The 144,179-nt window shown below is 43.8% G+C and overlaps 1 protein-coding gene and 1 long non-coding RNA gene across 2 annotated transcripts in view; both read left to right on the top strand.

The window, feature by feature from the left end:
* Positions 1 to 6,406, top strand: part of LIX1 (limb and CNS expressed 1) — a 278,166-nt gene extending 271,760 nt beyond the window's left edge. Inside the window, exon 6 of the mRNA XM_063964057.1 lies at positions 5,367 to 6,406. Coding sequence (XP_063820127.1) covers positions 5,367 to 5,651 — 285 coding nt within the window. The 3' untranslated portion in view covers positions 5,652 to 6,406. The remainder of the gene's footprint in view (positions 1 to 5,366) is intronic.
* A 50,105-nt stretch (positions 6,407 to 56,511) lies between these two features.
* Positions 56,512 to 115,660, top strand: LOC135051872 (uncharacterized). The gene is made up of 3 exons (XR_010242216.1): positions 56,512 to 56,737; positions 111,514 to 111,621; positions 115,494 to 115,660. It is a non-coding gene; the product is annotated as an uncharacterized LOC135051872 (long non-coding RNA).
* The last annotated feature ends 28,519 nt before the right edge of the window (positions 115,661 to 144,179 follow it).

The following is a 144,179-nucleotide window of genomic DNA, read 5'->3' as shown; positions in this document are numbered from 1 at the left end:
ATTTGAATGTGCAATGTTAAATAATAATGAAAATTATGTGACTATAAAAGACCTTACACACTTACGTATAAATATGTAAATAATTAATTAATCCTGATATCTAGTTAAAGTGATAATGCAGGATAATAAAATTTGTAAAAATTATTGTATATATCAATAACCAAATTATTCCTAATAATGAGCCTGTATGATTAATTTATAACTTGTATTTGTATTATTGCTAGGTGAGTGCACGGTGTATTGGTCCCATTGGTAAAAAATGGAGGGGGAGTGAGAATTTTATTGTTGTTAATATATAGTATATTAAAATATGCATAATTAAAATGAATTTATAAATGGTGAGGGTATAGATGTGAAAAAATTATATGAGTGAGCTGCTATAAATTTAATTTATTAGTGATATTGTCCATGAGAGGGACGTGAAAGGGAAAAAATCAATAAATGTTGTGTTAAAAAAGAAAAGTCCAGATTTCTATAATCAAGTGTAGTGATGAGTGTGGTGATTAAAGTGTGTAAATGGAAATTATTGAAATTAGAGAATATTTTCACCAATTAGAGCCACTGTACTATCATAACTAAAGCCAAATATTGTAATATGGAATAAAATATACATGGGAATGCTTTATGATAGTGCTAGGATGGAGATTGGCTACTCTGAACCAATTATTTTGGTCACAAAAATGCATACTGGCAGATACATTCTGCTAGATGGTATAAAATAAAGCTAACAAATTAATATTTGTTATATGTGAGCACTTAAACATATAAGAGGATAATGGTGTAATGAAAAATACATTGGTTATATATGTCCTTTTTATTAAATAATTTAGAAGGTATAATTAGGAGTTGCTAGCAAGGATAAAATTGAGTAATGATGAGTGGTAGATGATGGGGAGAAGGGAGAGAGAGTATTGAATGAAAGGAAAATTAAAGGAAAATTAGGTATAAGGAAACCAGTGAGATGAAAGGGGACAATAGTTAAATAAATAAATGAGTAAATTGCTCTATGGCTAATAAGGTATACAAATTGTAAAGATTATATAATATTATTGTTACTAGCCATGAATGATGACTGGATGAATAATAAGGGAGCAAGATGGATTTCAAACAGGGAGAAAGACTCCAAAATTAATATTTTCATTTAGGCCTGCCGGTGCCATAGTATTTAGTCTAAAAATCCACTTGCTTTCCAGTTTTTGCAATTCTCTAGAGGTGTCTCCTCCTCTTACGCCCATCCGTAGTCTCTCTAGACAGAAGAACTTCAATCCTTGTGTGGATTTGGAGTGTTTCTTTTGGCTCGAGTAAGTCAGAGACCACTAATAGCGGGACACGGACGAGCTACTAGCACGGAGGTACAGACACTACCAGACGCGGCGCCCATCACCCGCAGCGGCTCCAGTAACAGGGAGACTTTTCACAGTGGGACCTTTATGATTCACCAATACGGAGAGTTAGAAATCATCTGATCCGGCGCCCACTTCCCACAGTGGTCTGTGAAACAGAGAACTTGTTTCAATTAGCACAGATTTGTCACTCGGATACCAAACACTGGAGACACTTGACCTGCCATTCTGCTCCAGCCATTCCCTTTTCAGCTGGTTCTACTGACGGATCACACACCCTCCAACAGGATTCCCTACAGGCTCAATACCAGGTACTCAGGGCTGCCCTCTCATCTATAGGTTGGTATCTATCGGCCCCCCTGCAATGCTCCCATGCAACAGGGGAGGGGGATACCAAACTTAGACAGTAGAAGCAGCCCGCACTATTCTATCCTTCCAGTCCCAGGTGGACGGCTCTTCCCTGCTCTCATTGTTCCCATTCACTGCCCAAATTGGACACATGGGACAAAAGCAGAAAGGGAATCTGTTTCCACACACCTGGGGCTACTTTTTATTCTTACTTGTACCTTGGATATAAAATATCGTAATACGGATATATATAACTTTAATCTGTCATTTTACCTTCCCATACCCAGCTCTCAATAGAGCAAATCAATGGGTATATTGTATTATGATACTTGTGTAATTGTACCTGAAAAAGGAGTCCTAGACGGGTTAGACCAGCAATAATTAAGGTCTTTTCCATTCTGGACACTTAAACAGTGCCTGAGACAGTGTAACAATTATCTGTTCTCTGGCACTGGGTGTCTAACCATCTGTTGCTAAACTGTGGATGTGGAATTTGTAGCAAACTACATTAACACTGTTGCTACAATCCTGAACAAGTGGATTGATGCAAAGGGTGCATATATGTTACAAAAACCAACACAGTAGTTTTCAGTGTCTCTCCTACCTCTTTTCCCTCCCCCTATCTTTTCCTGGTAGTAACATCTCTGGTAATCATTTGCGGACCAACTAAGTGTATATACATGGGTGCGTAAAGATATCCCTCTAATAAAGAGCACATAAATAACTACCACACAGGAATTATTGTATCAACAATTAGTGTCTCATATGAGCCAAACAGTAGCCTATTGGCACTGACCAAGTTTACAAAATATTTCACGGCTGCTTTATTAACTTCATTATAATAACAGTCTTTCTTTCTAAATATCGGTTTAGATAGAAGTTTACTGCATTATATATTATTGTGCATTGAGTATTGATACTTTTATTTAACACTTATTTTCCTTTCTGCACTTTAAGGCTATCAGATAGGACAAAATACCTGTTTTCTGTGATATATATTTTTTTTTAAATAATTAAATAAAGATTTATGAATTTTTAATATTCAATAATCATTTCATAAAAGAGTGCGCCACACAATAAGCACTTTTTTAGTGGAGAGCCCACTAGTGGCTCACACTAAGAACCCCCACCCCAAAAAATACCTCCAGTGGCGCCTTGGGACCTTAACGTGATGTTGAGTTTCCTTAAGTCGCACTGGTTTGAACCACTTCAAACGGTGGAGTTAAAATATCTCACTTGGAAGGTGGTCATGTTGTTAGCCTTGGCTTCGGCTAGGCGAGTGTCGGAATTAGCGGCGTTGTCTCATAAAAGCCCCTATCTGGTTTTCCATATAGATAGGACGGAATTGCGGACTCGCCCTCAATTCTTGCCTAAGGTGGTGTCATCTTTTCATATGAACCAACCTATTGTGGTGCCTGTGGCTACACGAGAATTGGAGGATTCGGAGTCCCTTGATGTAGTCAGGGCTTTGAAAATTTATGTGGCCAGAACGGCTAGAGTCAGGAAAACGGAAGCACTGTTTGTCCTATATGCAGCCAACAAGGTTGGCGCCCCTGCTTCGAAGCAGACTATTGCTTGCTGGATCTGTAATACCATCCAGCAGGCGCATTCTATGGCTGGATTGCCGTTACCAAAATCAGTCAAGGCCCATTCTACTAGGAAGGTGGGCTTGTCTTGGGCAGCTGCCCGAGGGGTCTCGGCACTACAACTGTGCCGAGCTGCTACTTGGTCGGGTTCAAACACCTTTGCAAAGTTCTATAAGTTTGATACCCTGGCTGAGGAGGACCTAAGGTTTGCTCATTCGGTGCTGCAGAGTCATCCGCACTCTCCCGCCCGTTTGGGAGCTTTGGTATAATCCCCATGGTCCTTACCCAGCATCCTCTAGGATGTTAGAGAAAATAAGATTTTAAACCTACCGGTAAATCTTTTTCTCGTAGTCCGTAGAGGATGCTGGGCGCCCGTCCCAAGTGCTGACTACTTCTGCGAGACTTGTATATAGTTTTGCTTACATAAGGGTTATGTTATAGTTCCATCAGGTTGGACTGATGCTACGTTATTTTTTCATACTGTTAACTGTTTAATTGATACACAAGTTATATGGTGTGATTGGTGTGGTATGTATCTTGCCCTTGGATTAACAAAAATCCTTTCCTCGTACTGTCCATCTCCTCTGGGCACAGTTTCTCTAACTGAGGTCTGGAGGAGGGGCATAGAGGGAGGAGCCAGTGCACACCCAGACCTAAAGTCTTTCTTAAAGTGCCCATGTCTCCTGCGGAGCCCGTCTATCCCCATGGTTCTTACGGAGTCCCCAGCATCCTCTACGGACTACGAGAAAAAGATTTAACGGTAATTTTTAAAATCTTATTATTATTTATATATTAATAGCAGAAGGACAACTTTTATGAGTGGCATATTTATATGATGCTGTTGTCTGAGCAGGGCACATCATATTTCCACCCTCACTTATTTCGTACTTTTTACATACATGCACAGGAAGAAAAATGTTTTGAAAACAATATAGGGCCATGATTGGACTGGCCCACAGGGTTCCAGGGGAAACCCCAGGTGGGCCCCACTGTCAGGGGCCCCAGCTCCTCCTCTATGGATCAGGTTCCAGACTGAGCACTTAATTTATATGTTAAACATATGATACCTTATACTGCACAAGTCTATGGTGTATTCTCTACAGTGCATTTCTGTTATTAATCTCGTATATTATCATGCATGCACTAGCAGTAATTACTAAATATATTTATCAAGGGGCCCGTACCATGCAATTTCTAATGGTTAGACAAACCAATGTGTTTGGCCACACCCCTAAAACTGGGCCCCTACCACTGCATTCCCCAGTGGGCCCTTCATAGCTATGATACGCATTTATAGGTTTTGTTTTTATAATCATTGTAGTGATTTAATTCATGCGTTAGTAGCATAGCATGTATAGGAGAGTATATTATTTATTTATTTATTATTAACAGTTACTTATATAGTGCCAGCAATTTCCGTTGCACTGTACAATAATAGTATTCAAACAAGACTGGGTAATAACAGACAGACATAAAGGTAGCAAGGCCCTGCTCGCAAGCTTACAGTCAACATAGAATTAGGCTTTGATACACAAGGATAAGTGATACATGTTGCATATTGGTCCAACCAGATTGCAGAGGTTCTTGGTGGGCTGTATGATCCAAACAAACATCAGTGTTGGGCTGGGGTCAGCTGGATGTGAAAGTGAAGGAAGAGAAAATATGTGTGGACTGTATAAAGGAGATGTAATTGAGTAGGATAACTTAGAGTACACATGACCATTCATTGGTGAAAACCAAGAAGGTGCATCTATTTGTCTTGTTTCAACATTTTAAATGCCTGTAATGAGTTTTAAATGTATGTTTATGTTGACAATTCAACACTGGAATACCATTCCTCTACTTTATGGGTTGTGTGCAGAAATTGTGTTATCCTTATGAACATAAACAAAATACAACAATACAAACAGAAGGACAGCTTGTGCATATTTATTCTTACATTCTTCTTCTTTTTCTCCTATTTCTTCTTTTTCTCCTATTTCTTCTTCTCCTATTTCTTATTTTTTTAACATGTGTATGAGACATTGTTTTTATAAGACTACACTGGTTATACACTTAACAGAATAACCAACTGTATTTTTAAAAACAGGAGGTGATCGCCTACTACTCCCAGTACTCCCTAGATGAGCGAATGAGAAGCCACATGGCACTGGACTGGATAATGAAGGAAGAAGAGACACCAGGAATCATATCTCAGGAGCTACAACTTGCCCTCCGAGAACTGGAGGAGTCCAGAAAAGCTGGGAGGGAGCTACGGTTCTACAAAGAGAAAAAGGAAATTCTGAGCTTAGCCCTGAGTCACATCTACAACGCCTGCATTACTTCACCTACACATGCTGATCATCTGAACCTTACTTTAAATGGTTATCACTAGCAGACCGGTTGCTTTCATATCATGTTAGAAGAACAGTGAATGGGAACATGGGCTATAAATTCTTGCGCACAAGACCACCCAGGTTAAGCGGCAAGCAATCTTTTATAGGCATTTTTCCTTAGAGGTGTGCATTTCAAAGTGTTTTGCAAGAGTGTGTCTTTTTATGTACTTTAGATTTAATACACATTTCTTGATAGAAAGAATTACAGTTGCACTTCTATTGTAAAATGTAACTGCTGGCTAATGTGATACATGCTTAATTTTATAGCGTATTCCAAATAGAATTTAGAGGCTCTTGGGATTAAAGGGTTCTCAAGCTTTAAATTACTTTTATTTATTAACTCGTACATTCCATTCTGCAACTTTTACTATATACAGAGACTTTTCCATTTTGTATTTATATTGATGAAAGCGTTATTTATCTTTGTTGCCCTGGCATATGACAAATCGTTACTGCGTCCACTGTATGAGATTCAATTGTATTCTGATTAGTGTTGAGTTAGGGCAGCAAAATAATCAAATTTTACAGATGTTATAAAAACATGTCTGAAAAGCACAGACGGAAGAAAAGCAATTATGTAGTCAACGTTGCAAGATGGGATGTACATGACAAAATCAAGGTAATCTGAATGTGTAATTTCCCTTTAGGTGTGTTTTGGTAACACTGCCTTACCTATACAGAGAGTTGTAAATAACATAGAAGTAAGTAGTACTGGAATATAGCAATTAACTGATAATAAATAAGAGACCTTTGATTTGGTTTTCATTTAACTGTTCACAAATATTGGTGAATTTTGTATTGGTGAGCTCTTTAAGATGTACAGTTGTATAACTGTCACCTTGAGTGATGTTATAGGGAATTATTAGGCTGTAAAATAACTGTTACCCTTTACCAGTGTATTAAGGTGATAGATGCACTTTATGTGTTAAGCGTAATAATGAACAGTAAAGAAACCTGTCATTGAAATTAATATGTAGTTACATTTACTATAGGGTAGGTTTTACAATCCTCAGAATTCACTAAAACTTTTAGCCGAGTATCTTATTAGAGGAGATGAACACGTATATGAAATTGTAAGAACCAGCTACAGTATATGTTACCTTACAGTGGTCTATATCACAGTACTGCCACATCCGGTATCCATAATAGCAGGCATCAGCTGAATGTTACAGTAACTTACAGTGGGCTATATATCACAGTACCACCACATCAGGTATAGAAAATAGCAGATCACCAATTCTAACAGTATGTATGGCTTAAAGTAGCCCTAATGTAAATGATAGGGTCATAAGGTCATCAGAAGTCACTAAGGAGTTCAGTGACCATCGGAATGGTGATAATATACAGTAGTAGGTGCGTAATACACACGTTTTCCTAATGATAGTAGTGATCACTTACCTGATGACACAGAACTTGCTGTTTATATAGATATTATATACAGCTGTTTATACATATATTGGTATCACTTGTGTATGATGTTTGAATACATGCTATGTGTAGAGGCTGGTCTCCATAACACACGTTTATTATTTGTCCCTTCCCAAGAATAGTCTCATACTGTGCATGTGCTGGGCTTCCAAATCCCAAATATGTAGCCCAAAGTGGCTGTATAGTGTGTGCTTTAGTAGGTTGATATTTAGGTGTCTGCAGATAAGTGCTATTTATATCTTTCTCTCTACCACTTTGTTGATAGGTAATCTCTATCTAGAAATGCTGGTGCATTGCACATGGCTGGATTAGTGGGGTAGATGACTGAACGGGCATGTGCAGTACTAGGGCATGTTATGCTTTCCCCCATACCCGCTCCATCATCCTCAGCTATATTCATTGCTTCCATGTTCCCCCATAGAGATCAGTCATCTCTGTGAGACCATCTTCCTCTGCCATCCTCTGTACATAACATCTATCCTTGCAGATTGTTTTTTAGGACTTCAGCAAATGTACTGTACTTCAAAAGCCAGAGCCCCCTGCACGTGTGCAGTTCTACAGATGAGACACGTAGACATTACTGACTTCAAAATGATTACAATAGGATCATTGGCATTTCTATTATTGGTGGCGGTGCAATGTGTGCGGTGCACACAGGCTCCTGGGTCCAAAGGGGTCCACACCGCACCCATGTTTTGTTACTTTTCTTCCAGAGTCCCACGTGGGAGCTGCAGCCGTGGTACAAAATCGCCAGCAAAATGGCTGCTGGGCATGTGCAGTAGGGTTTTAGTCTCCGGAACATGGCGGGCACCATGTTGCTGGAGACCTGCGTATGTGCAGTAGACTCTGGCACAATTCCAGAGTCTACTGCACCATGAAGAGGAGGAGGCCCACTCTGAGTCTGCACTGGGGCCTCTTCCTCTTTTAAAATGCCCCTGAATAGATCTCTAGTGTTCTGAGCCAAATATAGTTTTGGAGCTCTGTTGATTTAAGTTATAAGGATTGACTTTCATATGGAAATACTGTTAAGGCCCATACACACTGTGAGATTTGGGCTATGCCCGATTCTCACTATACGACAGGGGCTAGGTCGGCATCGCAAGCACATAATGAGTGTGCTTGCGATACTGACTATGTGCGATTTTGGCTAAGTGTCAATTTTGACTATCTCTTCTATAGAGAGAGTCAAAATTGACTTGCCTGCACAGTCTATCCAGGCTTGCGATGCCGACCGTGTGGGACCGCGCATCTGCATCGAATCGGGATCGCAAGGTGACTTTCACCTTGTGATCTGCACTAACTTTTCTTACGATTTTGACTATATAGTCAAAATCATAAGAAAATATCTCACCGTGTGTACACACCATAAGTATCAATTGCAGATTTGCTTTTACCTTAGTTACTGTATGAAGACATATGTGTGGATACATCTCACTATAATTTCTGTATGTCTTTTTGCACTTACAGTAGTATTCCTTAGAAAAGTGAACCTTTTTAAACTTACTTTTTTTTTTTTTATAAATGCAGAATATGCTTCGTAAACACATGCAGTTTTTAATTGAACTCTTTCTCTGCAAATATTTTATTACAGGAACTCTACTTCCCTTTTTACTTGTGCCACTAAAGCCAACATACTGTACCTAAACACATCTTGAAAAGATAAAGAAAAGCTGTGTGCTTGCTGGGTTTCCATTAAACCTACAAAGTAAAAATGTGAATGCACAGTCTGATGATGTAGTGTGATCAGCTGCATACGGTGTATAATCCTCCCGGTCAGAGTTCTGACAAGCAGACTTCATTGATGCCGCTTTCACATTGCAATGCTGGGTCGCACTCGGGAATTGGAAACGGGTCCTTCCCGGGTGTGACCCGGCATTGGCTCCTTTCACATTGGCTTATTGCCGGTTCAGGTTGCCATCGTGGTATCGGGCGGAGCCGGCATTAAGGGCGGGTGCAGAAGCGGTGCTGGGAAATCAGATCATCTCCACGCCGCATCTGCCTATGCTGTGAACTTGTTCCAGATCGCATCGACCCGGTAACCCGTTCACACTGCACCTGAGCCGGTAATAACCCGGGAATAACCTTGCTTTATTCGTGGGTTGAATTACCGGGTCAGGATACCCGGGAATTCATCAGTGACCCCTTTCACACTGCACAGTGACCCGCGTCAATCCAGCAGTATACCGTGTTGATACCGGGTTATTTGTGCGGTGTGAAAGGGGTATTACACCACTCATTTGTAGTTTTTTTTTTGACAGTACAAGATAGAGCACAATAGGGCAGATCTATTAACCTGGAGAAAGCATAAGGAAGTGATAAACCAGTGATATGTGCAAGGTGATAACGCACCAGCCAATCAGCTCCAATATGTAAATTAACAGTTAGGAGCCGATTGGCTGGTACGTTTATTACCTTGCACTTATCACTGGTTTATCACTTCCTTATGCTGTCATTGGTTAATACATCTGCCCCAGAATTCCAACTGTCATGTCACTGGGAAATTATATGTTGTACAACTGGTCTTACCAATTAAAACAACTGTATTCCTATTGCCTTGTGAAGCACCATTTAAAAGATATAGAGGCAGTTGTACAAGGGGTGTGCAATACATTTCTGGATGTGCAGTGGTAGAGTAGATACAATCTGACTGATTGTGAACTGTAATCTCTGACCAGTGCCGTAACTACACATTTTAGTGCTGTGTGCAAGAAACCGCCTCGGCGCCCCCCCTTCCCCACATATACAAAACAGGGCCAGTGCGCACCGTGGTCGTGCATCAAAAATATAGGGGCGTGGCTTCATGGAGAAGGGGCATGGCCACAAAATAATACAAATTCATATTACGCCGTACAGTAGTCTCAATTATTTAAATTACGCTATACAGTAGCGCCACTTACACACATTACACCAGGTAGAGCACCTATCACACATTACGGCAGGTAGAGACCCCCTTTTTACACATCAGGCTGGCAGAGACCCCTTTTTACACATCACGCTGGCAGAATCCCCTTTTTACACATCACGCTGGCAGAATCCCCCTTTTTACACATCACGCTGGCAGAATCCCCCTTTTTACACATCACACTGGCAGAATCCGCTTTTTACACATCACACTGCCAGAGACGCCTTTTTTTTTTTTTTTACTCATCACGCTGCCAGAGACCCCTTTTTTACACATCACGCTGCCAGGGGGGGGAAAAAGAGAGAGAGAACATCCACACTCACCTCCAATGCTGAGGCTGGCCGAGTGCTGTGCTGCTGTCGGGATCTCGCACTGCGTGGTTGGCAGCCGGCAGGATTCCTCATCAGTGGCGGGAGCTCAGGCGGGATGCAGGCCTGGCTGATGCTTGTGGGCGGGTATGCAGGCGGGCGGCCGCATGTAGAACACCACGCGCCGTCGCTCCCACCACCGAGTTCGCTCCCGGATAGAATGCCTTGCGCTAAGACCTAGCGCCCGCACCAGCATTCTGGGAAGGAGGGGGGAAGACATCACTGTACATTGGAACTGTGAGAGGTACATTGGAACTGTGAATGGGCGTGTCGAGTGGGAGGCAGGGCTGCACTGGCAGGCTCCGGAGCTGTCCTGACACCTGCTTCTTCCTGCATTCAGTGTGCTAGCTCCCGGCTGACACCGCAGCACAGCGGGGAACTCTCCAAGGGTGGGATGTACTAACCTCCACCGCTGTGTTAATTGCCATTTTCTCCACGATCTGAGTCACCGCTCTGCTGGCCGCTGCTACCCCGTCTGCTTTCTCTACTCCTCTCCCTCCTCCTCATTACCGCTGCGGCCACTGAGTTCTGCAATTGGCTTAGAGCTTGGTCTGCGCTGCGCTCCCCCTGGCCGTTGGTGCATGCCCGGAAGCTGTGACAGGTGCGCAGGGAGCCTCCAGGATCCGGCGTCCAACAGGCCTGTCTGCGCATGCCCAGAAAGGCAGTGACCTGTGCGCATGCGCCAACGGCCAGGGGAGGGCAGCGCAGACCAAGCTCTAAGCCGATTGCAGAACTCAGTGGCCGCGGTGGTAATGAGGAGGATGGAGAGGAGTAGAGAAAGCAGACGGGGAGCTAAGGGGTAGCGGCAGTCAGCGGAGCGGTGACTCAGATCGCGGAGAAAAATGGCAATGAATGCGGCGGAGGTTAGTACATCCCGCCCCAAGTCTCCATCACCAGAGATGCGCTCCCTCAATGAGTGCGCTGTGTGCAAAGCACACTTCGCACACACCTAGTTACGGCACTGTCTCTTACTATAGTTTTTGTGAAATATCAAGGCACAGAACAGTATATAAGCAGCACTGCACACTGAAGAAGTCAGCATGTTCACTTCCTTTATGAACTCATTATGGAGCTCAACAAAGGCCACTGGAGAGCCATGATCTTCTACAGCTACAAGAGTCGTCTGCAATAGCAGGAGAGTTTTAATCGGCTTCAAGCTGCTTTTGAGAAGGAAGCACCATCTCAAACCACTGTGACTGAGTGGTTTGCAGAATTTCGACGCAGGAGACGGCCCCTGGAAGATGAGGAATGCTGCTGCTGACCTATGTCCACCATCAACAAGGACAAGGTTGCTGCCGTGCGGGCCATAGTTTAGGTGGATGCCAGAGTGACCATAGGCATCTCATCGAGATCCATTCACTTGGTACTCCACGAAAATCTTGGCCTGAGCAAAGGTGCTGTACGCCACCCGATGGTGAGTGAGAGATTCGATGCTGCATCCTAGAATGCAGCTTGGATCTCTATTGCAGCAGGAGCCATCTGCTTGTAATAGATGCCTCCTGCTGCATTACCGTACAGCATAGACAGGGGCATAGCCAGAAATTTGTGGGCCCCATAGCAACACTTTGAAGTGCCCCCCCCCTCCGTCCCAGTGCCTCTAGAGAGACACTTCTCTGCAGCAGTTGATATTTTTATGACCTATAATAGTGCCCTAGTTCATTTTCTGAACCATAGTAGAGCCTTATTTAATGTAATGCCCCATAGTAGTGCTCTAGTTTCTTTTATGAATCACAGTAGTGCTTAAGTTCTTAAGAGCTGTCATTACATATTATGCCACACAGTACCCCCAATTCACATTATTATATATAGTGCTCCCCATTCATATTGTGGCTCATTACAGTGTCCTGGTTCATATTTTATAACATTAATATACCCTCCAGTTCATTTTATACCACACTACAATGAGCAGGTCCAGGGGTATACCTAGATATATTGCAGGCCCCAAGGAAAATGTTTGAAAGGACCCCTAAGTACCAGCCAATGGCGAAAAATGGATATAACACATGTAACTTTGACAGGGAAGGTGGCCCCTCTCAGCTCTGGGCCTCATAGCAGCTGCACTGCCTGCACCTATGGTAGCTATGCCCTTTCCTGCAGAGGACTGTAACCCCTGTTGGCTGTAGAGTGTACTTGATAGGCCACAGTGTAAATGAGCCAAGTCTGTTAGCTGTAGGTTGTAGTACCTGTGTGTAACCAGTGATAACATTTATCAGTGTAGAGGAATTACTCATGAAGATTGATCAGCAGATAAAAGTAGGAAAATCAGTACAGCCGGTAAATTAGTGTCCAGAGACACAGTAGTAAGCTATTCAGCCATAAGTAATTTCAGAGTGGTTGTAGGCACAAAAGGTGGTGAGCAGCAGTCTATAATAGAAGTTTGCAGTGTGATGTTTTATAGCATGTATGGGTAAAGGTTCAAGTGGCATATAAGGAAAGTAGAAGTCAAAGGAATCCAGACAGAAGAACCCAAGTGACAGGTCGGCTCGGGCAACAGTAAGTCAGGATCACAGGCAGTCCTGGTGGCAATAAGGAAAAGTCAGGGTCAGTCAGCAATCAGAAACTAGGCAGCAAGCAGACAGGACACAGATGAAACACTAGCATGTATACGCTATAACCAGCAAGATATGTTTGTAGATGGTGGCTATTTGATGGAGCTGGCGCCAGTGAGGACCAGACCCCGGAAGATAATGTATAAATAAAGTGACTGCTGTATAGCTCTCAGAATAAAATAGCACATATGCTTGCAAAAGTAGCACCCCACGTGAGCCCCTAAACAGCTACGCAGATAGGCAGGCACAGTACCCACTGTGTCCTTCCACCGTCCATTCCATCACAGTGACACAGAACTATTCTCACTCTACAAACACATATTACACTTACACCAGCTTGACACGGGGGGAGATTGCGTTTCTTCCGATACTTTTAATGGGACACATTTAGCCCTTTGTGCATTTCTAGGCCTGCTCTGTCCCTTGTTAAAAAGAAAGCATCAAAGACAACAAAGAAAAGTATGCAATTAAGGCAGTCTTCATGTTCCCTCGGTCTCTTGATTAATATTTAAATGATTATGGTATAATAGGTAGACAGTGAAAAGGCCAATAGTGTCTAGGTCGGGACCAAATGGTCGACATGCAGAAGGTCAACATGTAAAAAAGGTCAACACAATAAAACTGTTGACATGAAAATGGTCGACACATGAAAGGTTTGAAATTAATTTTTCACTTTTCTTGTGTGTCAAATTTTAGCTTCCAATGTATAGAACCCCAGTTAGTGTACCACGTCCACTTGCTTCGGGCAAGGTTACCTTTCCCAATTGTAGTTCATATGAAAGGTTAAGTATAAAAAAGTTGAAAAAAGGAAAATAATTCAAAAAAACTCACGTCGACCATATATTTTGTTGATCATTGTCATGACAAGCATTTGAACATGTCGACCTTTTGACCATGTAAGCCTTTTGTTCTCAACCTATCATCTGGATACCTACTTAAATAAAATTAAACTTAAGGCACTTTTCAAGAGTGGAGACTAGGCATGAACCAAGATGTGCACTGGGTTCACCAGGTGCTCTAATCAGAGCCGGCCCTAGCCAATATGATGCCCTAGGCAAGATTTTGGCTGGTGCCCCCTAGCACCACCGCTATTTCCGCCTCTGACCTTGCACCTCTTTCCTAGCACCATCACCCCTCACCAATAGCAGTCATTATTTTGGTGTTTGTACCCCCTATATTTTAAATAGGAACAGTTCGCACATTTGGCGCACAGCCCAAAAAGGGGTGTGTTTTTGCTGGCAAGGGGCATGGCCACGCAATAGTAACCCCACTTCCAATTAATGCCACACATTACTGCAACTTTATTCACATTTGATCATGTGATAGTGTTCATAATTCATATTACATCCCACAGTAGTATCACTTTTCGTTATAAACGTTACTCCTCACAGTAGAGCCCTTTATTCACATAACATCACACTGAATTGCTCCTTATTCACATTACACCACACCCTATTGCTCTTTATTCACACTAGACGACACAGTAGTGCCCTTTCTATGCGCAACGCCACATAATAGAGCACCTTATACACATAATGCCACATATTAGTAATGCATGTATACACAATTGCACACAGTAATGCCCCTTACACTTATGAGACACATTATTAATGCCCTTATAAACATAATGCACCTTACACATTATGACAACCTTTGTTAATGCCCTTTTACACATAATGTCCCTTACACATATGCCACACATTATTAATGCCCTTATACACATAATGACACACATACAGTAGTACCCTGTTACACATATGCCGCACATTATTAATGCCCTTATACACATAATGACACACATAGTGCCCCTTTACACATATGTTGCACATTATTAATGCATTTTTACATGATACACATAATGCTCCGTTACACATATTCTGAACACTACTGCACAACCAACCCACTCACATGCACACAGCACTCACACTGCCACTAACACTGTGACCTCTGCCTCTGCTTGGATACAGATGTGTTCTCATAAATCTTGCCTCAATGCTAACGTCAGGCACCTTTTTTTATGAAAATGCATCTTATTTGCATTGCTATGTGGCTAGGATACACAAGCAGCTTCTGCTGATTAAACTGATATGCAGCATCCTATATACTGTGTGAGACTGTGGCTGTATCTGCATATGAAATGCTACACATAGAATATAGGCATGCCGCATATCATTTTAATCAGCAGAAGCTGCTGATGCCCCTAGGCATATCAAATGCCCTAGGCAATTGCCTAGTTTGCCTATGCCTATGGCCGGCTCTGGCTCTAATGCAAAACCAAAACAGTCTACAGTAAGTAAGCTATTGTAAATGAGGTCCACAGCTAACCATTGCAGCAGGAGCACTGTGAGGTTACAAGAGGGTACTACTTCAAAATTCACTTTTTATTATTCTTTTATTTTATTATCTTTTATTATTATATCTCCAGGTCAAACGTTTTATTGAATCCTTTCTAATTTCCAACTTCCAAAATTACAAGAAGACCCTTGTCCCAATTTCATGTGTTATCACACATCTTATCCAAAAACGTGATCTCTAAAATGTGTAGTGTGCTTCTTATGGCCAGGCAATCCACTATACCCAGTCAGTATGATAAAATGGCCAAGTCAGTAGATAAAGGGGGCAAAACTTTTTTTAAGCATATAAATGAAAGGAGAAAATCAAATGGAGGAATAATAAGACTTAAGACAGAGAGTGAGAATTTGGTGGAGGGAGACAAGGCAATAGCAGATCACCTAAATCATTATTTGTGCTCAGTATTTACTACAGAAGGAGAAGGGGAGGGACCACAGTTAAGCTGCAAGGACATTCATAAAAATAAGGTAGATGAAACTACATTTACAGAAGAGAAGGTCCTAACAGAACTTTCAAAACTAAAAGTGGAAAAATCAATGGGGCCAGATGGGATACACCCAAGGATACTAAAAGAGCTAAAAGATGTGCTGGTGGCACCATTAACAGAATTATTTAACCAGTCACTAAATACAGGTGCCATTCCAGAGGACTGGAAAAGAGCGAATGTAGTTCCACTGTACAAAAGTGGAAGCAAGGAAGAAGCAAGTAACTACAGACCAGTAAGCCTTACATCAGTAGCAGGGAAAGTAATGGAAAAACTATTAGAAGAAAGAGTTGTGGAATATCTTAAATCAAACAACTTACAGGATCCAGAACAGCATGGATTTACTGGTGGGAGATCATGCCATACAAATCTTATTGACTTTTTTGACTCTGTGATGAAAATAATAGATCAAGGGGGAGCTGTAGATGTAGCATATCTAGACTTTAGTAAGGCATTTGACACTGTCCCACATCGCAGACTGCTAAATAAACTTGAAAGCATGGGGGTGGATTATAAAACAGTTAAATGGATAAGAACCTGGTTGCAGGATAGGAAACAGACAGTTGTAGTAAATGGAGTGCAATCTTTGGAAGGAAATGTTACCAGTGGAGTACCCCAGGGATCTGTACTTGGACCAGTTCTCTTTAATATCTTTGTTGGTGACATTGCAAATGGTATTAAGTATGCCTTTTTGCAGATGATACAAAAATTTGCAACAGGGTAGACACACCGGGAGGGGTAAAACAAATGATTGATGACCTAGCTAGGCTTGAGAAATGGTCAAGAACATGGCAGCTACAGTTTAATGCTAAAAAAATGCAAAATCATGCACTTGGGTCTCAAAAACTCAAAGGCTAAATATACTATCGAGGGTACTATAATGGAAACTACTGAAGAGGAAAGGGATTTAGGAGTCACTATTTCAAGTGACTTAAAGGCAGGAAAGCAATGCAACAAAGCAATGAGAAAGGCAAGTCAGATGCTTGGTTGCATAGCCAGAGGAATCAGTAGCAGGAAAAAAGAAGTAATAATGCCACTGTATATGTCACTGGTACGGCCTCATCTTGAATACTGTGTCCAGTTCTGGAGACCATATCTCCAGAAGGATATAAATACATTAGAGAGTGTACAAAGAAGGGCAACTAAAATGGTGCATGGCCTACATCACAAAACTTACCCGGAAAGGCTAAAAGATCTTAACTTGTATAGTTTGGAGGAGAGACGGGAAAGGGGGGACATGATAGAAACTGTCAAATATACTAAGGGTTTTAACAAAGTTCAGGATGGAAACATTTTTCAAAGGAAGAGGAGTATTAGAACTCGAGGACATACACTGAATCTGGAGGGAGGCAGGTTCAGGGGAAATTTAAGGAAAACTTACTTCACAGAAAGGGTAGTGGACAAGTGGAATAGCCACCCATCAGAGGTGGTAGAGGCTAAGACTGTAGAGCAAGTTAAACATGCTTGGGATAGGCATATGAATATCCTTACAAAGAATTAAGGTTCAAAAAGGGTTGAGATTACCTAAAGGATAAAAAAGGGGCAGACTAGATGGGCCAAGCGGTTCTTATCTGCCGTAAAATTCTATGTTTCTATACTGCAACATGAGAATAATAAGGGAGCAGGCCAGAGCAAGCCACTGGGGAAATAGTCTGGATGAGCATTTAAAAAAACATCAATTTCCATGCACATAAAAGAAAAATGGTTTACTACATCTGCTACTACTAATCTATATCACACTATGTGTTATGTTTGAGAGGTTGCTGTCTCTATATATAGTGGACAGGTCCCAAATTGCCAAACCTTTGTTATTTATCAGTTGTGTGATTAGACAAACCTATGGACAAATTAACCATCCAAATACAGAGTACAGCCAAATGTCTGATTATCAGTCATTGTAAGTGCCCTAAGGCTCTTCATCTACTGCATTGTACTGTACAATATGGCACCCAGTGGATATAAAGAATATCACAACCTATTTAAATAATACGTATGCAGAGGAGCTGAGAATGTTGTACGGACCGACCCAGTGGTAGTGTAGCATGCTGATACGTCTTGTTGTGGATTTTAGTAGATTATTCCGCAATGAAATGGGTCCGGTACATTCTTTTGGGACTACCAATGAACCAATCTATACTGTACAACATCCTCAGATGTACATATTGCCAGAATACCTCCATCCGAGGACTGTTAGACCTATCCCAAATATACTTTATTTTCAGGATACAGTAATGCTCAGAATTTCTCTGTAAATCATTTGTTCCTTATCCAACCAAAAAATATAACCAAAGAGGAAAAGCAGAACAAATAATTACAGTCTACAGCGTGTGCTAACCATATACTATAATTAGCACAGTTCAGATATATTTTCATTTACAGATTATATAAATCCAGTTTCAAACTGTAAATACTTATGACTGGCGCAAGCATTTAACAATTCAGCCGTATTAATTTTTACAGACCTGTTTTTAATAAAACAACCAATTATAGTAAAATAGTAACAAATGGCCATAATGCCATCAAATTTTCAGAACGGTGTTTTCATGCCTTAAATACAGATTCATCTGAGTGTTTTCATTTATAGTGCAAAGTACTTCAAAGGCTGACAAATGTGGTGTTCAGTTGTGTCTTATGCTGGGCATGCTGAAATCATCTAGTTAGGAATGCAGATATCGTGGCCATAGACTGTGAAATATCTCAGTCAGATGTATTAACCCTGGAGAAGTGATAAAGCAGTGATAAGTGCAAGGTGAAAATGCACCAGCCATTCAGCTCCAATATTTAAATTGACAGTTAGAATCTGATTGGCTGGTGGGTTATCACTTTCCACTTATCACTGCTTTATCACTTCTCCAGGCTTAATACACCTGCCCCACTGAAGTGTAGAGTATGGCAACCACAATATGTGATGGTTTCAGCTTGTCAGATAAAATGTCTTGTCAGTCTTACATTTTATCTGACAGTGTAGCCGGGATGGTATGAAGTCTGAGTTCAAAGGCCATGCGGGATGCCGGCTGAACGCGGATGTTTTTTTTTAAAGGGGTAATCATTTACAAAGGCTATAAACCATGTCTTGTAAATTATTTCCTCTTTTAAAAAGTCCGAATTCGACCGGCATCCTGCATGGCCTCATTACATGCCAGCCTGTTTGTCCAGCAGTAGACTTGAGAAAATCTTCTATGGTATAAATCATTTAAATTGAAAACGCTTTAGATCATAGAGTCAGAGGCAGAACTCTGGGAGGCAACGATGTCATCTGCCGCCGGGCTCCTGCTCTGAGGGGGGGGGGGGGGGGGACACCTCTCCTCCCATTCTGTGATACCAGTGAATTAAGTTAATTGATAGCTGCCGCTATCTTTTCAGTGGCCGACTTCCTCACTGGTCCCTGCACCTTACAAATCACACCCTCTTTATTATACACATTTTACAAGTGTCACACCCAGGATTAGAAACCACAACCTGGAAGCAGACACCTTACTGATGAAGCTGTTTGCGCCTGTATAGGAAATATGAGAATTTTAACTATATGAAGATACTTCTCTGACAATTACACGTAACTTCATATAGTTAGAATTCTCATGCTTCCTCTACAGGAGCAAATAACTCCATCAGTAAAGTGTCTGCTGTCACACACACACACACACACACACACACACACACACACACACACATCTTGATATAAGAAATAGGGGGGCACCAATATTTATCTTGCCTCCGGGCAACTGGGATGAACTTGCGTCACTGCATAGAGTTCAGTCGAAATGTTTGGTACTATACCTGATACCCCCAATATGTCTTGAGTTTCTTGTTTTTGTATAGTAATATGCACTCTGTGTGCCAACATATAATACCTACAGTATATTCTTTTTGCAAAGAAATCTGCAAATTCTAAAACAATTTGGTCATATTATAATCTTTCTTGTATTCAATTTTAATTGGGAAACACAGTAATTCCCTAATTAGGAGCAGCAAACTAATTCAAGTGTTTTACCTACTCCAGTATGCGCCTGGAATTTTGTGTGCGTTTGCTCATAATGTGTATTTGTTATTCTTTTAAACATAAGTGTCAAAGCAGCTTTCTCTTACGTCCTAGAGGATGCTGGGGACTCAGTAAGGACTGTGGGGTATAGACGGGCTCCGCAGGAGACATGGGCACTATAAAGAACTTTAGATGGGTGTGCACTGGCTCCTCCCTCTATGCCCCTCCTCCAGACCTCAGTTAGATCCTGTGCCCAGAGGAGACTGGGTGCACTACAGGGGAGCTCTCCTGAGTTTCTCTGAAAAAGAATTTTGTTAGGTTTTTTATTTTCAGGGAGCACTGCTGGCAACAGGCTCCCTGCATCGTGGGACAGAGGAGAGAGAAGCAGACCTACTTAAATGATAGGCTCTGCTTCGTAGGCTACTGGACACCATTAGCTCGAGTGGGTCGGAACGCAGGTCTCACCCTCGCCGTTCGTCCCGGAGCCGCGCCGCCGTCCTCCTCACAGAGCCGGAAGATAGGTGGGTGAGTATAAGAAGAAAGAAGACTTCAAAGGCGGCTGAAGACTTCAGATCTTCTCTGATGTAACGAGCAGCTCCCACACACAACACACACAGCGGGCACTGAAGGGTGCAGGGTGGAGGGGGGGGCGCCCTGGGCAGCAATTATAAACCTCTTGGGACTGGCTAATAATATATATAGAGGCTGCGGAGGCACTATATTATAGAATCCCCCTTCAGTATAGAAAATTTGAGCGGGACCGAAGCCCGCCGCTGAGGGGGCGGAGCTTGATCCTCCAGCACTAACCAGCACCATTTTCTCCACAGCACACTGCAGAGAAGCTGGCTCCCCGGACTCTCCCCTGCTGAACACGGTGACAGAGGGCAAAAAAGAGTGGGGGAGCACTTTTTATGGGCGCAGTGAGTGTATATTTATATATTTATATAAAAGCGCTGTTTGGGAATTTGGTTTCCAGTGTCAGTTGGCGCTGGGTGTGTGCTGGCATACTCTCTCTCTGTCTCTCCAAAGGGCCTTATTGGGGAACTGTCTCCATATAGATATATCCCTGAGTGTGTGGGGGTGTCGGTACACGTGTGTCGGCATGTCTGAAGCGGAAGGCTCATCTAAGGAGGAGGTGGAGCAGATGTTTGTTGTGTCTCCGTCGGCAACGCCGACACATGATTGGATGGATATGCTGAATGTTTTAAATGCAAATGTGTCTTTATTACATCAGAGGTTGGACAAAGCAGAGTCCAGGGATAGAACAGGGAGTCAATCTATGGCTTTGGCTGTGTCACAGGGCCATTCAGGGTCTCAGAAACGTCCCCTGTCCCAAGTAGCAGACACTGATACCGACACGGATTCTGATTCCAGTGTCGACTACGATGATGCGAGGTTACACCCAAGGGTGGCCAAAAGTATTCTTTATATGATTATTGCAATAAAGGATGTTTTACATATCACTGAGGACCCCTCTGTCCCTGACAAGAGGGTACACATGTTTAAGGAAAAGAAACCTGAGGTAACCTTTCCCCCATCTCATGAGCTGAATGCGTTATTTGAAAAGGCTTGGGAAACTCCAGACAAGAAACTGCAGATTCCCAAAAGAATTCTTATGGCGTATCCTTTCCCTGCGCAGGACAGGTTACGGTGGGAATCCTTACCCAGGGTGGACAAGGCGTTAACGCGCTTGTCCAAAAAGGTGGCGCTGCCGTCTCCAGACACGGCCGCCCTCAAGGATCCTGCTGATCGCAGACAGGAAACTACCTTAAAATCTATTTATACACATACGGGAGCCTTGCTCAGACCGGCAATAGCGTCGGCTTGGGTTTGTAGCGCTGTTGCGGCTCGGACGGATACCTTGTCAGCTGACATTGATACCCTGGATAGGGATACCATTTTATTGACCTTAGGTCACATTAAAGACGCAGTCTTATATATGAGAGACGCGCAGAGAGACGTTGGGCTACTAGGTTTGAGAGCCAACGCTATGGCGATTTCTGCTAGGCGAGCCCTGTGGACCCGCCAATGGTCGGGTGATGCCGACTCAAAGAAGCATATGGAAGTTTTGCCTTACAAAGGTGAGGATTTATTTGGGGAAGGTCTCCCGGACCTGGTTTCCACAGCTACCGCGGGCAAATCTACTTTTTTACCTTATGTTTCCCCACAGCAAAAGAAAACGCAGCAATATCAGATGCAGTCCTTTCGGTCGCATAAGTCCAGAAGAGGTCGGGGCTCTTCTTTCCTCACCAGAGGTAAGGGAAGAGGGAAAAAGCAGCCTGCTACGGCTAGTTCCCAGGAGCAGAAGTCCTCCCCGGCTTCTACTAAATCCACCGCATGACGCTGGGGCTCCACTGAGGGAGTCTGCGCCGGTGGGGGCACGTCTTCGACTCTTCAGCCACGTCTGGGCTCAGTCAGATGTGGATCCTTGGGCAATGGAACTAAACCTGTACTTGAAAAAGTTCAAATTCAAGATGGAATCGCTCCGGGCAGTGATCTCCAGCCTGGAGGGGGGGGGGGGGAATTTATGGTGTCACTGGACATAAAGGACGCATACCTTCATGTCCCCATATATCCCCCTCATCAGGCGTACCTGAGATTCGCTGTGCAGGACTGTCATTACCAATTTCAGACGTTGCCGTTTGGGCTTTCCACGGCCCCGAGGATTTTCACCAAGGTAATGGCGGAAATGATGGTGCTCCTGCGCAGGCAGGGAGTCACAATTATCCTGTACTTGGACGATCTCCGGATAAAAGCGAGATCGAGAGATCAGTTGCTGAAAAGCGTGGCGCTCTCCCTGAGAGTGCTGCAGCAACATGGCTGGATTCTGAATATACCAAAGTCACAGTTGGTACCAACAACTTGGCTATCGTTCTTAGGCATGATTCTGGACACGGAACAAAAGAGGGTTTTTCTCCCAATGGAAAAAGCCCAGGAACTCCAGAACATGGTCAGAGACCTGTTAAAACCGAAAAGGGTGTCAGTCCATCAATGCACTCGAGTACTGGGAAAAATGGTGTCGACCTACGATGCCATCCCCTTCGGCAGGTTTCATGCGCGGACGTTTCAGGGGGAACTTCTGGACAAGTGGTCCGGGTCCCATCTTCAAATTCATCAGAAAATAAGCCTGTCCCCCAGGGCCAGGGTGTCTCTCCTATGGTGGCTGCAGAGTGCTCACCTTCTAGAGGGTCGCAGGTTCGGCATTCAAGACTGGGTTCTGGTAACCACGGACGCGAGCCTCCGAGGATGGGGAGCAGTCACACAAGGAAGAAATGTTCAGGAGATATGGTCAAGCCAGGAGGTTTGTCTACACATCAACGTACTGGAATTGAGGGTCATATACAATGGACTACGCCAAGCGAGAATCTTCTTCGCGACCTACGTGTTCTGATTCAATCAGACAACGTCACAGCTGTGGCTCATGTAAACCGCCAAGGCGGAACAAGGAGCAGAGTGGCAATGACGGAAGCCACCAGGATTCTGCGCTGGGCGGAAAATCACATAAGCGCTTTGGCAGCAGTCTTCATTCCGGGAGTGGACAACTGGGAAGCAGACTTCCTCAGCAGACACGATCTCCATCCAGGAGAGTGGGGACTTCATCAAGAAGTTTTTGCAGAGATAATAAGTCAGTGGGGACGTCCTCAATTAGACATGATGGCGTCACGTCTCAACAAGTAGCTTCGGAGGTATTGTGCCAGGTCCAGGAACCCTCAGGCAGTAGCTGTGGACGCCCTGGTAACACCGTGGGTGTTTCAGTCGGTCTATGTGTTCCCTCCTCTTCCACTCATCTCAAAGATATTAAAAATCATAAGACGGAAAAGAGTGCAGACAATACTCATTGTTCCAGATTGGCCTCGAAGGGCCTGGTATTCCGATCTTCAGGAAATGCTCATAGAAGATCTGTGGCCTCTTCCTCTCAGGGAGGACCTGTTGCAACAGGGGCCCTGCGTGTTCCAAGACTTACCGCGGTTACGTTTGACGGCATGGCGGTTGAACACCGAATCATAGCTGGGAAAGGCATTCCGGAAGAAGCCATCCCTACTCTGATGAAGGCTAGAAAGGAGGTGACGGCGAAACATTATCACCGTATCTGGAGAAATTATGTTTCTTGGTGTGAAGCCAAGAATGCTCCTACGGAAGTTTTCCATCTGGGCCGTTTTCTCCACTTTCTACAGACAGGAGTGGATATGGGCCTAAAATTAGGCTCCATTAAGGTACAGATTTCGGCCCTATCAATTTTCTTTCAGAAGGAATTGGCTTCTCTCCCAGAAGTCCAGACTTTTGTAAAGGGAGTGCTGCACATACAGCCTCCTTTTGTGCCTCCAGTGGCACCATGGGACCTTAACGTGGTGTTACAGTTCCTAAAATCTCACTGGTTTGAATCTCTTCAAACGGTTGAATTTAAATTTCTCACTTGGAAGGTGGTCATGTTGTTGGCCTTGGCATCTGCAAGGCGGGTGTCTGAATTGGCGGCTTTGTCTCACAAAAGCCCCTATCTGATTTTCCATGTGGATAGAGCTGAATTAAGGACTCGTCCTCAATTTTTGCCTAAGGTGGTTTCATCGTTTCATATGAACCAACCTATTGTGGTACCTGTGGCTACGAAGGACGTGGAGGATTCCAAGTCCCTTGATGTAGTCAGGGCCTTAAAAATATATGTAGCCAGGACGGCTCGGGTTAGGAAAACAGAGGCACTGTTTGTCCTGTATGCAGTCAACAAGGTTGGCGCTCCTGCTTCTAAGCAGACTATTGCTCGCTGGATCTGTAACACGATTCAGCAGGCTCATTCTACGGCTGGATTGCCATTACCAAATTCGGTTAAGGCCCATTCCACTAGGAAGGTGGGCTCTTCTTGGGCGGCTGCCCGAGGCGTCTCGGCATTACAGCTTTGCCGAGCGGCGACTTGGTCGGGTTCAAACACTTTTGCTAAATTCTACAAGTTTGATACCTTGGCTGAGGAGGCCCTCATGTTTGCTCAATCGGTGCTGCAGAGTCATCCGCACTCTCCCGCCCGGTCTGGAGCTTTGGTATAATCCCCATGGTCCTTACGGAGTCCCCAGCATCCTCTAGGACGTAAGAGAAAATAAGATTTTAAACCTACCGGTAAATCTTTTTCTCCTAGTCCGTAGAGGATGCTGGGCGCCCGTCCCAGTGCGGACATATTTCTGCAAGGCTTATATGTAGTTATTGCTTACATAAGGGTTATGTTACAGTTAAGATCAGTCATGGGCTGATACTGTTTTGTTCATACTGTTAACTGGTTGCGTATATTCCATGTTCTACAGTGTGGATGGTGTGGGCTGGCATGAATCTTGCCCTTAGATTAACAAAAATCCTTTCCTCGTACTGTCCGTCTCCTCTGGGCACAGTTTCTCTAACTGAGGTCTGGAGGAGGGGCATAGAGGGAGGAGCCAGTGCACACCCATCTAAAGTTCTTTATAGTGCCCATGTCTCCTGCGGAGCCCGTCTATACCCCATGGTCCTTACGGAGTCCCCAGCATCCTCTACGGACTAGGATAAAAATATTTACCGGTAGGTTTAAAATCTTATTTTTTGTTATTTCCCTTCAAATCTTTTTCATGTGTATCAAAGTTTAAGTGGGTGGGGATAGAACAACCTTTAGCCAATAATTTAAGAGCAGTATCGCAGCACAGGTAATTTTGGGAGGTGAGTGAATCAATCACGTGGGACACAGTGATTGTCTAGTTATAAGACAGTGGGCCTAAGAGAGTTAAAGAGTTAGATTTGGGTGGCGTGTGTTCAAACTGAAATCTGAATTGCAGTGTAAAAATAAAGCAGCCAGTATTTACCCTGCACAGAAATGAAATAACCCACCCAAATCTAACTCTCTCTGCACATGTTACATCTGCCCCACCTGCAGTGCACATGGTTTTGCCCATTAGAGAAAGATTTTGCTTTTGCGATCAGGTCTGAATTAGGCCCAGTGTGTCCAGGCAGGGCTGTATGTGTGTATGTGGCCGGAGTACTCTAGGCAGGCAGGTGATAAGGTACAAAGAGTTGGATCCTCCAGGTGAAGATAGTAGAGACATAAGGCTCCTGCTTGAAGTAGGTAGACTGTGTGTTCATACAGTACCTCTATATTAATTTGTGTTCATACCTCTATATGAAATTAGGTTAATAAATACAACTTGCTTATAGAATTTGTTGTTCAATAAAAGCCATTTAGATTTTCTTCAGTGCAACATTTGCACATTTTTTGGACCATGAAACACTGAGATTTACTTCTAAAACATGAAATATTAAGGTTTTACCCTTCAATTGTATGTACTGTATGTGCAGTATATTTATAGATAGAAAAATATCAATTTGCCACTGGGAGATACTTATCTGCTTCCGAATGTACACTGTAGCACAGACTTTTCTCCTCAATTAACCTGATCTAGTTGAAATTATTTAATGTAAAGGCCATTTTTTATACAGTATCAATTGACTAATTGAGCCCGTGTTAAGCTAAAACAAATAAATCATTAAAGAGATTGGTTGGTCTCTGGGATAGTTGTATTTTGCTTTGGTGTGTACTTTAAATTGTTCATTGTATATTTTTAATTTACAACCATTGCACTTAAGTGCTTTCAAGTATTATAATAGTGTAATAAGTTAGTTGTTCAGGTTAGAGCATATCAGATTGTCAAACACCATGTTACAACTATTGCAGCATTTTCATTTAAATGTGTTTTATTAAAATTAACTTTTGCTAACTTATTTATAAGTAAACAAGATCAAATGTGTTGTGTCAGGGTTGTAGATTTCAGGAGATTAAAATGCACAAATGCTGACATTACAAGACTGGGACTATCCGAGGAAATGTAAGACGCATGAAAGACCTAGTTACCACCTCTGGAGACCTGTAATGAGACTGAAGCAAGCAGATCCTACACTGGGATGTATTCATGTGACCGGCGGTCAGGAGACCGACAGTCACATAACCTCCCCCTACATCCCGCTCTCTCACAATCCCGACGGTGGCATGCCGACCAACAGGGAATAGAACCCGTGGTGACCATAGGTCGCCACTGAGACCACAAGAGGCTTGTTGCGCTCACCTTCCCCTGCCAAGATTCCGCTGCCGGGATCCCTGCGTTGGTATGCTGACCGCCGGTCTCCTGACCACCTGTCAAGCATACCACACCCCCTAAACTATTTCAAAGAGAAGCATGGCTCAGTGCGCAGGGGAAATTGTAAGGGAAAAATGCTAAATGCTTAAATTGCATTTGTGATAGACTGATGTTTTACTGTTGATATGATGTGTTAGTAAGGTTCACAATAGTCACCATTGGACTCAAAGGACCCGTTGCAGAGAAGGACATAAGTTGGTCGTACATTTGTCAAAATAAGCCTATATTCACCCATATTCAGAACTGTACGCATCTCAAGATATGACCACATCTGTGTCTTTATCATATGTACCTGGTTTACTTCTAGTTATTATTGTCATCGTCACACCTACTGTATATTAGCTGCAAAAGATACACCTCCAAAAAGGCATACTGTATGCTTACTTACTGTATGTTTAGGTCTGCATAGTCCACATTAGCGTGAACACGCCCACACTGAGCTAATCTGAGAACTCCCCATCACAACTAACTTCTGCCTCTTTGGTCATAAGTGTAGGTGCGAAATGCTTACAGCTCTGCATCACCAATACTTCAAAGCATAGACATTGTGGCTTCATGCTAAATACAGATGGAGCCACACTCATCCAGTGCTGCTCCATCGCAGGCGTGACTAGGCGATCCGTCAGCCTAGCCCCGCCGGGAGTCCACAGAGACGCTCTCCCATTCAGGATCTCCGTCCAGGCACAGACGCAGCCACCACTAGCGTGGCTTGATCTGTACACTCTGCAACAAGCTTACATAGAATGTTTATAAAGGTTTTCTTACTTTGGTTTCTTTAGCTTTCTATGTTTTTATATATTTTGAGCAGTAATAGAATATATTTTCACAGTCACAAAAACCAATGTGGACTGCTTTTGTTTGCTTAAATGCACTAATGTCAATTCTGATGTTAAGATGTTGCAATTATAGTAGAACTTATTGATTAGTAAATAATTTAGAAAACTGAACATTTTTATTTTTATTTTGTACTTTTGTTTTTTTTAAATGATACATTATAGGGTGTAATGTTTTGTTACTTTGTTCTGAATTTGTATTTTTTACTAGGACAATTGAATTGATGTCTAAATAAAGATGTACATTTTTCAAACCCTAACAAGTTTTCTCATCTTACTTTACCATTGATTACGAACAAAAAATGCTTACAGGTGGCTACATCTGTATGTCAAACACCCAACAAACATTTAGAAGACCTGACCCTATTTGAAAAAAAATTCCTAATGTCAAATGTTGCCGAATGTTGTTCTGGCTGCTGTCCATCAGGTCTACAGTATATATGGCTTTTTTGGCTGTATCTCACAAGCCAGCTCTTGTCAGTGTTAGCCTATGTGCCAGGGAGGTGAGTGCATTTGACCTGCATATTAATGGTGTTTATACTTTATAGTATACATGATAGGAACTTACATAAAATGGAGAACCTTACATGCTGTGCTGTAAGCCTAGATGTTTAGATCAGAATATAAACTCATGCTTTGTCTGCTAGACACGCACATCTGTAATGGTGATGACAAGTGCCAACACAAATATCTTTCTGTTTTCTAAACCTCAAGACCTATGGACAAATGTGACGCCATATATGAATCATGGAATTTTAGGGAGACACAAAGGGGTTAATTCTGAACTGGACGCCGACACGGCTGCGTCTTATGCTAATTCTGCAGCTAATTTTCTGCAAATGGAGATGCACACTTGCAGTATAGTATCTTGAGACGGCGCATTTCCGCCTCGCAGTGTCATTATGTGCACCATTGACTATGGCAGGTGTAGTTTCTCCCTCCAAGCATGACCACCTGTATATGTGCTTAGCCTCTGCCCTGTACCTCTCAGGTACACCCACTAAAATTCACAGACCTGGCAGCTGAATCTGTCCTGCTTCTCTGAGCAGTAACTGAACATACTTACATCGCCCATTTACGTGCGACATTGCCGCAGCGCCCACCTCTGAACAATCCCAAGGCTGCTGGCGTGCCCCAATTGGAAAAATTAAAATTGCTCAATGAACAGCCTTGCTGGTGCTTTTGGGTCCCTTGTGAATCTCACCAGGTTCTGAAACTATGGGATGTTTGTGCCACTCTCTCTATTATAACTAGTTATTGGTTCTGCTGACTTATGAATCTGTCTATTGTAGGAACAGACTAGACCCAAATGTATTAAGCCTTAAAAAATGATAAAGTGGAGAGGGTTAAAGAGTGATAAAATATCAGCCAACCAGCTCCTGTCATTTTTCAAACACAGCCTTTTACATGGCAGTTAGGAAACTGGCTAATACATTATCTCTCTTTATCCCTCTCCACTGTATCACTTTTTAAGGCTTAATACATTTGGTCCTATTATGTTCATGTGTTCAATACCTGTTATTCCCCTCCCTCCCCTAGTTTTATTTATGAAAATAATAATAAAAAAAAAAAAATATGCTGCTTTTGTATAACGTTTGTATCCCTATACATACTGTATGTGTCTAAAAGAAATCTATACAGTATATACATATATGTCTGCAAAAACTATTTCTATATGATCTATTACTTTGTTTAAGCTTAAATCTAATTTGATAGTGTCCCTTTAATATTGTGTGTATAGTTCATGCAGAAAAAGTGCACATTGTACCATAATCTTTATCAAATTTGATTTACAGATATTTAATACAGATCAAGGTAAGCAGGGCTCGGGTTGCCTGCCTCCTCTTCTTAACAAATTTTTGCAATATGATTTATTGTTGAATTTGATCTCATAAAAGAGCCTTGTTTTGTGCAGACTGAGACATCAAAATAATTACTTGACAGCTGACATGTTGTTTTCTAGAAATCAAAAGTTGGGCCGCAGCCTAAGAAAATAGAAGCTATGGGAAGTAAAAGCCACAGACCAGAAAAGAAAAAGAAAATAAAGATCTTTTTACTTTTTTAAAAGTAACTGAAACATAAAAAAAAAAAAAAACATTAGACTTGGAAGATTGAGGCGACGGAAAGATGCTATTAGGAAAAAAAATTAATAATAAATTATGAACAATGAACTAAACATACTTTGTGCTCTTCATATGTAGTGAAAATAATTCTGTACTGTATCATTCTATAAAACCTCACTGCGCAAACTAGCAATATTTATGTGATAGTCAGAAAACTGTAACCATAATACAGCAGTGATGTTAGTTTCATGGCACGAAATGATGTATAACATCTAAAAGTGCATAAAAACAAAATAGAAATTGTTATGAGAAAAAGAAAAATGATTTGCAAGAAATACAATTCAAACAAAAAAACTATTAGATATATTTTACCTTTATTTATACAACTAGAATTTTCCATTCTGAGTTTGCCAAGAAACATAACAATACCTGCCATCTTCATTTTGTTTATAACTCTGGAATTCTAATTAAATTGAGGGAAAATATCTTTTTATGGTAGATCACAATTTTTACTTTATTGGCTTTATTAATACAATTTCCAGTTGCAGATGTGATAGGTGACATGAAATGTTACATGACGAGAGATTGAATGCTGCGGTGTGATCGAAGCAGAGGTACTCTGGATCATTTTGTATTTCCGAATCTGTGCTTTTTTTTAGCCATCTCTTACAAGATTTATGAGATCGGTCCAAAAAAATTTTCAGTGCCTGTGCGGAAAACTGTAACTAGAAATAACATCCTTTAAAAAAACGCATGGAATAAGGATGAAGCTATTCTGAACCTGGCCCAGAAGCTTCAGAGAACATGAACATCATGCAAGTGACCTGGCAATCATATCAGAGAATGCACGGACACTCTGGTCTTTCATATAACCCTTAAATACAGTCAGTGCTGCCTGCACTATTGATAGTTGAACGCAGCTCTACCTTCATGAGCAGAGCAGTGTGTAGCAGGACATACAGATGGAGCCGCGCTCATCTGAGGTGGCTCCATCGCAGGCGTGCACTCCGGGCGTGACTAGGTGATCCGTTCACCTAGCCCTGCCGAAAGAGTGCACAGAGACGCTCTCCCATTCACTAGAATGGGGCGTGTCTCCGTCAGCGTCTCCGTCACGGACTAGTAAATGGGGCGCATCTCTGTCATGGGCATGTGCGCCCACCCGGATGAAGCTCTCATCGATAGGCGCGCCTGGGTGGGTGTGCCCAGGCACAGATGGAGCCACGACTAGCATGGCTCCATCTGTATGTGGGCAAGGGGCCTAATTCAGGTTGGATCGCAAATCGCCATCCAACCACAATAATTATGTTTGCCCTGCGGGCGCAATCGCAAGTCCCAGCCTGTGCATGCACCTGTATTTAATTTGGGTGCTCCACAGTATTTGCAAATGCCTCTACCTGATTGACAGGCAGAGGTGTTCACGGGGGGGCGGTAATGCTCCATTTCCGAGACAGAGCATTGCGGGTGCGGCGGTTTACAAATGGGAGCATGGCGGCGGCATTCACTTTTTGATCAAAGCAGCTGCTTGTGATGTCATGCAGCTGCCCCGATCAAAAAGTTGGCTGCTGGCTTCCTGCCGTCACAGCAAGGCTGTGCCGGCAGAGGCTTCCATAATTTCGGCAAACGCATACTAACTGCGGCGTGATCGCAATTAGTGAGTGGTCGCAGATGGGGGGTGGGGGGTAGCATGTTGGGCGGCCTTGCCCTGCGATGGGCATGTGAGTCAAAGGACTGAGTAATGTCCAAAGTTGTCAAACAAAATTATGGCTGCCATAATAGATTTTGGACAGCTGGCAGACTGCCCTGCTTTCTCCTACCTGTCTTGCAGTTTCCCCAATCGGTTCTACTGGTGACTGAAGGTCAGTTGCTACTTGTAAGGATCCTCCAGTGTTTGCGCCCTGTTTGAAACAGGATAGATAAATGCAAAGTGGAGAGAAATAAATCATCTAGTCCTCTCTTCTACTAAGCAGCTGAACATTAATTCTATAGCACCCATATTTATTATGGTCTTCCTCACATCAACCAACTCTGACATAAAAGTAATAGTATTCACATTTAATAAATAAACCTACACACAGACACAACTTTTTTTTTTATAGAGCAATTTTTATTCAAAAGAATAGAGAAATAGTTACAGAAATTGCACATCAACAACATATCACGTATAACAAACAAATCAGGGTTCCATTTATGGGACAGAATTTACATCAGTTGGAGTAATAGGCTGTGTCATTGATGAAATGAGCAAATATATACAGTTGTTTATAATGCATGGACATGCAATATCCGCAACCAATGTAAAAATCCTCATTAACCTTTTTGTTTTTAACCCGTAAACTAACCCAAGAAGAAAGTACAAGAAAAAAAAAAAAAAAGGAAAACATAGAAAGAAGCATAGTGAGGAGGAATCACCCAACTCAGGACCTCTTCAGCCGTCCATAGATTTAGGCGAGCACGCAGAGCTCATCAGACAAAAACTTAGCATAGCATACATCATTAAACATTAATTCATGGACATGATAGCATTCCAATGACCACTATGACTGAGGGACTAGGCGGGAGTGGGGAGATTCCAGCCATGGAGACCAGACTCTATCAAATTTGGCAGACGCGTTTTGTTTCATATATATATCGAACGTTCCTTAAAAATTGTATCATTAACTATAATCTTGAAAGCAGAGATTAAAGGGCCACAAGGGGCCATCCAGAGCCTTGCAATGCATACCTTAGCCAAGGCACATACATTGCGAGCATATAGACCCGCAGGATCAGACACAGAAGCAGAGCATCCCATCCCCAAAATACACAACTGTGGGGTAAGCAAGCCACCAGTCACTCCTGTACTCTCCAGAATCGACCTGACCCCCGACCAGAATACCCGCAGCATCGGGCAGTCCCACACTAGATGCCAAAATGTTCCCACAGCCACCCCGCACTTAGGGCAGAGACTTGACCCGCCAGTCCCAAAAGTGGCCAGTCTAACTGGAGTCATATATGTTCTATGTAGAAAGAAGAATTGAATTTGTTGGTACCTGAGAGACTTGGTGACTGTAGCAGGATATTCCAGAGCAAGGGCCCAGTCCTCCTCAGTTATTAGACCCATATCCTCCTCCCACTTTCCACGGAGATGTGTCAAAGGGTCCGTATGGAGTTTGGTAAGAAGGTACCCATATGCAAGGGAGACCATCTTAACTCGACCCAATGTAGTTACAAAGGTCTTGATGGGAAATGGGAGGATTTGTGGGGGGGGGGGGGGGGGACACAGCAAATTGGGACTGGAGGGCATGACGAAGTTGAAGGTATCTGAAAAAGTAGGAGTTGGGTAAATCAAACTCATCTTTCAGTTGCTGAAAGGATTTGAGTACACTATCTACATAAAGTTGGGAAATAGAAACCACGGATCTAGGGGCCCAAACCTCCCGTCCCTCAATCGTATGCAGTTCAGGAAGCCAGTCAGAGTACCAGAGGGGGGTGTCTGGGTCCAGGCCGTCGTACCCTAAGAGGTCCCTCAGGGCTCGCCAGATCTTCAAAGCCTGGAAGACAATAGGGGGAAGGAACCGAGCTATGCTCCCACTCAGCAGCACCTGCAAAGGAGAGAGGTCAGGAAAGTAGCATCGAATGAACACCCAATGTAGAGAGTCAATGCCAGAATCCTGCGCCCATGCACTAATATGAGTCAGCTGAGCAGCATAATAATACAACTGAAAGTTAGGCAAAGCCAGGCCGCCATCACAGCGTTGCCTGGTGAGAGTATTTAACTGTATCCTAGGTCGTTTGTTAGCCCAAATCAGTGAGGATAAAACACTATTCAATTTCCTAAAGAATAATGGATAGATATATACGGGGGACTGAAGAATAATATCTAAAAGTTTGGGCAGTATGATCATTTTAATGAGATTAACCCTGCCAGACACAGTCAGTGGAAGCCTACACCAAGTTTTGGATTTGCACGCGACCTGCTGCATGATCGGGTCAAGGTTCAAAGGGATAAAATCAGAAGGGTCGTTAGTTATTTGAATTCCGAGGTATTTAAATTGTGTTGTCCAACACAGTGGCAGGGAAATTTTGGGAACAGTAGGAGGGGGGCCTATTACTGGCATAATGTATGATTTAGACCAGTTGATTTGAAGACCCGAGTGAGCACTGAAGCTCTCTATCACACGCAACAGAATGGGCATTGACTTGGTGTAATCTTGCAAAAACAACAACATGTCGTCAGCGTAGAGAGCGATCCTATACTCACGTGGGCCCGTACATGTTCCCACAATATCTGGGTGCGATCTTAACAGACAGGCCAACGGCTCGATGGGCAAGGCAAACAGTGTGGGGGATAGGGGGCAGCCCTGCCTAGTACCACGAGACAATTGAAAGGAGGGGGATACATAGCCATTTACCAAGATCCTGGCACTCGGATGTTGGTACAGTAATTTAGTCCATCTAATAAAATTGGGCCCAAAGCCCATACAAGCCATCACCTCCCATAAGTAAGCCCATATAATACTGTCAAAAGCTTTGGCCGCGTCCAGCGAGACCACAGCCGAGTCAGAAGGGAAGTCATGTGGGATTTGTAAAATGGTATACAATCTACGTAGGTTAATAGACGTGGACATCCCTGGCATGAAGACAGTCTGATCCGGGTGAATGAGGGAGGTGATCACTGTGTTGAGCCGTACTGCCAATACCTTTGCCAGGATCTTAGCATTGGTGGGAATCAAAGATATCGGCCTATAGGAGTCTGGAAACCTAGGGTCTTTACCTGGCTTTGGAATCACTATTATAACTGCCTCTGACATAGAAGCGGAAGTTAATTATTGGCAAAAATATCTAAGTATAAGGCATGGAGCCTGGGCCCGAAAAAATCAATATGAGTTTTGTATTCTTCAGAGGGAATTCCGTCACACCCCGGAGCCTTGCCATTAGGAGACATACCAATAGCCACAGTCACCTCCGCGAGCATCAAAGGCGCCTCCAGTACCTCACGGGCCTCAGAGGAGAGTGCGGGTAGCGGAATACCCCCCAGATAAGAGGAGAGATCTAGTGTAGAGCATGTCAACTGTGAGCTATAAACCTCAGTGTAATAAGAACAGAATAACTGCGCAATGTCCGGCGTGGTGTCCACAAGGGATCACTGTCAAACATTTGGGTGATCGTAGTCCCAGGGCGATCATGATGTATCAGACGGGCCAAGAGGCTACCTGTCCTATCAGCCTGCATATAAATATTAGTAGCCCTAAACAGGAGGGAACGTGAGTTTTTATCAGATAGATATGCCAGCCAAGCCGATTGAGCCACCAGCCAGCGTGTTTTCATCATGGGGGTAACATCCATCAAATATTGGGATTCCAGATCTCTGGCGTCACTCTCAAGGGCCTTTTCCCTCTCCCTACAGGATAGTTTATGAGCTGCTATGCGTCCAATATATGAACCCCTCAAAAACGCCTTAAATGAATCCCAAACCATCGTCCCCGGGGCAGATCCGGTATTGTCGTTGAAGTAACCCCCCCACTGAGTCTCCAGGTCGCTGCAGTCACCCAACTGAGTTAGCCAAGAGGGGTGCAACTTCCAATAAGAGTGTCCCCTCTGACTTTCCACATCAAGAGTCATCAACAAAGGGGAGTGATCAGAGACTCCCCGGGCCTCATAGTGGACGTCAGTGACCACAGGGAGAAGGGCGGGAGACACTAGGATCAGGTCGATTCTAGAGAAGGAGCCATGTGTGCTGGAGAAACAGGAGAACTGGTGGGCCGTAGGGTGACGAAGCCTCCACACATCTACCCACTGCAAACTATCCAAAAAATCAGCAAACTTGGTAGAACCACTACCCACCACCGCAGCCCTCGGAGAATGCCATCTATCCAAAGACAAATCTAGTATATTATTAAAATCACCCAGACATATCACCGGGGTGGCAGGAGAGGAAGCTATAAAGGAGGCAGCTTGCTGCAACACAGCATATGAAAAAAGAGGGGGGACATACACCGCTAAAATGTAATAGGGCTGCGAACTCAGCTTGCAGTCCAGGAATACAAATCTACCATACGGGTCAGTTTTGATCGATATTAACTCAAATTGCACCGATTTTTTAATCAGGACAGACACCCCTGGAAAAGGAGGAATGAGAGGCATGGTAAGCCCATCCCACCCAAGCCCGTCGTAGAGATAACAACCTATTTCCCTCTAAGTGGGTCTCGCTGAGACATGCAATATCCGGGTCATATTTCCTAATCATATTTAAAACTAAAGAGCGTTTGATTTTATTATTCAAACCTCGGACATTCCATGCCAGAAATTTCAGATTAATCATGACCCCAGATGAGCTCTATGTGCCACACGGATAGACATCTCTCTGAATATATCTGTGAATCAACATTATTAGCAACAGCAACATATATCATATACAAGCCCTGCGTTGTAAGCCATATCATCCGATACATTAAACATACTCCTTGTACAAGAAAATACACAGATATGAAAAATAACAAACTAAAGAAAGAAAACAAAAAACAGCAAGAGGAGCCGCAACTGGCAGCTCCCCAACTATCCCTCCCCTCCCCGAACACCGGCATACTTATATCCCAAACAACCAACCCCAACTACCAAATGCTAAGAAGGCCTAGATTCTCAGCTAAAACTCTTTAAACAAAACCACTCAAAAGTGAAAAGTCTTGAGCCACAAAAGCAAAGGGGGGGGCTCCCCGAACTATGGTCGCCTCCTCAGGGAGCCAGCTGACGAGCACCCGGCGCAAATCTGTCCAGCCATTGGGCCGCCTCTCTAGGAGAATTAAAGAACTTGGTCTCCCCATCCGCCACAACCCGAAGCCGAGAGGGAAACAGCATGGAGTATGAGAGGTTGAGGTCTCGGAGATGTCGTTTAATAGGCATAAACTGGGCTCGGTCTTTCTGGACGTCTGCGGCAAAGTCTGGGAAGGCCGACACCCTGACTCCATTACGGACAAGCGGGCCCTTCGTACGACCCAGGCGGAGAACCGAGTCACGATCCTTATAATGCAGGAATTTGGCTATGAAGGTGTGAGGAGGGGCACCAGGAGGTAGCGGACGAGATGTGCACGCTCCACCGTGAATTGGGCCGTAAAGGATTCAGCGCCATACATCTCTTTAAGCCAAGATTCGAGAAAGTCCTCCGGTTGAGAGCCCTCCTCTCTCCCAGGCAGGCCCACAAATCTTACATTGTTTCTACGTAGCCGGCCCTCCATGTCTAGAAGCTTGGTTTGGAGGGAGGAAACCTGCTGGGTCACCGCGGACACGGATTGTTTGAGGGGGCCACACATATCTTCCAAGTTGGAGACGCGCGTCTCCGCCTCACCCACTCTCTCACGAATACACTGAACATCTTGTCGGAGTAAGGAAAGATCGCACTGCACTTTCTCCATCTTATCGGAAAGACGCTGTTCACTGCCCGCTATAGCCTCCAGCACCTGCTGTATAGACGGCACCACTGATGCCGTTGGGGATTTGGTAGTAGATGCAGAGGGGGAGCATGAGTGTGTAGGAGAGGCTCCCTGAGGAGGAACCAGCGACACCTTGGGGTTGGGTTGCCTTACAAACCTCTCCAGTTTGGCCGCAGCCATACGCTGGCCATCTCTAACCATGTTGAACAAGAAGCAGTTACACAACCCCCCCCCCGATAGGGTCTCAATATAGAAGTGCAATCAGAAGGCGGCAACAGCGAGGGTGTATGTATTCAGTACTGGTAAAGCAGCCGTGTCCGATCTTTAGGTCAATATATCAATGGAGAGGAAAGCACAGTCAGTGTGTAAAAGTAAAAATAAAGGTAATATTGAGGAGAAAATATCTTGCAGCAAATTTCAGGAGGCAAAGTCAGAGTGTTGGTAGGTAATATACTGTGAGATAGTAGAGCAGTACAGCAGTACAGGCAGCACTAGGCTATATGCAGCCCCTGCAGGTTAGAAGGTCAGAGCTGTGCAGTGAGGCTGTGTGTGGAGCTGCACCCAAAATGGCCACCGGGTGCACAGGCACTTCTCCACTTCTCCCCTTCCCCAGGAGTACCTGCCTTCTTCGTCCAGCCAACAAGTTGTGGGCCACAGTCAGCCAGCCAGGCGCAGGAGGGATATCAGTGTCCCCCAAGGTGTCCCCTGCAGTCAGACAGCGCCACCCGCCCGCCAGTGACATAAAAGTAATAGTATTTACATTTAATAAATAAACCTACACACAGACACAACTTTTTTTTTTATAGAGTAATTTTTATTCAAAAGAATAGAGAAATAGTTACAGAAATTGCACATCAACAACATATCACGTATAACAAACAAATCAGGGTTCCATTTATGGGACAGAATTTACATCAGTTGGAGTAATAGGCTGTGTCATTGATGAAATGAGCAAATATATACAGTTGTTTATAATGCATGGACATGCAATATCCGCAACCAATGTAAAAATCCTCATTAACCTTTTTGTTTTTAACCCGTAAACTAACCCAAGAAGAAAGTACAAGAAAAAAAAAAAAAGGAAAACATAGAAAGAAGCATAGTGAGGAGGAATCACCCAACTCAGGACCTCTTCAGCCGTCCATAGATTTAGGCGAGCACGCAGAGCTCATCAGACAAAAACTTAGCATAGCATACATCATTAAACATTAATTCATGGACATGATAGCATTCCAATGACCACTATGACTGAGGGACTAGGCGGGAGTGGGGAGATTCCAGCCATGGTGACCAGACTCTATCAAATTTGGCAGACGCGTTTTGTTTCATATATATATCTAACGTTCCTTAAAAATTGTATCATTAACTATAATCTTGAAAGCAGAGATTAAAGGGCCACAAGGGGCTATCCAGAGCCTTGCAATGCATACCTTAGCCAAGGCACATACATTGCGAGCATATAGACCCGCAGGATCAGACACAGAAGCAGAGCATCCCATCCCCAAAATACACAACTGTGGGGTAAGCAAGCCACCAGTCACTCCTGTACTCTCCAGAATCGACCTGACCCCCGACCAGAATACCCGCAGCATCGGGCAGTCCCACACTAGATGCCAAAATGTTCCCACAGCCACCCCGCACTTAGGGCAGAGACTTGACCCGCCAGTCCCAAAAGTGGCCAGTCTAACTGGAGTCATATATGTTCTATGTAGAAAGAAGAATTGAATTTGTTGGTACCTGAGAGACTTGGTGACTGTAGCAGGATATTCCAGAGCAAGGGCCCAGCCCTCCTCAGTTATTAGACCCATATCCTCCTCCCACTTTCCACGGAGATGTGTCAAAGGGTCCGTATGGAGTTTGGTAAGAAGGTACCCATATGCAAGGGAGACCATCTTAACTCGACCCAATGTAGTTACAAAGGTCTTGATGGGAAATGGGAGGATTTGTGGGGGGGGGGGGGGGACACAGCAAATTGGGACTGGAGGGCATGACGAAGTTGAAGGTATCTGAAAAAGTAGGAGTTGGGTAAATCAAACTCATCTTTCAGTTGCTGAAAGGATTTGAGTACACTATCTACATAAAGTTGGGAAATAGAAACCACGGATCTAGGGGCCCAAACCTCCCGTCCCTCAATCGTATGCAGTTCAGGAAGCCAGTCAGAGTACCAGAGGGGGGTGTCTGGGTCCAGGCCGTCGTACCCTAAGAGGTCCCTCAGGGCTCGCCAGATCTTCAAAGCCTGGAAGACAATAGGGGGAAGGAACCGAGCTATGCTCCCACTCAGCAGCACCTGCAAAGGAGAGAGGTCAGGAAAGTAGCATCGAATGAACACCCAATGTAGAGAGTCAATGCCAGAATCCTGCGCCCATGCACTAATATGAGTCAGCTGAGCAGCATAATAATACAACTGAAAGTTAGGCAAAGCCAGGCCGCCATCACAGCGTTCCCTGGTGAGAGTATTTAACTGTATCCTAGGTCGTTTGTTAGCCCAAATCAGTGAGGATAAAACACTATTCAATTTCCTAAAGAATAATGGATAGATATATATGGGGGACTGAAGAATAATATCTAAAAGTTTGGGCAGTATGATCATTTTAATGAGATTAACCCTGCCAGACACAGTCAGTGGAAGCCTACACCAAGTTTTGGATTTGCACGCGACCTGCTGCATGATCGGGTCAAGGTTCAAAGGGATAAAATCAGAAGGGTCGTTAGTTATTTGAATTCCGAGGTATTTAAATTCTGTTGTCCAACACAGTGGCAGGGAAATTTTGGGAACAGTAGGAGGGGGGCCTATTACTGGCATAATGTATGATTTAGACCAGTTGATTTGAAGACCCGAGTGAGCACTGAAGCTCTCTATCACACGCAACAGAATGGGCATTGACTTGGTGTAATCTTGCAAAAACAACAACATGTCGTCAGCGTAGAGAGCGATCCTATACTCACGTGGGCCCGTACATGTTCCCACAATATCTGGGTGCGATCTTAACAGACAGGCCAACGGCTCGATGGGCAAGGCAAACAGTGTGGGGGATAGGGGGCAGCCCTGCCTAGTACCACGAGACAATTGAAAGGAGGGGGATACATAGCCATTTACCAAGATCCTGGCACTCGGATGTTGGTACAGTAATTTAGTCCATCTAATAAAATTGGGCCCAAAGCCCATACAAGCCATCACCTCCCATAAGTAAGCCCATATAATACTGTCAAAAGCTTTGGCCGCGTCCAGCGAGACCACAGCCGAGTCAGAAGGGAAGTCATGTAGGATTTGTAAAATGGTATACAATCTACGTAGGTTAATAGACGTGGACATCCCTGGCATGAAGACAGTCTGATCCGGGTGAATGAGGGAGGTGATCACTGTGTTGAGCCGTACTGCCAATACCTTTGCCAGGATCTTAGCATTGGTGGGAATCAAAGATATCGGCCTATAGGAGTCTGGAAACCTAGGGTCTTTACCTGGCTTTGGAATCACTATTATAACTGCCTCTGACATAGAAGCGGAAGTTAATTATTGGCAAAAATATCTAAGTATAAGGCATGGAGCCTGGGCCCGAAAAAATCAATATGAGTTTTGTATTCTTCAGAGGGAATTCCGTCACACCCCGGAGCCTTGCCATTAGGAGATATACCAATAGCCACAGTCACCTCCGCGAGCATCAAAGGCGCCTCCAGTACCTCATGGGCCTCAGAGGAGAGTGCGGGTAGCGGAATACCCCCCAGATAAGAGGAGAGATCTAGTGTAGAGCATGTCAACTGTGAGCTATAAACCTCAGTGTAATAAGAACAGAATAACTGCGCAATGTCCGGCGTGGTGTCCACAAGGGATCACTGTCAAACATTTGGGTGATCGTAGTCCCAGGGCGATCATGATGTATCAGACGGGCCAAGAGGCTACCTGTCCTATCAGCCTGCATATAAATATTAGTAGCCCTAAACAGGAGAGAACGTGAGTTTTTATCAGATAGATATGCCAGCCAAGCCGATTGAGCCACCAGCCACCGTGTTTTCATCATGGGGGTAACATCCATCAAATATTGGGATTCCAGATCTCTGGCGTCACTCTCAAGGGCATTTTCCCTCTCCCTACAGGATAGTTTATGAGCTGCTATGCGTCCAATATATGAACCCCTCAAAAATGCCTTAAATGAATCCCAAACCATCGTCCCCGGGGCAGATCCGGTATTGTCGTTGAAGTAACCCCCCCACTGAGTCTCCAGGTCGCTGCAGTCACCCAACTGAGTTAGCCAAGAGGGGTGCAACTTCCAATAAGAGTGTCCCCTCTGACTTTCCACAGCAAGAGTCATCAACAAAGGGGAGTGATCAGAGACTCCCCGGGCCTCATAGTGGACGTCAGTGACCACAGGGAGAAGGGCGGGAGACACTAGGATCAGGTCGATTCTAGAGAAGGAGCCATGTGTGCTGGAGAAACAGGAGAACTGGTGGGCCGTAGGGTGACGAAGCCTCCACACATCTACCCACTGCAAACTATCCAAAAAATCAGCAAACTTGGTAGAACCACTACCCACCACCGCAGCCCTCGGAGAATGCCATCTATCCAAAGACAAATCTAGTATATTATTAAAATCACCCAGACATATCACCGGGGTGGCAGGAGAGGAAGCTATAAAGGAGGCAGCTTGCTGCAACACAGCATATGAAAAAGGAGGGGGGACATACACCGCTAAAATGTAATAGGGCTGCGAACTCAGCTTGCAGTCCAGGAATACAAATCTACCATACGGGTCAGTTTTGATCGATATTAACTCAAATTGCACCGATTTTTTAATCAGGACAGACACCCCTGGAAAAGGAGGAATGAGAGGCATGGTAAGCCCATCCCACCCAAGCCCGTCGTAGAGATAACAACCTATTTCCCTCTAAGTGGGTATCGCTGAGACATGCAATATCCGGGTCATATTTCCTAATCATATTTAAAACTAAAGAGCGTTTGATTTTATTATTCAAACCTCGGACATTCCATGCCAGAAATTTCAGATTAATCATGACCCCAGATGAGCTCTATGTGCCACACCGATAGACATCTCTCTGAATATATCTGTGAATCAACATTATTAGCAACAGCAACATATATCATATACAAGCCCTGCGTTGTAAGCCATATCATCCGATACATTAAACATACTCCTTGTACAAGAAAATACACAGATATGAAAAATAACAAACTAAAGAAAGAAAACAAAAAACAGCAAGAGGAGCCGCAACTGGCAGCTCCCCAACTATCTCTCCCCTCCCCGAACACCGGCATACTTATATCCCAAACAACCAACCCCAACTACCAAATGCTAAGAAGGCCTAGATTCTCAGCTAAAACTCTTTAAACAAAACCACTCAAAAGTGAAAAGTCTTGAGCCACAAAAGCAAAGGGGGGGGCTCCCCGAACTATGGTCGCCTCCTCAGGGAGCCAGCTGACGAGCACCCAGCGCAAATCTGTCCAGCCATTGGGCCGCCTCTCTAGGAGAATTAAAGAACTTGGTCTCCCCATCCGCCACAACCCGAAGCCGAGAGGGAAACAGCATGGAGTATGAGAGGTTGAGGTCTCGGAGATGTCATTTAATAGGCATTAACTGGGCTCGGTCTTTCTGGACGTCTGCGGCAAAGTCTGGGAAGGCCGACACCCTGACTCCATTACGGACAAGCGGGCCCTTCGTACGACCCAGGCGGAGAACCGAGTCACGATCCTTATAATGCAGGAATTTGGCTATGAAGGTGTGAGGAGGGGCACCAGGAGGTAGCGGACGAAATGGTATCCTATGTGCACGCTCCACCGTGAATTGGTCCGTAAAGGATTCAGCGCCATACATCTCTTTAAGCCAAGATTCGAGAAAGTCCTCCGGTTGAGAGCCCTCCTCTCTCCCAGGCAGGCCCACAAATCTTACATTGTTTCTACGTAGCCGGCCCTCCATGTCTAGAAGCTTGGTTTGGAGGGAGGAAACCTGCTGGGTCACCGCGGACACGGATTGTTTGAGGGGGCCACACATATCTTCCAAGTTGGAGACACGCGTCTCCGCCTCACCCACTCTCTCACGAATACGCTGAACATCTTGTCGGAGTAAGGAAAGATCGCACTGCACTTTCTCCATCTTATCGGAAAGACGCTGTTCACTGCCCGCTATAGCCTCCAGCACCTGCTGTATAGACGGCACCACTGATGCCGTTGGGGATTTGGTAGTAGATGCAGAGGGGGAGCATGAGTGTGTAGGAGAGGCTCCCTGAGGAGGAGCCAGCGACACCTTGGGGTTGGGTTGCCTTACAAACCTCTCCAGTTTGGCCGCAGCCATATGCTGGCCGTCTCTAACCATGTTGAACAAGAAGCAGTTACACAACCCCCCCGATAGGGTCTCAATATAGAAGTGCAATCAGAAGGTGGCAACAGCGAGGGTGTATGTATTCAGTACCGGTAAAGCAGCCGTGTCCGATCTTTAGGTCAATATATCAATGGAGAGGAAAGCACAGTCAGTGTGTAAAAGTAAAAATAAAGGTAATATTGAGGAGAAAATATCTTGCAGCAAATTCCAGGAGGCAAAGTCAGAGTGTTGGTAGGTAATATACTGTGAGATAGTAGAGCAGTACAGCAGTACAGGCAGCACTAGGCTATATGCAGCCCCTGCAGGTTAGAAGGTCAGAGCTGTGCAGTGAGGCTGTGTGTGGAGCTGCACCCAAAATGGCCACCGGGTGCACAGGCACTTCTCCACTTCTCCCCTTCCCCAGGAGTACCTGCCTTCTTCGTCCAGCCAACAAGTTGTGGGCCACAGTCAGCCAGCCAGGCGCAGGAGGGATATCAGTGTCCCCCAAGGTGTCCCCTGCAGTCAGACAGCGCCGCCCGCCCGCCAGTGAGGATCCGGGAGTCGCGCGGCCGGGAGTGCCAAAATCCAGGCCGGGGATCCGGAGGAGGCACAGGCCGCAAAGTCGGAAGTCATCCGCCGCGGTCAGCCAGCACACGGAGACCGCGGACGAGGGTGCCCGCCACTGCCCAGAGGTGAGGGGGGACCAGCACTGGGAGGTAGACACTCCGGAGGGGCTCAGGATGGGTACAAGAGCTATGTAATCGGGGAGCTCCCGGGATCTGCTGCCTACACCTTCGCCGCCGTGGGCATGCCCCCACACAGACACAACTTTAAATGAATAGTATACAAATTAAAAAATAATACCTTAATCCATCTCAGATAGCCCTTGCATTAATTAGTGCTCATATTTAATTATTTAATAGCCTTTCTCCCCAAACTCAGTCCCTCATTCAATTAATAGCCTGAAAGCACCCATCGTTAAATTTCTATTCACAATTAATAGGCACTACCAAGATGTCACTATTACATTAAAATCCTCTTACCAATAAATTAAAAAATCCCCAACAGACTAACGAATGAAAAGATCAAGTCCACACCCCATTACCTTAAATCATTAACCCCATCACACCAATAAGTCACCCCATATAACATTAGTCTCTCTCTCCGCCGTCCCATCACACTCTCCTTTCATTTTAATCCATTGTTGCACAGATGATATCAGCAGCAGGGGAGATACCAGATAGTGCTCACTGCTGCCTCACTGCCCAGCAGGCCACCATAGAGTTTCAGGGGTAGAGACAGTCTAGGGGTCAATGAGGGGCTGTCCTCCTGCTCCTAGATAATACTCAGGAGGGCTGTGTTGCATAGCCTATAAGCTGTGTATGTTATGTGCTGGTCTGGTGTATAATTAAGTGGCACATAGTCCACGCATAGGCAGCACATGGCCGAATTACTTGCAACATGACCAAATGTTATCCCAAAAAATTGATTACGGGACCAGCCTGGCGGGGCACATGCCTCCCTGCTCCCAACAAGCCTACCACTGGTCAGCGGGGTGTTGGGGATGGAATACCAGTGGCTAGGATCCTGAAGGTCAGTATATCGACACCGGGATCCCGGCCGTCAAAATGCCGGCAGCTGGGTGAGCGCTAGAAAGCCCCTTGTGGGCTTGTGGCTAGCTTCTGTTGTGGACACCCACGAGTGTAAATAGCCCTGACGCAGCCGTCGGCATTCTCGGTGACCGGGATTCTGGCGTCAGTATTCTGACTGCTGGATTTCTGACCGCTGGGATATTAACTACATCCCGTCAGTGGTTACATGATAGCTAAGGGGTTGTGAGGTTTCCAACTTTCTCTACTAACTGAGTCATGTCATGTGACTGGTTACTTATAATTTCATGACACTTAGCCAACTGTAAATAATTAATAACTAATTTAATCAAAACTACAAGGAAAAATAACCACTTTTCTGTGTCTTCTTACAGGCAATCGTAGTGTTTTATTTTAAAGAAACACACCTCATTCTTTTAAAAGACGAGTGCACCTTTACAGGAATTTCCTACAAAATATCCAAATAACTTTTAATGCTGCCCCTTGGTTGCAAAACTAAACTCAGGTCAGAATTGATCAAAATGCGATATTGTCAAAGTTTCTAATGTGGTGATTGCAAATTGTGCAATGTAGGAAATCATAACCACGCTTTATTAAAGCAAGTTTAGAACTTACTTTTTTATAATATATTTAAATATTTATCTGTAAAAAAAAACTATGCCAAGGGGGTGTCTCCCACCCCCCATGTCTAAAGGCTGCCATGTTTTATTAATCCCCCCCCCAGCAGGGGCTGGCTGGCAACGTTCAGCCTGGGGGGCAAACTCAAGCGTTTAGCCCATAATTTCACAGGGAATGCAATGCAACAGTGGTCCTGGAACCCTTAAATTGCACTGGACCGGGGGCAGATGGCACCCTGCCCCCCTGCCCAGCCAGCCCCTGTCCCCCAGTGTCTATAGATACCCAGCAGCAGTAGATCCCTAATGACAATACCCTCCACCCCTTTGGGGGTGATCAATCACCACTGGCACATTCCCCCTACCCATAGGTGTTCATAGGCACCCAATGTGTTGGTACTTATCCCCCACCCCAATGTGTCCAGTTTTACTGTGGACCCACCAAGTATCTTATTGCATATATAATTCAACTGGGAGCATCAGAAGTGCATTGTTAGCATACACTGATCAGTGGGTGTGCAACATTTGTACATCTGTGTGTCTGAATCTGTGTAAAAAGGGCTCTGATAAGAGGCAGTGAACTTAGACAAATGTAAAATGTATAAAGTAGCATTTTGCAAAACTGCAAGAAAAAGTTAAATATTGTATACCTGATTCAAATAAGCAACATATCTGAAATCACATGGCTTAAAAACCACCAATTACGCGTTTAAAGTGAAACTGCCCTTATATTGGCAAGGAACGTCACAATAACTTTTATATGTTCTTACATCTCCTATTAAGGGTTGCATTATCCAATGTCTATATTTCTCAATGTAAAGATATACATCACCTCTTATAGCTTAAATGAATCTCAAGAATTATAAGGTTTATAGTATCGAAATTTTATTGCCTATAATACTTAAGGGAAAAAAAAACATTTTGGCAATTCCAGAAACACATCTCTGGAATTAGGACCATAATCCATTCAGCACAATATTTGTAAAATGTTCAAAATGCATTATTAATCATAAATCATTAAGCAGAATATTCGAACAGTATTTCTTTATGTTCAAATGAAACAGTAATCTCTTTCATGTTACATTTAAAAAGACTGTGCCAAATTGTCAATGCCACAAGCTGGCAAATTCCTTTTATGGCAAGCATCCAGACGTAGAGGCCAACATGCCTCAAGTCTGAATGTCACTGTATATTTCAGTGCATTCAAAGTCATCTGCTGCCTATACGCCTGTTTTCTATATAGAGACATATATTTACATTTTCACTGCATTAACTAAGCAACATTCAATTCCAAACTTGATTTTAGGATAAAATATCAGTTTCAGTGAATTATGAATTTAGTGTTCACAATGTGGAATTGTTTTGTAGACTTTGAAACTATGCCAGATATACTGTAGTGACGCCATTTACTTACATATACGGCAATATTAAACCTATGCAGTAAGACCATGGTACAATCCAGCCATAATCGCTGGCCACACCTTTATTCCTTTTGGCTTCCACTTGTGTCTTCCCTTTAATTATTGGGTTATACCATACTAACACTGCAGGGTATGACATGTACAAATACTATTCACAAGCATGCCACATACTTTTCCATAATATCATACAAAATGCCATATGTATTCCAGACAGCACTCTGTACAAGACATATGTTGGAGGATCTTACTATTACAGCTACAGTATTTCTTTGTACCAGATGTTAATAGCAGTTGTTTCATATACTGTAATTATAACACTGCTAGTTGTTCAATTTATATAAAGTGCCCTTATTTGATTTATGTATAGCTTGGTTAAATATGAAGCCCACCCATATAGCCTCAGGTGTGGAAGTGTATAAAAGCATTACTCAGGCCTGTGGGGAAAGTCTCGATGACGTAACCTTTCATGGGAGGGAATTCTCACAGCGCTATTACCATGAGGATACACTCATAGTCACACCATAAGTAAAGGCGTTACACATCTCCTTGCAAAGTCATCTTCTTATCACCCTACAATTATTAACTGTTAGGGCTGGTTCTAAGAGGGAAACACTCAATGATTCCATTGGAGCTCAGTCACCAATCTACTAAAGCCAAAATGTTACTCTCCATGCAATTATTAACACATTCATGGCCATGACAAAATCCCTAGTGCTAGAATAATCCAATTTCAAGTCTGGATGATGAGGCAATCTGATGCCTAGAGAAATGCTGAATGAATATATGTAATTTGCTTACTGAATTACAAGTTAAATCCAGGCTAGCCAAAAAGTAAATTACCTAAAATAACCATCTACAGATGGGTTACAGTCTCCCTGCATGTGAAATTCTCACACCCTTATGATAATGGCTCACCCTTATGTGAAGGGTTATTTGGATGTACAGGGAAACAAAATAAATTTTAGGCTTACCTCTCAACACATTCCAAATGGGCTCAAAATACACCACACCCCTGATCTGCACCACACAAATACATCATGCAAATACACAGTGCATTTTATTCTTCATTTCTTTCTTGTGAAAACACATAGACACAATAAAACAATGTATACTGATGTGTCCTGTTCTACCTAGAATTTTTGCACCATAAGGAACAAGATGCCCAAAGTAACTTACATGATCCAACACAGCTAGCGTAGTAAATCTTTTTTTTTTTTTTTTAAGAGTCACATTTAAGTTTAACACAAGTACCACTGTAAGTTGCCAATAAAGCATAATGGAATGTAGTGGGAGTTATAGCCGTGGCTACCCTTGTACCAATACGCACACAGATGTCCAAATTACCGCAAGCCCCAGTGGTCAGTGTATGCTGGCAAGTAGTTTTGTTGGTTTTGAGCAAATAAGATGCATGATGTGGCTGTGTGGTAGGCTGGGCCATAGAGAGCCATTCTGGGCCCCGGTAGTGCCATGTACGCCACCATCTTCCTGAACATGTCACGGGGAAGATGGCACCAGCCTTGTTGGAGGACCTACTTCCCAGATGAAGGTAAGTATATTTGGGGTGGGGTGTGGGGGCGGACCCTCCAGTAAGCCTGTGCCCAGGTAATTAGCACACACTCTCCCCCCCCCCTCCCTCTCGGCGTCAGTGGTAGCACAGACCCTGGCGCACTGATAGATGCTATTTGGGACGGCTTGAGCCACAGTGAGAACACATGTGTAGTACAACCTGACAACTTAACACAAGACTGCACAGCATGCATATATAGTACCTACAGTACTATAGATGAAAGGAAGCATCCATAAACTACGGTAGGTCCAAACCTATAATCCTGTAACTCACCATTTGGTGGTGGTTCCATGAGCCATTACGGTAGGTAATAGATACAGGTGGAGATATAAGAAGAGGTGGTAAGTGAAAAATCCACTATAACCAACACTATTGAAACTCAGTATGTATGACATTTGTTGTTTACTCTACTTTAACTGCAAACATCAACAATTTCACTGTCACCATTCTATTGTATGACAATGAGAAATAACCAGATGTTATTAAAAAAAAGGATAAGCACACTGTTATCATTTTTTTCACAAGTGAAAAATATTGCATGCACACATAAATTCATATAGCGCATAATTAATACATAGTCCACACACACACATTGTCAACTATTTGCAGGCACTCAGTTAAAACACAATATCGGATTGCTTAAATAGCCATTGTGAACATAAAATGTAGTGTTCTTTACTCAGGCTTTTCTTTGTTGGGAATGTAAATACCTTATGTGTGCACGAACAAAAGAGAGTTGTGTGGTGAGTCAATAGATCCTGGACTGTCATTGTTACACTATAGGTCAGAACAAACAAGAACACAATATAACATACAAAACCCTAAGGATAGGCAAATGTCTGATCGTGTACTCAAACAGCACAAGCCAGAACCTTGTTTGCTTAAGCCTTTAAATGATTTAGGCAAGACCACCAAAAGGTGACATTCAGTATCATACAGGCCAGACATTGATGTATGATATGTCAAATGTATAACATATATATCTATATATATATATATATATATCTATATATATATATATATATCTATCTATATATATATATATATATATATATATAGATATACATATATATCATGAGGATGGGATTGAGTAAGGATACCGTGTGTGGGATCAAATTGTTCAAGGTCACATAAGCAGTAATCTAGTGGTTATGAGGATATTGTCGCATACTGCTGCAACAAGTTATTAGCAATACCGGAATCATGTATATTACTGTATGATAATGTGGTGGGTTTGACTGGTCTTGGGGCGGGAACTCACATGTAAACAACAGTAATCACATCTCAGGACTTAGTCATCGCCCACCGTTTGAGCCAACCAATGATCCCCAGTGTACTGGATATGTCCCGCCCCTGGACCAATAGCAGAAGACCCAGCCCCAGACATGTACCTTCTCCAATACACAGTATATAAGTATTTTCCCTTACCCAGGAAGGTCAATTGTTGTTGATTCTAAATGGAAATGACTGTCCACTGAGCTAAGGGTGATGTATGCTGGCTGTAACTGTTTCCCATGTAACTGTAACTCTGTACCACTTACTTAGGCTTATATATGTTATACTGAATGATATACTGTACTTATGTTATTTTGTACACATACCTTTTAATATCAAATATATATATATGAGTTAGACCTCAGTATACCGAGTGTGTGACTACTTGCTTTCTCTTTAGGGACATAGTGCTGCGACATTTCACACACTATTATCCGAAGTACCTCATGCATGCACACTGGGCCCGTCACAGCACATCAGCACTAATTTGACTTGTTGCGGCTCTGTCATAGTTCTCCATACTGGTGCCATGTAGCTCCACAGATATAACATTTTCAGCTAATGAAAGTGTTTGTTACTGTATCAGGGGAGAATGGAATGGTCGGTGTAACTGAACTGGTATATAGTAACATGCCTCATTGGATGCATTTGGCCCATGGGACAGTGCCGCAACTAGACATTTTAGAACCCTGTGCCAGAAAAAGAATTGGTGTCCCATTTCCCATCATATTTACAATAGGGACAGTGCACGCCTAAGGGGAGTGTCAAAAATATAGGGACGTGGCTTTATGGGGAGTAGTACCATTTAACATTACATGGCACAGTAGTGTCTGTTATTCATACTACACTACACAATAGTACCCCTTATACACATTACACCATAGTAGAGCCCCTGATACACATTATGCCAGGTAGAGCCCCTGATACATATTAAGCAAGGTAGAGCCCCTGTTACACATTATGCCTGGTAGAGCCCACATTATGCCAGGTAGATTCCTGATACACATTATACTAGTTAGTGCCCACATTATGCCAGGTAGAGCCCCTGATACACATTATGCTAGGTAGAGCCCACATTATGCCAGGTAGAACCCCTGCCAGTTAGAGTGGGGTGGGTGGCGATGGTGGTGCTGGTGTGTGTGTTTCTGTGTCAGTCAGGGACGGATCTAGACTTTTCTTTAGGGGGGGCGGTTTACTGTTTAATCTTGACTCCTCCCTCTACAGTCCCAACTCCTCCCATCTGCAATCCTAACTCCTCCTCTCTCAATTCTGACTGAACTTTTTGAGTGAGACTGAGATAGAGCTTTGTCATTGTTCTATGTACATTGTGCTATGGGGTAATTGTAATTATTAGCCCTAGTACCCACACACCAGCAAGTGAGGGGCAAATGCTCTGTAACCCTTGCTCTCCTGGCTCCTCTGTGCTGCTGTGGTATAAGCTGCAGCACATCGTTCTGCCTCAGGCTCTCCCAGGAGAGCTCTCTTCTGCTCAAAAGTGGGCGTGGCTATGACTGTGTTAGGGGGGGCGGTCGCCCCCTTCGCCCCCCCCTAGATCCGGCCCTGGTGTCAGTGTGTGTATTTGTGTGTCTGCTTATGTTTCTTGCTGCTGCACAGGGAACAGCTCCTGTGCTCCAGTACCCAGCCGAAGTTCCTCCTCAGATACAGCAGGAGACAAGGAGGGGGGGGGGGGGGGGTGGAGCACTTGGGGGAGAGACTCAGACTATCCAGCGCTGCACACAGTAATGTATATTAGTAGTGCTACTATTATACATTATAGCAGGGGTGCGGACACACATTGCTGCGTTGACCTGCAGGTGTTGCTGGCAGCAGTGGCGGAACAAGCGAGCGGTGGGCCCAGGTGCGACAAAATGCTTTGCCCCCCCCCCCCCCCCACATATCCCCACACACACACATCCCATCCAAGTCCACCCCCTCACCCCTGGAGAGGATCTGGTGAGGGGGACCTGCTCAGGGCCAGAGAAATGGATACCTAGCAACAGTGCCGTGACTAGACATTTTAGCACTGTGTGCAAGAAACGGCATCGGAGCCCCACCCCTGCATGCAAAACAGGGGCAGTGCGCGCCGTAGGCGCGCGCAAAAATACATAGTGGCGTGGCTTCATGGGGAAGGGGTGTGGCCACAAAATAATACCATTTCATAAAACGGTACACAGTAGTCTCCATTATTCAAATTACGTCGCACAGTAGCACCACTACACCAGGTAGAGACCCTTTTACACCTTACAGCGGACAGATTCCTCTTTTTACACATTACAGCAGACAGCATGCACTTTTTACACATAACGGCAGACAGCGTGCCCTTTTTACACATAACGGCAGACAGCGTACACTTTTTACACATAACGGCAGACCGCGTGCCCTTGTTACACATAGCGGCAGACAGCGTCCCCATTTTTACACATTACGGCAGGCAGATTCCCCATTTTTACACATTGCGGCAGGCAGATTACCCCTTTGTACACATAGCGGCAGGCAGATTACCCCTTTGTACACATTACCCCTTTGTACACATTGCGGCAGCCAGATTACCCCTTTGTACACATAGCGGCAGGCAGATTACCCCTTTTTACACATTGCGGCAGGCTGATTCCCCCTTTTTACACATTACGTCAGGCAGTCCCCCCTTTTTATACATAGCGGCAGGCAGTCCCCCATTTTTACACATTGCGGCAGGCTGATTCCCCCTTTTTATACATAGCGGCAGGCATTCCCCCCTTTTTATACATAGCGGCAGGCAGTCCCCCATTTTTACACATTGCAGCAGGCAGGCCCAAGAAAGAAAGAAAGAAAGTAAAAAAATAAAGAAAGAAAAAGAGAAAAAGAAAGAAAGAAGAATTATACTTACCCTCTCCGCCGGCTCAGGCTCCTCCGGTGCAGCTGCGTCAGACGACGATTCCCGGGCAGTAGAGAATGAGGAGGAGGGAGGTGGAGGAGGGAGCCGCAGCAGCGCTTTGTTACTGGTGGAGGCGCTGCTGCTGCTGCTCCTCTGCTTCCCTATAGGCTGTTCTCGGAAGACAGCCTATAGGGAAGCAGAGGAGCAGCAGCAGCAGCGCCTCCACCAGTAACAAAGCGCTGCTGTGGCTCCCAGTCCCTCCTCCACCTCCCTCCTCCTTCCCCCGTCCGTGCCGCTGCTCCTCTCCTCGCCGGGCGGCTGTGCGCTGCGGGCAGCGGTTGCCCGCAGCGCACAGCGGCATGTAATGAGTCAGTTTGACTCATTACATGCTTGGGCCCCTGGACAGAGGCGGGCCCCAGTGCAGTGCACTGCTTGCACTGCCGGTAGTTCCGCCTCTGGCTGGCAGTTCTATGTCCACAGTGCATATACGCTGTGTGCCAGGCACTGCTGGCACACACCTAGTTATGGCTCTACCATGGGCCATCAATTGGGCGGTTTATGAAACTTGGGGGGTAATGTATTAAAAACGTCCTAACGGACGTTATGTGTCCAGGTGCATATCACCACATTATCGTGGTGATACGCCCGCTGCCGCCGCCACAATGTATGAAGATGGCCCCCGCCGATGTGTGAGTGCGTTATCCTACCTGTCCTGCGGTAGCGCACCTTCCACATCGGCTCGGCGCCGCAATCTGTGCGCATGCGCCCTTCTCCCTTCTTCCTGTGTTCACCGCCGGAGGCCCCCGACGCATGCGCAGTAGAGCTGTGTGGACCAGCAGAAGAATGTCCACGTTAAATAAAGTTTATTTAAAAAAACAAAAAAAAACAAAGCCACTGCACATTCTGACCACATCGCCTGCCTGGGGGAGGCGTTCCGGACAGTCGGCTTCAGGAGACGAAAAGGGGCAGCAGAGGCAATCATACATTGCCTCTGCTCTTCGTCTCCCGTTCACTACAGCGGGGTAGCGGTAAGTGGCGGGGGCGCGCGGCGACCAAGCTATACGGCGTTAACACGCCGTTCATACATTAGGAGGATGTGCTAATTGCAGGCTTAAGGTGCGCTGTGGTCAGCGGAAACCACAGCGCACTTTCATACATCTGGCCCTTGGTGCAGTACAGTGGGCCAGATGTATGAAAGTGCGCTGTGGTTTCCGCTGACCACAGTGCACCTTAAGCCTGCAATTAGCACATCCTCCTAATGTATGAACGGCGTGTTAACGCCGTATAGCTTGGTCGCCGCGCGCCCCCGCCACTTACCGCTACCCCGCTGTAGTGAACGGGAGACGAAGAGCAGAGGCAATGTATGATTGCCTCTGCTGCCCCTTTTCGTCTCCTGAAGCCGACTGTCCGGAACGCCTCCCCCAGGCAGGCGATGTGGTCAGAATGTGCAGTGGCTTTGTTTTTTTTTTTTTTTTTAAATAAACTTTATTTAACGTGGACATTCTTCTGCTGGTCCACACAGCTCTACTGCGCATGCGTCGGGGGCCTCCGGCGGTGAACACAGGAAGAAGGGAGAAGGGCGCATGCGCACAGATTGCGGCGCCGAGCCGATGTGGAAGGTGCGCTACCGCAGGACAGGTAGGATAACGCACTCACACATCGGCGGGGGCCATCTTCATACATTGTGGCGGCGGCAGCGGGCGTATCACCACGATAATGTGGTGATATGCACCTGGACACATAACGTCCGTTAGGACGTTTTTAATACATTACCCCCAGTATTTTTTATGTGACCATCACATGCATTTCACCATCCTGTTTTTAAACAGCAGGACATTGCAGGTTGTGTTTAGCTAGGCTGTTATATGCTGATTACTGTTGGGAATAGTGGGCCAGATGTATGAAAGTGCGCTGTGGTTTCCGCTGACCACAGCGCACCTTAAGCCTGCAATTAGCACATCCTCCTAATGTATGAACGGCGTGTTAACGCCGTATAGCTTGGTCGCCGCGCGCCCCCGCCACTTACCGCTACCCCGCTGTAGTGAACGGGAGACGAAGAGCAGAGGCAATGTATGATTGCCTCTGCTGCCCCTTTTCGTCTCCTGAAGCCGACTGTCCGGAACGCCTCCCCCAGGCAGGCGATGTGGTCAGAATGTGCAGTGGCTTTGTTTTTTTTTGTTTTTTTAAATAAACTTTATTTAACGTGGACATTCTTCTGCTGGTCCACACAGCTCTACTGCGCATGCGTCGGGGGCCTCCGGCGGTGAACACAGGAAGAAGGGAGAAGGGCGCATGCGCACAGATTGCGGCGCCGAGCCGATGTGGAAGGTGCGCTACCGCAGGACAGGTAGGATAACGCACTCACACATCGGCGGGGGCCATCTTCATACATTGTGGCGGCGGCAGCGGGCGTATCACCACGATAATGTGGTGATATGCACCTGGACACATAACGTCCGTTAGGACGTTTTTAATACATTACCCCCACTATTTCTGGATCACAGCTGGTCCTTGTGGACGCCCTCATTGCATTATGTCAGCTGCTTTGTGTGATTAGATAAGCTGCATGTAAAATAAACAGACATCTATCATATAAATAACAAGGCACTGAGCATATGTAGCTCCTATTAATCCATACTATATACCCATTAGCAATGTACTTCACACCCATTGTAATAACATGTCGCAGAGTTGTCAACATGTTATTCATTATCATGTAAACATAGGAAAACATGCATTTGTGTCTATGGCCATGCCACACAGAGAACACGCATTGAGGCTGCTCTCTGGTTTCTTTCTTTTGGGAAATAATCTACCGTGGCTGCTTTTGCAGCTGAGATTGACCTTGAGAACCAAAATGTACTCTGCATAAAGTGCCTGGTTCAGGTTTGTTAGCAAGCAAAGCAAAAAAGCACAGTGGGCAAAACCATGTTGCACTGCAGGAGGTGGGGATGATGTAACATGTGCAGAGAGATTTAGATTTGGGTGGGTTATATTGTTTCTGTGCCAGGTAAATACGGACTGCTTTTGCATGTAGCCCCAGGGCCGGCGCTACCATTAGGCAGCTTTAGGCAGCTGCCTATTGGCGCCGGCACTTGGAGGGCGGTGCTGAGTGGAGTGCAGTACAGGATGTGCACTGTGATGGATGCGAGGCGCCCGCTCCCTGTTCACCCGGTGTTGGATGTCCGGGTCCTGTCCCCACCTCCCCCTCCTGCACCGCTCGCTCTCCCCCGGCCCCTTCCCTGCTGCCGCAATGACCAGTGAGAAGATCCGCTCCCTACTTACGCTGACAAGTCGTGTAAGGAGAAGAGCTGCTAGAGGACACGGGCGGCTCCTTCACCCGGGATGGCAAGATTTACAGCAGCGGCCAGTACTTCTCCAACCACCGGCTGATCGCTCAGCAAGGTCTGCAAAGCAGGGAGGCGCTCTCCCTGCTCTGCTACCTTGCTGATGTGCACTATAGCTGCCGCAGCCTCTGCCCTTCACTGAATGTCAGGCAGTGAGTAGCGGCATCAGCAGCATGAAGAGCGCGTCCCATCTCTCCCCTTCTCTCGATGACCGTGCCCGGCGAAACTAAAGGGGATCCAGGTGTGCACCGGGCCGGGACCACCCATTGGCCATATCAGAGAAATTTTAAATATACTTCCGCTGTCGCCGCCCACCCGCCCAGTCATATCAGGAGGAGACTAGCAGCTCTGAGTCCCGTCCCGAGCTCCGCCTCCCCATTGCGCTGCTTTAAGTCCACGGGTAGCTGCTTGGTGTGACATGATGATGTCACACCAAGAGCAAAGCCTGACCCTCCCCCTGCAAATACTAACTGAGGAGGAGCGCACGCAATAACTAGGAGGTGGAGAAGAGACATCAGAGTTAGAGACCCACGTGTGACAGCTGCCTGTCCCTTAAGTGGAGAGGAGGCACTGCTTCAGCCTTTATCAGGTAAGTGACAGTCGGAGGCTCTCTGCATTGCATATAGACTACATATTAAGTTTAATTGACACATAGATTTAAAGCATTTGTTTATTCTAATAGAGCTATATATTTTAATGTTACACATGCACACATATATTTATATACACATAATTTTAAATAAAATTCCACAGAAGGCATATGTCAGAAAAAGTATGCCTTAGGTACACAGATTACTGCATCCTATGTACACATGTCCCCACCCTCCCATTGACTCCCAGTCAGCGTCCAAACCCTCACCGTCCCTCTAACCCCATCAGCGTCCCTACCCTCACTCTCCCTCTAACCCCCCTCAGTGCCCCTACCCTCGCCCTCCCTCTAACCCCCCTCAGCGTCCCTGCCCTCACCCTCCCTCTAACCCCCCTCAGTGTTCCTTCCCTCACCCTCCCTCTGTCTCCCCCTCAGCGTCCCTGCCCTCACCCTCCCTCTAACCCCCCTCAGTGTCCCTACCCTCACCCTCCATCTAACCCCCCTCAGCGTCCCTACCCTCGCCCTCCCTCTAACCCCCCTCAGCGTCCCTGCCCTCACCCTCCCTCTAACCCCCCTCAGTGTCCCTACCCTCACCCTCCATCTAACCCCCCTCAGCGTCCCTACCCTCGCCCTCCCTCTAACCCCCCTCAGCGTCCCTGCCCTCACCCTCCCTCTAACCCCCCTCAGTGTCCCTACCCTCACCCTCCATCTAACCCCCCTCAGCGTCCCTGCCCTCACCCTCCCTCTAACCCCCCTCAGTGTCCCTACCCTCACCCTCCATCTAACCCCCCTCAGCGTCCCTACCCTCGCCCTCCCTCTAACCCCACTCAGTGTCTCTGCCCTCGCCCTCCCTCTAACCCCACTCAATGTCACTGCCCTCACCCTCCCTCTAACCCACCTCAATGTCACTGCCCTCACCCTCCCTCTAACCCCCCTCAATGTCACTGCCCTCATCCTCCCTCTAACTCCCCTCAGTGTCCCTGCCCTCACCCTCCATCTAACCCCCATCAGCGTCCCTGCCCACACCCTCCCTCTATCCCCCCTCAGCGTCCCTGCCCTCACCCTACCTCTAACTCCCCCTCAGCGTCCCTGCCCTCACCCTCCCTCTAACTCCCCCTCAGCGTCCCTGCCCTCACCCTCCCTGTAACTCTCCCTCAGCGTCCCTGCCCTCACCCTACCTCTAACCCCCCTCAGCGTCCCTGCCCTCACCCTCCCTCTAACCCCCATCAGCGTCCCTGCCCTCACCCTCTCTCTAACTCCCCCTCAGCGTCCCTGCCCTCACCCTCCCTCTAACCCCCCTCAGCGTCCCTGCCCTCACCCTCCCTCTAACCCCTTTCAATGTCACTGCCCTCACCCTCCCTCTAACTCCCCCTCAGCGTCCCTGCCCTCACCCTCCCTCTAACTCCCCTCCAGCGTCCCTGCCCTGCCCCTTCCTTGTGAGACCACACACCCTTTTTTGCCGCACGCTGTCCCTTTATGAGTTAAAGGAGGGTGCAAAATTATAGTTTGCAGTGCTGCTTCTTTATCAGCTGGTGGCTGTGGAACCTATAAGATGGTGCCCCCACACTTTTTCACCTAAGGGACTGTGTATTTGGGATTGGGGGTGGGTGTCCCCGAAGATTTGCCTAGGGAGCTGAGGATCCTTGCACCGGCCCTGTGTAGCCCATATGTTAGATAGCTTTATTTTTACACTGCAATTTAGATTTCAGTTTGATCACACCCAACCCAAATCAAATCTAACTCTCTCTGCACATGTTACATCTGCCCCACTTGCAATGCAGCATGGTTTTATCCAGTTGCTTGCTTTATTGCTTTTCTAAAAAACCTGAATCAGGCCCAATATTGTGAAATACAATTGTGTAGTCAGAGTTTCATTTTCTTATCACTTTCATTTTCTTATCATTGCTCCAACTACCCCAGTAAGTGACCGAAGTGGAACATAAGAGTATCAAACTATTGCTGTAGATACAGTATGCCCAGAGCACAAATCTCTATAACCTCATCTAAAAGCACGCTCTTTGTTATAAACTCATTTACCACTATCATTCCTGATTCTGTTTTGTGCCAGCTACAGAGAGCCATAACTATTATGTGACAACCACAATGTGAATGTGTCGATCAATAGGACACTTGTTAAGGTTAGTTAAAGTAAATGTAAGCTATTTATAAATACAAATACACTGTATCTTTCTGGCTCACATTGTTACAGTTACATAAACATCCTGCTGGCTTCCATTTCTTTCAGTAATGTCTGTTTGAATCTAGTTATTTCTTCTCCCAGTAGCCATCACCTACAAATATTCTAATCATTATCATAGAAAGTAAAGGATCCAACTTTATTAGCAGGTCTGAGTAAATGCTGATGGAACTATAACCGACTAAAGCCCTGTACACGAGGGGAGATTTGTCCCGAAGATGTGTGCTGAGCGATCTAGCACAGATTGCTCAGCACACATCTCTCAAGGTCAGCACAGTGCGATGAGTGAGGGAGGAAAAAATATAAAAAAGGCTCACTTCACCCGGCGAAGTGAGCGATCTCACCAGATGCCCAATCTAGAGCCGGCGACGCGCAGGACCCTGCATCGCTGTCGTCGACGCCCCTACACACGGAGCAATGTTTGCTTAATTTCTAAGCGATCTAGTCAGATTGCTTAGAAATTAAGTAAATATCGCTCCGTGTGTACCCCCCTTAACTGTGCTAATACTTCTCAGAGTCTGATTTTCCTGTAGAGAAAATAGGATCATCCCCAATCCGCTGATCGCAAGCTTGATACTGACTCTGTCCTCTGTCTATTATATGGTATCTGGTCTATGGGCTTAATTCAGATCTGATCGCTTGGCTGTGTTTTTTGCTGTCCTGCCATCAGATAGTCGCCGCCTACAGGGGGAGTGTAAATTCGCCGTGCAAGTGTGCGACTGCATGTGTAGCTGAGCTGCAAAAATTCACTTTGTGCAGTCTTTGCGCAACCCAAGACTTACTCTTCCAGTGCGATAGAATCAGGCTGATCGAGGCTGGAGCTGGCATCAGACACCCTCCCTGAATACGCTAGGGCACACCTGCGTTTTCCAGAACACTCCCAGTAAACGGTCAGTAACCACGCACAAACGGCTTCCTCCTGTCAATCACCTTGCGAACGCCTGTGCAATTGGATTTTTTGCACCATCCTGTCGCTGACCGGCGATGCCCTTTGTTGCTATCCAATGCACCTGCACATTGCGGTGCATACGCATGCGCCGTTTGATCGCCAGCTATACGAAAATGCACAGAAGCGATCAGATCTGAATTACCCCCTTTAGATCTACACTAAAAAGGTCTACAGTCCACTAATGGTCAACATGCATTAGGTCGACAGGTCAAAATGTCGACAATCGAAAAGGTCAACATGGTCAAAAGGTCGACATATGGTCGACACGTGTTTTTGTGTTTGTTTTTTTTACAACTTTTGCTGCATTTACTATCCATGTCACAAACTATTACCTTTAGTAATGTTGTGGCAAGCAAAGCGAGCCACCACGCCTGAACCGTGGTGAGCCAAGCGAGCCCACGAGGGGCAGCATTTTATCAAATTGACTGTCCATGCCACAAACTATCACCAATAGTAACCGAGCGAAGCGTGGCGAGGGGACGCATTTAAACAAATTGAGGGGGGAAAAAACAAAAAACAGAAAACAAAACCCAATTTTTTGGGGTTGTGTCGACATTATGGTCCTGTCGACCTTTTGACTGTTGATCTTTTACTGTTGACCTAATGACTGTCATTTTTTTAAATGTCTATCTTCTGTATCACGACCCTATTATATAGCATCTTCATATACATAATTGACTGAATCTGACACTTGCGACTCTTTACAACTAGAAAGGCAGAACGCAAGAGTGAAGGGCTGGCAAAAATAGGCAGAGTACAACAAAAATGTGTGCTAGCATATATACGTGTGTCAGGTTTTTGTAGACTGGCGCAAATACATTCACTGACGAGGATGATGGTTGGATTAAACCCTACTATTTCATTCATTGCTTGGGCCTATATTATACGAATTAATGGTTGAATTATTAGCTTCTTTCCATTCAAGGGAAGATAGATTCTGCCAAAGTAATTTTTTTTATTACATTTAAATTTCCCTATAATCATACATGAATGATACTTAGAATACTAAAATACATTATAAGCTATATATTTTTTTAAAGAATTGTAATCAATAGATTTAACACATTCTGCCAACACAAACAGACTTGATTAACATTGCTACTCTATGTATAGTCACCTTACAATATGTATTATTGTTGCTTTTGTGCAAAAGCATATAAATTAGAAATTCATATTTCAATTCTATTATTGGTAACATAAAAGCAAAATGGAAAAAGAACAATCCTGTACACACTATATAATTTTCGGGCCAATATTGGGTGTTGGCCTGATAATTGTCTAGAGCAGGGCTGGCCAAACCAGTCCTCAAGATCTACCAACAGTTCACATTTTCCAGACCACCTAGCTGGTGCACAGGTGTATTCATTACTAATTAAGATGTGCTGCATTCATTCCTAATTGATAATTCTACAGATCTCCAGGAGGCCTTGAAAACATGAACTGTTGGTAGATCTCGAGGACCGGTTTGGCCAGCCCTGATCTAGAGTATATGCTGCACGAGTGTCACGGCTAATGTTGTTTGTGAATCCAGACTAGGTTGAGCTGCTGGGTTTTGGCTTGAGATATTAGGACAGAATTGGGCAGGCTTAATATACAGTAGAATCTACTAATTCATAGACATAGCAGTTCGGCTATTCAGGAACACCTGACTGGATGCTGTCTCAGGTGAGTAGAGCTGGAGATGTTGTACCAGCTATATGGGGAACGGGAACACTGGGATAATGGATTACCAGGGTAGTAGAATAGCTGGGAAGTTCATAACACTGAGGGTTAACTATCACTGGGATGAGATTAACCAGTGAATCTGGAAATACTGCAACGGATTTGCAGGAGCAGCTTTTCAGGAACACTGGGATAGGCTGTACCAGCGAATTGGGAAATGCTGCAATGGAGTTGCAGGAGCAGCCCTTCAGGAACGCTGGGATAGGCTGTACCAGTGAATTGGGAAATACTGCAATGAAGTTGCAGCATCAGCCCTTCAGGTATGCTGGGATTGGCTGTACCAGCGAATTGCGAAATGCTGCAATGTTGAACTGAGCATCCTATCAGGATCACTGGGATTGGCTGTACTGGTGAATCTGGATATGCTGCAATGATTAACTGAGCAGCCCTTTAGGATCCATGGGATTGGTTGTACCAGTGAATCTGGATATGCTATGATGATGAACTGAGCAGCCCTTCAGGATCACTGGGATTGGCTGTACCGGTCAGGGCCGGCTCTACCATTAGGCAGCTTTAGGCGGATGCCCCAGGGGCACCAGCCACTGGAGGGCACCACTGAATTAATCTAGCAAAAAATCAAAGAATATTTGCTCCACCAACAGACAAAGGGGTCTATTTATTAAGCTCTGGATAAAGTAAACGGTGCTAAAATACCAGCCACTCAGCTCCTGTCATTTTTCAAACCCAGTCTGTAACATGGCAGTTAGACGCTGATTGGCTGGAACTTTATATCCGTCCACTTTATCTCCATCCAGAGGTAAGTAAATAGACCCCTTATTGATCCAAGTTAGACAGTTTAGGAGAAGCATACTGTATATTAGGATGATATATATTTTCAATAACTCCCTCAAAGACCTTTCAAAGACATCAAACTGGCCCTCTGAAGATCCCCTGTTGGGCCTTAGCTTCAAATGAATATTACCTCACACAGGCCCAACCTACCTCCATGCTAGTGACTGGTAGAGCGGAAGCACAGAGCGGTTCAGGAAAGGGCCCTGTGCACCTGCAATTATTGTGACTGTGCAGGAAACGGCTATACCAATAAGAACCACTTTAAGCACTCTGGGGTTGATGTATAAAGCATCTGGGGTTGATGTATAAAGCAGTGAAATGAGTGAAGAAGTGGACCAATGGAGAAGTTGCTTAATATAGCAGCCAATCTACCTATTATTGTATAGAATGTACACAAGAAATGTTACCTGAAAGCTGTTTGGTTGCTATGGGCAACTTCTCCACAGGTCCACATCTCCCCTCTTTTCACTGCTTGATACACGAACCCCTCTATTTGTTGGGTGTCTGGCCCTATTCGTCAATCAGAGAAGAGAGTGTCAAGGGTGTAACTCTCACCATCCTAAATCTGGAGTCTGCATAACGCTACCTCTGCACCTTTGGTAGTCATAAAATGCAGATTGCATAGTTTCACTACCAGAGATCTGCATTATAAAGCCACCAGTGGTTTGAGGACCATCTTGAATAGTCACTAGGATGCTCTATGAAATTGTATATTGGTCACTAAAATATTGTACATATTGTAGGCCATTTTATTACTCCATATATTGCATAAGGGTTGTTAGAATATTATCTGGATTGTAAACAGAGATTGCTATTATTCCAACGCCCCGCATATCTAGACACACAGAATGCTTAGTAAAAGCATGAAAAAAATAAATGTAAAAATATGTTTTGGTCTGAAATGCATTACTAGTACATAGATGTGTATCTGCTTGCCATGTGTGACTGAGTTTGCGTGCTCCCTAATGTAATTTACATAATTCTAGCTATAGTTTTCCTACTGTATGCTAAAAACATTCTGAATACCTTACCAGCAATTAAGATCAATCCTGAAGCCACAGGGAATGCTGCAAAATATTGCTTTCCAAGTCAGTTGCCAGACATGAATAAAAACTGAACTTCAGTGTATAGGATGACTGTAGTCTGTGGAGCCTTAAAGAATAGATTTCAAGATTAGCGCACAAGTCCTTGGATGGAATAATTAGAAGTGATGAATATGAAAACATACCTGTCCGTTTGGTAAGTGAAAACATGCCAAATCTATAAGCATGCCTGCTCTCCTTCACTGGCTGCTGTGCCAAGACCTCTGAAGGGAACCAGAGGTGACGTATATGTTGGCTTTAACAGTAAACTGGCTTCATATTTAACCTAAGTCCATGAAGCTAAATTAAAGCATAAAAAACTGCAATCTGCACTATGTTGAACCTGCTCTATTATACAGAAATATGACCATTTTCACATAGCTGACGCTTGTCACCTGAAATAAACGAGACTGATTGACAGTCATTGCAATTGTTATGACCAGGCCATTATACAGTATTGAAGGGTAGTTAAAATAAACATGAACTATTCCCGGATTTCACCGAATCCCAACTATTCCACTGCTTGATACAATATTAACACAATAACTAATATTTTAATCACAGTTATAGCTAGATATTATTTCTTCCTCTCTATAGGTAAATTTCAAAGGAGCTGCTCTATCCTCTCAGATACTCTTTAGCCTCACCCCATGGCTAAAATCACAGCCACCTAATCAGATGTGTCACGGGAATCAGTAACACTGCCAGATTATGGAGCAATTGCTTCTAAGTTCTAATAGAGTATTTATTTCTGAATTCCTGACCTTTGGCTCATTTCCTGACAATGAACCTGGGGCTGCTAAAGGTGGAAAGTATACTAGCCGGGACACTAGTAATTATTGCAAGATATTTGATAGTATTAAAAAAGTGACCAAAACTCTGGGCTCCTCGTATCCCTGCCATAAGGGATCTCATGATTGTTGCTTGAACCATGCATTGACATTAACTGATGCACTCAAATTGAGTGACTCAATATGTGATTTTGATGTGTATGCTGAGGTTTACGTTCATTTATATTGTTTTTAAATACGTATCGGTTTAGTGCGCATCAATGTATTTGCTGTATATGATGTGATGCTCTAATAAAATGTTTTTAAAAAATTGTTAGTTTCACCATCATCAGCTCCAATTTCTTCTAATATATAGATAGGCTTACTGGTTCTCACTTTGGGGTTTGTGTGAAAGCCGGAATGGTCCAGACTCTGGGAACACTGGATTGGACCAGACCGGCTCCCTACAGCAACTTGTGTCACTGTGGAGCTATCTGTGCTTGTCTCCGTGTATGACACACAGCAAATGGTTCAGGGACATTTTGCAGTACCCTCCTGATCTGCAGCTGCTGCACTCAGGGAGAGGGAGTGGGAGCAGGATGGCTGAAATGGTCCAGACTCCGGAACCCCGCACCGGACCAGTATCCTAAAGAGACTTGTGCTGTTGTGGGGCTCTCTCTGTGACCATGCCCGTGTATGTAACAGCTGTCACACAGAAAATTGTGCAGGTAGACGGGCACAGAGAGCTCCTCAGAGGCAGAGGTCGCTGCAGGTAGCTGGTCCGGACCGTTCCAGCTTTCAACCAATCCCCTCGTTTGACTCTACTATTTCAGCCTACTGTAGATATGTTTGAAAGGTGAGCCCAGATTTTTGGGCAATAATTTTGCTAAGAACCTTAATTTCACTCAGTGTTAAATTGTAGAGTTTATTATAATTGTTCTGATTACCAGTGTTGTTAGTGCTTAGAGAGTGCACCTGCATTTTCTTTTTTTCTGTCTGGCTCTACCAGTCTCAGCAGGGTAGCATCTCTCATGTTTAAAATTTAGCTGTGCACACAAACACATTGCATGGGTTACCTGTTATTAGAGTTGGCAGCACCTCCCCTATACTTCCGCGTGTAACTGTAGTGCATTTGCACCAGCCCTATTCCCTGCATGTACACAACTCTGAATCGTTCACAATTCCGCCTGCAAGCCCACAACATACCCACAGAACACTATTCAATTGTTGCTCTGATTAGGAGCAACTGCCCTGGATGACCATTACTTAATGTGCTTGTAGTGCCCAAAAGAGACTAAATTCATCTCACCTTTTGGGAATGCTGCCAGAATGGCAGTTTGAGTGGCCAATAGATGGACTTTTCACTGATTTCAGCTTGCCACCTAAAGAGGGCGTGAGAAGAAATAATGGGTGCATGCGGCACTCATGCATGATATGAACAACAATTGAACAGCTCTATTGGGGGGGGGGAATTGAATCCCCCCCATCTATTTCTTAGTGTATTACTAATATTATTATTACTATTATTATTATTACTAGTAGTAGTAGTAGTAGTAGTAGTATTCTTACTGTATTATTATTATTATTATTATTATTAGTAGTAGTAGTAGTAGTAGTAGTACTAGTAGTAGTAGTAATCTTATTGTAGTATTATTATTGATATTGCAGATTAATTGACACTTAATCAGCCATATTTTATACCCAATGTGACACTATCCAATAATCCATATGAGATTCTGGGTAGAAACATAGAAACATAGAATTTGACGGCAGATAAGAACCACTTGGCCCATCTAGTCTGCCCCTTTTTTGTATCCTTTAGGCAATGTCAACCCTTTTTGAACTTAATTCTTTATAAGGATATTCATATGCCTATCCCAAGCATGTTTAAATTGCTCTACAGTCTTAGCCTCTACCACCTCTGATGGGAGACTATTCCACTTATTCACTACCCTTTCTGTGAAGTAATTTTTCCTTAAATTTCCCCTGAGTCTGGGTATGTGTGGTAAATTTTGGATGTTATATGTGTAATTTCTGCTGCGGGGTACACTGGGCTCCACAAGGATTGGACAATGGGGTCTAGAGTAGGATCTTGATCCGAGGCACCAACAGGCTCAAAGCTTTGTGTCAGGAATCGACTCACCACAGCTACATCTGTCCGTCGGTGCGGACTCCGTCCGGGGTCCCTACGTTCTGCTGTCGTCCGCTCCTCTGCCGCCAGACGTCATCCTGGGCCTAGGAACGCTCCTGTAACAGCAGGCGTGTGAGCACGCTGCGTTCCCGCCGGGCCGCGGCATGGGCGCCGCCATGACAGTCTCCATCAGTCAGAGTACGGCGGCCAATCCGGAGCTTGGCCGCACCTCCTTTTCCCACTCTAACCAATGTCTGCACACCAGGGGGTATATCAGGAGCTGCAGGGTGAGCCTGTGGTTGTCCTGAACTTTGTGTCACTCCTGCGACCCATGTGCATGGATTTCTCCGTGTTCCTGGTTACCTTCCTGGATCCTCCGTGTTCCTGGTTACCTACCTGTTCCTCCGTGTTCCTGGTTACCTTCCTACATCTCCGTGGAACTACAAGCATCAGCAACCCCTGCATCTGTATTTGGCTCCACACCTATCTACAACCACAGTGTGCTTCAGCCTCAGCAGTAGAGACTCTCTCCAGGTGCATTCTATCACCTCACCTGTGAAGCAGCTTGCTAGCTGCCTGTGCTTAACGAACTGCACTGTGAACATTCACGTGAGTCTCCTGCATCTGCTACCAGGTTGCTATACATTTATTACCATCTCTGCTGGCTCCACGTTTTAAACCATTCTGGTTCTCACACCAGTGAACTTATCCATCATTACCATTTCCTCCATAGACTCTCAGCTTCCAAGCTGCACCATTTCCATTGCATACTTTTATTTGTTTATTCCTGCACGTTATTCTGCTGCCATATTGTGTGAACTTTTATGTTAATAAAACACCATTGCGCTGATGCGCAGAAACCCAATCCAGCCTCCTCACTTCTTCCATCCTACCTCCACTGACCCACTAGCGCCCCCTCCGGGGACACAAGCAAAACCGAACCTGACAGTAAGTTCAGGACCGATGGACTTGGACGGTGGTCAGAGTGTGGGGTCAGGGGCCTTACAAAATCTGGTCTCCCGCTTGGATGGTCAAGAGGCTGTGCAGCAGCAGATGTTCCAGTTTCTGCAAGGGATATCCTCCCGGATTGATACACTACAGCAAACCCTGCCTAGTGTACTTGCTACTCCAGTTCCAGTTACCCCAGCACCTGCAAGTGCTGTGAGTTCTTCTACGCCGGCTGCATCAGCTTCAATGTCACGCTTGCACCTGCCCGTGCCTAGCAAATAATATGGCAGTCCGAAGTTATGTCGCGGGTTCCTTAACCAATGTGAAATCCAGTTTGAATTATTATCACACAATTTCCCCACGTCAAGATCCAAGGTTTCCTACATTATCTCACTGCTCTCTGGTTCTGCCTTGAGTTGGGTGTCTCCTCTGTGGGAACGTGCTGATCCTCTGATGAACAACTACGCTGAATTCGTGTCAACCTTCAGAAGTATCTTTGACGAGCCAGGTCGTGCAACATCTGCCTCTGCAGACCTTATTCAGCTTCGTCAAGGTACCCGGAGTATGGGACAATATGTCATCCAGTTCCAGACGTTAGCCGCAGAGATTCAGTGGAATAATCAAGCCCTGGTAGCAGCCTTCTGGCATGGACTTTCAGATCGGATCAAGGATGAACTGGCAACCCGCGATGTCCCTGAGCAATTGCCTGAACTGATTTCGCTATGTATCAAGTTGGACTCTCGCATCCGCGAACGCAACAGTGAGCGTGCTCGTAGTGAGCCGCGCAAGTCAAGAATGGTACCTTCAGTACAATTTCAGCCTCCACCTTCTGATGAGCCTATGCAAGTTAATAGGTCCCGCTTAACTCCTGAGGAGCGGTCAAGAAGACTCCGTGAGAGACTGTGTCTTTATTGTGCGGCTGCAGGTCACCAGATCAATTCTTGTACAGTGCGTTCGGGAAACGCCAGATCCTGACTTGTAAAGGAGGAGTCAAGTTGGGATCTTCTAGACAAGCTCCTTCAAACCAAGACCTCATTCTTCCTGTGACTTTAGAGACTACAGATGGTCTTCAGTCTGCATCTGCGTTAGTGGACTGTGGAGCCGCAGGAAACTTCATCACTCAAGCTGCGGTAGATAAGTTTCGTTTGCCCATCTGCGAACTCTCATATCCAGTCTACATCCCTGCAGTAGATGGTAGCCGAATCTCCAAGGGGAATATCTCTCACCAAACCAGACCAGTGGTTCTGGGAGTCGGGTTCCTGCATTCTGAATTAATAAAGTTTTTAGTTATTCCTCAGGCAACCCAGGAGATCGTGTTGGGAATGCCCTGGCTCCAACTACATAATCCGCAGATTGATTGGTCTACGTTACAACTCACTTCCTGGGGTTTACATTGTCGCCAGTTCTGCTTAGCCCAAGTTTGTCCTATCAAGTCTTCTGAAGTCAAAACCCAGTCAAATCTTCCTGCGGCTTACCAAGATTTCTCTGACGTCTTCAGAGAAAAGGCCGCTGATGTTCTGCCGCCCCATAGAGAGTGGGATTGCCCCATTGACCTCATTCCCGGCAAGAAACCACCAAGGGGGCGTACCTATCCGTTATCCGTTCCTGAAACTGAGGCGATGAGCGACTACATCAGGGAGAACTTACAGAAAGGATTTATCCGTCCCTCATCTTCACCCGCTGGTGCGGGCTTCTTCTTTGTTAAAAAAAAAGGATGGAGGATTACGTCCATGCATTGACTACCGGGGTCTCAATGACATTACCATCAAAAACCGTTATCCATTACCACTCATCACTGAATTGTTTGATAGAGTTAAGGGAGCCCGCATCTTCACCAAGTTAGATCTCCGCGGTGCCTACAACCTCATCAGAATCCGTAGTGGTGACGAATGGAAGACAGCTTTTAATACTCGAGATGGTCATTACGAGTACCTGGTAATGCCATTCGGGTTGAGCAATGCCCCAGCAGTGTTCCAGCACTTTGTTAACGAAATCTTCCGTGAAGTTCTGTACAAATACCTCGTAGTTTACCTGGATGATAGCCTCATCTTCTCCCAAGATCTCTCTTCTCATCGTCTGCAAGTCCGTGAGGTCCTCCGACGTCTTCGTGAGAACCGTCTCTACGGCAAATTATCCAAGTGTACCTTCGAAGTTCCCTCCATACCCTTCCTGGGGTATATAATTTCCGGATCGGATCTCCAGATGGACCCGACAAAGTTGGAGGCCATTGCCAATTGGTCCATTCCAAGTAGTCTCAAGTCTATTCAGCGTTTCCTGGGATTCGCCAATTATTATAGGAAGTTTATCCGAGGATTTTCAACTCTCATCGCTCCTATTACTAACTTAACTCGGAAAGGGGCAGATCATTCCAACTGGTCAGAAGAAGCTTTAGCGGCATTTCAAAAGATCAAGCTGGCCTTTATGTCTGCTCCAGTTCTGTCTCAACCGGATGTAAACAAGCCATTCGAGTTGGAGGTGGATGCCTCCACAGTAGGAGTTGGAGCTGTTCTCTCCCAGAAGGGAACTGATGGGAAGATTCACCCTTGTGGATTTTATTCTCGTAAATTCCTCCCTGCAGAAGCTAACTATTCTATTGGAGATCAAGAACTACTAGCGATCAAGCTGTCCCTTGAGGAATGGAGGTATCTCCTGGAAGGGGCCAAATTTCCGTTCAACATCTATACGGATCATAAAAATCTGCTTTATTTGAAGGCAGCCCAGTGCCTCAATCCTCGCCAGTCCCGGTGGGCTATGTTCTTCTCTCGTTTTAACTTTAAGCTTCATTTCCGCCCAGGTTCTCAGAATATCAAGGCAGACGCTTTATCCCGATCTATGGAGTCCGAAGAGGAGACGTCCGACTCGGTTCCGCATTCCATCCTGAGTCCAGTGGTATTTGCTTCGTCTCAAGTTTCTCCTGCTCCACCTCCTGGTAAGACTTTTGTTTCCCCAGAACTCCGTTCCAAGTTGCTGTCTTGGGCTCATCAGTCCAAATTCACTGGGCATCCTGGTGTCCTGAAAACTTTCAAGTTCCTCTCTGAGACATACTGGTGGCCGAAGATGAAAGTTGACATCAAAGATTTCGTGGCATCCTGCCCGAAGTGTGCGCAGCACAAGACTCCTCGACAATCTCCAGCAGGTCAGTTACAACCATTATCTGTTCCCAGCTGTCCCTGGTCACACTTGTCCATGGATTTCATCTCTGACCTTCCCTCTTCTCAAGGATTCAATACCATCTGGGTTGTGGTTGACAGGTTTACCAAAATGGCCCATTTTGTACCACTCCAGGGTCTTCCTTCCGCACCGAAGCTTGCCCAAATCTTCCTACGGGAGATTTTCCGCTTACATGGACTACCCACTGAAATTATATCTGACCGTGGAGTTCAGTTTGTGGCAAGATTTTGGAGAGCCCTTTGTTCTGCCATGCAAGTCAACCTCAAGTTTTCATCAGCCTACCACCCTCAGACGAATGGGCAGATGGAGAGGGTAAACCAAGAGTTAGAAACCTTTTTAAGACTTTATGTTTCGTCTTCTCAAGATGACTGGTTGGACCTGCTCCCATGGGCTGAATTTGCCCACAATTTCCGCTACCATACTGCTACAGAAACAACTCCGTTCTTTGCTGTATATGGACAACATCCCCGTGTTCCAGATTTTCAAGAACTTCCTCACATTGATGTTCCTGCTGCCACTGCTGTCTTGAGTCAGTTCTCTTCAACCTGGAGGAAGATTCATGCTTCTCTCAAGAAGGCTTCTAGCCGGTATAAGTTCTTTGCTGACCGCAAAAGACGTGCAGTTCCTAGCCTGAAACCTGGTGACAAGGTTTGGCTTTCCACCCGGAACCTCCGTCTTAGAGTCCCGTCGATGAAATTTGCACCACGTTTCATCGGTCCCTTTTCCATCGAAAGAGTCATCAGTCCTGTGGCCTACAAGCTCAAGTTACCACCTTCTCTACGAATACCTAATGCCTTTCATGTCTCTCTCCTCAGACCGTTAGTCCTGAATCGCTTCCAAAGAGCTCTTCCAGTCGGCCCCAAAGTGCGAACTCAGCGGGGCGTGGAGTTCGAGATTGAGAAGATTCTGGATTCCCGTTGCCGGTACGGTCGTCTACAATACCTTATCGACTGGTCCGGTTATGGTCCTGAGGAGAGAAGTTGGGTGAATTCGTCAGATGTCCATGCTCCAAGGTTGGTCCGTGTCTTCCACAGAACTCATCCTTCCAAGCCACGTGGGTGTTCAGTGCCCACCCATAAAGGAGGGGGTACTGTCAGGAATCGACTCACCACAGCTACATCTGTCCGTCGGTGCGGACTCCGTCCGGGGTCCCTACGTTCTGCTGTCGTCCGCTCCTCTGCCGTCAGACGTCATCCTGGGCCTAGGAACGCTCCTGTAACAGCAGGCATGTGAGCACGCTGCGTTCCCGCCGGGCCGCGGCATGGGCGCCGCCATGACAGTCTCCATCAGTCAGAGTACGGCGGCCAATCCGGAGCTTGGCCGCACCTCCTTTTCCCACCCCAACCAATGTCTGCACACCAGGGGGTATGTCAGGAGCTGCAGGGTGAGCCTGTGGTTGTCCTGAACTTTGTGTCACTCCTGCGACCCATGTGCCTGTATTCCTCCGTGTTCCTGGTTACCTTCCTGGATCCTCCGTGTTCCTGGTTACCTACCTGTTCCTCCGTGTTCCGGGTTACCTTCCTACATCTCCATGGAACTACAAGCATCAGCAACCCCTGCATCTGTATTTGGCTCCACACCTATCTACAACCACAGTGTGCTTCAGCCTCAGCAGTAGAGACTCTCTCCAGGTGCATTCCATCACCTCACCTGTGAAGCAGCTTGCTAGCTGCCTGTGCTTAACGAACTGCACTGTGAACATTCACGTGAGTCTCCTGCATCTGCTACCAGGTTGCTATACATTTATTACCATCTCTGCTGGCTCCACGTTTTAAACCATTCTGGTTCTCACACCAGTGAACTTATCCATCATTACCATTTCCTCCATAGACTCTCAGCTTCCAAGCTGCACCATTTCCATTGCATACTTTTATTTGTTTATTCCTGCACGTTATTCTGCTGCCATATTGTGTGAACTTTTATGTTAATAAAACACCATTGCGCTGATGCGCAGAAACCCAATCCAGCCTCCTCACTTCTTCCATCCTACCTCCACTGACCCACTAGCGCCCCTTCCGGGGACACAAGCAAAACCGAACCTGACACTTTGACTGTTCCCAGAATGTACAGCGCTGCCTCCTCTATAACCCCGCCTCCCTGCACAGGAGCTCAGTTTTGTAAGTTGGTGTTGCAGTAAGCAGGCACTGAACAGAGGGGCTGCTCCAGGCAGCCCTAGGAAAAGCTTTTTATGAGGTAAAAAGTGAAGACTTCAAGGGCAGCAGCGGTGGTAAATGTCTTGTGGCATTCACTGCTGCACCTCCATCTCTCCCCAGCGGCGCTGTACACTCCCGAGCCCTGGTTGCAGGGTACCTACAGCGGAGGCTCCGGTTCTCTTCACGTTAGACACACACGGCTGGGACTCTCCAGGATCGCGTGGCCGCGCTTCGGGAGGTGGTAAGTGGGTCCCGCTTGCGGGACCCGGTCTTTATCGTGATCCGGTGGTCAGTGGGAGGTGGGCCGCGCGCGCTGGCGGTGGACACTGTGGATACAGGCGATCCCACTAGATCACCAGGGCATAGGCGCAGGTCAGGTTTTCTCTCTAAACCAATTCTTATATCGCCCACAGTACCCGGTGGTTTTGCTAGCAGAGGGGATAAGGCTTAGACCTGAAGCCCCTCCCCCAGCCCCAGGGCGCCATTTCTAGCAAGTGTTCCTGCCCTGGAGCTGCATATCTGTCTTTTCCTCACTCCCTGTCAGTGTCTGCGGCGCCATTATCCCTCAGCTCACTGTTCCTAGGACTGCTTGGGCAAATCCTCCTATGTAAAGCCGCCTGGTTGTCAGTGCTGTGACTTTACATGACACTTAAGTATTCTACCTGCCTTTTTTAGTCAGTGCTAGTAAGAAAGAGTGCATTTAGTCAGGGTTTTCTAGTACAATTACCCTGTGATATACATCCAGTTCTTACTGTGTACTGTTATATCATTTGTTATATAGCTGTGTAAGCTAGTCCAGTGCAGTATTATTGTCAGTAATAACCTCTGCATTGTACAAACTGTGACTATCTGTGTGTGCATTTGATAGCTGAGTGGTGTCCATTTCGTGTCTTTCATTCAACCTGCTATCCCTATATTCTATAACCCGAGGGGCTTGGTGCGTCAGGTTTTATCTAATATAGGATTTTCACAAAGATATACTGTATTAAATTTTTCTCTGTGATTTAGTCACCATATCTCTCCTTTATCTCTGCTAGTGCTGACTACACTGCGCAGGGGTTTGGGTTTAGAGATATAGTGCTGCTGATAATTGTACTGTGTTACCTCATACTGCAAGTTATATCATGTCTGCTTCTGAGGGTAACGGTTCTGGGGCTGAACACACTGCTGGTGTTGCTGAAGCCACAGACCCATATGAGAAGAATATAGCAGCTGTGGGCTCTGGTTCTGGGGGCTCCTTGCCCCCCAGTGGGACTGTGGCAACGGAGGCACATACTGACCCACCGTGGGCTGCTTTTTCCACGCTTCTGCATACGTAGTTTATAAACTAACACCCCCAATGCCGGTACAACCGTATGTGGACCCTGCAGCTAACCCGCCGTGGGCGGACGATTTATCTGCTCAGTTAAAGTAGTTGAACCAGTCCCTGACTACTGAAAAGTCTGACCATCGCTCGCCTAAGTCCAAGGGGTCCTCTAAGCGAGTGCTTGTCTCCTCACAATTCACTGCTGTCACTGACACCTCGTCTGATGAAGACGGCACGTATACTGACCGCACAGGTTCTGACTCAGATACTGCTGATGGGGAGGGTAGTTCACATGTGGATGTTCCTGATCTTTTGGAGGCTATTAAGTTAATTCTACAGATTACGGATGATCCCGAGCCATCCGTCCCTCCTAAGAAACCAGATAGGTTCAAGCGTCAGAAGGTGGTTAAACAAGTTTTACCTCACTCTGAGCACCTAGTGGATATATGTCAGGAACCCTGGGAAAACCCGGGTACGAAGTTTGTGCCTCACAAGAAGATGCTGGCTCGCTATCCCCTCGCGCCAGAGCTATCTAAGAATTGGGAAACTCCTCCTTCAGTGGACTCGCATGTGGCCAGGATGGTGGTTTCCTCAGCTCTGCCTGTCACTACCGTCACGTCTCTAAAAGAGCCTACAGATAAGCGTGTGGAGGGTTGTCTGAAAGCGATTTACACCCTCACGGGTGCTGCGCAAGGGCCCACTATTGCAGCTACATGGGCTGCTGAGGCTATTGAAGCATGGGCCTTGGAGTTAGATACTGAAATCTCCTCTGACCATGCTAGACAATGCTTGTCATATATTGTCACAGCTTCTCGCTATATTAAAGAGGCGGCTTCGGATGCCGGTATCCTAGCAGCCAAGGCCTCTACTACGTCAGTCCTGGCTCGCCGGATATTGTGGCTGAGATCCTGGTCTGTGGATCAGGACTCTAGAAAAACCCTGGAGGTACTCCCTTTCAAGGGAGATATTCTGTTTGGGGAGGACTTAAATAAGATAGTGGCTGACTTGGCTACTGCCAAACTGCCTGTCTACCAAATACCGCTCCTTCTGTGTCGAAGGCTAAAGGTATGTCCTTTTGCCCCTTTCGCCCTTCAGGTAAAGCAAAAGGTCAGGCGTACCACAAGCAGGCCCACACTTCCAAACCTGGTAAGCCGAAGCCCAAAAGAGCCTGGGCTGCCCGTCAGCTAGCTTCCAAGACCGATAAGCCTGCCGCATGACGGGGCGGGCCTCCCCCTGGGGGATCCCAGGGTGGGGGGCCGGCTTCTAGGGTATACCCAGGAATGGTTGAAGACCACTTCAGATGCCTGGGTACGGGAAGTCGTCACTCGAGGTTACGCCATAGCCTTCAAAAACCGACCCCTCATCGATTTTGCCAGACAGACGTCCCGTCGGAAAAGGCAAAGGCAAACACTCTGCATTCAGTGGTACATACCCTCCTGGATACAGGAGTTGTAGTACAGGTGCCTCTTGCCCAGAGGGGCCGGGGGTACTATTCTCCGCTGTTTCTAGTCCCGAAACCGAATGGGTCCTCCCGGCCCATTCTCAACCTCAAGGCATTGAACAAGTTTGTGAAGGTTTCCAAGTTCCGTATGGAAACCCTTCGCTCTATAGTTCTGGATTTGGAACCTGGGGACTACATGGTCTCCCTGGATATACAGGATGCTTACCTGCATATTCCTATAGCAGCGTCACATCAGCAATACCTGAGGTTCGCTATTGGCATCCTTCATTACCAGTTTCGGGCGTTACCTTTTGGTTTAACAACGGCTCCGCGAGTTTTCACCAAAGTAATGGCGGTGCGACGGTGGTACTCCGCCGTCAAGGGGTCAGGATACTGCCGTACCTGGACGATTTGTTAATCCTGGCAAATTCCCCAGAACTTCTCCTGTGTCATCTGGATATGACGGTCCGGTTTCTACAAGCCCACGGGTGGCTCATCAACTGGAAGAAATCCTCCCTGGTCCCTGCTCAGAGCATGGTGCACCTGGGAGCGCTATTGAACACTCACAACCAGCGGTTCTTCTTGTCTCAGGAGAAAGTCCTGAAGCTTCAGGACAGGATTCGTTGCTTCCTTTCTCGTCCGCAAGTGTCGATACATTCGGCGATGCAGGTGCTGGGCCTCATGGTCTCAGCATTCGACATGGTGGAGTATGCTCAATTCCATTCTCGCCCCCTCCAGAGGCTGATTCTAGCCAAGTGGGACGGCCTGCCTCACCGGATCAGGTCTCACATGATCTCATTGACTCCGGAGGTCCGTCTGTCGCTACCTTGGTGGCTCCGGGACCAACAGTTGTGCATGGGCCGTCCCTTCTGGATATCCAACTGGGTCCTGTTGACGACAGATTCCAGTCTAGGAGGTTGGGGTGCGGTGCTGGAGCAACACTCCCTTCAGGTTCAGTGGACCAAGGAGGAATCTCTCCTCTCGATCAACATTCTGGAATTGCGGGTGGTCTTCAATGCGTTGAACCTGGCCCAGCATTTAATTCAGAACCGTCCTGTTCAAATACAGTCAGACAATGCCACCACAGTGGCTTACATAAATCATCAAGGCGGCACTCGAAGCCGTTTGGCAATGAAGGAAGTCTCACGGATTCTACGTTGGGCGGAACGCCATCTACCGGCCATATCGGCAATATTCATTTCGGGAGTCCTGAATTGGGAAGCGGACTTTATCAGTCATCAGGACGTGCATGCCGGTGAGTGGAGCCTCCATCCAGAAGTGTTTCAACTCCTAGCGGAAAAGTGGGGTCTTCCAGATGTAGATCTGATGGCGTCTCGACACAATCACAAGGTTCCGGTCTTCGGAGCAAGGACAAGGGATCCTCAAGCAGCATTCGTGGATGCGCTGGCGGTGCCGTGGAGGTTTCGGCTGCCGTACGTGTGCCCTCCGGTGTCACTCCTGCCCAGGGTAATGCGGAAGTTCAAGCAAGAATAAGGAAATCTGCTTCTCATAGCTCCGGCGTGGCCCAGACGTCCCTGGTTCTCAGACCTGCAAGGCCTATCGTCAGAGCGTCCACTTCTGCTTCTACAACGCCCAGACCTCCTCGTTCAGGGCCCCTGTGTCTACCAGGATCTAGCCCGGCTGTCTTTGACGGCGTGGTTCTTGAAGCTTCCGTCGTGAGGGCTAAGGGTTTTCTGAAAAGGTCATTAAAACTATGTTGTGGGCCCGGAAACTGGCTTCTGCTCGGATTTACTATAGGGTCTGGCATTCCTACTTTGTTTGGTGCGCATCTAATAATTATGACGCTTCCAAGTTTAGTACAGCCAAACTTTTGGCTTTTCTGCAGCAGGGCCTAGATTTAGGCCTGCGTCTGGCCTCCCTCAAGGTTCATATTTCGGCCTTTGAAAAGAGGAAAAACTGCGCTGGTGCCTGGATTTTTGTGTTTCAGCTGCCCTGAACAAAAAAGGATAAATACTAACAAATGTGTTTAGAAACAAGGCGCTATTGACAATGTATCAGGTTTTTTGCAACAATTAAATGTTGCAGTATTTTTTAGTGCAATACCTGTGAAAAAAAGGGGATTAGTAAATGTTTACAGCCCTTTTGAGTTTTTTTGGTCCTGCCGGGATTTCTTGCTGCCGGCTCTGTGTCCCGCTATTGCCTTTATGCGGGATAGTCCAGAATACCTATCTCTCCCTATGCTACCCACCTTGTGCTTTTTCAGTGGTGGGACGGGATCTTCACTCCGGGCGGCTTGATGTCTCTTCTCCGCGGACGTGGCTTGCTGTGGTCGCGTCTTCTGTGTACAGTGTTACACTGTTGCGGCCGCTCCGGGTCCCGGTATCTGTGGCGGACGGGTTAAAAGGCTTTTTATTCTCTGTGCGCTCTGTTTGAATGGGAGTGCACGGACCGTATTTCCAACGCGTTTCGGGCTGCACGCCCTTTATCGAGGATGACACTGGTTTAGCCTATCTGATTATTTATAAAAAACTTTATTGATTGATTGTTAAAAAACCGGAAATCCCTCCCCGGAAATGGGGTAGGAAAAAAGCGGTTTGCGGCCGCAACAGTGTAACACTGTACACAGAAGACGCGACCACAGCAAGCCACGTCCGCGGAGAAGAGACATCAAGCCGCCCGGAGTGAAGATCCCGTCCCACCACTGAAAAAGCACAAGGTGGGTAGCATAGGGAGAGATAGGTATTCTGGACTATCCCGCATAAAGGCAATAGCGGGGCACAGAGCCGGCAGCAAGAAATCCCGGCAGGACCAAAAAAACTCAAAAGGGCTGTAAACATTTACTAATCCCCTTTTTTTCACAGGTATTGCACTAAAAAATACTGCAACATTTAATTGTTGCAAAAAACCTGATACATTGTCAATAGCGCCTTGTTTCTAAACACATTTGTTCATATTTCGGCCTTGTCGGTGTGGTTTCAGAGAAAAATTGCGACTTTACCTGATGTTCATACTTTCACTCATGGGGGTAAATTTACTAAGGTCCCGATTTTGACCGAGATGCCGTTTTTTCTTCGAAGTGTCATCTCGGTAATTTACTAAGCAAAAATCACGGCAGTGATGAGGGCATTCGTAATATTTTGGAAGTCCTAGGAAAAAATCACGAATCAATACACCATCGGTCAAATACGCCTGCAATTTGGTAGAAATCGGTCATTTACTAAAAAGTGCAAAACACAAACACTGCCGACAATAGCCAAACACTGCCGTGATAAAATACAAATCGTGAAAAAGTGCTAAAAAAAAACAGACCTGCTTTTTTATCCCGTGTTTGTATAGGCATGCACGGATCCATGAGATCCGTGCATGTTTTTCAGTGGGAAGGGGGGTGAAATGTTCTAAATTTTCAGAAAAAAAATTGCGTGGGGTCCCCCCTCCTAAGACAAACCAGCCTCGGGCTCTTTGAGCCGATCCTGGTTGCAGAAATATGGGGAAAAAATGGAAAGGGGTTCCCCCATATTTAAGCAACCAGCATCGGGCTCTGCGCCTGGTCCTGGTTCCAAAAATACGGGGAACAAAAAGAATAGGGGTCCCCCGTATTTTTGAAACCAGCACCGGGCTCCACTAGCTGGACAGATAATGCCACAGCCGGGGGTCACTTTTATACAGTGCCTTGCGGCCGTGGCATCAAATATCCAACTAGTCACCCCTGGCCGGGGTACCCTGGGGGAGTGGGGACCCCTTCAATCAAGGGGTCCCCCCCCCAGCCACCCAAGGGCCAGAGGTTCTCCAAGTACCAGCTTGCGGGGGAGGCTTGCTGGGCCTTGTAGTACTGCTACTAAAAACAATATCAATCACTTTGAACAAAGGCTATCAGCCCCCCATCCGCAGCCCATTGGATGGGGGGGACAGCCTCGGGCTTCACCCCTGGCCCTTGGGTGGCTGGGGGGGGGACCCCTTGATTGAAGGGGTCCCCACTCCCCCAGGGTACCCCGGCCAGGGGTGACTAGTTGGATATTTGATGCCACGGCCGCAAGGCACTGTATAAAAGTGACCCCCGGCAGTGGCATTATCTGTCCAGCTAGTGGAGCCCAGTGCTGGTTTCAAAAATACGGGGGACCCCTACTCTTTTTGTCCCCCGTATTTTTGGAACCAGGACCAGGCGCAGAGCCCGATGCTGGTTGCTTAAATATGGGGGAACCCCTGTCCATTTTTTCCCCATACTTCTGCAACCAGGATCGGCTCAAAGAGCCCGAGGCTGGTTTGCCTTAGGAGGGGGGACCCCACGCAGTTTTTTTTTTACATTTAAACTTTTTTTTTTTTTTATAACAAAGTGCACAATGAAGCCCAGCACAGATCTCTCAGATCCGGCCGAGATTCATTGTATTAAAGTCGGCAGTGTTTTACAAGTCACTCACGTAAAACACTGCCTAAAAAAACGAATGACATCGACATCGGAAAACCCGAAAATGCAGAATACGGCAGCTTAGTAAATTAGTCGTAATCAATTCAAAAAGTTGCATATTTACACTTTCGATGTCATTCGTGATTGAACTTTGACCTCAAACGGGAAAATACGAATCTTAGTAAATTTACCCCATGGTGTGTTGCGTATCCAACCTCCCTATTTCCCGCCTGTGGCTCCTTGGGACTTGTCGGTGGTTTTGGAGGCGTTGCAGGAGACTCCGTTTGAACCCCTGGGTTCAGCTGACCTTAAGTGGCTTTCCCTTAAGGTGGTGTTCTTGCTGGCTATTGTCTCTGCTAGAAGAGTGTCGGATCTGGGTGCCTTGTCTTGTAGTTCCCCATATCTGATTTTTCACCGTGACCGGGCGGTTCTTAGGACTCGTCCCGGATATTTACCTAAGGTGGTTTCTTCGTTTCACCTTAATCAGGAGATTGTGGTTCCGGCCTTTGTCTCTCCTGAGTTGTCTCCCAAAGAGCAGTCTTTGGATGTGGTATGGGCTCTCCGTATCTACGTGAAGAGAACTGCTTCCATTCGAAAATCTGATTCTCTCTTTGTTTTGTTTGGAATTTACAAACGTGGCTGGCCTGCTCACAAGCAGACCCTGGCCAGATGGATTAGAATGGTGATTGCACATGCTTATGTGAAGGCTGGTCTGTCAGCTCCTGCTCACATTACGGTCCATTCTACTCGGTCTGTTGGACCTTCTTGGGCGGCCCAACGTGGTGCGACCCTTGAACAATTGTGCAAGGCGGCTACGTGGTCCTCCGGGAACATGTTCATAAGGTACTATGCCTTCGATACTGCCGCTTCCCAGGATGCTTCCTTTGGAGGCCGGGTTCTTGTGCCCGCTACAGTGCGTCCCCTCCCATAAGGAACTGCTTTAGGACATCCCCATTGTCCAATCCTCCACAAGGCGCCCACCCTGACGCACTTAGCTTCTTTGGGTTGGTATGGCAATAGCCGCTGACACTTCTCTTGTCGTGAGAGTGTGGTGTATGTGGCTACTAACCATTGTCGTCTCTTTTCCTGCTACTGCATTGGGCTGGTTAACTAAAAACTGAGCTCCTATGCAGGGAGGCGGGGTTATAGAGGAGGCGGCGCTGTGCATTCTGTGAACAGTCAAAGCTTTGAGCCTGTTGGTGCCTCGGATCAAGATCCTACTCTACACCCCATTGTCCAATCCTTGTGGAGCCCAGTGTACCTCTCAGAAAGAGATTTAACAAAGGTAAGTTCTTACCATAAATCTCGTTTTCTTATACAGGTTGAGTATCCCATATCCAAATATTCCGAAATACGGAATATTCCGAAATACGGACTTTTTGAGTGAGAGTGAGATAGTGAAACTTTTGTTTTTTGATGGCTCAATGTACACAAACTTTGTTTAATACACACAGTTATTAAAAATATTGTATTAAATGACCTTCAGGCTGTGTATATAAGGTGTATATGAAACATAAATGAATTGTGTGAATGTAGACACACTTTGTTTAATGCACAAAGTTATAAAAAATATTGGCTAAAATTACCTTCAGGCTGTGTGTATAAGGTGTATATGAAACATAAATGCATTCTGTGCTTAGACTTAGGTCCCATCGCCATGATATATCATTATGGTATGCAATTATTCCAAAATACGGAAAAATCCGATATCCAAAATACCTCTGGTCCCGAGCATTTTGGATAAGGGATACTCAACCTGTACTGATACTATCAATTATAGGTGACACCCAACCAGTTGTACCTATCTCCCAACGTGAAATCATTAAATTCCACATGGAATTATATGTGTGGTTCCGGGTTTTTATATGTATACGTTAATGTCTTTGTCTTGTCTTGTGGTAGATTATTTTAAATGGTAGAATTAAAAGTTATATTTTGTGTGATAATATCTTCCAATGAGTGCCCAGTGAAACCCAATGTCTCTTACCAAGCTGGTCAGTTTTGGAATGCTGCATCTTGCAAATCACTGCATCCTCTGGTACCAAAATGTGCAACGAAAGCAAAGGGGAAATGCTGGTTACATCCTTGACCATCCTTTCAACACCGAGGAAGAAAAACATATTTTGTAACATCTACATCCCCTCACAGATGCAAAAAATACAACATCCCCCCCAAAACGTTACCTTTGTAAGCCTTTGACTTTCCAGAAGCGTACAAGTGCCAAACAAAGGCAAGGATCAAGGAATTGGAACTCTTACCTCTGTTCCCCTGCAACATCAAAAACTGTCATTAATGCCCCCAAGCTGACAAATAAGGATCACCAGCCAGACATAAGCTGGGCCCAGCTGACCAATCGGGTTTGCTTTCAGAGCCAGGTGTCTAAATCTAATAAAATCAAATAGCGATAGCACATCTGCCACCCCGTTATACACCTCTGTAACATGCTTTGCGCTAAAGGAAATATTAAACAGTAGAATCTGCAGAACAACCTGAGCGATAAGATGAATAGCCGGCAAAAAAAAAATGACTTCTGCCACCTGAACGGATATCGCACCAAATGATCACCGTCTGGTTATCTAGTCATGAAGCCCATAGCTTGAGGGCAGCCATGATAGGAAAAAGTTCCAAAAAAGCAGATTCCTCGTCAAGCCCTCGTTAGTACAATGAGGCCACAGCTACCATCCAAGTGTTTAAATTCCGGACTTCCTGGAATCGGGAAGTCCGGGATTTAAACACAGATGGAGCAAACACATTTTATACCTTCTAAAGAAGCGGCTGATCACTAATCAAGGCGGGTAAACATGGTAAGGGTTGATGTGCACGCTGGCATCGGTGTCCTTATGATTGCTGTTTATATATGAACAATTACTTATGGTAACTCTGGATAAGAGCTGCAAATTCTGGAAAGCAGCGGTAGCTGGGAAATCCATGGTTTGTCCCAGTGGAACAGAAGACCCAGCCGCCTTGCCTGTTTGTTACGTCCAAGCTCCTGGCCAGGAATAATAAATAACATCTAAGGTAGTATAACCTTATTTAAAACTGAAGAGAGTCTGTACTTCAACTACTAACAGATGGTACTACCTACTAACTGCTATCTCTATACATTGTCAGCTTTTTGATAGAAATTATAACAACTATCTCTAAAAATAGAGACAATCTGCATCTTATGCCAACAAATGACACAAGGGCCTAATTCAGACCTGATCATAGCAGCAAACTTTTTCTCTAATGGGCAAAACCATGGGGGGTAATTCCAAGTTGATCGCAGCAGGAAATTTTTTAGCAGTTGGGCAAAACCATGTGCACTGCAGGGGGGGGGGGGCAGATATAACATTTGAAGAGAGAGTTAGGTTTGGGTGGGTTATTTTGTTTCTGTGCAGGGTAATACTGGCTGCTTTATTTTTACACTGCAATTTAGATTGCAGATTGCACTCACCACACCCAAATCTATCTCTCTCTGCACATGTTATATCTGCCTCCCCTGCAGTGCACATGGTTTTGCCCAACTGCTAACAAAGTTCCTGCTGCGATCAACTCAGAATTACCCCCCATGTGCACAGCAGGTGGGGCAGATATAACATGTGCAGAGAGAGTTAGATTTGGGTGGGGCGTGTTCAAACTGAAATCTAAATTGCAGTGTAAAAATAATGCAGCCAGTATTTAACCTGCACAGAAACCTGCGATTAGGTCTGAAATTAGGACCAAAGCTGTTTCTACTAATTGAGACTGTTTCACCTTGCTTGGTTTGTAATAGAAATGTAACAACTGACAATTACATAGATACCGGCTGGTATGTATAATTACACCTTTTTATTAGTGTACTTGTAATAAATTTGTAAATACACTGTTCTAACAGCACTGTCTTTTTCTTCTTATGGTTTTTACCTTTTTTTGTTGGTTTGGGTTTCCTTCTAAGACGGCTGCAGATGGACCAAATGTGTTTAGTCAATTAGGTGTAGGCTGCAGTGCTAGGTATTTATTTTTTATTTTTGAAGGTACACAAGGAAACACAACTTCTAGCACTCAAAGAGACAGCCCCAGAACCCACAGCTCCACCAAACCACCCAGCCATCGCCATATAAACCAGAGAAGCACATAGTCTAGGCACTGACACCACATCTGAACCTGCACCTAAAAGCACAGTTGCAAGAAAAAGCATGTGAACACTTTGGAATTTCCTGAATTTGTGCATAAATTGGTCATACAATGTGTTCTGATCTTCATCTAAGTTGCAACAATAGACAAACACAGTCTGCTGAAACTAATACCACACAAATATTTATATGTTCTCATGTTTTTATTGAACACACCATGTAAACATTCACAGTGCAGGGTGGACAAAGTATGTGAACCCCTAGGCTAATGACTTCTCCAAGGGCTAATTTGAGTCAGGAGTCAGCCAACCTGGAGTCCAATCAATGAGACAAGATTGGAGGTGTTTGTTAAAGCTGCCCTACCCTATAAAAAACACACACCAGTTTTGAGTTTGCAATTCTCAAGAAGCATTGCCTGATGAGAACCATGCCTTGCAGAAAAGAAGACCTACGATTAAGAATTGTTGACTTGCATAAAGCTGGAAAGGGTTACAAAAGTATCTCTAAAAGCCTTGATGTTCATAAGTCCACGGTAAGACAAAATGTTACTACTCTCCCTGGGAGTGGGCGTCCTGTAAAGTGGACTGCAAGAGCACAGTGCAGAATGCTCAGTGAGGTGAAGAAGAATCCTAGAGTGTCAGCTAAAGACTCACAGAAATCTCTGGCACATGCTAACATCTCTGTTGACGAATCTACCATACGTAAAACACTGAACAAGAATGGAGTTCATGGGAGGATACCATGGAGGAAGCCACTGCTGTCCAAAAAAAAATTTGCTGCACATTTGAAGTTTGCAAAAGAGCACCTGAATGTTCCACAGCACTACTGGCAAAATATTCTGTGGACAAATGAAACCAAAGTTGAGTTGTCTGGAAGGAACACAAAACACTGTGTGGAGAAAAAAGGCACAGCACACCAACATCAAAACCTCATCCCAACTGTGAAGTATGGTGGAGTGGGCATCATGGTTTGGGGCTGCTTTGCTGCCTCAGGGCCTGGACAGATTGCTATCATCGATGGGAAAATGAATTCCCAAGTTTATCAAGACATTTTGCAGGAGAACTTAAGGCCATCTGTCCACCAATTGAAGCTCAACAGTAGATGGGTGATGCAACAGGACAATGACCCAAAGCACAGAAGTAGATCAACAACAGAATAGCTTCAACAGAAGAAAATACGCTTTCTGGAGTGGCCCAGTCAGAGTCCTGACCTCAACCCGATTGAGATGCTGTGGCATGACCTCAAGAGAGCGATTCACACCAGACAACCCAAGAATATTGCTGAACTGAAACAGTTTTGTAAAGAGGAATGGTCCAAAATTGCCGCTGACCGTTGTGCAGGTCTGATATGCAACTATAGGAAATGTTTGGCTGAGGTTATTGCTGCCAAAGGAGGGTCAACCAGTTATTAAATCCAAGGGTTCACATACTTTGTCCACCCTGCACTGTGAATGTTTACATGGTGTGTTCAATAAAAACATGAGAATATATAATTGTTTGTGTGGTATTAGTTTCAGCAAACTGTGTTTGTCTATTGTTGTGACTTAGATGAAGATCAGAACACATTTTATGACCAATTTATGCACAAATCCAGGAAATTCCAAAGGGTTCACATACTTTTTCTTGCAACTGTATATCTTATTATGTCTCGGAAAGTATATCTTATTATGTCTCGGAACCAACAAAACACTCTCTCATCCACCAATGGGTATTAGGCGTCTGGCAGAAAGTCCTATCAATATCTACACCATACCACACTGGATATGTCCGATCTCATCTGATCTTGGAAGCTAAGCATGTAACTGCCCTGATATTGTCTATTTACAGATGCTACCATGTCTAGCTTGAAAATTGGTTCCCTTAATGTAGGAGATTTTAATTCACCTGCTAAACAGATGAAAGTGTTGATTTATCTTAATAAATTGCACGTAGATGTGGCTTACCTACGGGAGATGCACCTTCTGCCCCCTGAGAATTTGAAGCCTAATTCCTTGAAATGGACATTGTTAGTGTCTGCACATTTTACATCTAAAGCGAGGGCTGTGGTGATTTTAGTAAAAATAAGATTTTAAACCTACCGGTAAATCTTTTTCTCGTAGTCCGTAGAGGATGCTGGGGACTCCGTAAGGACCATGGGGATAGACGGGATCCGCAGGAGACATGGGCACATTAAGAAAGACTTTAGGAATGGGTGTGCACTGGCTCCTCCCTCTATGCCCCTCCTCCAGACCTCAGTTAGAGAAACTGTGCCCAGAGGAGACAGACAGTACGAGGAAAAGATTTTTGTTAATCCAAGGGCAAGATTCATACCAGCCACACCAATCACACCGTATAACTTGAGATATACTAACCAGTTAACAGTATGAAAACAACATAGCATCAGTCCAAGACCGATGAAAACTATAACATAACCCTTATGTAAGCAAAACTATATACAAGTGTTGCAGAAGTAGTCCGCACTTGGGACGGGCGCCCAGCATCCTCTACGGACTACGAGAAAAAGATTTACCAGTAGGTTTAAAATCTTATTTTCTCTTACGTCCTAGAGGATGCTGGGGACTCCGTAAGGACCATGGGGATTATACCAAAGCTCCCAAACGGGCGAGAGAGTGCGGATGACTCTGCAGCACCAATTGAGCAAACAGGAGTTCCTCCTCAGCCAGGGTATCAAACTTATAGAACTTTGCAAAGGTATTTGAACCCGACCAAGTAGCAGCTCGGCATAGTTGTAGTGCCGAGACCCCTCGGGCCGCCGCCCAAGACGAGCCCATCTTCCTAGTGGAATGGGCCTTAACCGATTTTGGTAACAGCAATCCAGCCGTAGAATGCGCCTGCTGAATCATGTTACAGATCCAGCGAGCAATAGTCGGCTTTGAAGCAGGGCCGCCAACCTTGTTGGCTGCATATAGGACAAACAGTGCTTCTGTTTTTCTGACTCTAGCCGCTCTGGCCACGTAAATTTTCAAAGCCCTGACTACATCAAGGGACTCGGAATCCTCCAAGTCTCGCGTAGCCACAGGCACCACAATAGGTTGGTTCATATGAAAAGATGACACCACCTTAGGCAAGAATTGAGGGCAAGTCCGCAATTCCGCCCTATCTATATGGAAAACCAGATAGGGGCTTTTATGAGACAACGCCGCTAATTCCGACACTCGCCTAGCCGAAGCCAAGGCTAATAACATGACCACCTTCCAAGTGAGATATTTTAACTCCACCGTTTGAAGTGGTTCAAACCAGTGCGACTTAAGGAAACCAATTCTTTTTGAAAGAAAATGGATAAGACCGAAATCTGAACCTTAATGGAGCCTAATTTTAGGCCCAAATTCACTCCTGTAGGAAGTGAAGGAAACGGCCCAGATGGAATTCTTCCATAGGAGCATTCCTGGCCTCCCACCAAGAAACATATTTTTTGCCATATACGGTGATAATGTTTTGATGTCACGTCCTTCCTAGCCTTTATCAGCGTAGGAAAGACCTCATCCGGAATGCCTTTTTCCGCTAGGATCCTGCGTTCAACCGTCATGCCGTCAAGCGCAGCAGCGGTAAGTCTTGAAACAGACAGGGCCCCTGTTGCAACAGGTCCTGTCGTAGAGGAAGAGGCTACGGATCTTCTGTGAGCATTTCCATCAGATCCGGATACCAGGTCCTTCGTGGCCAATCTGGAACAATGAGAATTGTTCCCACTCCTCTTTTTCTTATTATTCTCAACACCTTGGGTATGAGAGGAAGAGAAGGAAACACATAGACCGACTGGTACACCCACAGTGTCACTAGGGCGTCTACCGCTACCGCCTGAGGGTCTTTTGATCTGGCGCAATACCTCTGTAGCTTTTTGTTGAGGCGGGACGCCATCATGTCTATCTGGGGCAGTCCCCACTGACTTGCAATCTGTGCGAAGACTTCCTGATGAAGTCCCCACTCTTGGATGCAGGTCGTGTCTGCTGAGGAAGTCTGCTTCCCAGTTTTCCACTCCCGGAATGAACACTGCTGACAGTGCGCTTACATGATTTTCCGCCCAGCGAAGAATCCTGGCGGCTTCCGCCATTGCCACTCTGCTCCTTGTGCTGCCTTGGCGGTTTACATGAGCCACTGCGGTGATGTTGTCTGACTGGATCAGAACTGGTTGGTCGCGAAGTAAGGTCTCCGCCTATTGTAGGCCATTGTATATGGCCCTCAGTTCCAGGATGTTGATGTGAAGACAAGTCTCTTGACTTGACCAAAGACCTTGGAAGTTTCTTCCCTGTGTGACTGCTCCCCAACCTCGGAGGCTCGCATCCGCGGTCACCAGGATCCAGTCCTGAATGCCGAACCTGCGGCCTTCTAGAAGGTGAGCACCCTGCAGCCACCACAGGAGAGATACCCTGGCTCTGGGGGACAGGGTGATCAACTGATGAATTTGTAGATTTGACCCCGACCACTTGTCCAGTAGGTCCCATTGGAAAGTCCTCGCATGGAACCTGCCGAAGGGAATGGCTTCGTATGATGCCACCATCTTTCCCAGGACTCGAGTGCAGTGATGCACTGACACCTGTTTTGGCTTCAATAGGTTCCTGACCAGAGTCATGAGTTCCTGAGCATTTTCTATCGGAAGATAAACCCTTTTCTGGTCTGTATCCAGAATCATGCCCAAGAAGGTCAGACGAGTCGTAGGAACCAACTGCGACTTCGGGATATTGAGAATCCAGCCGTGTTGCTGTAACACCTTCAGTGAAAGTGAGACGCTGTTCAGCCACTGCTCTCTTGATCTAGCTTTTATGGGGAGATCGTCCAAGTACGGGATAATTGTGACACCCTGCTTGCGCAGTAGCACCATAATTTCCGCCATTATCTTGGTGAAAATTCTCGGGGCCGTGGAAAGCCCAAACGGCAACGTCTGAAACTGGTAATGACAATCCTGTACCGCAAATCTCAGGTACGCCTGATGAGGTGGATATATGTGAACATGCAGGTATGCATCCTTTATGTCCAGAGATACCATAAAATCCCCCCCTTCCAGGCTGGTGATGACCGCCCTGAGGGATTCATCTTGAACTTGAACCTTTTCAAGTATAGGTTCAGGGATTTTTAATTTAAAATGGGTCTGACCGAACCGTCCGGTTTCAGGACTACAAACAGGGTTGAGTAATATCCCCTCCCTGGTTGAAGTAGGGGAACCTTGACCACCGAATGAATGGAGGATCGGGCGCTTACAGGTGCTGTGTTTCTAATGCTGCTGCTATGACGTATGGGGGTAGTTACACCCCAACCATATATTCAGAAACACACAAGAACAAAAATAGCAGCGCTGATTGAAATGTTGTGAGCAATTAAAAATAATAAGAAGGATTGAGTGATGAATTAATTTGGCAATTTAATAAAAATAAAAATATCAATATCGGCCTTTTTGAATAAAAAATGGATATGAATCCACAAACATTTACAAACACTTAAGATCAATACATATGGGTCAAATAAAATGATGACTGTCTAACACATTAGCATCTGTTCCTGATTAATAACCTGGACATTTTAGCAGATGGAGACAGACTGACAGCGCAGTCACACCAATACACTTTACCCGAATACCGTTAGAGGTGTAGTCCCTTTGAGAATGTCTCTGATGTTTTTTGCTCAAAATCAACCAGATTGGGGATCCTCATTTAATACGGTGTCCTCTTTGTCAAGATGGGGTAAATGGTGCTCCTTAGTCGAGGAAAAGTTGTCTCAATTGAACTGCAGATGGCAAAGTCCAGTGTTTGGTCCGGATGTGATACGGCAGTCAAACTAGCGTGGTAATTGACCCAAGTGGCCTCCTCCTAACGCGTTTCACTGCAAGGCACTGCAGCTTTATCAAAGGTGACTTAGGTAGGCCACTGGCAGGATATTTATACCATAGGTGATTACCAAACAATAAACAGCTGATTCACTCAATCCTTCTGATACATCAAATTATACATAAAAACATTTATACTGCCCCTTCTATGGGTTATTTGTGTAATCTAAGGACAGACTCAAATATAAAAGCTTTATTATTTGGAAGGGATTTGATCAAAAAAATAAATCTATTAATTAATAATGAACCCCTGTGGTACTGCTTCCGGGTCACGAAAGCTTATCGTCTAGATACAGATGTTTATTTCCCCCTTATATTTTTGTAAAATTCATATCAGTGGTTACTCATAGTGCATTAGCGAAAAACCTTTATTCACAGCTAGTACAAAAAGTTTCTTTTAATATCGTATTCTTCACTAACTCTTATAGTATTTCCGCTCGGTGGAGCGCATTTGCGTTCCATTAGACGGAGCTTATCTGCATGTCTTCCGGTCACGTGATATCCGCCGTCGCCGCTGCCTCTGGGAATCGTAGTACACTGTTGTATGGCGGAGTCCACGTGACCGGGCAGCGTGATCGGTTTCAAAACATCTCTTTCCTCACAATCCAGTGGTGAATGTAAAAAATAAAACTATACTGGATGATGAAATAGAACTTTTACTTAACCTACATGATGGGACACTCCCCCCCGTTACCATGGTTACTAGCATACAATTCCAACATATACTGGCTTAATACAGGAAAGTAGATACTGTAGGGATGTATAAAATTGTTCTGATGGTGTCATTTAATCACCACTCATTCAAAGGTGTAGTTCTTCAGATATTATTTGAAGGACTTTGGACAAATTCTCTATTCGTCCCCTGCACTAATTTATCCATTAGTATTATAACTATAGCCAATTTGCATGTTAAACGTAAACAATCGAAGAGACCAGAAAGTTTATATAATTTTTTCGGGACTGTTTTATTATTCTAAGGACTCTTATCAACTTTAGGGTATATTTTCAGGGAATTATATTATTCCTGTTAGATACATATTCCTAATCTTTAAACATTTCCCAATTTCATATCAATGCTATTTTTCAGAGACGTATCAGATTCACTTCTTTTTATAATGAGGATAGTTAAAAAATATATATTTTCCACCTCTCTATAGAGAGGTAATGGGAAAAGGGGAAGAGGGAGGAAGGAAGACCAAAATAATGAATGTTAACTGGATATAGCCCTCCAAAATAATTTTTAAAAATAATTTTTCAGAAAGGGGAGGGGGGGGGGGGGGGGAAGATTGCTGTCTTTATTAAATGCAATAAGCCCTCACACTGCTTGGAGGGATATATATAGCTAATGAATTCTCAGTATTGCAATATTATGTATAACAATACACTCCTATATTGACTTATTATTACAGTATATATATATAGCACCAATCAGATCACCGTATTTAATTCCACTGCCTCATTGAGGCCCTCTGGGAATATGCTATTCATCTGGTACATCCAGAAGACCTCCTGTCTGCAAAGTCTTTTATACCTATCACCCCCCGTGTGCTGTGAGGTATGTGTTCTAGACCCAAAAGTCTTAAACATTTTGGATCTCCGCCGTGTACATCGCAGTAATGTTTGGGAACACTGTGTGTCTGAATCTTATTTAAGATGTTCCTCCTATGTTCTAAAAACCGGATTTTGAGTGTCCTGGTTGTTCGTCCTATGTATTTTTTACCGCATCCGCATGTCAGCAGATAAATGACATAAGGAGTGTCGCAGTTGATAAAGCTGCCAATTTCAAATAGTTTCTCTGATGTTTCAACCTTAATTACTTTTGTACGATTGGAAATATAATTGCATGTTATGCATTTATTTTTTCCACACCTATAACAGCCTTTTATTTTCTCCTGCTGGTTCTTCAACCAATTGTTATTCCCGCTTATATTCTCATTGCTTTCTTTAATAACTTTAAGATAGCTAGGAGCTAGTAGGTTTTTAAGTGACTTGTTCTTCCGGAAAATAAACTTGGGTTTTGAATGCAATATTGAGGACAGCTGTGGATCCTGTCTCAAAATCCCATAATTCTTTGAAATAATATTCCTAATCTCTGAGTGACAATTATTGAATGTTGAGATGAATGCTATCTCATCCATATTGACGGTTTTCTCTGTCCTTTTATTCTTAGATGTTAGTAAATCTTCCCTTTTATTTTATTATTTCAAAGAATTATGGGATTTTGAGACAGGATCCACAGCTGTCCTCAATATTGCATTCAAAACCCAAGTTTATTTTCCGGAAGAACAAGTCACTTAAAAACCTACTAGCTCCTAGCTATCTTAAAGTTATTAAAGAAAGCAATGAGAATTTAAGCGGGAATAACAATTGGTTGAAGAACCAGCAGGAGAAAATAAAAGGCTGTTATAGGTGTGGAAAAAATAAATGCATAACATGCAATTATATTTCCAATCGTACAAAAGTAATTAAGGTTGAAACATCAGAGAAACTATTTGAAATTGGCAGCTTTATCAACTGCGACACTCCTTATGTCATTTATCTGCTGACATGCGGATGCGGTAAAAAATACATAGGACGAACAACCAGGACACTCAAAATCCGTTTTTTAGAACATAGGAGGAACATCTTAAATAAGATTCAGACACACAGTGTTCCCAAACATTACTGCGATGTACACGGCGGAGATCCAAAATGTTTAAGACTTTTGGGTCTAGAACACATACCTCACAGCACACGGGGGGGTGATAGGTATAAAAGACTTTGCAGACAGGAGGTCTTCTGGATGTACCAGATGAATAGCATATTCCCAGAGGGCCTCAATGAGGCAGTGGAATTAAATACGGTGATCTGATTGGTGCTATATATATACTGTAATAATAAGTCAATATAGGAGTGTATTGTTATACATAATATTGCAATACTGAGAATTCATTAGCTATATATATCCCTCCAAGCAGTGTGAGGGCTTATTGCATTTAATAAAGACAGCAATCTTCCCCCCCCCCCCCCCTCCCCTTTCTGAAAAATTATTTTTAAAAATTATTTTTAAAAATTATTTTGGAGGGCTATATCCAGTTAACATTCATTATTTTGGTCTTCCTTCCTCCCTCTTCCCCTTTTCCCATTACCTCTCAATAGAGAGGTGGAAAATATATATTTTTTAACTATCCTCATTATAAAAAGAAGTGAATCTGATACGTCTCTGAAAAATAGCATTGATATGAAATTGGGAAATGTTTAAAGATTAGGAATATGTATCTAACAGGAATAATATAATTCCCTGAAAATATACCCTAAAGTTGATAAGAGTCCTTAGAATAATAAAACAGTCCCGAAAAAATTATATAAACTTTCTGGTCTCTTCGATTGTTTACGTTTAACATGCAAATTGGCTATAGTTATAATACTAATGGATATATTAGTGCAGGGGACGAATAGAGAATTTGTCCAAAGTCCTTCAAATAATATCTGAAGAACTACACCTTTGAATGAGTGGTGATTAAATGACACCATCAGAACAATTTTATACATCCCTACAGTATCTACTTTCCTGTATTAAGCCAGTATATGTTGGAATTGTATGCTAGTAACCATGGTAACGGGGGGGAGTGTCCCATCATGTAGGTTAAGTAAAAGTTCTATTTCATCATCCAGTATAGTTTTATTTTTTACATTCACCACTGGATTGTGAGGAAAGAGATGTTTTGAAACCCTAATTATTTTTAAATGGTGGATCTAGAAGGAGAGTTTAGTGTTTGGGAGCTACTATGCCAACGATCACGCTGCCCGGTCACGTGGACTCCGCCATACAACAGTGTACTACGATTCCCAGAGGCAGCGGCGACGGCGGATATCACGTGACCGGAAGACATGCAGATAAGCTCCGTCTAATGGAACGCAAATGCGCTCCACCGAGCGGAAATACTGTAAGAGTTAGTGAAGAATACGATATTAAAAGAAACTTTTTGTACTAGCTGTGAATAAAGGTTTTTCGCTAATGCACTATGAGTAACCACTGATATGAATTTTACAAAAATATAAGGGGGAAATAAACATCTGTATCTAGACGATAAGCTTTCGTGACCCGGAAGCAGTACCACAGGGGTTCATTATTAATTAATAGATTTATTTTTTTGATCAAATCCCTTCCAAATAATAAAGCTTTTATATTTGAGTCTGTCCTTAGATTACACAAATAACCCATAGAAGGGTCAGTATAAATGTTTTTATGTATAATTTGATGTATCAGAAGGATTGAGTGAATCAGCTGTTTATTAATTGGTAATCACCTATGGTATAAATATCCTGCCAGTGGCCTACCTAAGTCACCTTTGATAAAGCTGCAGTGCCTTGCAGTGAAACGCGTTAGGAGGAGGCCACTTGGGTCAATTACCACGCTAGTTTGACTGCCGTATCACATCCGGACCAAACACTGGACTTTGCCATCTGCAGTTCAATTGAGACAACTTTTCCTCGACTAAGGAGCACCATTTACCCCATCTTGACAAAGAGGACCCCGTATTAAATGAGGATCCCCAATCTGGTTGATTTTGAGCAAAAAACATCAGAGACATTCTCAAAGGGACTACACCTCTAACGGTATTCGGGTAAAGTGTATTGGTGTGACTGCGCTGTCAGTCTGTCTCCATCTGCTAAAATGTCCAGGTTATTAATCAGGAACGGATGCTAATGTGTTAGACAGTCATCATTTTATTTGACCCATATGTATTGATCTTAAGTGTTTGTAAATGTTTGTGGATTCATATCCATTTTTTATTCAAAAAGGCCGATATTGATATTTTTATTTTTATTAAATTGCCAAATTAATTCATCACTCAATCCTTCTTATTATTTTTAATTGCTCACAACATTTCAATCAGCGCTGCTATTTTTGTTCTTGTGTGTTTCTGAACCTTGACCACCACCTGTTGAAGATACAATTTGTGAATTGCATTTACCACTATCTCCCTTTCTGGGGAAGAAGTCAGCAGGGCCGATTTGAAAAACCGTCGAGGAGGCACCTCTTCGAATTCCCGCTTGTAACCCTGAGAACCAATTTCTATTGCCCAGGGATCCACCCGTGAGTGAACCCAGATGTGGCTGAAAATTCGAAGATGTGCTCCCACTGAGGCGGACTCCCTTAGCGGAGCCCCATGGATTTTGTAGAGGCCGGGGAGGACATCTAGTCCTGGGAACTAGCTGTGTTGTGCAGCTTTTTCCCTCTGCCCTTACCTCTGGCAAGAAAGAACGCACCTCGTACTCTCTTGTTTCTTGTGACCGAAAGGACTGCATTTGATAATGTGGTGCTTTCTTAGACTGTGAGGGAATATAAGGCAAAAATTTTGATTTACCAGCTGTAGCTGTGGAGACCAGGTCCGAGAGACCTTCCCCAAACAATTCCTCACCCTTGTAAGGTAAAACCTCCATATGCCTCTTTGAGTCGGCATCACCTGTCCATTGCCGGGTCCATAGGACTCGTCTAGCAGAACTCGACATAGCGTTGATTTCGTTAATATAAACCCGGGTCAATAAAATGGTACCCCTATCCAGGGTATCAATTTCCGTCGATAAGGTACCTATCCACGCTGCTACAGCGCTACAAACTCCAGCCGACACTATTGCCAGTCTGAGTAAGGTACTATAATTTGTGTAAATGGACTTTAAGGTAGCCTGCTGTTTGCGATCAGCAGGATTCCTGAGGGTAGCCATATCTTGGAATGGCAGCTTACTCTTTTGGATAAGCGTGTCCACGCTTTTTTCCCCCCTTGGGGAAGATTCTCACCGTATCCTGTCCTTAGTCGGGAAAGGATACACCCTGAGAATCCTTTTGGGAATCTGCAGTTTCTTGTCTGGAGATTCCCAAGCCTTTTCAATAACTCGTTCATGAGATGGGGAAAGGTTACCTCAGGTTTCTTTACCCTATACTTGTGTAACCTCATGTCAGGGACAGGGGGTTTCTCTGTGATATGCAAAACATCTTTTATTACAATAATCATATATTGAATACTATTTGCCAATTTTGGCTGTAACTTTGCATCATCGTAGTCGACACTGGAGTCAGAATCCGTGTCGGCGTCAGTGTCTACTATTTTGGATAGTGGGCGCTTTTGAGACCCCGGAGGTCCCTGTGTATATATGTGCTTTTGCCAGAAAATGAGGTTATATTGCTGCCCAGGGCGCCCCCCCTGCGCCCTGTACCCTTACAGTGACTGCCGTTTGTGTGTGCTGTGTGGGAGCAATGGCGCACAGCTTTACTGCTGTGCGTTACCTCAGTGAAGATCTGAAGTCTTCTGCCGCCTCTGAAGTCTTCTTTCTTCTCATACTCACCCGGCTTCTATCTTCCGGCTCTGTGAGGAGGACGGTGGCGCGGCTCCGCGACGAACTCCAGGGTGAGACCTGTGTTTCCGACTCCCTCTGGAGCTAATGGTGTCCAGTAGCCTAAGAAGCAGAGCCTTGAAACTCACAGAAGTAGGTCTGCTTCTCTCTCCTCAGTCCCTCGATGCAGGGAGTCTGTTGCCAGCAGTGCTCCCTGAAAATAAAAAACCTAACAAAATACTTTCTGACAGGAAACTCAGGAGAGCTCCCTGTAATGCACCCAGTCTCCTCTGGGCACAGTAGTAAACTGAAGTCTGGAGGAGGGGCATAGAGGGAGGAGCCAGTGCACACCCATTCCTAAAGTCTTTCTTAAAGTGCCCATATCTCCTGCGGAGCCCGTCTATACCCATGGTCCTTATGGAGTCCCCAGCATCCTCTAGGACGTAAGAGAAAAAGCATATTCCTACAGATTTACATTCCGCTGTTATAGACCCTCTGGGTCGATATGTTACCGTTGATGTTACCTTAGGCTCCTCTAGGTATGTAATGTGTAATATCTATGTACCTAATGCCTATTCTAAAGCATTCTATTTGAATATTTTAGCTCATTAACTTGCCTTTGGTGATATTCCTACCATATTTGAATGTGACTTCAATGTGGTGGCTGCTCCACTTATGGATAGGTCTTCATCAACATCTGCTACTACTCATATTAATAGCTTCAGTACATTTGCTGGCTTTAGGGTAACTACTCGAAATCCAAATTATTACCCTTACCGAGTAATGTAGTCTTCTTCAGTTCTAATCCTGTCCTCTGCCAGTTCTCTGTATGACAATCCACCTTGAAATACCTCAGCATTTTTCTTCCGCCTATCTTAAGCTCCCTGTATGCAGTTAATTTCAAACCAGTATTGTCCTCAATCATGCAACTGATCACCAATTGGATGCCCTTGCCATTGTCATTGTCTGGTCTTATTGCTGTTATCAAAAGTGTAATTTTTCCCAAATTATCTTACATACTTCATATGCTCCTCTTTACATTATCTAAACAAGATTCTAAAGAGCTTCGCTCACTCTTTTCTACCTTTATATGGAATGCTAGGAAATCGCTTATTGCTCATCATAAATCGACTACCTAAGTCGGCTGGAGGCTTTGGACTTCCTGACGCCTCTGCTTTTGCTCAGGCAGCTCTCTTCAGATACATCTAAGACTAGTTTATGTGACAATCAGTATTTACTAATTGTGTGTTGGAGGAAGCCCTTTTTCACCCTATTTCCCCTAGTGTGCGCCTGCATACCTCCCAAAAAATATTGCCAGTTTCTATGGTTTCCAATGTTCTATTCAGGGACACATTTAAGGTATGGTGTGCACTTAATAAAACACTTAAGAGTAATCATATTAGTTCCCCATATAATAAGTTTTGGGGAAATCCTTGTTTCCCCCCGGGATTGGAGAATAACATGTTTAATGTTTGGAAAGAGTTAGAAATTCCTGCTATTAGAGGTGCATTTCACCCAGGAGGCATTATTCGTTCTTTTGACTAGTTACATGACACCTTTAATGTCCCACATAGATGCTTTATTATGTATCTCCAAGCCAGACACTTTGCTCAAACCAGGCCCCTAGCTATTGCTTCAGACCAAGTTGCTGACAATGTCTTATCTGTTATGACCTTTCTCCACATCCATACTTATAAAAGACATTATTTATACCCTTATTTGGTTGAAGACAGTTCACTAAACTCTTGGGCCTGCTCGCTCGAGAGATGGTCTGTTGACATTACCTCTCTAGACTCTCCTAAAGTTTGGTTGCAGCATTGTTCGACCTCTTTAAATGATCTACATTCAGCAGCCCTACAAGAGGTTCACCTCAAGGTTCTCCACAGAGCGTACATTTCTCAAGCCCAGAGGAAATACATGGTCCCTTACGAAATGGGGAGGTGCCCCAAATGTGGAGCTGGAGAGGCCTCCTTCTTCCACAACATCTGAGAATGTGGCAAAAGAAGATGTTTTTGGGGCAAAGTGTTAGCTTATGTTAACCAAATTTTTCCCTCCATCTGATTAAACTTCCAGTTCCCTGTCTGCTTTTAAACTTTTCTCAATGGAATCTAGGCCCAAATTATTGTTCTTTTACTTAATGTCATTTTGACAGTAGCCAACAAACTGATTTTAAATCACTGGATCACTAAAGATCCTGCTCTTCTATTGGAAGTCAAGAACATGATTTTAAAAATCATATATTCTGAACGCCAAGTCACATTGCCTGGGGTTAAGAAGGGCGTCAAACGCTTTTATAGGAAATGGGAAATATATATTGTTAAGCTGAGCCCATTTGTACAACAGCAGATACAAAAAATATTTGAATCAACTACTTGGTTTCACATCAGGCAAGTCTACTGATCCTTGCTGATCAATTTTGTGCATTTTGACATACTTCTATGCCAAGGGTCCAGTTAGTGGTGAATTCATGTCCCTTGTCAGTCCATGTCTTGTCGATTCCCTTCCCCCTTCCCTTTCCGCTTCTTTCCCTCCTTTATTTTCCTATTTTTAGCCTAGTTTCCTAACATATCTTTAATGTAACATGTATTGTAAAGCTCTACTTCCATTGCCCGTTTGGTGTCCTAATTTCCATGATACATGTTAAGTATCCCATATCCGAAATACGGAATATTACGAAAAAGTGAATTTTCTGAGTGAGAGTAAGATAGTGAAACCTTTGTTTTCTGCTGGCTCAATGTACACAAACTTTGTTTAATACACAAAGTTATTAAAAATATTGTATTAAATGACCTTCAGGCTGTGTGTATAAGGTGTATATGAAACAGAAATGAATTGTGTGAATGTACACACACTTTGTTTAATGCACAAAGTTACTAAAAATATTGGCTAAAATGACCTTCAGGCTGTGTGTATAAGGTGTATATGAAACATAAATGAATTGTGTGAATGTAGACACACTTTGTTTAATGCACAAAGTTACTAAAAATATTGGCTAAAATGACCTTCAGGCTGTGTGTATAAGGTGTATATGAAACATAAATGCATTCTGTGCTTAGATTTAGGTCCCATCGTCATGATATCTCATTATGGTATGCAATTATTCCAAAATACGGAAAAATCCGATATCCAAAATAGCTCTGGTCCCAAGCATTTTGGATAAGGGATACTCAACCTGTAACATGATTGTGTTACTGTGATCTGTCATCCCTGTATTATTCATAATGTATGTGATGTCTTTTTATTTATTCATGTTCATCGCACCAAGTTTATATGTTATTTACCTTTGGTCGTTTTGTATTTTTATATGATCTCACGGTTTGTAATGCTGTACATGTTACTGTATCTTGTGCTCTCTTTTCTATTTCTTCTATTGTTATATACAATAAACTGTTTTGGAAAAAAAAAAGAACAGTAGAGAGATGAAAACAAATGGAAATAACAGTTTCAATAAGAACCACAAATCAAGTAACAGGCCTTCTACCTAAATCACACTAAGAATTCATAAACCTGCCTCCTAACCAGACAGAGAACCATCCTATTGGCTACACAAGAACAATTCAACAAATTAACCTCGTTTGTGTTAATGAAACTGAGGGGTGCACAAACCTTGGGATTTTTGACACTACTGTCATATCAAATGCCCTCCGTGTTCTGTCTTTAGGTTCTTACCTCCTCTTGCTTGCATCATTGCGAAACTGTCAGTATACATACCCAACCATCCATACCATTTAATAGAATACTCAATTATTATTTTCTTGTGCATGTCGTGCCAAGATAGACTGGGATTAGCCGTGTAAAGTGGCTAAGTCCGTCAAAACTCCTGGTTAGAGTGCTCAAACAGTAGTTTGGGCATCCTTAACCTGGGCAATATCTGTAATCACCTCATAAGTCTACTGTATGAGCAGAAATCATGATATCGTGCCTATCGGCAGAAACAATCTAATAGCTCCGCTTGGGGGTGCTCATTACTGGTGCGGGAGGTGAAGACAGTTGAATTCCCTATATAATGTAAAATGTCTATTCCACACAATGACAATACACGCCTGTAAAATGTATCCAATTCACAGCAAAAATTAAATCTGCACAATATTTTGCTGCAATGTGGCTGATCACTAATCACCAATGCATATGCACATGCAAGTCTTTACAATATGTATATACAGTAGCAAATGCATTCTGCACCTTCCTGTTCGTACCCGGGTAATGGCGACCATAATGTTTACTTGGTTCTATGCATCTGAAAGTAATTTACAAATCAGTTACTGTCCAGCTGGAGTTTTTTATGAGCCTGTTCTCTATTACCTGTAGGAATGTTGGCAACGTGCAGGAACAACACTGCACTTATTTATATTAACCTGGACATCCTAGGCAGCACAATACAGCAAGGAAAGATGTTTCCAATCATCAGCCCACTTGATCAGAACAGGCAGAAGGTGAATTGCTGGCACATTATGAATTCTTTTGCAATCAGGTCTGGGTCAGATTACTACAGTAACTTAGTAAAGAAGCGCAAACATAAGGCTATATAGCATTACAGCTTATTATACAGATAATAAAGTTTTCAAATAGCCGTACTTCACATAACACTTACTGTTACAGAAATATGTAATTTTAGAAAAAAATGCCATTTTGTCCTTATATTCTGGTGGGTTTTGCAATACATGTAATTTGGATATTAAAAAAAGAAATATAGAGGCAATCGTCATAATACGGAATCTCTATTATAAAGTTGTGATAGCTTACCTCATCTATCTGATACCTGACTTTCTGTTCACGAAATTTACAGCAGCTGCATCTTTGGATGTAACTGCTGAAGGTATTGGGGGTCATTCTGACCCGTTCGCTCGCTGCTTTTTGTCGCAGCTGAACGAAAAGGGTCCCTACTTCGCATGCGCCGCGCCGTAGTGTGCCGGCGCATGCCAGATGGCTGAAGGCCATAGCAGAGCTGCGATCGCCTTTGCCTGATTGACAGGCAGAGGCGATTGCTGGGCGAGAGGGGAGGGAACGACAGCGTTTGGCCGTCGTTTTGTGGAAGCAGTCCGGCCAACGCAGGCGTGGCTGGACCGAATGGGGGGCGGGTTGCAGCGGTTGTGTGACATCACACGCAGCCGCTGCGGGACGGGGAGTGATGAGTAGCTCCCTGATAACACGCTAAAGCTGCGCTGGCCGGGAGCTACACTTGAAGTGCAAAGGCATCGCCACTGTGCGATGCCTTTGCACTTCTGCGGGGAGGGTGGGGGGGTCGGCACTGACAAACAGGGCGGACTAGCCCTGTGCTGGGCATCCCCCCGCATGTCAGTGTGAATGATCGTAGCTGTGCTAAATTTAGCACAGCTACGATCAACTCGGAATGACCCCCATTGTACCTATGTAAAAACAGCAGGAGATGCTTGTAGCAGAAAGACACCCATGGCATGCTGTGGTGATTAGCTGCTGCATTCAGTGTCAGCTCCTATCTAGTTGTACTAGGGGGGCTGCCGCTACTCCCATGTCTGGAGCAAAGACAGCCAGTCCCGGGACCTGCGCAATGGATCTGGCATGTGCAGGGCCCAGTGCATGCACAGACTGTGCAACTGCGCATGTGCAAAACGCCAGCTTTATGAACTTCATCTGGTGCAGTCCATAGAAGCCGGATTGGGCTGCGCAAAAAGCAGGAAGTGGCTTCCTACAGGAAGCCAGCGCTCTGCCTATTGCAGCCCGGTCTGGCAGTCCTGGAGGAAGGAAACACCCACTCTCATTTCCAAAATATTAAGTACAGTATCTAGGCCAATCCCACCTCACAGTGTATTAACAGTTTCTTATATAGTGCAGCATGTTCCGTTGCGCTTTACAATTAGAACAACAGTAATAGAACAAAACTTGGTAAAAACAGACTGACAAGCTTACAATCTATAGGGAAATAGGCATTGATACACAAGGATAGATGCTACCTATTGCATAATGGCCCACCAGATTGCTAGGTTCTTAATGTGTTGTATGATAAGATCACCCAAAAATTTTCGCAAAGGGTCAAGAGGGTGTGAGAGTAAAGAAAGACAAAATATGTGAGGTTATGTGTACTGTACAGAAAGGATGTAATTAGATAGGGAAGCATTGAAGGTTTATGCGGGTGGGTCTGGAATTTGATAGGCTTGTCTGAAGAGGTGAGTTTTCAGGAAACATTTAAAGGTTTGAGACTAGAGGTGAGTCTTATTGTGCGTGGGAGGGCATTCCACAGAGTGGGTGAAGCCCAGATAAAGTCCTATAATTTTGAGTGGGAACAAGAACAAGTAATATGTGTGGATGAGAGACGCAGATCTTGTGCAGAGTGAAGAGGTCGGTTAGGAAGATATCTTGAGATGAGTGAAGAGATGTATGTTGGTGCAGTTTGGTTAATAGCCTTGTATGTAAGTAAAAGTATTTTATATTTAATATGGTAGAATACTGGTAACCAATGGAGGGACTGACAGCAGATCAGCAGACGATGAACATAGTAACATAGTATCTAAGGTTGAAAAAAGACAATTGTCCATCGAGTTCAACCCATTTGTGGTCTCCTATGCACGATTATTTTGTAGGAAGATTTTGACTGAAGTTGATGACTGCCGTTACGTTTTACCCTTCTTTTTTATAATAACCATAGTGCATGACTATGCCCCGTAACCCTGGATATCCTTATCCATTAGGAATTTATCTAACCCATTATTAAAGGTGTTGACTGAGTCTGCCATTACAACTCCCTCAGGCAGGGAATTCCAAACACGTATCGTCCTTACCGTAAAAAAGCCTTTACGCCGTATTGTGCGGAATCTCCTCTCCTCTAACCTGAGCGAGTGTCCACGAGTTCTCTGTGTTGATCTAACCAAAAACAGGTCCTGCGCAAGATCTGTATAATGTCCCCTTATATATTTGTAAATGTTGATCATGTCCCCTCTTAATCTCCTCTTTTCCAGTGTAAACATGCCTAGTCTTGCAAGCCTTTCCTCGTATTCCAGCATCTCCATACCCTTAATTAGTTTGGTCGCCCGCCTTTGAACCTTTTCTAGCTCCAGGATATCCTTTTTGTAGTAAGGTGCCCAGAATTGTACACAGTATTCAAGGTGTGGCCTCACAAGTGATTTATATAACGGGAGTATAATACTCTCGTCCCTAGCATCAATTCCCCATTTTATGCATGCTAATATCTTATTAGCCTTCTTTGCTGCAGTCCTACTTTGGGTACTACTGCTTAGTTTGCTATCTATGAGGACACCTAAGTCCTTTTCCAGTACAGAATCCCCTAATTTTACCCCATTTAGTAGGTAGGTGTTATTTTTGTTCTTGTTACCACAGTGCATTACCTTACACTTGTCTGTATTGAAGCGCATTCTCCATTTCGCTGCCCAAGCTTCTAATTTAACGAAGTCATTCTGAAGCGACTCAGCATCCCCCTCCGCATTTATAACTTTACACAATTTGGTATCATCTGCAAAAATTGACACCATGCTCTCTAGACCTTCTGTTAGGTCGTTAATGAAAATATTGAACAATAGTGGTCCTAATACTGAGCCTTGCGGCACACCACTTAGCACTTCAGTCCAAGTTGAAAAAGATCCATTAACCACAACGCGCTGCTCCCTATTATCTAACCAGTTTTTGACCCAAGTGCATATTGTGCTTCCTAGCCCTGATTCTTGTAGCTTGTAGATAAGTCTCATGTGTGGTACAGTGTCGAATGCTTTGGCAAAATCTAAAAAGATTACATCCATCTCTTTACCCTGATCTAGGTTTGCGCTTACTGTTTCATAAAAGCCAAGTAAATTGGTTTGACAGGATCTGTCCTTCATAAACCCATGTTGATTCCTTTTAATGACCTTATTGACTTCAAGGAACTTCTGAATACTATCTCTTAGAATACCTCCCAATACTTTCCCCACTATAGATGTAAGACTAACTGCTCTATAATTACCTGGTTCAGCTTTACTACCCTTTTTGAATATAAGCACTACTTCCGCTATACGCCAGTCTTTGGGAACCATACCTGATATTACTGAATCCTTAAAAATCAAAAATAGCGATTTTGCAGGTTCAGAGTGAAGCTCCATTAGTACCCTTGGGTGAATACCATCGGGACCTGGTGACTTATTAATCTTTAAATGTTTTAATCGGTCACAGACTACTTCCTTGCATAAATAAGTACCTATCAGTGGGATATTCTCATTATTGAGATTATGTGTTAGTCCCTGAATTGGGTCCTTTCTAGTAAATACTGTTGAAAAAAACAAATTTAGTGTGTCCGCTATGTCATTATAATTTTTGCTTAAGACTCCCAACTTGTCTTTTCAAGGGCCTATACTCTCCTTCTTTAATCTCTTGCTATTAATGTATTTAAATAATTTTTTGGGATTCGCTTTGCTTTCCTTTGCTACTAGTTTTTCAGTTTCTACTTTAGTTGCTCTTATTTCCTTTTTGCATACTTTGTTACATTCCTTATAGTGCTGAAATGACTCTGCTTCCCCGTCAGATTTTTATTTTTTAAATGCTCTCCTTTTCTTGCCCATAAGTTCCTTTATCATTTTGTTAAGCCACATTGGTTTATGATTTTTATTCCTTTTTTTGCTGCTCGTAGGAATAAATTTGAGTGTATTTTTAGCTAGCAGGAATTTTAGTACCTCCCATTTCTCCGTAGTATTTTTTCCTAAAAACAAACCTTCCCATTCAATATCCGTGAAAAATACCCTCATCTTTTCAAAATTCGCTTTGCTAAAGTTTAGAGTCCTAGTTGAGCCAGTATAAGGCTGTTTATGAAAACTGATATTGAATTTGACTATATTGTGGTCGCTGTTTCCTATGGGTTCCCCTACTATAATACCTGATACCAAATCCCCATTGTTTGTTAATACCAGGTCTAAGATTGCATTGTACCTAGTTGGTTCCTCAATTAGTTGAACTAAGTAGTTATCATTAAGTGTGTTTAAAAACATATTGCCCCTAGCAGTATCACATGAATCGTTTTTCCAGTTTATCTCTGGATAGTTAAAATCTCCCATCACTACTATGTCTCCTACTCCTGCTGCTCTTTCAATTTGCTTTAGTAACAATTCCTCATCAGTTACGTTGATACCAGGCAGCCTATAGCATACACCCAATACTAACTTTTTATTTCTTTTTGCCCCGGATGCAATTTCTACCCATAATGTCTCGACAGTGTCTACAGTCCCCTCCTGAATATCTTCCCGTATATCAGGTTTTAAAAATGGCTTTACGTAAAGACACACCCCTCCACCCTTTTTATTTAGTCTATCTCTCCTAAACAGTGTATAGCCCTCTAGATTGACTGTCCAATCATAAGATTCGTCCCACCAAGTTTCAGTAATGCCTATAATATCATACTGTTTGCTTGCTGCAAGTATTTCTAGTTTGCCCTTTTTACCAGTAATACTTCTAGTGTTTACATACATACAACTAAGATAAGTATTTTCCCTTGCGTTAGGGACATCTTTCACCTTATGTAGCAATGATGACCTGTAATCGTCATTGGTTAGTGCTTTGGTAAAATCTCTTTTAGTACCCATGTTAGTAACCTTACCGCCTGCTCTTGCCCTCCCCCCAACTTCTCCCCCATTTCGTTTACTACCGCCATCCCCACTATTCTCACTGCATGACCCGTAGTTTCTAGCTAAACCCTCCCCCCAGGCTCCTAGTTTCAAATCTCCTCCAACCTTCTAACCATCCTTCCCCCCAGCACCGCTGTCCCCTCCTCAGTCAGGTGCAATCCGTCACGACAAAAGAAATGGCGTCTGACTGAGAAGTCCGCCCAGTGTTCAAGGAACACAAACCCCTCTTTCCTGCACCAATCCCTAAGCCACACATTTACCTCCCTAATCTCCCTCTGCCTCCCTGTACTAGCGTGTGGCACGGGTAATATTTCGAAGAATATTACCTTAGATGTCCTTGCCTTAAGTTTCTTTCCTAAGTCCCTATAGTCTTTCTTAAGGACATCCCACCTTCCGCTAACTTTGTCATTGGTGCCAATGTGCACCAAGACCGCCAGGTCTTTCCCAGACCCTCCCAACAATCTATCTACCCGGTCCGCGATGTGCCGTACCCGAGCACCCGGGAGACAACAGACTGTACGGCGATCACGGTCCCGGTATCAGATTGCCCTATCTGCCTTCCTGATGATAGAATCCCCTACCACCACGATCTGACTAGGTACCTCACTATCTTTTATCCCAACTGCGCCAAAGGGACCGCTCCTCTGGATGCTAGAGGTAGCAGTCTCCTCTGGCACCGTCATTTCTTCACTATCATCCTCCGATTCCTCAACCAGTCGGGCAAATTTGTTCGGGTTTGATAGTTCGGAGATGTCGAGCCTCCCCCTCTTTTTCTTCCTTCTAACTGTGACCCAGCTGGCTACCTGATCATCATCCTCTTCTACCAGTGACCCCTCCCGCAACTCCTCCACCGTTCTGTCTAAACTTCGCTCGAGATTGTGAATCTCCCTCAGTCGCATAACGGTTTGCTCTTGATCAGTTACCTGGGCTCCAGGGCAACCGTTCACATACACCTTGTGCAGATGTAATCACACTGGGCCGGTAGCTCCAGGTGTGCATGCATCTTGCACGGCATGCACTGAGTGAGGTCCCCAATCACAGCCCCTCTTATATTGTTTGTAAGGTCTAACTCCCTGTTACTGTCAAAGAAAAGAAGCAAAAAGAAAAAGTAGAAGACAAACAATCTCACTTATACAATAATTAAGCTGGCTTATTCTTATCTATCTTTGTGCGGTTCTTGGTCCCTCACTTTTATGTAGCCATAGTACTCTCTCCTGCGGCACCAATTCTCGACTTAGCAGTTGCAGTTGTTCCAGCTCACTGCACCTCCTTTTCACTCGGCTTACAGCTCCTGCTAAAAAAAAAATGCCCCTCACCCACGCACAATCACAGCCCCTCTGCTACTCCAAGTAAGAGACCCTCTCACTCACTCACAAGGTCAGCCCCTTGCAGCAACACCAGACGTTTAATGGTACTGCAAATATGTGTGTTCCTGATTGTGTATTATAAAACTCACCTTTTTCTGTATTCGAACTCACCTTTTGCTGTTACCAACTCACACTTACAAATCCAAGCAGCACTTTAAAATACAAGCCCTTACAATGAGCAAGCTCCAATGAGTCTAAACACTGATTATATAGGCTCAGCCAGCTGCTTTAGTCAGCCCCTCCTCCTCCTGATTACTCACACCTGATTCAACCCCCTCCTTCTGGCTTTCTCCTCACATTTTTTTCCCTCCAAAAAAACCCCCCAGTACAGATACAAACAAAAAAAACCAGTATAGATACAAACAATCAGATTCAGATTAACTTTCTCTCACAATATTACTATCTCTATATGGATAGACAGAGAATAATCAGAACTCACCTTTTGCTGTTACCAACTCACACTTACAAATCCAAGCAGCACTTTAAAATACAAGCCCTTACAATGAGCAAGCTCCAATGAGTCTAAACACTGATTATATAGGCTCAGCCAGCTGCTTTAGTCAGCCCCTCCTCCTCCTGATTACTCACACCTAATTCAACCCCCTCCTCCTGGCAGTTCTCCTCACACTTTTTTTTTCCTCAAAAAAAAACCCCCAGTACAGATACAAACGAAAAAAACCCAGTATAGATACAAACAATCAGATTCAGATTAACTTTCTCTCACAGTATTACTATCTCTATATGGATAGACAGAGAATAATCAGAACTCACCTTTTGCTGTTACCAACTCACACTTACAAATCCAAGCAGCACTTTAAAATACAAGCCCTTACAATGAGCAAGCTCCAATGAGTCTAAACACTGATTATATAGGCTCAGCCAGCTGCTTTAGTCAGCCCCTCCTCCTCCTGATTACTCACAACTGATTCAACCCCCTCCCCCTGGCTTTCTCCTCACACTTTTTTCCCCCCTCCCAAAACCCCCCCCAGTACAGATACAAAAAAAACCCAGTATAGATACAAACAATCAGATTCAGATTAACTTTCTCTCACAATATTACTATCTCTATATGGATAGACAGAGAATAATCAGAACTCACCTTTTGCTGTTACCAACTCACACTTAAAAATCCAAGCAGCACTTTAAAATACAAGCCCTTACAATGAGCAAGCTCCAATGAGTCTAAACACTGATTATATAGGCTCAGCCAGCTGCTTTAGTCATCCCCTCCTCCTCCTGATTACTCACACCTGATTCAACCCCCTCCTCCTGGCTTTCTCCTCACACTTTTTTTTCCACCAAAAAAAACAACAACCCAGTACAGATACAAATAAAACCCAGTATAGATACAAACAATCAGATTCAAATTAACTTTCTCTCACAATATTACTATCTCTATATGGATAGACAGAGAATAATCAGAACTCACCTTTTGCTGTTACCAACTCACACTTACAAATCCAAGCAGCACTTTACAATACAAGCCCTTACAATGAGCCTCTTACAAGAAAGATTAGCCTCGCAGCTGCATTCAAAATGGATTGTAGTGGCGAGAGCCTATGTTTGGGAAGGCCAGTCAGGAGACTATTACAATAATCAATGCGGGAGATAATGAGAGCATGGATCAGAATTTTTGCTGTGTCTTGTGTAAGATATGGTCATATTCTGGATATGTTTGGATATGTTTCTTAGTGTATCATATTTAGTGTCATTTTGTATCTAAAAAAAACAAATATAAAATAATATGGGCACCTCATATTCTAGATCAGTGATGGCTAACCTTGACACTCCAGCTGTTGTTGAACTACATATCCCAGCATACCCTGCTACAGTTTTGTTATTTGGCCATGCTAAAACTGATGCAGGGCATGATAGGATGTGTAGTTCAACAACAGCTGGCGTGTCAAGGTTAGCAATCACTGTTCTAGATCATCATTTCGCAAGGAATGTTATGCCCAATTATGTGAATTTGAGTTATAATTTATATGAGCAAGACAGGAAGGGTCTCCAGCCTTAATTATCTGTCCAGCCAATCAGCATGGACCTATGTGACCTCACTCCAGGTGTAATACTCAATGATAAAAGGTATGACGGCCTGTTGTTCTGAGTTCAAAATTGGGAGAATCTATGCTTGGCATAGATGTTTGCAACCTGCAGCCTCTGTAATTTCCTTCTGTTTCTCCCAAAACAGATTAGCTGTGTGTTAACTGTAAGGTTTGTCATCTTTATTTTGATTGCTTGTCTGTATGTACTGTGTAACCATTCCTTGGTAACATTCTATTCAAAAAAAGCATTGTACCATTTTGTAAATAAAGCTTTTATTTGTTTACTTTATTCATATATGCTTCCAGAACTCAATCCTTTGCAGAGATTGTGAGATGGCTAGATTATGCTATAAATTGTTATTAATTGATGGAACAGTAGGGTGCATTATCCCAGACTGCGTGGATGTGGGTATCGCTTAGCCTATGTGCAATTGTTCATAAAGGTGTTGTGGGGACCTTTGGCACCCTTTATAATGATATCACGGATGATGGTAGCTGATTATGTAGAATTACTGCACTCAGACCAATAGTTAGAGTGCAGGGTCCTTCTGAACTGTCAGGGATAAAGTGAGGTCCGCTTCATTGCGCTCGACACCCCTGCCAGGCATCTAAAAACGGCTTTTAGCATTGGTATTTTATAGCATCGGTATTGTGACCGGTGGTCTCTCGACTGTCAGTCACGCGAACCCAACCCATTGTGGGGACCCATGATCCCCTTTTTTATGTTATCACAGGTGGTGGCAGCCGAGTGTGTTGAATAATATAGAATCCAATACATGCAAGATCCGACTCCGGGAACATAACGTATTGCATTGGTAAGGGATCTGAGTGTGACAGGAAGACCCAAGCCGGGACTTGGAAACACCTCGATACCCTAAGTTTGGGGTTGTTCGGATTTGTTTTGCTAACTTATCTAAAGTTTTTGCTCTTTTGTTGATAAATGTTGGTTTATGATTCTTGCTTGATGACTGTCTGTAATGATGTAATAATGGTGTCTGTTTCTTTTTTATAAACTTTAGTGGTTTATGTATCAAACAGAGAAAAGAGTGGAGAATTGGATCAGTGGAGAAGTTGCTCATAGTAACCAATCAGCATCTATCTGTTATTTTATAGCTTGCACTTGATAAATGCTACCTCAATGCTGACTAGTTGCTATATGAAACTTCTCCACTGATCGACCTCTTCACTCTTTTCATTGCTTGATACATAAACAACTAGTTTGTAACTGATTGGATTTAAGGTTTACCCCGACATCCCAAAAATTTACCTGCTTTAATCCTTTATTGAACGAAAAATAGATATTGAAATCAGTATAATTTACAGAAGAACAAAATTGATCTAACCTTGGTTGATCGCCCTTCCAACTGAAAAAAGTCACATATAAAACAGGGTGTGGATCATCAAATCGACAGTGTCTAGGTCGACACTAATTAGGTTGACCACTATAGGTCAACAGTCACTAGGTCGACAGGGTCTGAATGTCGACAGGGTTTCTAGGTTGACATGTGCTAGGTCGACAGGTCAAAAGGTCGAGTTTTTCATGTTTTTTTGGTGTCGTCTTCTCCGTACAGTGACCGGGAAGCCCAATTAGTGCACCGTATCCCCTCGCAAGGCTCGCTTCCTTGGATCATTCAGTATGAAAAAGTTCAAAAAAAGAAAAAAATGTGAAAAACTCAATGTCGACATTTTGACCTGTCGACCTAGCACATGTCAACCTAGAAACCCTGTAGACCTTCAGACCCTGTCGACCTAGTGACTGCCAACCTATAGTGGTCGATCTAAACATTGTCGACCTAGACAGTGTCGATCTTCAGACCGGATCCCATAAAACAATGGCAGGAAAATAGGTTTGTACAAAGTAAATATTACTGTAATTTATATCATGGTATTTGATTTGGGTGAAAAAGACTAACCATATTCACTATTTAATCCATCATTTATTTATTTATTTATCAAGGTGAGTGAGCTTACAATGGTGACCACTGGGCTCCCTGATTTTTATTAATTTAAGCAACCTGGCCAGGTTTTAAAAGTCAAGGTGATAGAGTAGGACATGCAGTAAGATGGGATCCCGTGAAGTTGGGCTTCAAGCTTAAATGCATAATACAATCCATGAAATAAAACCCTATTATTTATTTATGTTCAGATGTATTGAGGTGAATGAACTTACTAAGGTGAGTGGTGGGCTCTCGGTATATATATATATATATATATATATATATATATAAACCGAATATTGTGTAGGCGGCACTCACGGCTCCAAGGAAAGAAAGACAAGACACTGAAACATAAATGCATTAGCAAAAGAAGGTGAAACATTGCTACCCATGGAGCAACCCCGGAGCTGTAAAAAAAAATTCATTATTAAAAAGAAAATAATTACGTTCAAGAGATAATTGTATTTATGTCAATGGTAAAACATCTCATCAATTATTCATATATGATGATGCCTTATTTTTCAACAGTTATGCATGTATTTTAATCACTTTTGTATTGTTGTTCTGTTTTTATGTTCACTAATTAATCGTATTCACTGCACAGGTGGGTTCCCTCCGTGACGCCGAGCTTCGTCGACCCGTGATGACGTCACTTTTTCACTGAGCGTGGCGGGCGGACCTCTGGCACCATGGACGGCTGAGGGGTATTTAGGTAAGCTACTTATTGTTATTTGGTTATCCTGATGAAAATGTTCTACTGGAAACATTGAAACGTCGATATGAATTAGACAGTGTCTTGTCTTTCTTTCCTTGGAGCCGTGAGTGCCGCCTACACAATATTCGTTATAAATAGGTGATTGCATGGTCACCATTGGAGGGCACCGGCATTACAATATTTACACACTTTGCACAGCGGAGTGCCGCAAACAGACTCTGTGTATTTTACATTCACATTTCCGTGCAGGATCTGTGTTGTATTTTGCGGGCACCCCACAGCAAACTTTATTTCATCACCTGGATCTCATCACCTTCACTGTGGGTGTTTGTTCATCTCACTTGTTAAATGCTGCTGGAAATAGTGCATTTTAGAGATTGATCATGACTACACATATGGATTCAGATTTGGATGCATTGTTAGCAGCAATAGACATTTCCCAGGGGGAAACATTCAGTTACTCTGAGACAGATGCTACTAACATCCGTTTTAAAGAAAACCTTACGGCAACTGGAGGATGTCTAGACAATTTACATTTATACCGGGATCTACTTAAACTTAAGCGGAAAGAACAGGACTTTTTTTTACCACGGGGTAACCTTATCCGACTATCACAGGGAGGGTAAGATACCCCGTGGCTTTCGCATTAAGAACATACCCACGATTGGGCATTTTAATGCAGCATTCTGTAAAAAATGGATCCTTATTTTAAATAAATGTTCATATGATTTAATTCTTTTGGTGATCGAAGAGGTAACTAGGGAGCTCACAAATATACGTACTCAAATTGAAACATTTGAAAATAAACACAAAGCAACTTTGGAAGCCGATTCTTCCAATAATTGGCTGGAAAAAATGTCTTTGGACATTGACAAATATCGCAAAGATTTGATCCAATACAAAAGGGACAAACTTGATAAAGTCAATAATGATTATACCAAGAAATTGGTATACCCTTGGATTTCTGGTGTATCCACACACCGCAGACCACCAAGGCGAAAACCATACAACCGCTACAATATGGCACAATTTGACACAGAATCATCAACTGAGGGGGGTGCTTCCACCAGTGATATTGAACATCACACTACAACCTCAGGTCGGCCCCCTTTAGGGGTACTTACCCGGGCCCAGCTAGCCGACCAAGACGGCAATTCACGCGGCGGGGGGGGGGCCAAGGGAAAAGGTCGCAACCCAAAGCGGCTTCCAAACTCCAAACGGAAATAATTTTTAATCTTTCCGATCGTACTTTTTCGCCCATTGAAAATAAGATATTATCCATGGGTCTGAATTTTGTCCCCACTAAGAAATTGGATCCATTTGAATGGAAAGTTGAGCAGTTCAAACTTGGACGACAACTACGTTTAAAGGACCATTTCAACAAATCTACTGTGGCTATACCATCTGATTTGCCAGTAATGCTTAAGAAAAAGTCCAAATTTGATCCTTTATCTCACAATCCAGCGATCAAAATGTACTGCAATACTGTTGACCATCAGGTCGCATTAGAGACTCAACACCATGACACTGGACATTCCAACCTTACAAAACCTGAGTGGGATGCCCTCACTAATCTTTCTCGATATGATGACGTGGTGATCCGCCCGGCGGATAAGGGCGGTGCGATCGTCATTCAGAACACTATCGATTATGTCCAAGCACTTAACCAACATCTGGATGATAAATCCACATACAGAAAATTGAAGTCCGATCCCACCAAGCCGTTCAAGGAAGAATTGGACAAACTTCTGAAGTCTGCAGTTGATGAGAATAAACTCTCACAATCTACATATGAAGCTCTGGTTACACCATTTCCTATTGTTCCAATACTTTATTCCCTTCCTAAAATCCACAAAGACAGCCACAACCTAGACCAATTATTTCTGCTAGGGTTTCCCTTTTTCAGGCCATTTCTGTTTATCTTGATTATTTTTTACAGCCATGTATTCAATCAAAGAAAACCTATTTGAAGGACACTACTACTTTGCTTAAATCACTATCTGAGATTGGCAGTGTACCTTCTAATTGTTTTCTGGTCACGATAGATGTAAATAATTTGTACACCTGCATTCCCCATACTGAGGGGATTCAAGCTGTACGCTCTCTCATCACTGATAACTGCATCTACCGTGGTCCAGACATTGAAGTATTTCTTCAATTATTACAATTATCTCTTGAACGTAATTATTTTCTTTTTAATAATGAATTTTTTTTACAGCTCCGGGGTTGCTCCATGGGTAGCAATGTTTCACCTTCTTTTGCTAATGCATTTATGTTTCAGGTGGAAGACTTATTATTCTTTTCTTCTACACATATCAGCTCTCACATTTTAACATATTTCAGATATATAGATGACCTGCTCCTATTTTGGACGGGGCCACGTGACTTACTGGAAAATTTGTTGAATACCCATAATGCATCACCTTCCCCTATTAAGTTCAGTTATCATATTGATCCCAAAATGGTTGATTTTTTGGATGTACACATTGAGGTCATTAACAACAAAATCACTACAGATCTCCATGTCAAATCTACCGATAGAAATAATATTTTGCTAGCCTCAAGTCATCACCCAACCCCATTACGTAGGGGTCTCCCCTATTCACAGATGCTTAGAATTAGGCGGATAGTGAGTGATGAAACCAAATTAATATCTCGATTAGATACTTTGATCACCAAATTCATCACTAGAGGGTATGCAGCTGCTGATCTAGAGGTCCTTAAACAGAAATTATTAAAATTCCTCGTTCAGTCACATTGAATACAACTGGCAAAAAAACACAAGATAATAAGATGATTTGGGTTAATAAATATAATACTCATAGTAATTCTATCAGAAGAATTTCTAATAAATTCTGGCCCATCATACAGGCTGATAAAAACCTTACATCACTGTCTAATTCCAGACTTATGCCCGCTTACAAGCGGGGGAAAAATCTTAGGGATCATTTCGTTAAAACCAATATACAATTTCCTAGCACCAAATATGCTAATACCTCTCGTTTTCTGAGTGCATCCAAGCCTGGGTGTTTTCGTTGCTTGGGCTGCACTACGTGCAGCCATATGCAACCGGGCGATTCATTCTATCAACCCTACTCTGGTAAACGATACAAAATACATCACCGTGTTACATGCACAACTAAATTTGTTGTTTACCTCTTAAGTTGCCCCTGCGGGTTACATTATGTCGGGAAGACCGAATGTATGTTTAAAGAAAGGATGGCGGGGCATCGAGCGTCCATTAGAGCAGCGCTGGTTGCTGGGCACAGTGACCAGCCAGTCGCACGTCATTTTGTCAATGCCCGCCACTCTTTGGCAGTACTGAAACACCGTATCATTGACCATATCCCACCACTGACCCGCGGGGGTAACAGGGGGTTACTTTTAGTTAAAGCCGAAGCCAAGTGGATTTTCTTACTCGATACCTTGTCCCCAAAGGAATTAAATAAACAATCAGGTTTATCATGCTTCCTGTAGTTGCTCTTTTTATCACCATAAACATTTTTTTTCATTATTTACATTGCTGCTATCCCCTGTATTCTCTTTTCATAAGTTGTTACATGCAATATATCTCTGTTACCATTGCACATTAGTAGTTACATTTTTGTAACACTTGCTAATCCCTTACCATCTCTATGAATTTGTGTATCTAAACAGTATATGTGTGAAAAAAAAAATTTCCCCTCTGTTTATTTATTGGGCCAATATGGGAATCTGTTAACCGATAATTTTATGTCAATGGTAAAACATCTCATCAATTATTCATATATGATGATGCCTTATTTTTCAACAGTTATGCATGTATTTTAATCACTTTTGTATTGTTGTTCTGTTTTTATGTTCACTAATTAATTGTATTCACTGCACAGGTGGGTTCCCTCCGTGACGCCGAGCTTCGTCGACCCGTGATGACGTCACTTTTTCGCTGAGCGTGGCGGGCGGACCTCTGGCGCCATGGACGGCTGAGGGGTATTTAGGTAAGCTACTTATTGTTATTTGGTTATCCTGATGAAAATGTTCTACTGGAAACATTGAAACGTCGATATGAATTAGACAGTGTCTTGTCTTTCTTTCCTTGGAGCCGTGAGTGCCGCCTACACAATATTCGTTATAAATAGGTGATTGCATGGTCACCATTGGAGGGCACCGGCATTACCATATCTACACACTTTGCACAGCGGAGTGCCGCAAACAGACTCTGTATATATATATATATATATATATATATATATATAAAACAATGCAAGAGATGGCACTCAGGGTAATTTTAGCAAAATGCAAATGTTGTATTCCAGAAATCAGATACACATGATGCCGCATTGTCATCTAGACATCTGCAATAGGGGACAGGACAGCTCCTGCCTGGAATCGCTCACCCTGCATTGCAGCCACCTCTGCTGCTTAAATATGAGATGAATATATCAGACTCACTGGTGAATGCTGATTCTGCATGCTGCAAATGGCTGAATCTTGTGAGTCTGACCCTGACCCACCGGCCGTTGTCACACAGCATAGCTGGAGTCCTGCAAATTCACTGCGGGCTCCCTGCAGGTCAGCTGAGAGCGCTATCCATATAATTCTGTAAGTCATGTGTTTTGTAAGATATATATATGTATATTAGTAAAAATACAACAGGTGCGCTCAGTCCAAATAATGCAGAAATCTTGAACAGATTTAAAAAGTTCAATCCACCACACCCCGGACTGGAGAGGGTCGGTGCACCTAGGTCTCTCTGTATACATGACCGCAGCTCCCAAACCGTCAATGGTGACCCGGACTCCTACGGGTATTTAAACATCTAAAAAAACAAACAGATGGGGCGCTCCATAGTGCAGAACCAATTTAATTTATTTAAAACAGCATCACAATGCTGACTATGTTACGATCACAACGTTAGTGCTCGTACCACATCACAACATGCTGTGGGCTCAATACCACATGGCTTTATAATAAATATCCCCGGCAAACCTCCTCCTCAGATGCACGCCTTGGATGGGACCACAGACCGTGCCACTAACCACCTCGATGGACACCGCACGCCGGGACACCTTCACTTGCCGGCAATCAGAGGACACAGGAGGGGGATCTCACAGGCACGTCAGCAGGCCACGCCCCTACTCGTTTCGTCACAGACTTCGTCAGAGGGCTGGCCTGCTGAACGTGCCACACACCTTTTATCACGGCTGGCCGCCTTCTTGCTACATGATTAAACAACCAATACATCTTTTTATCATCATTGTAATGAATCCTTTGTAAGCTGTTTTTATCAACACATCCTTATATAAATAATTAAAAATTAAAATCAAAATGTTTAATTTCTTAGTACAGAGCATATATATTAAATAATAACGTGCTATGCCCACAACGCTAATACACTATATATATATATATATATATATATATATATATAGATTCATATTACCGGCACTCCTCTTTATGGCTGATTCGTAACTTTGCTGGTTGCCCTCACAGATTGAAATAGATACTGTCGGAAGGTGCGGCACTCCAGTCAAAAAAACTTCTCATGTAGGCAAATAAATTTGCAACGTTTCAATGCCTTTATTGCGGCATTTTCATCAGGCTTATTACAAATACAAACATAGACTCTTACCTTATATCCCCACCCATCAGTGAATGGCGCCACTCGGGTAGCGGGACCACGCACCCGGCCCGGCGGCTCCCAGTGATGATGTCATCGCGTCTCACGCTCCACAGCGCCCCCGCTGACGCATCACTCCGTTACCATAACAACTGTGAAACATGTACAATAAACTACCGTACTATAGCTACATGTTAAATATAAAACTGAACCACCAATCTAAACATCCAAATCTAGCCTATATATGAGTTAAGAATCCATTATCAACTCAAAGCGATCAATACCACTATATTTTACTCAACATACATAAACAACATCGTAATATAGTGGTTGCTCATCGCATCTATATTGACATTAAATGCCACATTGGGATTAATCAGTGCAGTTAATATAAGCTGGAATTAGACAATGCACACATGCATATAATATAAATAAATTACTCAGCCCTTAATCCATTTCTTACTAATGCTACCCATTACGGGTATGCATGTGTGAATATATACAGGCCAAACCAGATCACTAATACAACTATTGTTCGCCCCCATGACTACCACCCGTAGCAAGTGCCTTCCTGATGGCGGATCTATGCGCAGTCATCCTTTCCTTGAAGCTGCGTTCTGTTTTGCCAATGTAGGATTTCCCACATGGGCAAATAATCTGATAAACCGTGAATTTAGTATTACAAGTAAGCTGGTGACGAATGTAATATTTTTTACCAGATAATGGATGGTTAAATATCTCACCTGCCAACATAAATTGGCAGGTGGTGCACGTGCAACGAATGCATCCCAATTTTTGTCGAGCCCCACTGGGCGCAACAGGTCCTTGTATAGTTGATACGTCAGCTTTGACTAATATATCACGGAGGTTTCTACCCCTGGTATGGCAAGGCATAATTCTAGTATTAGCCAGAGGTAATTCAGGGTCCGACTGTACAATCGGCCATAATTTTTTCACTTTATTAGTAATAATGGGGCTAGCTTGATTGTACCGATTCACCCAAGGTAATATATTATCTGACTCCCGTCTTATTACTATGTCCTGCTGCGAATATTTTAACACATTTTGCTTTGCTTCCAATAGCATACCAAGTTGGTACCCCCTTGCAAGAAATGTATCTATCAATACATTGATCTGTTGTTCTGCTAATTTACTGTCTGTTGTGATACGTTTAATCCTCAACATCTGTGAATAGGGTAAACCTCTCACAAGTGCTCTTGGGTGGGCGCTATTATAATGCAGTAAGTTGTTTCTATCGGTGTCCTTGGTATAGAGGCTGGTATGGATAATGCCCTCTCTAATCCTAATAGCTACATCCAGGAAATTTACACAATCTTCCGAGATATTATATGTGAATTTAACTGGACCATCACATGAATTATAATTATCCAACAGGTTGATCAACTCCTGCTTTTTCCCCCGCCAGATTATCAGCAAATCATCTATAAAACGTGTATAAAATACAATCTGGCTAACAACCTGTGGGCATGTAAAAAATGTATCCTGCTCAATACTAAACATAAACATATTGGCGTACGATGGGGCCACACTCGACCCCATCGCACAGCCAATACGCTGCAAATAGAATTTATTATCATAGATAAAAAAGTTAGATGTAAGTATGAGTCGAAGTAAATCCATCACAAAGCCTAAGTCCGGTCCCATATAATTCGCATTATCTTTCAAGAATCTGTATGTGAATTGCAGTACCATCTCATGCGGGATTACAGTATATAAGCTCTTTACATCTATACTGCATAGCCATATTTCTCCTTGCAATACGGGCAAATCCTTCAATTTAAGGAGGAGAGATGGAGTGTCTAACAGGTATAGGGGATGTGCCCTAATGGCCGGCTGAAACAGGGAATCCAAATATATCGATGTATTCTGCAGTAATGATCCTCTTGCGGATATTATAGGGTGCCCTGGGGGCTTTGTCATAGATTTATGTATTTTCGGAGTTGTGTATAGGAGGGGTACCATAGGGAATTCCGGAACAAGGGCTGTAGCTATATCTTGGGTGATCTGTCCATTATCTACAGCTATTTTCAAGATCATCTGTAGCTCTTTTTTGATTTTTATTGTTGGATCACCAGGTAGTGGTTGATATGTATGATAATCTTCAAGTTGTGCTTGAACTTCAGCCTTGTAATTTTGTACATCCTGTATTACCAGGGCACCGCCCTTATCCGCAGGACGGAAGACCAATTGTTGGTTTTGAGATAACTTTTTAAGTGCTAAATGTTCCTGTTTACTCAGGTTATGTCTCATAGGTGGCAGAGTATTAACCGTTCCCTGTACATCAACCTCCATAAGTCGCATAAACGTCTTAATACTAGCATTAAATGATTGCGGATCAAACTTAGAGCGTGGTAATACCTTGCGTAATTGAGGTGGAATATCAGACGGAGTTTTTTCTGCAGTATTGATATTTTTGGCAAAGAATTCTTTAAGTTTTAATTGTCGATGGAGGGCTTGTTGTTCTATGAGCCATTGGAATTGATCAAACGGGACCGATGGCACAAAAGACAGTCCTCGCGCTAGTACATCATTCTCAACTTTATTGAGAGTATACGATGATAAATTAACTACTAGGTTCGTTTGGCCACTGGTGGTTTTCTTCCACGTCCCCTTCCTTTTTGTTTGGCCTCCCCTCCTCGTGCATGTCCTCTGCCTTTTACCTCTATCGCCCTTGTGGTCACCCCTAAAGGGCGTGTAGATCCAGCATTGCCGTTGGTATCCTCAATCTCACTCAGAGATGAAACCCTTTCGGTTGATGAATCAGTGTCCTGTGTGAATCTTGATCTGTTCCTCCGGAAGAATGGCCTCCTTTGGTCACTTCTTTCCTTATTGCTAGTCCATTGGTACACTGAATTAAATTCATAGTCGGCATCCACTTTATCTCTCTTCTCCTTCTTGAATTTCACAAGATCGCGTTTGTAGGTTTGGAGTTGTCCATTCAATTTATCATACCAGTTAGTGTTGGTATACTTCTCAAGACTTTCCTTATGTATAACTTCAAATGCCTTGATTTTATCTTTCAATAAATTGACTTCCTTTGTTGAATGTTCAATAATTAACAACATAAGGTCGAATGAGCATTTGTTGAGCGTGGCCACCCATTTTTTACAAAATGCTCCATCATGTCGACCAATAGTGGGGCAGTTTTTTACTCTTAATCCACGCGGGATTTTTTTTGCCCTATAATATTCACTTAAGGTAAGTCCGTGATAGAAGTAATCAATTTCCTTCTTTTTATACTTAAGGAGATCCCGGTATAATTCCTCCACAGGAGGAGGCTCAAACCATTCTGCTAGTTCAGCTGCATATAATATCTGATCAGCTTCACTTTCAGAAAAAGAATGCACGTCTCCAATTGAATAGGTTGTATGCTGAAAGCCACTTGCATGTTGCTCTATATTTGCATCAACCATTGTATCAGGTCTTATTGCAGAGATAAAGATAAATATTACCACGCCGACATAAAAGGTAACAATGCCACAAATAAATGTAAGGTGCTTATGTGCCAAACATAAACAAATGCACAAGATCACCTCCCAATGCGCATAGAATGATGTGCTATGAGTGATATGTCCATAACAACTTATAGGTTAGTAATGTGTCAAATTACTCCCAGTGAAAAAGTTGTTTAAACAGTGTACCAATGTATTACTAGCAAGCAATAAGATTAAAAGATGAACAGTCACTGATGAATAATCAAACTTGTCATAGCCGCGGGGTGCCATGTGATTCAGACTGCGCCATGCAATCACGATACATATAGATTCATATTACCGGCACTCCTCTTTATGGCTGATTCGTAACTTTGCTGGTTGCCCTCACAGATTGAAATAGATACTGTCGGAAGGTGCGGCACTCCAGTCAAAAAAACTTCTCATGTAGGCAAATAAATTTGCAACGTTTCAATGCCTTTATTGCGGCATTTTCATCAGGCTTATTACAAATACAAACATAGACTCTTACCTTATATCCCCACCCATCAGTGAATGGCGCCACTCGGGTAGCGGGACCACGCACCCGGCCCGGCGGCTCCCAGTGATGATGTCATCGCGTCTCACGCTCCACAGCGCCCCCGTTGACGCATCACTCCGTTACCATAACAACTGTGAAACATGTACAATAAACTACCGTACTATAGCTACATGTTAAATATAAAACTGAACCACCAATCTAAACATCCAAATCTAGCCTATATATGAGTTAAGAATCCATTATCAACTCAAAGCGATCAATACCACTATATTTTACTCAACATACATAAACAACATCGTAATATAGTGGTTGCTCATCGCATCTATATTGACATTAAATGCCACATTGGGATTAATCAGTGCAGTTAATATAAGCTGGAATTAGACAATGCACACATGCATATAATATAAATAAATTACTCAGCCCTTAATCCATTTCTTACTAATGCTACCCATTACGGGTATGCATGTGTGAATATATACAGGCCAAACCAGATCACTAATACAACTATTGTTCGCCCCCATGACCATTATTACAAAAAATTATAAAAAATTATTAAGACCCAAGTGCTCATTTAGGCCTCTGGGTGTTAAAGTCCCCATTCGATGGATCCATCGGGATTCCATCTGCAGCAATTTTAAACCTCTGTTGCCACCCCGTATATTCAGGGGTACATGATCAATCATCCTATATCGGATAGATATTAGATTATGTCTTGCTTCTACGAAGTGTCTTGCCACAGGTTGTTCACTACCACCCGTAGCAAGTGCCTTCCTGATGGCGGATCTATGCGCAGTCATCCTTTCCTTGAAGCTGCGTTCTGTTTTGCCAATGTAGGATTTCCCACATGGGCAAATAATCTGATAAACCGTGAATTTAGTATTACACGTAAGCTGGTGACGAATGTAATATTTTTTACCAGATAATGGATGGTTAAATATCTCACCTGCCAACATAAATTGGCAGGTGGTGCACGTGCAACGAATGCATCCCAATTTTTGTCGAGCCCCACTGGGCGCAACAGGTCCCTGTATAGTTGATACGTCAGCTTTGACAAATATATCACGGAGGTTTCTACCCCTGGTATGGCAAGGCATAATTCTAGTATTAGCCAGAGGTAATTCAGGGTCAGACTGTACAATCGGCCATAATTTTTTCACTTTATTAGTAATAATGGGGCTTGCTTGATTGTACCGATTCACCCAAGGTAATATATTATCTGACTCCCGTCTTATTACTATGTCCTGCTGCGAATATTTTAACACCTTTTGCTTTGCTTCCAATAGCATACCAAGTTGGTACCCCCTTGCAAGAAATGTATCTATCAATACATTGATCTGTTGTTCTGCTAATTTACTGTCTGTTGTGATACGTTTAATCCTCAACATCTGTGAATAGGGTAAACCTCTCACAAGTGCTCTTGGGTGGGCGCTATTATAATGCAGTAAGTTGTTTCTATCGGTGTCCTTGGTATTGATAAAGCAGAATCTATTTATCGTATATATAACCCTTTATGAGGTCTAAGAACACTATACGCTGTTTACTTAAGAAGTACCGTAAGGGTACGTAAGTTGCGTAACGATCGCTCAGCCGTAGGCGAGACGCTCTAGCGTCGCGTTCGCTCACGGCCCAGAGATCACCAGACTGACACACTAGTGGCTACAGACAAACGTAATGATTCGCTATGGCGTAGCGGACGCTCGAGACCACGAGGAGATCACCAGCGGCGCAGAAGCTCACAACGCTATACCTTGATATCTATGCCTTTAACAATGAGATACACAGAATACCTTAATGTGAATACAGGGTGTAAGTGCAACCTTGTGTAACCTGACTAACTACAAAGCTGCTTGAGCGTCACCGACGCTCAAGTGGACACAACACTATAGGAAATACACAGATACTGGTTTAGGGTCCAAAGCCTATTAACTGTATTATAACTAATATACTTGTAAAAAGGAATCACAGTACAAATGATACACTACAATATAACAGAGACTTCCTAACCAAATAACTACACTATAAAATACAATACAATACAATTAGAGATACTTTAAGGAAAATATGGGAGAAAGAGTAGAGAGAGCGAGAGAGAGAGAGAGAGAGAGATGAGATGAGAGAGATGGCTCACAGTAAGACAATATGATCACGGAGAAAAACTTACGCATAAGGGGAAACGATCGCATGCGCCTGGACATCCAGCACCCGATTTTCAGCAATGAGAACCGTTGAAGAGTGAGAGCTGGATGTGGTCGGCCTGCCTATTTATGCCCCACACACAATGCAATCTAATGGTCCCTACAATCTTGTCGTCCATTGGACACAGGAATTCGGCTTCGCATCATAACAAAAGGTCATTGGGTAATTCATACAGGTGGGCTGTGACGATTTCAAACAGCTCAGGTGGGTGGGAAACTGGGTTTCCCGCCGCATACCTGAGTAAGAGTAAATAATAGTAATGGACATAAACTTCTTATGTCCATAACTATTCGCACGAGTGATTAATACGCTCCAAACCAACACCGGAATATTGCTATTTAAATACTCTTCTGATGGGTACCAAACACTACTGTATGACTCCTGTTAGACCCTTCCTACAATACAAAGAGGGATCCCTCCGTTTAGGGACATTCTATATTAACCAAACTTTCAGAATCTATCAAAGGGACCATGATCTATAAACTACGTTAATTGTGGAAATATGTAACGATTGGGTCGCACGCTACGACTACATACTCTTTACCGTAAATACGCATACCGATGCGAGCGGGTGCACGTATCAGCGGGTATGCGCTATCACGGGAAAGCGCACGCATGCGCAGCGCGGACCAGCGTGAGGTGCAAATATGGCAGCATGTATAGGGATATTTTTCTGACTTTGACAGTCCACCCTTTGGCAGTCAATAATAACTGCCACCTTCTAAAACATTTCAAAAGGAGAAAAATATATGTCAGGGGTTAATTCATTTCCATGGTTGGGTAGGGGAGGAGAGAGGAGTAGGTGTGAAGAGGGTATGACCTAGTGAGATAGCAGAAGCATGTGTGTATGAGTCCATGTTTGGGGGGGGGGTCATGTATCATCGTGCCGTACGTGTTGTAAATCAAGCTTCGAGGTATTGCGAAGTATACATTTGAATTCCTTCTTATCCTGTGGTACAGGTCTGTGGATGGGCTGTCAAACTTTACCGAGCTCTTTTCGGATTTTTTTTTTTTTTGAACAAAATGGGGAGCACATTTTAGTTGATGATACATGAATGGGGGAATATGTGATTGCTGATATCTGTGCCTGTATTCCCTATACTATGTGTGTTATTACCTGAGGGTTGTAGAGATGAAGATGAAGAACACTTATGGGAAATGCAATGATATTCTATGTCAGGTAAATGTACATCTGTCGTCGAAGTTTTGTTCGGTATCAGTTGAAAGTCGTCTTCTTTGCGCTGTTTTGCTCCTTAGGCATGAGCAACAAGCTTTGTCAGTGCCATCAGATTTACAAAAAAAATGTTGGGCTAGCGTGAGTTTAAAAATACTAGGGAAACTGGGGATCCATGGCAAAGTTCATCAAGTGTCCATTTCTCAAGTGGTCAAAACTCTTTCTTTGGTCCATCCGTTGTCTGTATAGCGTCTCGTCAACTTCCTCGTCCAAGGGGGTCTTGTTATCTTGGAGAAAAGCAGAAAAACAGGTGAAAGAAACGGACCGTATAATCACATTTTCATCACATCCTGGTTTCTATCATTGGGTCATAAATCAAATCCAGGTTAATTACAGTTTCCTCACTCCTCAAACTCATCACTCTTGTACTTTGTTTGCACCTCATTAAAGCCTGCCCGCATCTAAATATCAATCCAATAGATATAACAACACCTAAAATACATAGGAGAAACTTTCCAACATCCATTATGACTCCTTGAGCCCAGTCTCCCAAACCGGAGAACCAATTTCGCGGGTTCAACCATGACACCCAACCAGTCAGCTCATTACCTACAGCAGCAAGAGTGAGATTGTGTTTTTGGCGAAATTCCCACTTCAATTGGAGAATATCGTCCATCTTTTGGTCTATGACCTCTACCGGATCCTCGGTGCTATTTGTGATATACGTGCAACACTTCACGCCGTACTGTGTTGCCAATGTAACACAATATCCGCCTGTCACTGCTGTGAGGTAATTAAGAACCATTCTATGCTGTACCAGTTCTGTTTTATAAGCTTGGAGTTCTCTTCCAGTGTATCTAAACGTGTCATCATACATTTCAGTGATATTATCTAACAAATTGGCGAGTGCGGAAATGTATCTATAATTCATCACTCCTCGAGCGGTGCGAGTGAAATCTAACGCCACTAGAACCTGAATCCCGGTGGATTCATGGATCAGATCAGAGGCCGGATGCTCTAACCTTTCTGACAGTTGTCTTTTAACGAGGTGCTCGTAATGAGTGTGAGTATAAGGAGCTTGGGCACCACGGTGTATGTCTTTCATTTTATCATGAGTTACAGTCATCACTTCAGGCAATACTTTTCCAATATAACACAATCCTTCAGAGTTTGGGGCAAGCCACTTGTACGCCTTCCTCCCGCATATGAAATAAGCATCATCGGGGAGAACATATGGGACGGAGTAGGACATTACCATATTACATACCTTCCAGGTGAAATCTCCTGACCCTAATTCTTCCATCTGCTTAATACACGTATCGGGTTGTACGATATGTGCACAGTATCCTGGTGATACCTCTCCAACTCTAGTAATCCTATTTCCTAAGGTATATCTATACCTGAAAGATTTTCCTCTACTGGCTATGTGGCGTACAAGCTCTGTATCTGTAGGCATTCTATCTGCTCTATGCGAGAAGGTCATGGTCAGGTTGCTCCATGACACTTCCCAATTTCCCGGCTGTCGGGGATTGGAGAGGTTGAAACATAAGAGGGACCTATCCACATGGTATTGGTGGAGCTTCAAACTAGGAGGGCTGGAGATATTAAACCTCCTGTCCACCGGTCTCCCACCATTTAACTCAAGTACCTCCCCTATCGCTAAAGGAAATGGTACTAGCCCTGATTTGCTATGACCCTGAGGTACTTGAGAGCATACCCAACAATCTGTTTTGTTTAATACATTACCCACTAAGGAGTGATAATCACTCAATGGATGCCGGTCCATATGGATATTGAAACTGGATTGGCATTTCTTTATGCACCCATCCTCAACCAAGTTGTTACAAAGCCTGCAGATACAGTTTTCTTCAGCTAACAATCCATCACAATTTCTTCTATCGGATCGTTTTCTGATACTCGCCTTTGCTTGTTGGTTAGGTTGATCTTGGAAAACTACGCCTTCATCATCATAATCGGAACCCGTTCCAGAACCTCTCTCGACCTCCATGGTACTCTCGCCGGAACAGACTGCTCTGGTCAACATCATGGTCAACAGGAAAATCCGGATCACAGTCTCTTGGGGTAAGTCCATCTTTGAGGAGGAAATGGAGAAGTATGAGAAGGGGGAAAAAGAAATTTCAAGGGAGAGGGGATGGGAAGTGGAGAAAAACAATAAAAGGGATTGGGGAGTCGACAACTGCTTTCGGTCTTCAAGGCTCAGGTGCCGCCTCAGTCCTCCTGGAACAGACACTCCAGTGATACAACCTCTACCGTCTGTTCCTTATCACGGGACTTCTCTGGATCAGCAACCTTCTTGCAGTGGGATGAATGGACCCAAGTCTCTCTCTCAGCAACCTTCAATGCTGTGGTGCTAGTCAATAAGACCTGGTATGGTCCTTCCCATCTATCAATAAGACAACCTGAGCGTAGAAAATTTCGTATCATTACATAATCCCCAGATTCAATGTCATGACAATTACTATCAGGTAGATCAGGAATCACCAATTTCAGATTTTCATTTTGGTTCCTCAACTGTTTACTCATGTTAATTAAGTACTTTACAGTTACTTCATTGTTACATTTCAAATCATCCTGAGGGTTAATCATGACATGCGGTTGTCGACCAAACAAGATTTCAAAAGGGGACAGATTAAGAGGGGACCTGGGAGTGGTTCTGATGCTATACAAAACAATGGGTAAAGCTTCTGGCCATGTCAATCCTGTCTCTGCCATTACTTTACTCAATTTATTTTTAATCGTGCTGTTCACTCTTTCGACCTTCGCACTTGCCTGTGGACGGTACGGAGTGTGCAGCTTGCTATCAATTCCCATCAACTTACACATTCCTTGAAAGACATCACCTGTAAAATGGGTACCCCTATCACTTTCGATTATTCTAGGGATACCATATCTACATACAAATTCCTGCACAATTTTCTTAGCTGTAAACATAGCGGTATTTGTAGCCGCTGGAAATGCTTCGACCCAATTCGAGAAAACATCTATACAAACAAGTACATATTTCAAATTCCGACATGGGGGTAATTGAATGAAGTCAATTTGTATTACCTGAAAAGGGCCGCCGGCAGGTGGGATATGGGATGGTTCTGTAGGTATTGCCTTTCCAATATTCTTTCTCAGACAGGTAAGGCATGACATTGCTCTTTTACTCGCATGAGAGGAGAATCCTGGGGCGCACCAGTATGCTCTTACCAATTTGCACATCCCCTCCTTGCCTAGATGAGTCAGCCCGTGAGCTGCTTCAGCCAGACATGGAAGATATGTCCTGGGGGCCACTGGTTTACCATGTCCATCCGTCCAGAGCCCTGAGGACTCCTGGCCATATCCCTTTGCCTTCCAGACTGCTCTTTCCTGTGCGGAACACAAATTCTGCATTTCACACAACTTCTGTGTGTTGATGGTATTGAATACCATCAGTTGTGTGGTGTCTGTCGGTATGGGGGTAGCAGCTGCTAACTTAGCAGCTTCGTCTGCTCGGCTGTTACCAAGTGATACTGGGTCTTGACTATATGTGTGTGCTTTACATTTGATAACAGCCACTCTGTCGGGTTCCTGTATCGCTGTTAGAAGCCTTTTTATGTGAGCTGCATGCGCTATCGGTGTACCAGCTGCCGTCATGAAATTTCTGAGGCGCCATAGGGCTCCGAAATCATGGACTACCCCGAATGCGTATCTGGAATCGGTGTAGATATTGGCTGACTTACCCTTAGCCAATTCACATGCTCTGGTTAGGGCGACCTGTTCAGCAACCTGGGCTGAGTGAGGTGGGCCTAGCGGTTCCGCTTCTATGGTGTCTTGGTCATCTACGACTGCGTATCCAGTACACAAGTCTCCCGAGTCTGACTGTCTGTGACAACTACCGTCCGTGTAGAACGTGAGTTCTGCATCTTCCAGTGGATTGTCACTGATGTCAGGCCTTGCGGTAAAATTTTGGGTCAAATATTCCATACAATCATGTGTATCTTCCTTTGTATTAAATCCTCCTTCCCCAGCACTCTCACCTTCCACCCTTTGTGCATGACCAGGCACACCTGGGAGATATGTTGCAGGATTTAATGCACTGCATCTCCTTATGGTGATGTTTACTGGGGCCATTAGCGCCAATTCCCATCTTGTAAACCTCGCTGATGAGACGTGTCTGGTTTGGGCAGAATTCAATAAGGCTGACACTGCATGTGGTGTATGGATTGCGAGGTTGTGGCCTAGCACGACATCTTCGCTTTTTGTTACTAGCAATGCTATTGCAGCAACGCTTCGCAAGCATGTGGGGAGGGATCGCGCTACCGTGTCTAGCTGAGCGCTGTAGTATGCAACTGGCCTGCTGGCATCACCGTGTTTTTGGGTTAGTACACCTGCTGCGCAACCAGCACTTTCTGTTCCGTATAGTTCAAAGGGTTTCCTATAGTCTGGCATACCTAGTGCTGGCGCCTGCGTTAGGCACTGTTTGAGTCTCTCAAATGCTGTTTCGGATTCGTCGGTATGCGAAATCCTATCAGGTTTGTTTGAGGAGACCATTTCCTGCAAAGGTAACGCCAATATGGAAAACCCTGGGATCCAATTACGGCAATACCCACACATTCCTAAAAACGTCCTGATCTGTTGCTGGGTTTGTGGTAGAGTCATGTCTCTAATTGCTTGGATTCTATCAGCGGTCAGGTGTCTCAGTCCTTGTGTTAGACAGTGTCCCAAATATTTTACCTTAGTTTGGCATAATTGCAACTTGTCTTTGGAAACCTTGTGTCCTGTGTCTGAAAGATGAAACAGGAGCTGTTTCGTATCCTTCAGGGATGCTTCCAGTGAATCTGAACACAGTAATAAATCATCCACATACTGTATCAATACTGATCCACTCTCTGTTTGGAAAGACTGTAAACAATCATGCAAAGCCTGAGAAAATATACTTGGACTATCTATGAAACCTTGGGGTAGTCGAGTCCACGTGTATTGGACTCCTCTGTATGTGAATGCAAACAAATATTGGCTGTCAGGGTGCAGAGGTACCGAAAAGAAAGCGGAGCAGAGGTCAATAACAGTGAAAAATTTGGCAGTGGGAGGAATTTGCATTAGGATGACAGCTGGATTTGGCACTACGGGGAACTGACTCTCAACTATTTTGTTAATCCCCCTTAGATCCTGCACTAGCCTGTAACCCCTCCCCCCTCTCTTTTTAACAGGGAAGATGGGACTATTGGCAGTGCTGGACGTTCTTACCAGAATGCCCTGTTGTAGCAAGCGCTCTATTACTGGGTAAACTCCTAACTCCACCTCTGGCTTCAGAGGATACTGTGGGATTTTTGGAGCTATCCTACCATCTTTTACTTGTACAACTACTGGAGCTACGTTTGCCATTAATCCAGTGTCCTGTCCGTCTTTTGTCCAAAGTGACTCTGGTATTTGAGATGTCATCTCTTCTACTTGGGATGGATTCCTATTTGTCATACTGGAATGTGACATTAATTTTGATGGGGAGTCTAACATGTCTCGTACTTCCTGAGCGTAATTCTCAGGTATGTCCAAGAATACACCTTCAGAAGTACAATAAATGACGCACCCCATTTTACACAGTAAGTCTCTTCCCAGGAGATTGGTCGGTGCCGATGCAGCCAGCAAAAAGGAATGCTTGGTATGCAAAGGCCCTATTGTAATCTCGGCTGGTTTGCTAACAGGGTAATGCTGGACTACTCCTGTTACTCCCATGGCTGGAATGGTCCTACCAGTGGTTCTCATGCCCACTGTCGAATTTATCACTGACTTGGCCGCCCCTGTGTCTACAAGAAAGTTTAAAGTTTTACCAGCTACATTGATTGCAATCTCTGGTTCACTTCCAAGACTGGCAATCAATTTAACCGGCTGCAGATTACAGGTATGGCCACACCCCTATTGGGTATGCTGACCTCCCTGAATCCCGCTGGCAGCAACTACTTGTGAGGGAGTTAGTTGGGAACTACCAGAGGCATGCCAATCTCTGTTCGGGGGGTATCTTTTTGTTTCCCCTGTATGTGGCTCAAAACTCCGCCTCTGTGGACCCTGCTCCCAATGTCGTGTGTCGTGTCGTTGTCTAGGGGGTTGAAAAGATCTTTGTACACTCTTTGTTCTACAGTCTCGTGCATAGTGTCCCTGTTTGTTACAAGAAAAACATGTTATTACACTTGACTTACCCACAGGATTCGGTGGTACATACGCAGGCTGCCTTGTGGTCAGCGCCTGTATACTTACTGACATTAACTTATCACTTTGCGATTCTCGGTGCCTGGTGATGTTTCTGTCGTGATCAATAGCAGCCTCTCTCAAAGTGGACACTGACAGACCTCGCCAACATGGTTGCGTGGTCTGTACCCTAGCCTTTAATGTTTCCTTTAAACCATCCATCAGTACAGATACTGCTACTTCTTGGTGGTTTGGGTTGGTCTTAATGTCTTCTATACCAGTGTATTTTGCCATTTCTAATAGTGCCCGGTGAAAATATTCTGTTGCCGTTTCGGACTCTTTTTGTCTAATGGAGAATATTTTGTTCCATTTAACAACGGCTGGGAAATACTCCTTTAGCTGTAAATTTATCCTTTTTACGTTATCTTTGTTGTACACATCTGAAAGCGGTACATCTTTATCTAGTCCACAATCAGCCAAGAATTGAACTGAGTCGACATTTGAAGGTAAACAAGCTCTTAGCAGTATCTGCCAATCTTTGTGGTTGGGTTCTACAGTGTTCCCTAGATCCCTGATGTATTTTTGGCTAGCAACTAAGTCTTTCCTGGGGTCAGGAAATTCGGACACTATGGTTCTTAATTCCATTCGGGAAAATGGAGTGTACATGGCAATGTTCCTTATGGGAGTGGCTCCTGATGCATCTGTTTTCCCATTGGGGACTGCTATTACTCTAACAGGGTTAACTCTAACAACCTCATTCTGTGTAGATTCTACAGCTTGTGGTGAAATTGTTTCGGTATAATGCATGGTGCCGTACTTACCCGTTGACACGACCTCACCTATCCCTCCGCTAGGGGCCTTCACTAATCTCGTGAGTGGTGCAGTTCCTACTGTGGTTTCTGATATGGTGGCCGCTAGAGAGAGCGCTGAAATTGTTGCCGAATCGTCTTCTTGATCACACTCCTGAGGAAAGTTCAGAACAGGGTACAACTTGCACGGGTCAATAATTGCATGGGTTACTTGGTTAACATCATTAACATTTACAAGGTTGCTAAGAGTTTGTGTTTTACGCCCCAGTGCGTTTTTCTCCGCAATCAACTTCTCTCCTGCAATGTATGGTGGAGGCGGGGCTGTGGCTATCAGTTTCCTGACAGCCCCAGATCCCGCCGCCAGAGCCAACCCTCTCTGTATCTCACCTTCCTGTTGCCATAACTGTAAATAATCATGATGCTGGATTCGTCTCTTTGTTGATTTTATGAGACATATCCTCCTCCTTAAATTTTGTAACACTTCTGGACTGAAGCTACCTATTCTTGGGAATTTCTCCCTGTCTCGTACAGTCATTCTCTCCCATTCATCACATAAAACCTCTGTGTGACTTCCATATTTCTCACACATGATGTACCTTGCCGACCCAACTGGTCGGTTCTCTGAATCAACCCGAACCGAGGTTGATCGCCCCCTACCTGAACAACTGGCCCCCATAATCTGCAGGTGTTGCTTACTACTCCTTTGATCTTTATATCACGGTCTTCAGCGAACCCTTACAGCAAACCAAATTATTCAAAATAGGCCGGCGGTGGCGGTTTACCGAGTACCCCACTCACTCGCCCACCTCGACCAATACGACCTGATCACACCGACATGGTGCTGGCGTACTCGATACAGGGCCCTACCAAAAACCTTCTGTTTACTGGAACATATGAGGGTTACCCGCAGGACACTTACTCTTTCCAGTAAAGGTGGGGTTGCTAGATAGTTCCTGAGTGACCAGCGAACTTCCCTTTAAAAATAAAAAATTACACAAATCACGTCAGAGTGTACAACTAGCGTTTATGACTTTTGTACGCAAAATGATACTAGTCAGGTTTACTAATGCACACAATGACGTGCGGTACAATCGTTCAGTACATAAGCACTACCTGTTATGTACTGAGAGATCAGTGGAATCGAAAATTTCGGCTGCGAATTCCTTCAGCCAGAGCTTATATGGCCTATATGGGTTCTGGACCAACCCCCGGGGTTGTGCCTCTTACCTTTATAGCGGACCTCTTTGTCTCCTTATGACCTCCTGGTCTTGTCTGTACGACCTCCTGGTATGACCTCCTGGTCTTGTACTGGTCCGCTATACTCTAATGCTCAAATATTATTTAACCAAGGATGCCTCCTTAGCCACCGTGTATGTCACTTACACGTATGTCCTACCCGATTTCTTTTGGTTCAACCTCTAAGTTGTATAAACTTGTATACAAAAACACACTCACTCAACACATGTACACTTTCATTTATATCTATTTCTGCGCAGAAATTTTTCTTCAGCCCAGCTGTGTTACCAATTAGGAGCAGGATCTGTTGAACTAAATTTCAGGGTTTTCAAAAATAGACTTGCGTTATTTATCGCCTCTTGCGCTATTTACCGCTTAGCGCTAACTATCGCCTTTGCGTTAATTATCGCTTTGCGCTAAAATTTCAACTTTTCGTGATTTGAGCTACGTGGGCGTAACCGGACGCTCCGTTGCGTAATGCACGCTGCGTGCGTCGGCCTTTGGATTGCGTACGCTAGTCTTTGTTAGAGACACGTGTACGCAATGCAAAGATCCACCGTAACACAATATACTTTTATCAATGTAGACGATCCCTGATCATCTACCGCGTACCCCACTGGCTTTGCCTTATCTCCCAGGCAAACCTGTGTGTTTCTCTACCCTTTTAACTATTACCTCTATTCTTAAACTATAAAATAACAGCAAGTCTCTTTTAGCACTTTTCTATCAACTATAAAATTGGCAAACAGGATAGTGATATACGAAAATGAAAAAGAAATGCAGATATATGTATGCGTGCGTGTGTACACAAGACAGAAGACAAATAAACAGTTTTTAAAAGACACAAGCGTTTTGTTCTTACCTCCGGTTCCCGGATTCCTTCAGCACTCTTTATCTAAGTGAAGCAGACGCTTATCCCGTCAGCACTGCGAGACAACCTCCCACCCTTTGCTGGGGGATAATGTCTGCTGATCTACCTAGTGCAGATATGTGAAGGACAGGACGAGCCGCCAATTGATAAAGCAGAATCTATTTATCGTATATATAACCCTTTATGAGGTCTAAGAACACTATACGCTGTTTACTTAAGAAGTACCGTAAGGGTACGTAAGTTGCGTAACGATCGCTCAGCCGTAGGCGAGACGCTCTAGCGTCGCGTTCGCTCACGGCCCAGAGATCACCAGACTGACACACTAGTGGCTACAGACAAACGTAATGATTCGCTATGGCGTAGCGGACGCTCGAGACCACGAGGAGATCACCAGCGGCGCAGAAGCTCACAACGCTATACCTTGATATCTATGCCTTTAACAATGAGATACACAGAATACCTTAATGTGAATACAGGGTGTAAGTGCAACCTTGTGTAACCTGACTAACTACAAAGCTGCTTGAGCGTCACCGACGCTCAAGTGGACACAACACTATAGGAAATACACAGATACTGGTTTAGGGTCCAAAGCCTATTAACTGTATTATAACTAATATACTTGTAAAAAGGAATCACAGTACAAATGATACACTACAATATAACAGAGACTTCCTAACCAAATAACTACACTATAAAATACAATACAATACAATTAGAGATACTTCAAGGAAAATATGGGAGAAAGAGTAGAGAGAGCGAGAGAGAGAGAGAGAGAGATGAGATGAGAGAGATGGCTCACAGTAAGACAATATGATCACGGAGAAAAACTTACGCATAAGGGGAAACGATCGCATGCGCCTGGACATCCAGCACCCGATTTTCAGCAATGAGAACCGTTGAAGAGTGAGAGCTGGATGTGGTCGGCCTGCCTATTTATGCCCCACACACAATGCAATCTAATGGTCCCTACAATCTTGTCGTCCATTGGACACAGGAATTCGGCTTCGCATCATAACAAAAGGTCATTGGGTAATTCATACAGGTGGGCTGTGACGATTTCAAACAGGTCAGGTGGGTGGGAAACTGGGTTTCCCGCCGCATACCTGAGTAAGAGTAAATAATAGTAATGGACATAAACTTCTTATGTCCATAACTATTCGCACGAGCGATTAATACGCTCCAAACCAACACCGGAATATTGCTATTTAAATACTCTTCCGATGGGTACCAAACACTACTGTATGACTCCTGTTAGACCCTTCCTACAATACAAAGAGGGATCCCTCCGTTTAGGGACATTCTATATTAACCAAACTTTCAGAATCTATCAAAGGGACCATGATCTATAAACTACGTTAATTGTGGAAATATGTAACGATTGGGTCGCACGCTACGACTACATACTCTTTACCGTAAATACGCATACCGATGCGAGCGGGTGCACGTATCAGCGGGTATGCGCTATCACGGGAAAGCGCACGCATGCGCAGCGCGGACCAGCGTGAGGTGCAAATATGGCAGCATGTATAGGGATATTTTTCTGACTTTGACAGTATAGAGGCTGGTATGGATAATGCCCTCTCTAATCCTAATAGCTACATCCAGGAAATTTACACAATCTTCCGAGATATTATATGTGAATTTAACTGGACCATCACATGAATTATAATTATCCAACAGGTTGATCAACTCCTGCTTTTTCCCCCGCCAGATTATCAGCAAATCATCTATAAAACGTGTATAAAATACAATCTGGCTAACAACCTGTGGGCATGTAAAAAATGCATCCTGCTCAATACTAAACATAAACATATTGGCGTACGATGGGGCCACACTCGACCCCATCGCACAGCCAATACGCTGCAAATAGAATTTATTATCATAGATAAAAAAGTTAGATGTAAGTATGAGTCGAAGTAAATCCATCACAAAGCCTAAGTCCGGTCCCATATAATTTGCATTATCTTTCAAGAATCTGTATGTGCATTGCAGTCCCATCTCATGCGGGATTACAGTATATAAGCTCTTTACATCTATACTGCATAGCCATATTTCTCCTTGCAATACGGGCAAATCCTTCAATTTAAGGAGGAGAGATGGAGTGTCTAACAGGTATAGGGGATGTGCCCTAATGGCCGGCTGAAACAGGGAATCCAAATATATCGATGTATTCTGCAGTAATGATCCTCTTGCGGATATTATAGGGCGATATAGGATGATTGATCTTGTACCCCTGAATATACGGGGTGGCAACAGAGGTTTAAAATTGCTGCAGATGGAATCCCGATGGATCCATCGAATGGGGACTTTAACACCCAGAGGCCTAAATGAGCACTTGGGTCTTAATAATTTTTTATAATTTTTTGGAATAATGGTCATGGGGGCGAACAATAGTTGTATTAGTGATCTGGTTTGGCCTGTATATATTCACTCATGCATACCCGTAATGGGTAGCATTAGTAAGAAATGGATTAAGGGCTGAGGAATTTATTTATATTATATGCATGTGTGCATTGTCTAATTCCAGCTTATATTAACTGCACTGATTAATCCCAATGTGGCATTTAATGTCAATATAGATGCGATGAGCAACCACTATATTACGATGTTGTTTATGTATGTTGAGTAAAATATAGTGGTATTGATCGCTTTGAGTTGATAATGGATTCTTAACTCATATATAGGCTAGATTTGGATGTTTAGATTGGTGGTTCAGTTTTATATTTAACATGTAGCTATAGTACGGTAGTTTATTGTACATGTTTCACAGTTGTTATGGTAACGGAGTGATGCGTCAACGGGGGCGCTGTGGAGCGTGAGACGCGATGACATCATCACTGGGATCCGCCGGGCCGGGTGCGTGGTCCCGCTACCCGAGTGGCGCCATTCACTGATGGGTGGGGATATAAGGTAAGAGTCTATGTTTGTATTTGTAATAAGCCTGATGAAAATGCCGCAATAAAGGCATTGAAACGTTGCAAATTTATTTGCCTACATGAGAAGTTTTTTTGACTGGAGTGCCGCACCTTCCGACAGTATCTATTTCAATCTGTGAGGGCAACCAGCAAAGTTACGAATCAGCCATAAAGAGGAGTGCCGGTAATATGAATCTATATGTATCGTGATTGCATGGCGCAGTCTGAATCACATGGCACCCCGCGGCTATGACAAGTTTGATTATTCATCAGTGACTGTTCATCTTTTAATCTTATTGCTTGCTAGTAATACATTGGTACACTGTTTAAACAACTTTTTCACTGGGAGTAATTTGACACATTACTAACCTATAAGTTGTTATGGACATATCACTCATAGCACATCATTCTATGCGCATTGGGAGGTGATCTTGTGCATTTGTTTATGTTTGGCACATAAGCACCTTACATTTATTTGTGGCATTGTTACCTTTTATGTCGGCGTGGTAATATTTATCTTTATCTCTGCAATAAGACCTGATACAATGGTTGATGCAAATATAGAGCAACATGCAAGTGGCTTTCAGCATACAACCTATTCAATTGGAGACGTGCATTCTTTTTCTGAAAGTGAAGCTGATCAGATATTATATACAGCTGAACTAGCAGAACGGTTTGAGCCTCCTCCTGTGGAGGAATTATACCGGGATCTCCTTAAGTATAAAAAGAAGGAAATTGATTACTTCTATCATGGACTTACCTTAAGTGAATATTATAGGGCAAAAAAAATCCCGCGTGGATTAAGAGTAAAAAACTGCCCCACTATTGGTCGACATGATGGAGCATTTTGTAAAAAATGGGTGGCCATGCTCAACAAATGCTCATTCGACCTTATGTTGTTAATTATTGAACATTCAACAAAGGAAGTCAATTTATTGAAAGATAAAATCAAGGCATTTGAAGTTATACATAAGGAAAGTCTTGAGAAGGATACCAACACTAACTGGTATGATAAATTGAACGGACAACTCCAAACCTACAAACGCGATCTTGTGAAATTCAAGAAGGAGAAGAGAGATAAAGTGGATGCCGACTATGAATTTAATTCAGTGTACCAATGGACTAGCAATAAGGAAAGAAGTGACCAAAGGAGGCCATTCTTCCGGAGGAACAGATCAAGATTCACACAGGACACTGATTCATCAACCGAAAGGGTTTCATCTCTGAGTGAGATTGAGGATACCAACGGCAATGCTGGATCTACACGCCCTTTAGGGGTGACCACAAGGGCGATAGAGGTAAAAGGCAGAGGACATGCACGAGGAGGGGAGGCCAAACAAAAAGGAAGGGGACGTGGAAGAAAACCACCAGTGGCCAAACGAACCTAGTAGTTAATTTATCATCGTATACTCTCAATAAAGTTGAGAATGATGTACTAGCGCGAGGACTGTCTTTTGTGCCATCGGTCCCGTTTGATCAATTCCAATGGCTCATAGAACAACAAGCCCTCCATCGACAATTAAAACTTAAAGAATTCTTTGCCAAAAATATCAATACTGCAGAAAAAACTCCGTCTGATATTCCACCTCAATTACGCAAGGTATTACCACGCTCTAAGTTTGATCCGCAATCATTTAATGCTAGTATTAAGACGTTTATGCGACTTATGGAGGTTGATGTACAGGGAACGGTTAATACTCTGCCACCTATGAGACATAACCTGAGTAAACAGGAACATTTAGCACTTAAAAAGTTATCTCAAAACCAACAATTGGTCTTCCGTCCTGCGGATAAGGGCGGTGCCCTGGTAATACAGGATGTACAAAATTACAAGGCTGAAGTTCAAGCACAACTTGAAGATTATCATACATATCAACCACTACCTGGTGATCCAACAATAAAAATCAAAAAAGAGCTACAGATGATCTTGAAAATAGCTGTAGATAATGGACAGATCACCCAAGATATAGCTACAGCCCTTGTTCCGGAATTCCCTATGGTACCCCTCCTATACACAACTCCGAAAATACATAAATCTATGACAAAGCCCCCAGGGCGCCCTATAATATCCGCAAGAGGATCATTACTGCAGAATACATCGATATATTTGGATTCCCTGTTTCAGCCGGCCATTAGGGCACATCCCCTATACCTGTTAGACACTCCATCTCTCCTCCTTAAATTGAAGGATTTGCCCGTATTGCAAGGAGAAATATGGCTATGCAGTATAGATGTAAAGAGCTTATATACTGTAATCCCGCATGAGATGGGACTGCAATGCACATACAGATTCTTGAAAGATAATGCAAATTATATGGGACCGGACTTAGGCTATGTGATGGATTTACTTCGACTCATACTTACATCTAACTTTTTTATCTATGATAATAAATTCTATTTGCAGCGTATTGGCTGTGCGATGGGGTCGAGTGTGGCCCCATCGTACGCCAATATGTTTATGTTTAGTATTGAGCAGGATGCATTTTTTACATTCCCACAGGTTGTTAGCCAGATTGTATTTTATACACGTTTTATAGATGATTTGCTGATAATCTGGTGGGGGAAAAACCAGGAGTTGATCAACCTGTTGGATAATTATAATTCATGTGATGGTCCAGTTAAATTCACATATAATATCTCGGAAGATTGTGTAAATTTCCTGGATGTAGCTATTAGGATTAGAGAGGGCATTATCCATACCAGCCTCTATACCAAGGACACCGATAGAAACAACTTACTGCATTATAATAGCGCCCACCCAAGAGCACTTGTGAGAGGTTTACCCTATTCACAGATGTTGAGGATTAAACGTATCACAACAGACAGTAAATTAGCAGAACAACAGATCAATGTATTGATAGATAAATTTCTTGCAAGGGGGTACCAACTTGGTATGCTATTGGACGCAAAGCAAAAGGTGTTAAAATATTCGCAGCAGGACATAGTAATAAGACGGGAGTCAGATAATATATTACCTTGGGTGAATCGGTACAATCAAGCAAGCCCCATTATTACTAATAAAGTGAAAAAATTATGGCCGATTGTACAGTCTGCCCCTGAATTACCTCTGGCTAATACTAGAATTATGCCTTGCCATACCAGGGGTAGAAACCTCCGTGATATATTAGTCAAAGCTGACGTATCAACTATACAGGGACCTGTTGCGCCCAGTGGGGCTCGACAAAAATTGGGATGCATTCGTTGCACGTGCACCACCTGCCAATTTATGTTGGCAGGTGAGATATTTAACCATCCATTATCTGGTAAAAAAATATTACATTCGTCACCAGGTTACGTGTAATACTAAATTCACGGTTTATCAGATTATTTGCCCATGTGGGAAATCCTACATTGGCAAAACAGAACGCAGCTTCAAGGAAAGGATGACTGCGCATAGATCCGCCATCAGGAAGGCACTTGCTACGGGTGGTAGTGAACAACCTGTGGCAAGACACTTCGTAGAAGCAAGACATAATCTAATATCTATCCGATATAGGATGATTGATCATGTACCCCTGAATATACGGGGTGGCAACAGAGGTTTAAAATTGCTGCAGATGGAATCCCGATGGATCCATCGAATGGGGACTTTAACACCCAGAGTCCTAAATGAGCACTTGGGTCTTAATAATTTTTTATAATTTTTTGTAATAATGGTCATGGGGGCGAACAATAGTTGTATTAGTGATCTGGTTTGGCCTGTATATATTCACACATGCATACCCGTAATGGGTAGCATTAGTAGGAAATGGATTAAGGGCTGAGGAATTTATTTATATTATATGCATGTGTGCATTGTCTAATTCCAGCTTATATTAACTGCACTGATTAATCCCAATGTGGCATTTAATGTCAATATAGATGCGATGAGCAACCACTATATTACGATGTTGTTTATGTATGTTGAGTAAAATATAGTGGTATTGATCGCTTTGAGTTGATAATGGATTCTTAACTCATATATAGGCTAGATTTGGATGTTTAAATTGGTGGTTCAGTTTTATATTTAACATGTAGCTATAGTACGGTAGTTTATTGTACATGTTTCACAGTTGTTATGGTAACGGAGTGATGCGTCAACGGGGGCGCTGTGGAGCGTGAGACGCGATGACATCATCACTGGGAGCCGCCGGGCCGGGTGCGTGGTCCCGCTACCCGAGTGGCGCCATTCACTGATGGGTGGGGATATAAGGTAAGAGTCTATGTTTGTATTTGTAATAAGCCTGATGAAAATGCCGCAATAAAGGCATTGAAACGTTGCAAATTTATTTGCCTACATGAGAAGTTTTTTTGACTGGAGTGCCGCACCTTCCGACAGTATATATATATATATATATATATATATATATATACGAATACATGCTATAGCAGGATCCAGCCTGCAATTATAATACAAATATGTGTCTAATCTAATCACCACATCAATTGCAACAGATGCTATTCTGCATCAAATAGCTTATACTCAAACACTTAATATGGATACATTTTACAATGTTACAAACCCGTGGTTCTTGCTACATGTTGCAGATATCCATATATACAGTAGTTACATTTACTTGTTTGAAATACGTTGTTCCTGACACACAAAATAAGATAAAAAAATTAATGCAGGAATGCTCATACCTAATTATTGACACAGGAAGCACAAAAAAAGCACAAAAAAGGAAGAATAATGAAAAAAGAAGGAGGACAATATATATAAATTTCGAAGAGAATAATATAATATATATATACCATATACCAGCAACTCAAAGTTTTCATTTAAACCCTTAGGTATTAGGGTATCTAATGTTATTATCCAAAAAGTTTCCCTCTTTATTAATTTTCTACCCCGGTTTCCTCCCCTACCATCCAATATAACTTTTTCAATACCTTTAAACTTTAAACCTCTGGGGTCACTATTATGACACGATTGAAAGTGTCTAGGTACCAGAGGCAGAACTCTGGGAGGCAACGGAGTCATCTGCCTCCGGGCTCCTGCTCTGAAGGGGGGCTCTTCTCCCCCCATTCTGTGACACCATTGAAGTAAGTTAATTGATGGCTGCCACTATCTTTTCACTATATGAAGTTACTTCTCTAACAATTACACATAACTACATATAGTTACAATTCTCATGCTTCCTGTACTAGAGCAAATAGCTCCATCAGTAAAGTGTCTGCTGTCAGTGGGTTCTAAACCTGGGTAGGATTGCTAAGAAATGTGTGATTTAAAATAAAAGACAATGAAATCTATATATACAGTATATAAAAAAAATTTCAGAACACTCCACACACACACACACACACACACACACACACACACACACACACACATACATTTATCTAAATATAAGGGGGGGGGGAGGGGCAACTGGTATGAACTTGTCTCCGGGCAACTGTGACGAACTTACGCCACTGCTAGGTACACTATGATTTGTTACATGATTTCTAATATTCCGGGTATGTTCAAGGACCCTAGTTTTTAAAGATCTTTTTGTTTTGCTTATATAATTTAGCCCATATGGACAATATAAGTTGAATTGCAGATTATGAATGAAGTAATCGGATGTTGTTTCTTACTACCAGTCCCTTCAAAACATTTTGCCCCTCTTTCTCCTTGTGCACATAATTTACATGAGCCGCGCAGATAAAAACCTCTTGTATTACCTAATGATTGTTTTGCTACTGTTTGATCACCCTCAGGCAACTTTTCTAAACAACTTTTTGAAATCATGGTTTTTATAGTTTTTGCTCATCTATAAATAATAGTCGGCTTGTTAGGGAGATGTTGACCCAATATTGGGTCCATCTCTAGGATGTTTCAATTCTTCCTCATGATTTTTCCAATCTCTTTCTCAGAACTGTTGTATTGAGTAGTAAATGGACAAATAATTTGCGAGTTAGCGTCCCCCCATTTTCTTTTTTCTTTTATATACAGATGAGTTCACGGTTATCTTGGCTAGTTTGCTGCGCATAGGCACAACATGGTTTATTAACATAAACCCTTCATCTATTGTTCTCAGCTGCAATACAATACAGAGAACAATACAGCAGGGAATTAAGTCATTACAGCAGGGGATTAAGTCTGACTGTCCAGTCTCAGTTAATCCTATTAAAGGTCAAGATAAACATGGACCCATCTGTACCAACAACTCATCCCTAGTTTTATTTTTTGCTTTATTCTTAGCTTTTTCAACTAAACTTGATGGATATCCTCGCTCATCAAACCTTTTGGTATAGATAAGTGCTTGTTCTTCATATTTCTCTATCTTAGAGCAATTTCTCCTCAGTCTTGTAAACTGAGACAGGGGAATATTCTCCTTCCATCTTGGAAGATGACAACTGCCAAATTCCAAGTAGCTATTACTGTCCACCTCCTTAAAGTGTGTGGATGTTTCTATTACCCCTGTTTCGAAAAAATGCTCTGAATTAAGCATAAGATCTAGGAATACTAGTTTATCTCCACCAATTGTATGTGTAAATTTTAGATTATAATCATTTTCATTAATCTTTTTCATAAAGGTATCAAACTCCAAATCATCACTGTCCCATACAATCAGTATATCGTCTATATATCTTTTAAAAATAACAAGATGTTTTTTTTTCATATCTGCAATGAGTGTCTCTTGTTCCCATTGGCCCATATATATATATAGATTAGCTAGACTCGGGGCACAAATGCTCCCCATAGCGGTCCCATATACCTGTATATACCACTCATCAAGGAACGTGTAATAATTCAATTTCAATACAAATTCTAAACATCTGCATATGAAATGAACCATAATCCCTTCCATCTCTGGGTCTATATTTAAGGTTTTTCTTACTGCCTCTATCCCTTTCGTATGTGGGATGGCCGTGTACAAGAATTGCACATCAATTGAACACCATTTTTGCCACTGTATCCCATTAACTATTTTTAAAGCCTCTGTAGAGTCTTGAATATATGAATCTAATTTGATCACAGGTTTCTTCAGAAACACCTCTACATATTCCGAAATTCTAGAGGTAAGAGACCCAATTTCACTAACTTTCGGGCATCCCGGGGGGTGGGTCAGATTTTTATGTATCTTAGGGATATGGTAAAAAGTTGCAGATCTAGGATTTTTATTACATAGATAATTATATTCCTCTTTAGTGATACATCCATTCAGTAATCCTTCATTTAACAACTTCTCTAATTCCCCTCTGAAAAGACTTGTTGGATCTTTCTTAAGCTTTAAATAGGACTTTTCATCCATCAACAGGTTGTATGCTTCTTTCTTATAATACTCCCTATCCATGATAACTAACCCACCCCCCTTGTCAGCATTTTTGATGACTATATTTTTATTCTCTGCTAGCCCTTTTAATGCTGCATATTCCTTTTTTGTAAAATTTTAATTTTTTTTGTGGTTACTTGCATATTTCCTATATCTTTTTTAACCATTTTAGAAAATAATTCAATATATGGGCCTTTTCACTCTACTGGGAAATAGGTGGATCTGGATTTAAGTCCTGACCTGGACCCCTTATTTTCATTTTTATTCTCCCAATTTCTCACCGGAGCATCTGATTTTCTTAAAAACGACGTTTTGAAGTAAGATTTCTCACATAAAGGTCCAAATCTATT

This window comes from Pseudophryne corroboree, chromosome 1, assembly GCF_028390025.1.
Source record: "Pseudophryne corroboree isolate aPseCor3 chromosome 1, aPseCor3.hap2, whole genome shotgun sequence".
Taxonomy (NCBI): Eukaryota; Metazoa; Chordata; class Amphibia; order Anura; family Myobatrachidae; genus Pseudophryne; species Pseudophryne corroboree.
The sequence above is the reverse complement of the archived record's forward strand: the minus strand, read 5'-3'. Positions and strand labels throughout refer to the sequence as shown.